At 43.9% G+C, this 144,179-nt stretch overlaps 2 protein-coding genes across 2 annotated transcripts in view; one reads left to right on the top strand and one right to left on the bottom strand.

Annotated features, from left to right (window-relative positions):
* Nucleotides 1–37,376: 37,376 nt before the first annotated feature.
* ALX4 (ALX homeobox 4) lies at nt 37,377–101,230 on the top strand. The gene is made up of 4 exons (XM_034769613.1): nt 37,377–37,764; nt 80,684–80,994; nt 90,289–90,417; nt 98,409–101,230. Exons 1-4 carry the CDS (start codon nt 37,377–37,379, stop codon nt 98,730–98,732), a joined length of 1,152 nt encoding a protein of 383 aa, XP_034625504.1. The 3' UTR covers nt 98,733–101,230.
* Nucleotides 101,231–113,983: 12,753 nt separating this feature from the next.
* Nucleotides 113,984–144,179, bottom strand: part of EXT2 (exostosin glycosyltransferase 2) — a 94,360-nt gene continuing 64,164 nt past the window's right edge. Inside the window, exons 10-14 of the mRNA XM_034769614.1 lie at nt 137,887–138,053; nt 126,918–127,061; nt 125,408–125,536; nt 124,213–124,295; nt 113,984–116,999 (exon numbers count right to left, since the gene is read on the bottom strand). Of these exons, the coding sequence (XP_034625505.1) occupies nt 116,861–116,999; nt 124,213–124,295; nt 125,408–125,536; nt 126,918–127,061; nt 137,887–138,053 (662 nt within the window). The 3' untranslated portion in view covers nt 113,984–116,860. The remainder of the gene's footprint in view (nt 117,000–124,212; nt 124,296–125,407; nt 125,537–126,917; nt 127,062–137,886; nt 138,054–144,179) is intronic.

The following is a 144,179-nucleotide window of genomic DNA, read 5'->3' on the forward strand; positions in this document are numbered from 1 at the left end:
TAATGGAGCTTCTCAAAAATCCACTATAGTTGGAAGTGTCAGATAACCTAAATATAGGGGTTGCTACCAGCTCCCCCTTTCTTAATAACAATAAACTGTGGTAAGGCTGTTGGGTTAGATTTGATCTCTGGAGAAAATTATCCTAACTCTTTTTCCCTCACAATTTTGCTATAAAAATGCTTCAGTTAGCTTCTGCTGAAGCTATTGTGTGTGACCACACAGCGGTAGGCGACCCTCTCAGCCAACAGCAGGGGGGGTTCCAGAAGCAACAAGCCTCTTGGGTAAATGCAAATAGAAAACATTCCTCTGTTTCAATATATTTCCTTTTACCTCAAAAACTGTTATCCCTGCAAATGCATAAAGTGTTTGTTTCATTTAATTTTGTGTCATTTTTTTTTACATTCCCCTCCCATCCCAGAGTCTTGTTTGTTACAATGTAGCTGAAGTCAGCAGATGACAGACTGTATACCGAAGATACCACACGAAGGCCCACATAGAGCTCATTGCATGATCAGGAGCTAAAAGTGGGGAAGAAGGGAAGGGAAAAATAAATATCTCAAATACTAGGGTCTTGTGCTACAGCTAAAATGGCAGCAGTTAGGCTACTGAGGCTGCCCTAGTAGAGGTTATCCTGTCTATACCCTTTATTAGTCAGAAAACAATTACAAAATATCTACTAAACAGATCAGGAGGTAATAGTTTCAAAACCTCTTTTGGCCAAGTAGCATTTTGCCAGCCAATTGAAATGCTGGACAATTCAAGTGTATAATAAATATATTTCCAAGGTATATAGGCCAGAGGAGAGTGAGGGGAGGATGGGCTTACAATAGGAGATTTTGCTGTAGATCAGGAGTGAGGGGAATTGACAGGGCTGTATGTGAAGAGCCCAGGACTGAGGTGCATTGGCATAGTTCTGTGGGTGGGGAGCCCAAAACTGAAATATCTGGAGTTGCTGCGAGCCAGAAGTCTGCACTGAGGAACACTGGCAGAGCTATGGGTGGGAGGTTGTGTGTGGTCTAAGTTTACTTATTATAAAGAAGATAGCTTCTATTTGAACAAACATTTTTGCCCAGATCGTCAGTGGTATTTAGGATCCTCACTTCCAGTGAAATCAATGGAAGTGAGAAACCTAAATACCTTTTGAGGATGTGGGCCTTTGTAATTACCAGTGATGAAGAAGCAGATAAGAAGTAAGTGCATGGGAAACATATTTGGAGACAGGAAGGTGTTTGAGAACAAAATATTAAAATGCGGCTGTGCTGTGCTCCTTTGTGCCAAAGACTGACTTCTTGATATAGTGACAGGGAAATGGAAAGGAATTTGATTGGCAGAACCAATTAGACACGGACTAAGAAATAACACCAAAGGGTGGGGAAAGGAAAGTCTTCCTTTGAAGACTTCAGCTTATGCACATGTTCTCCAGCCAACAGGCAAAGAAATAAGTTCTTCAATCCAGTGCAAGGGACTTCATAAAATGCAGGTTAAGAGAGGCCTTACGACTGGAAATGTACCAGTATTGAACTTCAAATAGTCTGGAGATGTTCTGTTCTAAAGGAGAGCAAATCAGTTCTAATCTAGGACTATTACTGTCAACCTATTTTAACCTGTCCATGATAACAAGTATGAATTCTTTTCCCCTTCTGTTGGAGGTCAAGAATGTTCCCATCTGGCCCCCTAAATGCTCACAGTGAGAAATGCAGCATCAAAGAGGAGGACAGATGTTTGGTTTTTCTAATTCAGGTAACATTTTTCTAAGATTCCATTTTATTTAGCAATCCTGGAGACTAGAACCCTCAGTTTATCCCCAATGGAGTAGACAGAGCATGGGCAGTGGCAGTGCAAGCATCCTCATGCTTTCTGCTAATGTACCCCCTGCCTGACATGGAGGCACAACCTATAAGAGTGATCAGGCAGTTCAGGATTCTTTCGGTCTTTAGTTTCTCTTCTGAGACAGCCTATTAGTAATTAATATAATGGTGGGAGGTGTTGTGATTGCCTTTCTGTGGTCTGTGATGGAGACATCCATCCTCTGGGAACTGGAAAGAGCCCTATGAACTCACTTCATCTGGGTCACCAAAAAGCCATCAGGTGGTAACACATTTCAGTTACTGCTGACTTGTGCTGGATTTGAATGTGTGAGCTAGCTATGGAAAGTTCTATAGTCCACTAGCAACAGCTTGAGTTATCTAGCCCCTCAAAAGAATTAGAAATTATATAAATAAGAGGAGCTGCAGTCACACTAGCTAGTGTGGAAAAGCGTAAAGTAGGCAACCCTCATGCTTCAGAATATAAACCAAAGATTAATTGCCTGAGGTTATGAAAAAAAATCTTCTACTCAAGTTATGCCATAATTGTCCACAATGGGTTTTTTCTCTTTCCTCTGAAGCATCAGTCTACATTAAATAAAGCAGGAAGTGCCAACATCCTCATGGGTGGTGATTTCAAAGATATATAACTTCATTTTGTTTGGATTTTTCATAGCCGACATAAAAACAATACCTAGTGCTTTTCCTCAGTAGGTCTGAGGTCAGTATCCATCTCATTATCCCCAGTTTGCGGAGGTGCACACATGGGAAGTAGCTTGCCCACGCTTACCCAGCGTGCTACTGGCAAAGCTGGAAATAGACCCAGATGTCTTGAGTCCAATCCAGTACTCTGTCTGCTAGGCCACATTGGCCAAGGTAATTAATATCATTTGAATATATCCCTACACAGCCATGTTTTTAATAACAGTTTAAATTACTAATATAATTAACAATTTAATTACTACAAGTTACAATTTTGTCTAAAGAACACAGTAAAAGAAGCAAAGGCAAAAAGGCATCCTTTAAAAAATGGAAGTTAAATCCTATTGAGGAAAATAGAAAGGAGCATAAACTCTGGCAAGTGAAGTGTAAAAATATAATTAGGAAGGCCAAAAAAGAATTTGAAGAACAGCTAGCCAAAAACTGAAAAAGTAACAGCAAACATGTTTTTAAGTACATCAGAAGCAGGAAGCCTGCTAAATAACCAGTGAGGCCACTGTACGATTGAGATGCTAAAGGAGCACTCAAGTAAGATGAGGCCATTGTGGAGAAACGAAATGAATTTTTTGCATCAGTCTTCATGGTTGAGGATGTGAGGGAGATTCCCACACCTGAGCCATTCTTTTTAGGTGACAAATCTGAGGAGCTGTCCCAGATTGAGGTGACATTAGAGGAGGTTTTAGAACAAATTGATAAGTTTAACAGCAATAAGTCACCAGCACCAGATGGTATTCATCCAAGAGTTCTGAAGGAACTCAAATGTGAAATTGCATAACTACTAACTGTGGTATGTAACCTATCACTGAAATCAGCTTCTGTACCAGATGACTGGCAGATAGCTAATGTGACGTCAGTTTTTTAAAAAGGCTCCAGAGGCAATCCTGGCAATTACAGACCGATAAACCTAACTTCAGTACCTGGAAAACTGGTTGAAACTATAGAAAGAACAGAATTGTCAGACACATAGATGAACATGATTTGTTGGGGAAGAGTCAACATGTTTTTTGTAAAGTGAAATCGTGCCTCACTAATCTACTAGAATTCTTTGAGGGGGTCAACAAGCATGGGGACAAGGGTGATACAGTGGATATAGTGTACTTAGATTTTCAGAAAGCATTTGACAAAGTCGCTCACCAAAGGCTCTTAAGCAAAGTAAGCTGTCATGGGATAAGCGGGAAGGTCCCCTCATGGATCAGTAACTGGTTAAAAGATAGGAATCAAAGGGTAGGATTAAATTATCAGTTTTCAGACTGGAGAGAAGGAAACAATTTGTCCACCAGGGGGTCTGTACTGGGACTAGTGCTGTTCAACATATCATTCATAAGTGATCTGGAAAATGGGGTAAACAGTGAGGTGGCAAAATTTACAGATGATCCAAAGCTACTCAAAATAGTCCCAGGCAGACTGTGAAGAGCTACAAAAGGATTTCACAAAACTGGGTGACTGGACAACAAAATGGCAGATGAAATTCAATGTTGATAAATGCAAGGTAATGCACATTGGAAAACATAATCCCAACTATACATATAAAATGATGGGGTCTAAATTAGCTGTTACCACTCAAGAAAGAGATCCTGAAGTCATTGTGGATAGTTCTCTGAAAACATCCATTCAATGTGCAGCGGCAGTCAAAAAAGCTAACAGAATGTAGGACTCATTAGGAAAGGGATAGATAATAAGACAGAAAATATATTGCCTATATATAAATCCATGGTACACCCACATCTTGAATATTGTGTGCAGATCAAGTTGCCCCATCTCAAAGAAGATATATTGGGATTGGAAAAGGTGCAGAAAAGGAAAATAAGGAAGTGTTATTTACTCCTCATAACACAAGAACTCGGGTCACCAAATGAAATTAATAGGCACAGTCAACATGCAGAACTCCTGGCCAGGGGATGTTGTGAAGGCCAAGACTATAACAGGGTTCAAAAAAGAACTAGATAAGTTCATGGAGGATAGGTCCATCAATGGCTATTAGCCAGGATAGCAGGAATGCAAAGCCATGCTCTGAAGTGTCCCTAACTTCCGTTGCCAGAAGCTGGGAATGGGCAACAGGGGATGGATCACTTGATGGATCACTTGATGGTCACTTGATGACCTAGTATGACTTGCTTCTAAGATACATATAAGAACAATCAATGAGCTCTCATCCTAGGAGATACTTGACATCAGCTGTTTGGGGTTTTCGAAGTCATGATTTTTGCCACACTGTGTTCATTGAAAAAAGCTCATAAACTGAGGGACAAAAGTGAGAAGCCCCACCATGAAGAGGCATGATTCACACCTGCATTGCAGTTAAATCTTCCTCTCCTGATACTCTGACCACACCTCTCCCAGCTTTATGTTCTTCAGGGGCTGCCATTCATCTTCATTACATCTCATCTTCATTTTCAAATCTCTGTGTAATACTCCTCTATCTGTAGGTCTGCTCTCTCCTCTTCGGATTACTCATGCTGCCTGGTCTGTCCCTAAGCCACACACCTCAATGCCCCACTTTCCCTTGCATGTCTCTTGTCATGCCATCTTTTACATCTGGAACTTGGATTTGTGCTCCACTTGATCACCTCTCTGTTTTTAAATTCCTCCTAAAACTCTATCAGTGTTAATCAAACTTACATAGCTCTGTGGGTAATGATATTGCTGTGACATGCATGCATTTAAGGTTAGACCATCCATTGAGTTTCTGAACTGCACGTGTGATTTAGAAAGTCAACACCTTTGGGCCCAGGCTTGACTTTTCTATGTTTCATAAAAGTAGTGCACAATCCTCAGTAAATAAAAGTAACAAATATTTGCTCATGCACACTGCACCTACAGCATAGCTGAGCCTGTCCTGAAAAGGCTGGTGAGAGAAGAAATCCTTCTTGTTGGTGAGGGTTCACCACAATCCTAGAAGTGCTGCTAGGACTACTCCATCAATACCACCAGGAAAGGACACAACAGGAGATAAGAAGACACATTTTTCCAAACAAAGTTAAATGATCTGCTTTTTCCCAGTTGCTGAGCACTGTAACTCTCACAAATGAGAGCAAAATACTTCCCAAACAGTCCCCATGAACATAAGAACATAAGAACGGCCATACTGGGTCAGACCAAAGCTCCATCTAGCCCAGTATCCTGTCTTCCGACAGTGGCCAATGCCAGGTGCCCCAGGGGGAATGATCAGAACAGGTAATCATCAAGGGATTCATCCTCTATCGGCCCTTCCCAGCTTCTGGCAAACGGAGGCTAGGGACACCATCCCTGCCCATCCTGGCTAATAGCTATTGATAGACCTATCCTCCATGAACTTATCTAGTTCATTTTTGAATCCTGTTATAGTCTTGGCCTTCACAAAATCCTCTGGCAAAAAGTTCCACAGGTTGACCATGTGTCAAAGCAACAGAAAGAACTGCCTTTGATCTGTAGCAGTACTCTAATGTAAAAGATACTAGAGTGGGGTCTCCAGGGGAAAATGCACTGATTTCAGGCAGATTCTGGTGAAAAGAAAAATTTCACAGGAGACTGGAAGAAGCTAGAGGCCTTCCCAGCAGGTGTGAAAGTGTTGGTAGTCATGAGAGAGGGATGGTTCTGCCAGGGCTCCATTCGGGGTGTAACCAGGAGTGTAGGTTTGATCAGGTTAAGAATGACAACTGAGTTCTATATCACAAGGATCACAACCTTTTCAGGCCACTGTATCAGCTTAGCAGCCTAATAACTCGACCCCAATTCAGCAGTCTAACCCTGTGGTGAACAGCTGGCTAGAGCAACATCTCTGAATAGGAAGTGTAGGGCTCTGACCAATGCAGTTTGAGGCCCCAGTTCTGGAAAGCATTTAAGCACATGATCAGTTTGTTCACCACAGAAGGATCCCCCTGGCACTGAGCTGATCTTCACATGGCTGGATGCACTGGCTCTACAGCCAGAATCCACTAGTAAGCCAACATAAAGAGAGAACGTGGCAAAGCACAATCTGGCCCTATTGCCCACTTCTGCCAGATCGTGTACAGGGGCAAGGGAAATATTTAGCACTGTAATATTGTGGACTTGTCAGATTTTACAAATGAAAAAATGTTCACTATTTTCTTCTTTGCTTGGGAAACCATCCCTCTTTTCTTCATAGTGTGGGACTTCAGTTTAACCTACATGCAGCAATTTCACCTTGTAGAAAGAGAGGTCCCTGCCCTACTTTGCCCAGGTGGGCCATGGTCATACAGGGTGCTGAGCACCCCTCAACTGCCATTAGTGATTCTATGGCTGAGGTTATGATACCAGGTTCTCATTTAGATACTAGGGGCCAAGAGGTAATCTAGTGCCTCTTCCACCTTCCAGTCTCTGATGTATAAATTATGCTAATTTAGATTAATTCAGACTCAGTTACACCCAGTGTGGGCCTGATTCAGAGGTGATGAGTACAGGGGTGCATATTACATATTAGTATCGCTTACATAAGAATATATTGTACCCTAGTATTTTAGTAGATCTCTATTGATGTCAAAGAGCACCGTTTTATGATAGCAGCAGTGTGCAGAACAAAGAGGAATATGGGCCTGATACTAAGGACGCAAATGGTTAGGAGGGAGAGATGAGACATAGTTTTCATTCATCAGCATGAGCTCCAAATCAAATTCTGGCAAGACATCAAGAAGAGAGATGCCCACATGGCAGACTCCTGGATCTGACCAGGGCAGGAAGAGTGGAAAGATGATGTGACTCAGTACAGTACAAGGACACACTGAGTGCTACCTTTCCCAGACCTGAAGAAGAGCCCTGTGTAAGCTCAAGAGTTTGTCTCTTTCACCAACAGAAACTGGTCCAATAAAAGATATTAACTCACCCACTTTGTCTCTCTAATATTGTGGGAGCAGCATGGGTACAGCAACACTGCAATCGATACATTACAACGGGCCATAATCTGATCTCATGCCTGTGTGAATTCAGAGTATTTCTACTGAAATCCATTTACACCCATAGAACTGAGACCAGAATCTGGCCTTCTAATCTCAGAGAGGCCCCTTCAATGTCACAGATGGTCTAAAATGCATATGTCTAGCTTGACATTCCTCAGAGCCTTTTATGCCAGGAGATCCTCTTCTATTAATTCATAGGGGTACTAGACAATCACGACTTGTGCTACAACTTTGCAGTCAAGGCCACTATTAGAAATGCATAGACAGTGCTAATGAGCCAGCTTGTTTGTGTCAGTTTCATTCATGTCTGCCTGCGAGGATTCAGGTGAGAAAGGAAGAAGGGGGAAAAGTGAAGAAAGGACTAAAGGATTGTACCCAGGACCTGTTGGAATAAATCAGCCCATTTCTCTCCAATGAATTGCATCATGATGTACCTGCCTCTGTCTGACATGGTGCTTTCTTGAGCCCAAGTCAAAGGATCCCACCCCCACCCCATGTCAAGGAGCATGTTATAAAGGAAGTGTTTATTTTAAGGGGTTTCATTAACATTGAGTCAGGATGAAGTGCCAGGAGACTTGTACAGGCTCAGCAGAGGCCTCTGACTGGAGCAAAAAAGCCCTTTGCTCTCACATCATTGGTCTGAACAGCTATCAGGCTGAAATCTAAACCTAGCAGCCTGCCTGAGGGGCGGGGGGGGGGGGGGGAAGGATAAAAAAAACAAGCCCCATGTTCAGTTTTCCTGATCCTAGATGGGAATGGCTTGCAATTATACAGCAAAACTTTGAACTGATCCTGATCATGGTGTCAGCTCTCCTCCTCTGCTAGGGCTAGTACTATGTGAGTAATTCCGAGTCCTACATTTGGAAAGACTCAGGCTGCTCTGTTTGCTTTTATGCCCTGATTCAGGAAAACAGTTAAGCACATGCTAAAATCTATCCTTATTTAGGACAGCACTTAAGCATATGCTTAACTTTAAGCACATGCTCATCACATCACTATCTCCTCCTCATTTATGCCGGCCTCTTCCCTTTGATTCTCCTGGAAGCATGGCCACATCACCCACCCTCTGCATAGAACACTCTCCCCTGCCTCTGCTTTGCCAAGCCACCCCCTCCACCTCCTTCACATCCTTCTGTAGGACTAACGTGATGCCGAAGAGAAGTGAGGAAATAATAATAACTTATTTACATTAGAAATTACACTAAAACCTTCAGCTGAGCTGCTAAGATGATCTCATGCCTGTTGGGACTTGTATAGCTATATCTCTCATCCGTCCTCACCCTAAACCCTCCCTACTGTCTGTTAACTCCACTCACTATGGCCTCTACAATTGGATAGTAAACTCTCTAGGGCCGGATCTGTGTTTTTGTTTGTTCTGTCAAGTGCCCAGCACATGCTTGGGTGCTCTAAAAGTAATAATAATAATAACAAAAGATCTACTATGTGCTCTCCAGTGCAATGCTTTAATGAATGCTAATATCCATTTGCATCATGCCTCATATCACAAAGGATTTTGCAGACTTACACTGATATACAAACTCTACACAAAGGTCACTTTGCCTCCCCGTCACTGCAATACAGGAATGATCATGCAGGAATGATTCACAGAGAGAAATCGCTAAGAATTTCAACTTGCAGAGTTTCTTATTCATTCCTCCATAGGGAGGCAGGGTTTGCCCCATGCACTCCCAATGGGAATTCCATGCCTTAATGCGCCAATCCCCCAAGATCTTCTTTGGATCTCTTGGGATCTTCAGGAAGCAAAGGCATCCACACCCTGCACTTGGCCTCAGCCTCACAGATCTCCCCCAGCTCCTGAGTAGCACAGTTCATCCAAAAGGAGTGTTCCTAGAGACCTTCCTAGCTAGCTGACGGTTTTCTATAGCCCATCACTGTCGTATCTATGTCCTTACCATGGCTTCCCCCAGAAATTCCTATGGCATGGAGGAGGAAACACCAATACTGACTTCCCCTGGAGTCCCTCATGGGGGCAGGGAGGAGAATACAGAAAGTTCCAGCTGGCTTCCCTTCCCCATCCACAACCATCCCTCCAGCTCTCCAGACTTGGAACCCTTCCAAGGATGCAGAGGGGAGTTGAGGACTCTAAAACCTTCTCCATGATAAAGAAGCCTATTTCCAGAGCCCTCAATGTATAAGCTCTTGGGAAAGGAAGGTAAATTCCCACCGGCCTCTGTTTTTTAAACTTCTGCTGCTTTCTTTCCCCTGCCACAACTTACCGTTTCTCATTGAGTCAAATGAAATCTTCCCAAAAGCAAAATCTCCTGTCATCTTCTCCAAGGTCTTTGACATTAGTTTATACACCTAGAGACAATCCCATTTGGACACATTCTTGCAGGTTATTGTGTCCTCCTGCCTTCTTTTGACGGAATTGAAATTTTAACTTTCACTTAGGTGCAATAATAACTCACCATTAACCCCTGCAGTCAAGCAAACTCATGTGCCTTTTCTTTTTCTACTGTAGACACAATTCATAATGATGCACTTAATTCATGGTAAATGTCCATAGAATTCTTCTGGGCAACCAAATGACAACCACATTAGCACCAGATGAACTCAGCATGTTTATTGTTATTACAATGAATACCAAAGTGAATTAAGAATGACTGATCAACCACTTATTGTGACTTGACCCTTTTTTTTTTTTTTTTTTTTGTGAGGCCTGGGGGAATGCCAGAGGAAAAGAAATAAAAATCTGCTCTGCTCTTTTAAAACAATTTCTTTAAAAAATTGATTAACCTCATGATGTCCCTTGAATGTTAAAGAAACAAAGACATTAGCTATTTTCACTATCATTGTATTAACCCAAGGGGACAGTTATGGAAATAACTTGGAAGTGTCACAGGGCAATCAATCAGTTCCTTATGGTTAAGAACTCTTTAAAATATAGTACCAAATATATGAATAAAACTAATAGGGCATTTAAAATCGTGCTGAAAGATAGGATCACATTTAGTCAGGAGAAAGTCAAGAATAAAGTGCTATGCCCAAAGTTCCTTATGCCTTGCCCGGAGCAAAAGGTTAGGAGATTCAAATGTCTGAATTTTCCTTGGTGTGGAATGCCCCTGCTGTCCCTGGAAAAAAGCAGAACTCTTATTGAAAAGATTATCTTCCCCATCAATAATCCCCCTCTACGATTTTTTTATTAGCAAACCCCATGGCAAAACCTGACATATTTACAGCTTGTAGTAAACTTTATGTATCTGCAACAATATTAATAATAGAGAGCCAGTGACCACAGCAAATCATTCAAGCTTTCAAAAAGTGAAAGCTTAGCTGTATTGAAAAAAGAGAGCCCTGACAAGTTTGAAATCCTTCCCAAACACCCCCTCTGAAAAGAGAACTTTACCAAGATGAAAAAAGTGTGTTGGAGGATTGGAAACATAAGAATACATATCTTTTTTTAAAAAAACCAAGCCTGATATCACAGGCTGAGGCTGGGCTGAGACAGAAACCTGATCTTTTACATGGAATGGGTAACATTTGGGTCTGTTTTATGTGAATTGCTCCAAGCTGTTTTGGTTAGAAATGTATAGATTTTAAGGTAAGGCATACCATATAGGCAGTGCAGGTCATACCCACTTTTGGAACAAGTTCCCCCATTACTTTTCAGCTGAAAAAGGTAGGGTCCGAACTTTTCTTTCCTTGTTGGGAAACTTCATTTCTTTTAACACGGAGATGAATCAGGCAAAGGGACACTTGCATTTCCAGTGCCTGATTGCACTTTTCATCACTCTGTTAGTTCGCTGTCTTTCTTCCTCTCCCCTCTTTTGAACTATCTAATTTTAGTCACAAACCTGCAGGAATTCTTGGTTGTGGTTATTTCTTACTTTTAAAAAAAAAATGCTTCTCCCCCCCCCCCCCCGGTAATTCTTCAAACTCTTCTGTGGTGGGAAGAAAATGTGCAACATAAAAAGCTCAGAATAATATTTTGGAAGAGATAAAATGTAAATACTCCAATTATTTTTATTTGCTTTTCACTCTAAGCAATTCAATGGTCCAGTATCATTTATTTTTAATTAAATATCATCCATATTTATTCAATCATTTCCTGGTTTCTTAACTGAGAAATGGAATATCTTAATGCTCATCCAGTTTTAAAAAATGGATTTTTATTATATTTGGGTTCATTGTTTGTGTCTATATTTATATTGCTTGGAAAAGGAAATAGTCATGGTTATAAAAATTTAAATAATATTTTGAAATTAGAAATACCAAATATACAGTAATAATGCAAATAGGAATTATAACAGCTTTCTTCAAAGGCTTTTTGTTTGTTTATTTTTAATAAGAGGCAGTTTCTGGGATATCACTACAAAAAGCAATAACTAGTTTAATAGTTGTTTTTATTATGATATCATGGTAGTATTCTGAAACTGAACATTCAAAAATAATCAAGACAAACATTTCCATTTATTGTTGAATAATTAAAAATTTGTCCCATTCAGCATTACCTCTGAAAACTGTAGCGGCAAAAATTCTAAGAATCCAATCAATATTTTAAGCATTTAACTCAGGATTATTTAGTTTATTTCTCTTAGTAATTATGTAGGTGGGTTTTTTAATATTTAATTAAAATAAAATATCTTAAAGCATAAAATTCTAACTAGCATTCAGATTATGCGTGTTCAGTGTAGAATCAATCATGACTTTATTATATGCAAACAATAATACTGTGAAATTTCTTTGCTGCACACTAATTTTTGTTTTAGGTCTGTCTATTTTATTTGATATGAGTACATATTTGAATGTGTATACAGATAGAGAGAGAAAAATATACATACACATATGTATGTATGCCTAGACACACGGTGTGGCTTGATTCTAAAGTGAGAACAAGGAAAATATTCAAGAACATGTTATATAAATCTCACCTTTTAAAACCATAGGGTTTTACAATTAACATTTGTGAGCTTTGCACATAAAGACATCCCAAAGATTGTGCCTTCAGATTTTTATCTGTATCAGCCATTGTTTTATCTCCCAATATGACAGCAAATCACTTTTGTTTTTTGTTTTGTTTTATTTCACCAGTTCTCTCCTTCAGTATTTTCAGCAAGTCATTTCTACTGCTCTGCAGTGTTTGGGTTTTTTGCTTACTTGCTTGTTTGGGGGGGAGGGGCAGGGAATTGTTTGCTTTTTTGTTTTTGTTTTGTTCTGTTGTTTGTTGGTATTTTCCTTCTTATCTGGATGATATTTAATCCTGCTATCTGCAGAAAAATCTTTAGATTGCTGAAAAGAGGGGGGAAATAATTCCCATCTTTAAAATAAAAATCGTTTAGACAACAAAGGTTGGGTGTCTAAAACCTATTCAAAATTTTAAATATCTAGAGATCTGAGAAAAAAATCAGCTACTTTCTTCTTACTTGGCTTTCTCTTAAATATCACATTTATTATTATTATTATTTATTATTATTATTATTATTATTATTCTCTGATACCTCTCCATAATTAGGTTGCATTGATTGTTCCCTAACATTGCATACTAATTAGCTAAACCTCAAAAAAGAAATTTTTCTTTCAAAGTTTTCACTTAATAATTGTACCAGATTTGGAAATGAAGATGTTTACACTTTAGAATCTACAATACTTAGATTTTAAAATTTAAATAACCTTCTTTAAAGCAAACATCATTATTCTTAAGGATATTAAGATTTAGAATACTTTTGAATATTTGACAATTTTTAAAAACCGCATCCTTACAGACTTAATATATATAAAATATTATGGGAGTAATGTGTATACATGCATACATACTTACACACAGACCTCTACCCTAAAGACAGGTTATAAACTGCACAATGTTGACAGCTAGCAAGAAAATTATATGTAGGGAAAGCATTTTACATCCTAGCCTAGGGACAGAGGTATTCTTAATAATAAGCAAGGAAAACATTTTAAAATGTTTTCTTTAAATTAAGAATCAAACAGAATTGTTTTAATGAATATTTCGAGTTGGAGAGTAACTTACAAGCTTCAGTTTGCTCCTACTATAACAAAATTTCCTTTGTGGTTTCCCATGTAAGATCAAAAGGAGTCAATTAACTTTTGTATAAGGTAAACAAACTTGTAACTTGAAATATCCTTTTGAATTATCTGGGCTGTGGAGTCAGGGCTTTTCTGTGTTGTGTCTTATGTTTTTATATTACAGATATTTTCCACAGTACTGGGGAAGGGACACTAGTGTGCCTGTCTGGTGTGGGATGCTGGGGGTCATTGCTGTTTTACAGCAAACTAAATATTTAAATCCAAATGCTGTAATCCTGCCAAACCGAGAGCATTTGGAAGATTACTAAAATATTGTTCTGATAATATGAATTCATTCTCCAAAATCCTCTTTAAGTGGAGCCTTAGTCACAAAGAAACATACTGCAGGGACTGTAGGAAAGCTGGATGTTCAGATAGAACAGAAAGAGATGAGATAAGGGATCTGAGTTTATTTTCAGTAAACCCCAGGTATGAGTGTTCTCTTTGCTGAAAGCAATGGGGTAGAGAGGCCTTTATATACCTTTTCTAGCCAGCCAGACCTGGCTGAAAGAAGAGACTGAGCTCGAATCCTTCTGAGCATCCAGGGAAAGCTACCACTGGCAAGGCATCTTGCTTCCCAATGGGTTTTATTATTATTATTATTTATATTACAGAAGCGCTTTGAGGTCCCAAGAGCCTTATTGTGCTAGATGCTGAGACATGCAATAGTAAGAGACCATCCCTGTCCCCAAAAGAGCCTACAACAGGCAAGACAAAGGAGGGATGGGAGAAGGGAAGTACTGCTATACGCTTTTGCGGATGGGGAATTGAGGAATGGGGAAATCAAGAGATTTGCCCATGGTCACCCAGGAAATCTGTGGCAAAGTTGAACCCAGCTCTCCTGAGTCCCACAACAGTGCTTTAAACCCAAGGCTATCCTTCCTCACTTAACACTTCAGCTGGGTCTTACAGGATAATATAGTCTGAAACTGTTTCTTAAAGGTGACCTGGAAAGAATTTTTTGAAACAGGTATTTAAAATGTTTTGGGGGCCTGGAAACTCTCTGTCTGTCTCTCCCGGTACTTCTCTGGCTCACATCACCATAGTATCTTTGCCCTCTATTCTGAAAACTGATGCAAAGAGCCCCCTGAGGCAAATGAGGCTCCATCAGCTTGGAGAAGTGGGGCCTTTATTAATATTTCCACACCTCTGGCCCATAAGTTATGGACTGAAAAAACAGCTTAGACACTTCAGTGGTGGGTACTAGAAAAAACCCTAAACCAGGTAGAAAACTCCCAGGGTGTATGGCTGAGACATCCAAGTAGTCCTTCAGCAAAATCACTGATTGCAAGACTTGACATTCCTGGTATTTCTAACAGTGGGCAGAGAAGGAAGGGAAAACAGAAGAAAACCTTTGAACAAAAAACGTTTCAAGCGTTCTTCATACATCATAATACAGAAGCAAATTAAAGGGGGGGGCACAAAACCAGTCCCTCCTCCTCTTTGCTGGTTACTATGAACCTTGCTTTCTTTCACCTCTGTCTGAATATTTACTCCAAAATGTCTTTTGCCATGTTATACATGAAACTGTTGCATTGCATCCCTAATTAGAACAATACAGATCCTAAGGAAACTTGTTACGGTGAACAACCTAATGCAGCTTTGCTATGTTATCAAACATATCTACTGGGCCAGGCATAACCATTCACTTGCCTAGGATGATGATGGGGAGAAAAATGGAATGCCATATGCCATTTGCCCAGGCAGGGTAACATAATGCAAGTTTGTTTGATGGTGATTACAATCTTGCAGTGTGGTTTCTTGTGTAATTGGACCTGGGTTTGAGTCTTACCTTCTTTATCCTTAACAGATGTAAAGTTACTGTGGTTTGAGGTCATTGGCTGTATTGGTAGATATGAATTGTAGAAAGCAATCATCCCAAAGGGAAAAGGAATGGGGTTTTTTGGAGCTTAACAGTTATGTTTAAGCTTATGTTTACCCATTTTATCTTTGAAAGTGCCACTGAGATTAATTCTCCCTTAGGTACAGCAGAAAGCTGTTAATTTTTCTTTTTTAATCAAACCCTAGCCAGTGCTTTCTGTTTCTTTAACTGCAAATTGAAATTAAATTGTCCATTAGTGAGAAAAGCAGCAGTCCTTCCCAGTTTGCTAGCTCAAGCTAACAGGAAAGTTTTTCGGAGTTGCCCTCTCCCTTTACTCTTGGTTTAGTAGTAGGATTCAGGTAGTGTGTGTCCACAATGTGCTGGAGAAAGACACAATCCCTGCCTTAAATAGCTTCCAATCTAAGGTCTGGTCTATACTACCCGCCTGAATCGGCGGGTAGAAATCGACCTCTCGGGGATTGATTTATCGCATCCCGTCGGGACGCGACAATCGATCCCCAAATCGGCGCTCTAACTCCACCAGCGGAGGTGGTAGTAAGCGCCGCCGACAAAAAGCGGCAGAAGTCGATTTTGCCGCCGTCCTCACAACGGGGTAAGTCGGCTGCAATACGTCAAATTCAGCTACGCTATTCACGTAGCTGAATTTGCGTATCTTAAATCGACTCCCCGCTGTAGTGTAGATGTACCCTAAGTAAATGTGATAACTTCTTGAGTGAAGTTCTGGGGGGTACCTCTCCCCTGCTGTTGCCAGTTTTCTTTACTTGTATTGCTAGTCTAGAACAAAGAGACCAATCCTACAAACCCTTTACTAATACCAAGTAACCTAAGTTCATATCATTTGTCTCAATGACTTATGGGACTGCTCATGCATGTGTAAGAACTACTCCCATCCAAATCAGGAGCCTAGATGTTATGGTGCTGGAAGCATTTAAAATGTTTAAACAGAGCGCCAGTTGCTAGCGTATAGCACCCAGTCCTTCAGTATGTTGAGTCTCCTGAACTCCGCAGTGACTTGAGTGGAAGTTGAGGGCATTCAGTACCTCCCATGAGGCGCTCAGCTGCATGTTTCAAGGTCAGATTTAGGAGTGAGTTCATTTTTATTCACAATAACTTTCTTAGTTTTCATCTGATGGGCACTAAAGAAATACCTTAGACTGGCAGATTGTCTGATAGATTCCAGGATGAGGATGTGAGCCACAAATTTCAATCCTGTATTCATTTTAATATAAGGATCTCAAAGCACTTCATAAAAACTATATTGATCACTGAAATGCAGCCATCTCTGGGGTGGAGAGCAGTAGTTAGGGGGGCAACATGTTGTACAATAGTGGGAGAAGGGAAGATTTGGTCAAGGACATTGTGCAGCTCCTGCCCCTTCAAAAAATGTCCCCTGGGATCTCCAGTGTCTGCACAGAACAGGGAGGACCTCACTTGTTAAAGCCCCATCAGAAAACGAAATAATGCTCCATTACTGTGTGAAACCTTGTAGTGATCCCATCCCTGTCTCCCTTTCCCACCAACCCTGTTGTCCTGGAAACCATGAAGCCCTGCAGGTTTGGCCTTGCTGTGTGCTAGTGGGTCCTTATTGTCATTAATATCTTACGCTAGAGCTTGCTGAACAAATGCAGTCTGGGATGTGGTCTTCTAGGGCATCTTGTTGGGTTTTTAAAAAGCCCTTTGCTGGGCCTGCAAAATATTAATCTTTGTGATGTGAGTACAGAAAGAGCTGGCAACTAAATGCTAAGAAGCAAGATAAATCGGCAAATGAGGTTAGTGATACCTATTGCTTTCCCCACAAAAGTTGCATTTCCTGAAGAAAGTCTCCCTAAAATTCCCTTGGCAATTCCTTGAAGCTCCCGCATCTCCAAGATTAGGACATTTGAACCTGGAGTCCATGCTTACATCGAGGAAGGAAAAGGAACAAATGACTAGTATTGCTAAATAAATAATTATTATACCAGTCATTCAAATGAATGCCTAGCACTGAGAGTCTGAGTCTCCTCTCACATTCATTTTTACACCAGTGTCATTTCACTGGCTGTAGTAAAGTTATTCCTGATTTACACTAGGTGTAAGTGAGATAATCATGAGGCCCTACATGATTTGTGTAGGTTTAATCCATCAGGTTAATAAAAACCCAGGTATTTCAAGGTTTCTGTTGGGCAAACCAGCCCGTAAGCCCTTCTTTGAGGATTTGAGGGTGCAGATAGAATGGGATGATGGTTGTATATATATGACTGGGTTTTTATTTTAACCCTCAAGTGGGTTTAACTGCTAGAGTTTTTTGGGGGGGTTGTTTTTTGGGGGGGAGTCTGTTCCAAGGGGGACCTAATGGTTTCTTGGGGTCTTTAGAATAGACTTTTCTGATCACGTCACCAGTGACTGAAATTAAGACACCCTGTCCCCTCCCTCCCCACCTCTTCATGCCAGATCCCTTTGGTGGGGGAAACGAGTTAGTAATATTCACAGATTTCAGTCATTAGCCTTTCCTGCATGATTTCTGAAGTGCACCAAGTGAAAGAGGTGTGGGGAGAAATAAAGAAAACCCGCTTTATTGTGCTGATGCTCATAAATTCACTGCGGGGTGATTTACAGCAGCGGAGTGGAGCACCTAACTCAAGTCAATGCAAGAGGTTAATATGAAAGGTTAAGGAACTCGGATCTGGCTGATTTATGGTCGGTCTGTCGGCTTTTATCCTGACCACAGCTCTGCAACTGTAGCTTGGGACTCTACAAAGCACAAGAGAGGGTGATGGTGTTTGAAAAAAAAAAAGGTGAATATAGACTTTATCCCTGCCTATAAAATAAAGGCCCCAAAGTGCTTACATGACCAGGGAGCTTTAGTATCACCACATGCTACTGCAGGGGGAAGGCCACTCCTCTCTGACCTTTGTTTGGTTTAGGACAACTGACTATTCCCCATAATCTTTTGTACACTGCATTGCAGTTTAACCCAGCCGCTGTATAGCCATGCCTCGGCCAGTGTGAGTGTATTGCTAGTCATCTCAATAGTTAATTATTTATTTGCACCAAGGGCCTTAGGCAAACCCTAGTGATGTCCAAGAGAGCTTTTGTCAGTGATCTTTGGATTAAGCTCCAAACCACCGTGTCATCCTATGTCATCAAAAACAAATGCTGTTAAGAAGCTGTTGCAAAATATCCAGTCTGCTGCATCAGAGTCCTGCAGAATCCAGAAACTAGTAAATATCCTTTTCCTTCTCAGATTGGCTGCCTTGACGTAAAATAATCAGGTTATTTGCTCGGTATTGCCTGGTTGACAGAATATGATAAGCTAAGAACTCAGGATCTGGCTTAAGCACTTGCCTTGTGGATTGACTTCGTTTCCAGAGGCCTCTTACCAGCCTTTCAGTTAAGGGGTATACTCCCTTTCCAAGTTCTGGGAAGGATGTATGTGGCCATTGCTTAGTAGTGCCCTGTGGTATACTAAGGAGATAAAGTAATAGGAAGAGAAAATGAGCAGGGTAGAAACAGAGGGCTGGATTTGTGGAGTTACTCTAGATTTACACCACTGTAACTGAGAGCAGAATCTGGCTTAGTGTGATTGCCACTGTGTGTTTGCAGGGGGCTGGGCAGAAGGCCTAGAAACACATCTCTACACTAATATTCCTCAGCAATCATCCAAACCCACAAGCAATACCCAGGCCTATAAATCTTTTACTAGATTACAGAGGGTTGGCTTTACCTTCCCCACAACCCTTCCATTCGGTTCTCAACATTTGGCCATACACCGCTGGGGAACTAAGATTTATTTAAGACCGTGCCTGTAACCATAAGTGTTGATTTCCCATTAAAGAGAGAGAGAGATTGAGAAATTAGGAGATTGTTTGATGGTGCTTGTCTTCTTCTTTTCCCAGCAATGCTGTAGTAATTCAATTGCTATGAGGAGAGCATGGTGTTCTCCAGAATGATTTATTGAACCCATGTCAGTATTAGTCTTTGCCCATACAATTCAAAAACACCGTTCACATGACTTCCATTAGAGAGCTGCTTTCGCAACCGCTCCATTCCAATATGGCTTAGAAAGGATGTTCATTTACCAACTGGGCAGCAGCACAGAGGAGACAGTGTAACTGTCTGTTTACAAATGTTTTTCCCTTTACTTGCCAAGAATACACTCTGGGTCAAAAATAGCCTTTGGGTTTATATGGGTTGGTTAAACAAATCATAAAGCTTTTAACCCAATTTGAAACCCAAGTCTCCTGGGGATTTCTGATCAGAGAGCTTAGGGAAAGGCATTGTTTGTTTCTTAGCCATATAACTTTTATTTTTAGTCAATTACTGTAGAATTAGTCAGGAGGAATTTTAATATCTGTATATTTAACTGCTAGCAGCTGCTGCTGCTTCTAGAGAAGAGGGAATATTAGGCTTATGATCAATATGAAAGAGACAATGAAATTAGTGAAAGTGAGAGATCCATTTTTTCCTGCCCATGTCCCCAGCTCCTCTGCAGTCCATTAGGCAGGGAGCTTGGGAGACTGGAAGGCTAGGTGGAAGAGATGAGGTTTGCATTTAGCTCTGAATGTGCAGAGGTTAATGATCATTCTTATTTTATCTAACAGAAAGTTGTGTAGTCTTGGTCCAGCTCTGTTGAAAGTTCTGTCTCCAACAGACACAGATCTCTCTCTTTTGGTCAGCAGCTTCATAGAATGAGTGAAATGTAGCTGTCATGGGAGGTCATTGTTATAGAGAGAGAGTGTGTGTCTTAGAGGGCTATCACCAGTCCCTGAAAGGGCTTTGGAAATCAAAACAGAGACCTTGAACTAGCCTCTTTGTTCAATAGGGAGTCAGTGCAGAGGGCAGAACACTGGGGTGATGTGTTCGCAGTGACCTGAGCTGCCAAAGCGGTAGACTGATGTGTTTTATATTACTTGGAGCTTTTTCAGTTAGAGTGGCTTCATTCGTAGATATGAGTTGCTATAAACCAGCCTCGGAGTCACAAACGTGTGGATCACTGTGACCAGATCTGTGTCTGAAAGGATGAGGTATGATCTTCCAGTCTCAGATGAAAGTGAGCATTTTTTGCTGCCACAGCTATTTAGGAATTGAAAATAAGAGAGAATTTAAGAGGACCCTTTCTTTAGACCACAGAACTTATTGATGGAGGCGTATGCCTGTGTAGCTATGATATACTGAGTTATATCATGTCCTTTGTGAGACTTAAAGCAAACTGCATTACCTGTAGGGTTCTCCTCACTTACTTCTGGAATGCAGAAGCCATGATAACAGCACCAGCAATGCTACCCAACCATTTAGAGCTCATCAGTGAGGAATAAAGTATCAATATAATGTACAGAAGCATTTAGATAGACAGAATGTAAATACCCATGTCAGACACCTGAGTTCTGTTCCCAGCTCTCTCAGGGACCTGCTGTGTGACCTTGGGCAGGACACTTCCCCTCCCTGTGCAAGCGTTTTCCATTTTATAGAATGGGAATAACTGTATTTGCATTCCTTTGGAAAGTGGTTTGACATCTGCAGCCGAAAAGTGCTATATAAGAGCTAAGTATTATCATCACACTGGACTCTTGATTCTTGCAAAAAGTGCCCTGGAATCTTTAAGGACTTTTACATCTGATCTAAAAGACAGCATCTCCAGCAGCACAGCACCCTGTCGCATCACACTGTGAAAATGGAGCTCAGTATCAACCCTAAGAAAGACTGTCACTGAATCATCCACTCCCCTTCCTGCAGTGCATGGATGTCTCCCATGGTATTTCCCATGCCCAAGCAGTAACTCAGCCTCACAGCTTGTAGCCCAAGGGGATACGGCTAGAAGCAAAATAGGTTTCGCTAGAAGGTTTCGTTGGGTTTTTGAACCTGAGACCTTGGATGTAATTTCACTTCAACCCCAGCCAGCACGGTAATCAAGTTCTTGTGAATGTGGTATCTGTGAGTCTCTGCCTGGTTGTGTGGTTCAGTGAACTCTTGCTTGCTGTTTATCCAAAAGTAAAACAAATGTATGGATTCAGGGAGACTGCAGCATTTAAAATAAATCTCTTCCCATCTCCTCAAAAACTTTTTAAAAGTCTCATTTCACATGTTTACATTGTTTAAATGATATCACACGCTCACACACACACCCCCAGTGAACCTCATCCTCAAGATCTGCCTGGACTGTGAGGTGGATGGGTGCAGATGGAACTGAGGTACACCACTCCAGCTGTCCAGAATGACATGTTATTCCCATTCTCCATGTAACAATAATCTTAACCCAGTAAAAAAAAGTGCTAATACCAAATGAAATGCTGAGCATCTTGGAACTGTATTATTCTCTAAGACCCTTAAGTTGACCCAATGGACTATGTTTCCTTTGTGCTCCTCAATACCTTGAGGAGGAACTTCCTCTCTTCTCCCAACATTTTGTAGTTTCTCATAAAATAAAAAAAAGCAGATGAAGGCCTCCCTTGAGGAGGAAGATGGGACTAAATATAACAGGTAAGTGTTAGGATCCTGTGTCTTGAACTCTGTCTGCAACAGGGATGTCAAACTCCTTGCCCATGAGCTGGATCCAGCCTGGTGGTTGTATTGATTAGAATAGGTCAAATGTTCCAAATAACATTAATTGAAAAAAATGACTGTGCAAATGCTCCTGCTATTCACTGCAGAACATGTTTGATAAATAGTATTTTCCCAGCTCTAATACTTATGAGTCCTGCTTAACAGATTCAGGGTTTGCAGCATTTAAGCTTCTATTTTTAAAAATATAGTAAATAATTTAAAAAGAGGGACCAGATCCTTAGCTAGTGCAAATCCGTCTCATTTCACTAATTTTCTAGCCCTCCTGGTTGTGAAGATTGCAAATGTGACCGTGGCCCAGAACTGTCTTCGACAGCCTCAAAAACAGCTACAAGAGAGCTAGGAACTATTCTCATTCATCTCAATGAGGTGTTCACTAACGGGAGCCTGACAATGATAGCAGAGGGGGTATATTTTCAAATTATGTAGGCACGCAACAGCCTGCACATAAAGTTACCTAATTTTGATGCACAATTACTCATGTGTAAATGGGGTAAATGCACATGCAAATGGCCAAATTAACCAAAGGCAGGAATCAGAAAGCATGTACTAGCCTTATAGCAGGAATACCCTACTGACACACCCACAGCACCTCCCCTTCTCCATGGCAATGTACCTGGCATCATATCTTGACACTTTGTTCCACACTGCCAAAGAGAGGGTCATTCTACCTTAATGTGGGTTTGACTAGTGTCTACTTGGCAATCAAAACTCTCTTTGTGGTTTGGATTGCATTAAGACTAGTGCCTGTTTCCCAGGGTCCTGACATATGCTACTCAGGTGGCACTGAGACAGCACAAAGTTCTCCCCAGTGATAACAAGATGTGCTCCTGATATCTGGTTTGTTCCACTAAAGTACTTTCACCTATGGTGCAATTTGTAAATATGTCAGAGGAGCTGAGCCAACAACTCCTCTAGATATCAATAGATGCTCACAGATCCCAGCACTGCTGAAAATCAGGACCACAATCCATAATTTACCAGGTCCCACTGGACTAAGGAATCAAACATTGTCATGTCATACAGTGTAACATGGATTGAATCTACAGTGCCTCCATATATATCAGAGACTTAAGTATCTTTAACCTCACAATTCTGGATGTTGATGACTAACTCAGAGCTGGCCTTACCATAGGTGAGACCGTCTCCAAAAATGAATCCCCAAGCTACTTGAACTGAATTGGATGATGACTCTTCGGTCCCTTAGCCCCAGGGTGGGAAATCGTTCCTCCCTGCCTGATCTCACTGCCAGATAGTGAGCAGATCAGATGATGAGTTGCCCCATGTCCTTTGGTCTCAGTGCCAGAGAGGAAGATAACACAGTAATTAATGTTCAGATACCATAGCAATCCACACAGTATAAAAACATATAGATGAGATAGGATTGAGATAGGTCCCTAAGTTACTGAGTCTTCATGGGGCCAGTGAACAGCTGCAAATGGGGGGACGGGGGGGGGGAGGTAAATGTTTGTAGTTATGAGATGTCATGGAGAAAAAATATTTTCTGCTTATGTTGTATCCATTTGGGGTCTGGAATGATTTGGGGGATTATAAGATTATTTTTCTCTAAAAGGAGGAAGCAATCTGAAAAATCCAGGTCTCAGTTGAGCTGGGTAGAACAAAGACAGGGACATGTACGCCCTTGTGTGATCCTCCTTATATTACTGTCCATACTGCCCTTTAGTTAAGACAGGGTGAAATTCACCACTGTGCAGATCACAAGCACAAGGCCTATGCAGCACTTAAATCCCACTTAACCCTAACCCCATAAGCTTTTTCTGGTTTCTGCATAGTGCTGAATTTCATCCACAGTGCGTGTAAAGTGACCCAAGATCTACCACATGTACAGTTTACATATTAGCTATAAGCATGGGGCCCATCATTTGTCAGTCATCAGCCTGATTCTGTGTTCTGTTACAGTTCTCATCAGCCACAGGTCAATTTTTGCCTCCCTTGAATCAAGTAGAGTACAAGGATTTCTGCTCCTGGGTAAGTGATCAGAAGCTAATTCCCACCCGGGTAAATATTCAATGGGATTTTAATTACTCCTACTTGGGTCAATAATCGTTGCTTGGAGCTTGCGTACTAGTTAACCATTGTTGTGGCTCATTTGTGTGAGTCTTTGGTGGGTTTGTCTGGTTGATTTTCCTGTTTAATGGTGAATGTGAATTAGTGCTGGCGAAAGGGAGCAATTGATGGCTTAATATATGCAGGTCAAGCTTTATGCTGCTCCTCCAAGAACCTCAGAAGTGACCTGCAGCACACACTACTATTCCATCACCTGGTCCTATGTAACTCTACCAATATCCCTCTATCCTAACCTCCAGCCCTCTGCTATTCCAGCCCTGTGCCTCCAAACAGTTCTGCCAATGCACTTCACTCATGACCTGCAGCACCCATATTGTTCCAGCTCTGAGCCTTTTCTGAGCACAGCCACTAACTGTGCCAAATTGGTTGGGATGTTCAGATATGGTGAAATAGTGGAATAGAATGGGAAGCTGCCCAACTCATTCCACTTGTGACTTAAGTCAAGATTTGAACCCAGGCCTCAATAAGTCACTGCATAAGGATCAGTGACTTTAATAGGAGTTTTGCCCGAAAGTTTCACTAACCAGCTGCTCCAACTGATAAACTCTCTTATTTGCCTCCCTTCTTTTTCTAAGTGTTTGTTTCCCAGTTTGCACTGACTTTTATTGAAAACATCAGGCTAATAGCAACAGGGGGGAAAGTCGATTTTGCCTCTTTTCCCTTTTCTTTCTGGAATGCAGCCATCAAAATAAACATTAAATACAAAATGCTGGGGTTTGAGTTATTACTTGTGAGGGTGCTGGGAGTGAAATTTATGGCAGCATTACTGTGTTTTGCTAGAAATCTCTTAATGCACCAAAGTGGGGAGGTGTGTGTGTTTTTTATTAAAATGTTACACTCTATAAATCTGAGCAGCAGGGAGGACACAGGTGGCCCTGGGACTCAGCTGATTGGACTGTCATTTCTAACTGTCTTCCCACTCCATCCAACCACCAAATAAATGCAACCCATAGTCCATCTCAATCCCAAACTGGAATCATTCTGGAGTGACTGATGTTAGCTTCAGTATTGTTGTTGTTGTGTTGTTTTGTTTAGTTCCCTGCATTTTGTTCTCCTGACCTTTAACCCCCCAAAGATAACACTTTAAAATCAATCATTCCTCTGTCTTGTTAGTTTTGTTGCATTACTGAATGTTTGAATTCTCTGTGTCTCTTCCTTGTGTTGCTCCAGGTTTGTCCTATTGACAGGGTTCCATTTCTGGGTGACTGAGGTTTTACAATCTGAGGATGACTATTGAGCATATTTGTTCTCGATTACAAAGGGAAATTGCACAGTCCACAATTTTCAAACCAGAATGCCTAAAGTTAGGGACCTAAATATCAGTGGACTGATTTTCAGAGGAGCTGAGCTCCTGCAACTTTAATTGACTTCCTAGGATTTGTGGGTTTTTGAAAATCAGCCACTTTTATTTAGATGCCTAAATATGGATTTAGCAACCTAGCTGTAGGCACCCAGGTTTGGAACTCTGGGACACAGTTAATAGATTGTACGTATTGATTTGTAAATCACGTGTGATGGGAGATTTAGTGATTAGAGCCCAGGACAGAGAATTAGGGGAGAATCAGAGAATCAGCTGTGTGCTCTTGGAAAAATCACTTCACCTGTGTGCCTCAGTTTCCCAATCTGAAAAAAGGAGATAATCATGCTTTCCTGGTTGTAGGCTTAATGCGTTAATAAGCCCGGTCCTCTTCTAGTGTGTAAATTGGTAGCCCCAGGGTTTGCACAATTCTTTAAGATCAACAATTTGAAAGGGTTTTTTTAAAACAAGAAATCTGATCATTTCTGCATATGTTTATGCTCTGTGAATCTGTTTTTTTTTTAAAAAACAATGCAGTTCTCATTGTAAAATATAATTAATCTTCAGGGTTTTGTGAGCACTTGTAAATAAAAAGAAGGAAAATGTTTTTGGAGGAAAAATTGAATGAGGAAAAGAAAAGAAAATATCATTGAAGTGACCCCAGGACCAGAGCACGAAGATTCACAGAGGGATATTAAACACCTGCTAGACTCACATCGTCTTGGAGGTCTTATCACAACGGCAGGGAAACGCTTGTAATGGTAACAGGTTCGACCCTTTCGAATTATATCGCAGTTTAATCAAAATACGACCTCCGATTATGTCTATATCATGTGGTCTGTTTATGGCAAAGGGAAACTGTTAATATGTATTCTCCTATGCAGGGGCTGAACCTAACAACAGATGTGATACCGTTAAGGTTTCCATTCTCCTGTAATAAACTGAGAATTTGGGGCAACCGTCGATATTATCTAATAACTGGAAGGGTGGGTGGATGCTGCCCGACTATACCATTGTCTGATTTAAACAGTGAAAATGAGCCAAGCAAATTATTTTAAAGTGAGTCACTATTAAATGAATAAGAAAAGGAGAAGGAAGTTATAAATGCAGCGGTGGGGATAGGTTTGATTCCTCTCCTAAATTAAAGCAACTAAAATGTCTTGTCTCATCCTCTCGTGTTGCTTCCTCCTTAATTTGCCTTCTTTACTCTCTGGGGCATTTCGTTGTACTTTTGCAAGAGAGGTTTGGGTTTGTTTGCTTGTGTAACCTAAAAAACTGTTTCTTCTCCTTTTCATGTCAGCCTGACAGCGATCCTATGCGAGAGAGGATTTGCTTTGCGGGGAAGAAGGGATGTCTGCTACTGGCCAGAGCAGAGCTCACTGTTCCACCGCAATGGAAATCAGGGCATGTGCTCCAGATTAGCTCCGATCGTTTGGCTAGTTAAAGTGTCTTTTGGCGTGGCATATTTATTTTAACTGTGCAATTATGAATGTGATTTCCCTTTACATAAATGGGAAGCGAGTTTGATCTCCGGTACTTGTGAGCCGCACGCGGTACTCACACACGGGGAGACTCTGTGCATCTGAATATTAGTAATACATATTCTAGTGAGTAGTATAATAACCGCACTGTAAATCATTTTACTATCCATAATCGTGCGCATTCTGTTGTTGTTCTTACAATTAGTAATAAATACACAATTGGATTAGGATGTAGTGACCACATTGTACACTACTGTATTTTTCATAGCCATGTGCTATTTATTACTCCTTTTTGTTTGTTTGTTTGTTTGTTTGTTTGTTTGTTTGTTTGTTTTCAAATGATCATGGGATTTAGGCCCCATTAGAAATAAGTGACACCAAGAACAAACGAAAAAGAACTGCAGTGTGCTACAAAATTCCGTTATCTTTCTTTATTATATTGGCAAAATCGGCTCTAAAAGCCACTCGGCGCCCGGGGAAGTTCATATAAACTGCACAGATCTCCTTTAAAAGGCGAACGCAAAGGGTTTAGTCATTTTCAAATGTGAGATTAGCCTCGTACGGGGGATAAGGGATTCAGTGGCTGGAGAATACTGCGGTGTCGCTAAATCCTGGGGTTTTCTTTCTCTGAACACACCATCATTACAAATGTCCCCGCTTCTCCGCCGCTTCTGCCCGTCAGTTCTCTGCAGTAGGCACCAGCTGCTCCCCAGTGAAGGGCAAGTGAGAGGCTGCAAGCCAGAGGGTGCTTTCGTTAGGAGCTGGGTTACGGGATGAGCGGGCATCCGAATGTGGGAGAAAACCCTGTGCCGTGCGGGACTGTTCAAACCTGTGCGGGTGTAGTGCCGCGCTCCTGGCTCGAGGCGTGCATTGTCCACCCCCCAATGCTGGCTGTTAGCTGCAGAAATATTAGCCCTCCAGAGCAATCAAATACTGATACGCCCTTAAAATCCCAGCCCTGCCTCTCCCATGCAACCCTTTACACACATCCCTCCACTCTGCAGCTGTCTTCTTCCCCTGTAGTCCTTCATGGCCCCCTTCTCGCTCTCTTTCATGGTCACAACGTCTCTCTTTCTTCTCCCCCCCGCCCCCCATCTCTTTCTTCCCCTTCACCGCCTCCCCCCTCTCCGCCCCCAGTGTGTCGGCGGCCGCATTGGCTCTAGCTTGTCCCGTGCTTGTAAAGGTCATGGTGATCCGCTCAAGCTGCGCATTGACAGGTGCACGAAATGCCAGTAGATGCCCCCTCCCTCCCCTGCCCTCTTTGTATTGTGTCCCCGGGTAGAGGGCAAAGAGGAAATTCCCAGGGTTGGGACGCATCCCACGAGGGCGGTAAATGCCACAACTGCTGAAGGAGCTGATGCCAAGAGGCCGCAGCCAGAGCGCTTCCCACTGACCTCCAGGAAGGTCATGGGCACCCTGGAGAGAAGTCCTGGCTGGAGCTGAAATACCCCATTCAGAGCGATTAGCACTGGCACCCGCTGACCCCTCTCCTTGCCTGCACCATAAGGAAGCACGGAGCGACCTCCCCTTCTACTGCCCTCTCTAACGGGAAACTCCCCTCCGCCTTGTAGACTGTAGGTCCAGAGTTCACTTGAAGGAAAATTAATTTCAATCCCACAGATGAAGGCCTTGATTAAAACCCATTGAAGTCAATAGAAAGACTGCACTTGACTTCTATGGGCTTTGGACCAGGCTGAATTACTCAACACAAACTGTTCCCCAGTGTGTCACACACACACAAAAATGTCCTGGTTTCTGATTCAAATACAACAGTGGGAAAGCGTCTCGGCTCGCCCAGTCTCCTTCATATGGTTGGTGCTTGTACACCAGGAAGGTTATTAAAAGCAATCTAGAGCTAGCAAGAAGTACTATAAGAAAAATAGCCACAGCAGAGCACTGGTTGAGCATCACTCGCTGGCTTTGGCCAAGGCAGCCTGTAGAGAAGTGAAGTGATCCTTAGCTTTGGACAAATGCCTCGCTTATTGGTGGCTCTTTCTGTGTTAATTGTTGTTCTTAAGCTAAAGAGTAAAATGTACTACTACGGCAACACTGGCCTGTAGAATAAACTAAACAGCATATTCAGTAATTTGCTTTCTCAAAAATGACTTAGTCTTTGGGTCCCCCATTAGTGACAATTAACTGGGGGCTGATTTTCAGAAAATGTTGAGCACCTACCCTCTGAAATCAGACCCCTTGAAATGTCTCAAGTTGGGCATAGACAAAACCGGAAGCATCCAAAGTCACCAGTCGCTTTTGGAAATAGCAGGCCACTGAATCCAACCTGGTAATGTAAATGTGGGATGCGATCCTGGCCCTACTGAAATCAATGGGCGTTTTGGAAGTGTTTTTTTTTTTTTTCTTTTTCAGTGGGACCAGGATTCTGCTCCATAGACACAATCCATTTTCTAAATCCATAGACACCATTTTTTTTCATCGACCTTTCCCCATTTTAGGGGATTACTTTTTTATTTGGCTCCCTTGCATGTTGCTGTGTGGTTCACTGTAAAGAATGAGCAGGGAAAGCCAAGCAGAAGCAATAATAAGGATGAGGGGGTTGTTGTGAAAAAAAGGTATAAATTAAAGCCTCACTCACTCATCCTAAGCAAGCCCTTCTGGAAGGAAATATCTATAAGAACGTAAAAAAATAATGTGTAAAAATACTGTCAAACCCGACAGCTGTCCCTGCATAAAGTCATTCCTGAAGAGGCCATAACATCATTCGGAACTGCTTCCAGGCCTCCTCCTTGAATTTTTAATCAGCTTTACTTTCTTATTATATGGCCTTTACTCAGACAAAATGTCCACCGACTTCAATGGGACTCTGGTCTCTGTAGGCTCCGGCTGAAGATGGAAGTTTAATTTTAAAACCCTGCGGCAGATCGGACTATCTTGTAATAGCCAAAGGAAAGAAGCTCCTAGAGGCACAGCGGAAGGATGGCTCAACCATGAATACGTGAGCAATCTAAACCATCCAGGAGTCAGACGAAATCGAGTGGCCAGCTCTGCTTTAGGAGCTGATCACCCAATGCTAAAAAGATTATTCCCTGGTTCTTTGAAATGATGAAGGGATTGACACAGTGAAGTAATGGGAAGGGAGACATAAGAAGGAAGGGCAGAGGGAATAAGTTCAAGGCTTTAACTTGATTTGGTCTGTGGTGCTCCCTTCTGTTTCCCCACACTGCTTTACTTCCCAGTTCAGTGTGTCAGGTCCCAGAGACTCTCCCCAGCTCAGCCCTCTGGCTGCAGCATGGCAGAAGCTCCCTTGCCTTTCTCATTTCTTCTTGTGCCCAGGATCTACAGAACATAAGGAGATGCCCCCAACCTGCGTGTTTGCCAGGTCTTTTATTTTTGTTGTTGCCATTCTGAGTTCTGCAAATGACCAGCTATTTCAAGATCTGGAATCTAATTCTGAAAACTGAAGACTTAGTTGCCTCTGAAGTTTTAATTGACATGCACTTTTGCAGCATTTCTTCATTTAATTTAATTGAGGAGGGTTATTTATGTGGTCATTTACTATACAATATATGTAATGGGTGTATATTCGCATATATACGTGTGTAGACTTGAATCTCATCTACTCAGACTTTCAATTGTCCCTTATTTTTCTAAGTCGTTGGATGATATGGAGTCTTATACAAAATTTAATATTTTTCAGTTCTATATTTTTCTTGTGTTGAGGGAATAGTAACTGAAAGGATTTCTTGAGACACCAGCTACGCAGTTAATCACAAATAAAATGCAAGTTTCCGGAGGGATTCCCTCCTGCCCAGGAATCTCAGTATTTTTCCTCACACAGCAAATCTTGGAAAATTTGAAAATGAAACATCACATTGTTACTATATCTCAAAATGAGAAGGTTCAGGTCCATGTAACATTCCAAATATTTATATACATTTGCAATACATTGTTAAAGGAGACTAAACCAGTGTGCATCACTCAGTTTGACCCATGGGATTGGAATCAGGACTCCTGGGTTTGTTTGTTTTTTCTGGATCTGTCACTAAAATAGTGGCAACGAATCCTTCCGTGAAACTTCTACCCCCAATCTGTCCTTTGATATTTTCATCATTCATGGTTAAGGCCGCGGGTAAAAGAGTAGGGGGAAGTATATTCACTTGTTTCCCTGATAATTCATAAAGCAATTCAAATATTAATTCCGGATTTAAGAGCAAGATCCAATCTGTTCTATTACATACATTCTTGTTGTTATATATACTTGCGTCTAAACAAGTAACAAGTCACATGCCTGAAGACTCTACGGCTATTTTGCACCTGGGTTTTGTTTGGCACAAACTAGTGATTCAAAAAGAAGGATCTCATCACCCCGCCTCAAATCTATGAGATTGAGACAGAATTCATAAAAGTTACAGTGGGCTCCTGGACAGAGAAGAAGATGGGACCACATGGCTTGTCATGGCCAGTCCCAATCGACAGTAAAACCTGAGGGGAGTGACACAGACACCGTGAAATCTGTAAAGCCTTTGCCTCCTGCAACAGCAAATAGCTGTGGGGAAAAATTAAAAGACAGAATTAGGGGATCCTTTCTGTACAGTTTTTAGAATTCTCCCTGCTAACGGTGCTTGCAAATGAGACTGAAGGGTCCCACAATAGTTTCTCTTCCGAAGCCCATTGATATTTTTATTTTATTTTATTTTGCACGAAATTATGTTGTCGTTTGTTCCTGATTTTTCCCATAACATCGGCGTAGAATGCAATCTTTAAAGCAGTGCGTCTGAAGCTGGGACTCTCTTCTCCACAAGCTTTCTAGAGACTGCCCAGCCACTGAACAGGTGTTGAGTTTATCTGGAAATATTTGACCAGCATGAGCAAACTGTGTCCAAAGCAAAAAGAGAGACCCACAATGAAACAATGGACACAAGAAATTCTCTTCTGGGATCAAACTACTGATGGAAGCTGCGCTTTGATCAGACAAAAGAAAATCGGTGTGCAAAGCAAACACGAAATAGCGTCTGTTCTCCCAAGAAGCCAGAGCCTGTGGGAAAAGAGGGAGACCTCAGTGCAAAATCCCAGCAATTCTTCAACAAGCCAACCTCTCTGCTCCACACTGGCCGCTCCCCGAAGTTTCCGTTTGATTGAAGTGGCACTAAAAGGAAGCCTCAGAATAACAGAAACGTGTGGAGCAGATGCGGGTACAACAGCTACCGATTTTTAACTCGTTTGTATCAGGACGAAAAGAAGGGGAGTGATTATTAGTGCGGCATTTCACCCAGGGTGAGATTTCCCCGCTGAGAAAAGAACATCTCTGAACCCCGCAGGGATAGCCCTTGAATTCTGAGGGTGGGGAAGTGGAGAGTGAGGGTGGGGTACGGCGGCGCTGTATCCAGAGTGTGTGTGCGCGGGTGGGAGGGACCGCTCCGATTTTTCTGATTTTTCTCTGAGTCCTAACGTGAAAGATTAAAAACAACTATTCTATAACCTGTGCTTAAGTGGAAGCCCATGCTCTGTGGGAATTTGGCAAGCAGTTCAGAATGTTCCTTCTAAATTAGATATAATCGATGGACAATTAAGAAGTCAGAATAGCAAGAGCGGAGCTGGATATATCACTGTATCCACATGGGACTTTACAGGCGCGTGGTGACTTGATGCAAGAAAAAAAATGAGCCAAATTCAGCCTTGGTGCCAACTATTTGGGTTGATGTTGAATAATACCGGGAAAGGATTTGGCCATATTGAACCAGGAGCCTGATCCAAAGTCAATGGAAGATTCCTACTGACTTCAGTGAGGGGGTTGGATCAAGTCCCATTTCCTCAGAGTGGCCTTTCATCACCCAAGAAACGTGTTTTCAAAAAAAAAAGTAAAAGATCTCCGAGAAAAACCACCAAGACAGAGGAAGGCAATGAAATCAGCTTCTCCCACCAGTACCCAGCATGGACTGTGTTAGTTTAGTTTAGTGGGAGACAAAAATAAAAGGTAAAAAACATAGCACACTGAAGGGCCAATAGCGCTGTTGCTATGCAAACTAAGCCGGGAGCTCCTGAAATAAAGATGCAACAGTAATTCCGCTGCAAAAAGTTTTGGAGATTAGCACAAAATGTATCCCACCAACAATAGCGTTAAAAATAAGTTCGCTCAGATGAGGTACAAAAAGGCGCTCGCAGTTTGGTAGTCTGGAGCAAAGCCTATGAGAAAACAAACTCGTGATAGTTTCCAAGATCAGGTCTCTGCCAAAAAACGGAGGGGAAGAAGATGTGAAAAACTACCCCTCCCCCACGCTTTGAAAGGAGCCCACTCGCGGAATGGGGGTATTTAGTCACAACTTGGAAACATCTTCTCCTCTCACAGAATAATAGGAGAAAGACAGACAAGGGATTGCAGGAGAGTGCTGGAGCCGTCCCACAGCCTTGCAAGCTATTCCCCTGCACAGCTCAGGACTGGAGGCAGTCACAATAAAAGGGGTCCTTTAGCAAAGTGGGGGTACAAAAAGTGAAGCAACCAGAGCCTGAAAAAAAACGATTATGATTTTGGATGGGAAAGAGTGGCGGATTTAGCCTTACAATGAATATTTTAACCAGGAATCCCATTCCCCTTGATTCCGCTCCTCTAAGGTTTTTAAAGGAGAAATTTAATCCGGCCACTTGTTCAAAGCTGTATTGATGAGCAGTTTGCCCAGAGAAATATGTTCTCTCTCTGACAGATTAAATCATTAAGAATAATTAATCCGAGAGATTAATACAAATGCCCAGTAGGTCATAAATCATATAATCAATCATATATGTGTGTTATCTACACAGAATTCTAGCATATTCTTTCATAGATATATGCTAGAATTCTGTGTAGATAACATCATATAAGTGTGTATGAATAATATACTATGTCTCTGTATGTACACGTATGCATGCGTTTACAGATTAATTGCTGACCACTGTATTTTTCATTAGATACCACACGAGCCTGGGTTTTCCATTAGACCGAAATAGACGTTTATTTTGGAGCCTGAACTGCCTGAATAATCCTCTATCAAAAGACGACATCGCTACCATTTAAATGCACTCGTCTGTTTCTAGTCCAACAACGACTATCTGCTTGAAATTAAAACTTTGCAAGGATGCCACGCGCTATTTATTTCCCCAGCGAGAGGCTGCGGTGCAGCTGTGATAGTGTGGAGCTGGTTTCCCAAAGTAGCCCCGACTCTGGTGGTTTGGGAAACACGATTGATTTCGCAAATAGGTCTGGTGCACTCAGAACTGTCTCGGTCAAACTCAACTGTTCATAGGCACGTGGAGTTTCAATATATCTAATCTTTATTCAGCAAGGACTTATTTTCAAAACAACATTAAACTGATGGGATCATGATGTGAACTGAAAAGCTATCCAGGATTTTTTATATGTATTTACTATAAAAGCAGGCTGGAGCTGATCAGAGAAAAGTGAGCTTTGGTTTTCGCATCGATTTTATACTGATCAACAGACAGTGGGGTCGCTTCAGTCAGATAATGGCCTGTTCAACACGTTTCCTGCAAATATTAAATGCATTTGATAACATATTCATGAGTCTGGCTTTCTAGGACTGCAGGAAAGTCGAAAAAGATTTTACTTTTTTCTTCCTTTTAAATATAGGAACGAAAATCTGTACCCGTTCAGTAAACCTGATAGTCTGGGGAAATCAGCTGTGTGCTTATATTAATTTGGAGCAGAGACGATGTATAATTATAGACTCGGTGTTTGCTTTTACTTTGTTTACACAGCTTCGTTTACAACCAAAAATAATCATCGTTCGGATTTGTGAAGGGACTTTGGACAACAACAAAATAACATAGATATGAAAAGCAATTCTCCAATTATTTTTAATCGCTAGATTTCAATGAATTTTCCAAACACCCTTTAATTCGGTAACGGTTCCTGCGTTAACCTCTCACTTCCAGTGACACAAATTGGTCATTAGAGAGAGAGTTTTATAGCAAACCTTTCCACAGTGCTGCAGATTATCCTTGATTGGAAGCTAATTAAATTTTCGTTACAACTTAATGCAACTAGGGGCTGGGTTAGCGAATGGTGAATAGATTCACTGGACAGAGCCTTTGTTTCAACCATCGAGAGATGCCGTTTTGATCATTACCAGTGTATATTTATTGTTGTAGTTCAGGATCTTGGGAATCTCATTCCTTTTTAATGGTAGCTTTGTTGAAGAGAAATCCAAACGCCAAGTACCATACCACACATTTTTATTCCAAGAGTTTTGAAATACCCTAGCATTTCTTCATTAGAGTGGTTGAGGCTGGTGCTGATTCTTTGCCAATAGAATTGCCCTCGAAACCACTGCCTAGAAACCTCTTTATTCAACACTCACAAATAGGTTTTCTCCTTCATGTCTGGGTCTAAAAGTTCAATGAACTCGAGCTACTGGCTATAAAACTGGAGCCAGACCTGGAAAAGATGCGGTTATCTTCGAGGCGAGATACTCACCCTGCAGAAAGAGACCCAGAGGAGAATCCCAGGTTTGCAGGGCTGAGTTTTCTCTGAGGATTTCCCACTGGCCGTCCAGAAGTGGGTTGTTGTGGTTTTTTTTAGAAAGACGTGAATGTATCGAGTTGAAGAGAGAGGGAGAGCGAGAATGGGGGAGGGAGGAGGAACGAAAAAACGAGGAAAGAATTAAGCAGGTAATAAAGAGAATAGAGAAGGGAAATCCGCTGAAAGCTTTCTTGGACCAGAAACTCGAGCAAGCCCAGCGCTGCTGCTCTGCTCCGAGGGAGACTCGAAAATGTTTTGAAATCTAATAAATGAATCCATCTTTGGCTATTTAACGAGGACCTCACTAGAAAACCCCGGTGTGTCGTTGGGATAAAGGGCAGCCCGCCCCCCTTGCTGCATCATAATGTATTTATTACTAATGTGCGATATAGAGTTTTGTCAGACAACGATATTTACAATGCTGGTTATTAGTGTAAAATCTCCCTGCCTACTGTAACAATCTACTTGCAAGCGTCTAAACCGCTTCACTCCCCAGTCCCCTCCCCTCAGGTTATTCCTTTGCAATCAGGGTTATTATTCCCTAGGCCCGTTCTGTTAAATTCGAGGTTTGCAAATTTGCTTTTCCGACTATGTAACTAAATCTAAAAACGTGAGTCTGTTCCCCCAAGTCCGAAGTGGGGGGTGGAGAAGGGAAAGGGGGGGGAGAAGAGCACATCTGCAAAAGCCCCGAGTGTATATTTACAGACAAACGTCAATTCTCGTCTCCCCTCCCCCCGCGCACCACCCGTTGCACGGACCTTGGGCCCACTGACTTCCTTAGAGCAGGAGCCGGGCCTTCTGTCTTTAGCGATATTTGGGCTCATCTCCCTCGCGGCGATAGGCAGAAATGATCGTCCGGCTACAGGCGGCGAGGAAAGGGTTAAGGGCCTTTTTGACTGAAGAGCTGTGGATGCAGTTTGCGTAATATCTTTATTACTGAAAACTTCAAGGTAAGAGCGCGATAGAAACCAGATGTGAGGGATGGAAGAAAGGCAGGATTTAAAAAAAAATAAGCGTAAGGGGCGCAGGAGTTAACTGGGGAAGCAGGAGTGGAGTCCGGTTCAGCTGATGGGACCGGGGCTGATACTGGTTTGCTTTTAAGCCCCTTTGGGGTTGCAATTGACCTTTCAGTCCAGAAAAGGCTTCTTCCAGTCCCAGTCCCTCTACAAGTTCCAGTCTCACCGCCTCGGAAGCAGGTTATCTAGTAAAACACTTCTCTGCTACCAGAGGGATTTTAATAAAAAATCACGAGCAACAAAGAATTGTTTACATCTGATAGAGGAAAAAATGTGAAAATAATAATAATGAATTAATAATACCTCTAGGAGCAAGGACGAACTTGCCCTGGGTATGGGGTGGCTGTCTTCAGCCCTTAACAAGGGGCAGAAAAATACCCCACAGCAACACTGAAAAGGTCTAAAAAAGTCATTGCCAGTCCTGGAGATGCCAGAGGGAGCGGGGCTGCTGCCAAAGGGTTAATTGGGGGGAAGGGTGAGGGTCTTAAAGGGATATGGCTGGGGGGGGGGGAATCCATATTGCTTTTAATAAAGGACCTAATGGGGAGGGTGGGGGTTACAAAGTCTAAGGTCCCTGCAGCTGCGTTGCAAAGTCAATAGTGAAGAGAGCCAGAACGAATCGAGTGTGTCATACCCATTAAATTGTTCCCTGCTCTTCCGCCCTGCACAGATCCCCATATTCATCCCCTAATTGCATTAATGTCATGTGTTTGATTTTCTATTTTTTAATCATAAAAAAGTTTTTTTATGCAAAAGATCTGACCACCCCCCCCCCCACACACACACACACACACGCTGCTCCCCTCCTTCCTTGGCCCCCTCCCCTCCACTGTCATCATCTACATATTAATTGTGGGAGAGGTCTCGGGTTTTGTATGTGTGTGGGGGGGAAAGTGTTGAGAAGAGTCTCTTTGGACTTTAGATAGCTTGGAGGGTGAGACAGAGAGTGAGTGTGAGCGAGAGAGGGAAGAAAGGGGGGGCAGATCCCTTTCGCTCTGCAAGATCTTGAGAAGGCTTTGGAGATCTGGTCAGCTTTCAGGAACATCTGAATCCTCTTAGAGTTCCCTGGCCCAGCTGTGAGTGTGCATGTGAGACACAGAGCGAGAGAGGGAGAGGGAGAGAGGCAGGCTCCTGGTGCCCCTCCAAGCGCATTAAGGACACTCGGGCCTTTTAATTTTAGGAATGAATGCTGATACTTGTGTTTCTTATTGTGATCCGGCTGCCATGGATTCCTACTACAACGCAGCCTCCCAGAGCACAGAGGGCTCCTCGCCTTTTAGGGCATTTCAAGCAAGTGACAAGTTCAGCCCTACTTTCCTGGCCAGCAAAGGACAAGGCTTTGGTGACAGCAGCAGTAAGTGCCGGAGCCGCTATAGCCAGCAGGAATGCCAGTCCCTGGATGGCAGCGGGCAGGCTCCCAACTCTGCTGGGGCACAAGGCTCCTTTAACAAATACCAGCAGCAGCAGCATCTCTACATGCAGCGAGGCCCCTGCAAAACTCCCCCGGAGAGCAACCTCAAGCTGCAGGAGACCAGCAGCCACAACGGAGCCCTGCAGGTCTCCTGCTACGGTGAGTCCCGTGCACATGGCTCTGGTGGGGGCATGTTTGCTGCTGAAAGTGGCTGGGGCGGGGGGAAGGGAAATGGGAAGAGGGGCGCGCAGATAAACTGAAGTGCCAGGAAAAGGGAGAAACGAGCGCGCCTTTGGTGGACAAGGGCCACATGCTTGGGACCCTCTTCTCCTTCAGTGTGTGCTCCGTCCCTATTCTGACTAAAGCCCTGCTGGAGACGAGGGGGATCCGTGCCGGGATCGGGCCTGTATCTGTCGGAGAGAGGTAAATAGATTCGGTGTGATACCGATGTCTTTCCAGCATGCACTTTGAGCAGTAACCCAACGCGGGCCGTTCCCCTGATACTGTGCACCCTTTGCCGGCTTCGGATCCCGTCTTTCAGTGCAGAAGAGATCATATAACGGGAGAGGATGGAAGAAAACAACCACGTCCCCTCCCCTACAGATGCACATACTCCCAGGAAAAGAGTGGGGTGGGATGTATAAAAACTCCCCCCTACCCATTTTCCTGAGGTTGCTCTGAAATTGTCCCAGTACTGTGGGGGGGGGGGGAGGGGTTTGCGCGTTTTGAAACAGAGCAACAACATGCCCTTGGGAGAAACAATGGGTTTTATTCTGTTTTTTTTTTTTTTATTTCGCATAGAAATGACTTGTCATGTACAGACTCGCATCCCTCGATTGTAATTTTATTGTTGTTGCTATTATTATTATAAAGCCAGTGCCTCTTTGTGTTTCCAAGCACAGCCGTGTTCCAAACCCCCCTGTATTTTCTATGACAGCAGCTTATTTCCTTTCGGCCCGCTGCAATGAAGTATTATAATTTCTCTAGATCTGATGCACACCTAGAGATTGCTATTCTGCCACTACAAATTAAAGAAAATCCGTAATTGTGTTCTTAAAAAAAGCCAACAAGTTTTAGTTAGTCCCTACTGAAAATATTCCCTAATGTGGCCTTCTGTTTAAATGTGAATGCTGAGAGAAATCTGCTCTCCCCATTACTGGGTTATCTTTAGTATTCGCCTTTCCTCCCCGTGCCACTCTGTTGATTTCTGCCCTGCGTTTGACTCATCAAAGGTAACACACTTGCATCCTCTTCATTTCATTAGTGGCAATTAAAGACATCTCCTCGCATTGGCGCTAAACTAAATAGTATTAAACCGGATTTATTCTCATTATCTTTCAGGGGATGTACTTAAAATGACATACTAACGTTTGTTTAGGCGTTTCCGTTATACTTGGAGGTTTAAAAAATTCCTCTTCTTCTGGTTAAGGGAAAGTGAAAATAAAAATCTATCTAGCTCACTATCTATCTTTCCTGTTTCTACACAAATGCTAGTTAATTAACTCCTACAGTCTGAATTCACTGCTCTTTCAAAACCAGGTCTCAGTGAAAGTTCATTTTTTTCCACTATTCCATCAATCAAAAGTTACCCAAAGCAGTCCTAGACCAGGAACAAACTAGAGGAATAAAGAGAAAGCAAAACACTAGCGATGCCAGTCAAAGTGAGCAATGGAGAAGTATTACAAAGGGGAGATCAGAAGTGCAAGGGAAAGTTAAGTCTTCTGCAGCTCCTGCTTTTCCACAGTGCAGCAGCGGTGTGCTGGGGTTACTTCCTATCCGTCCTTCTTTAGTTCCATTTTCTTTTAACCCTGGTTTGGATTATGTCTGAGCTTCTCCAATTGCTTTTATTTTATTATTTACTTTCTCTCCATGCACCTCCCTTCCCCCTTTCCAGACTTGAAACAAGTCAAAGGCACCTTCCTTCCCCCACCCCCTAAGCATCTCCTGAAGGCTTGGAGTGTTTGCTGACTATAGGAAAAGCTGGAAGGGACGGGGCCCGGGGTTACATTAACAAGCCATCCATCACTCGTGCTGCAAGGAGCCAGCCTGGGCAGCCCCTCGCAAAAGGGTGCAGCGGAGAAAGATGCTTTGAAATATGTGTACGGCCAATCTTCAGCTGTACTGTACCCAGCCCCGTTAGCTTCATTTATTTCCCCGAATGACAGCTGATTCCAGAGACATAGCTCGAACCAGAGGCTCCTAAAGTCCAATGAGGAAAGGGGAAAGGTCTCCCTTGTCCCAGCAACTTGAAAGCTCCTCGCCTTCTGCAAAGGAGTCCCCCACCTTTGGTGAAGTGCAGGGAAAATCTGTACGCTGTGCACCCGCAAATGGCGCAGGCACCGCGCGCAGTACAGGGAGAAAGGCTGCTAGGCAAGGGAGCTGTGATCCACAGGCTGCTACCCCCATCTATAATGAAAAAGGCAGACAGCGCAACATGTAATCGCTGTAAAAAAAAAGAAAAAGAAAACAGCCCCTTATAATGCTCCGAAGAAGCCCCACTCCCCACCTGCCAAGGGTCCGGGCTTTTGCGAGCTCCAGTCCCTAACTTTCCCACAGACACCATTCTGGATGGGAGGAATGTGGGACCTTCCTTCCCAGAAACGACCCTGCGCAGAAGAAACCAGAGCGATTTAGATTAATTTCCCCGAAAACTGAAATTAAACTACCAGCGCCCAAGACTTCACACCCAAACATTTTTCTTCGGGGTCCTTTGATGACACAGCAAATACAGATATCAGAGTCTTGAAAGAGAAGAATTCCCCCAGAAATGCTGCAGGGAAATGGGCAGTGGAGTTGCATGGATTTTGTTTGCTACGGGGCTTGTAGCGCGAGTTCTCTCCCCCTCCAACCCCATAACGCCAGGTCTGGAAACTCATCGTGGCTGAATTGTCAGAAAGAAACAGTGCCGGGCAAATCCCCTGTGTCCATATAGAATGGGGACTATGTCTATTCTTCTTTACACTGGTCAGTGGAGCTACTCCAAACCTACAGCGGTGTAACTGAGATCAGCGTCTGGCCCTGGGTCACTTCATGAGCAGAAAGAAAGATTTAGTGCATAAGGGGGGTTGCAAGAGTCTGAAAAAGAAATACAGATACAGCCTCCCCCATTCAATGTGCTGTTTCCAAATTCCCCACACCCCAACGCTTTGAAATTTCATTGCGCCGTTCTGTAACTCCACGCACCACTAATGGAATCCCAGGAGGGAATGCGCGGTGTCAGAGACCGATACAGTGAGTTACAGCGCGTATGAATTTTAATGCGCACGATGCAGAGCACTCCGAGTTACCTGATACAGAGTTGTAATAACCACATGCTCACCTGGAACATTATATGTCATTACCCTGAACCTTTCAGCCACTCATTTCCCAATACACCTCCCTGCGAATTTCAAGATGATAAATCAGAAGGCGCTGGGGCAGGAGAGGGGGAGGGAGGGAAGCGTCTCTCTTTATACTCCCCAAACATGTGCCATCGATATGTTTTAAATAACGACTTTCATTATATTGGACTCCACTAAATAATTCGCTGGGCCTTTAACATAGATTGTAAACTTTTGGGGACAGAGAGGATCTTTCTGCGTGTGTTCTGGGGCAATGGACGGGGATGGCGCTGCATAAGTCATTACTAATTAATTAGTGAATAAATAGTATTTGAGGCCATGCCTCGGAGGTGCCTGATTTCTCTGAAAACTCTCTGCTAACTGGATTTGTTTTTTTTAGGTTGAAAAATCCAGGGCAACATCTTAACATCTGATGACACATTACAAGGCTGTATAGAACCAAATGAATGTATCACCCACATTAATGCCACCGGGATTCTGTATTCCTATCGATTGCATATTTAGGCGTTTGTTTGTTTGTTTTGTTTTGTTTTATTTATTATTAAGCAGAATTCCCAATTCACTAGTGGTACCATAGAACCCCTAACATTTTTAAAAGTCTGGTGTGATGTGGCTTAGAATACATGGCAATGTAATAAAATCTGTGAGGAGAATTAATAATAATAATGGCTAATGATTAAAATAGTTTCTGGTTAATAGTAAGTGTCCACTGTAAAATTTGGACGGATTGCTGCATAGAGGGAAGAGAGGCATGCAGATAGATGGAATTTCTTCTTTTCTAAAATTAAATGAAAATTTCAGAGCCGTGTGAGTTTATGTGGTTCTGTATCTGGAATGTAAAAGGGGGGTTAACCCCTCCTTTGCGGGTTACACCATCCCAGAGATAGAATTCCTGCTTCACAAGCAGCGAAGAGGAGGGGGTGGGAGAGAAGAGCTCAGGAGCCCGGGCCAGGGCGAGCTTCCCAGAGAGCGCGCGCTGTGTTGTTTTAAATAATTCTCCCACCACTATATTGAGTCGACACTCGCACGCATGCCATTGTACCCTGGGATGATTTGTATACATTGGAAATTAGCATAACTGCAATAATGAATAATCGCTCTCTTGTATTTCTGGTTAACCAGGGCTTGCAGTTTTGCCAAACCCCAGTTAGGGTTGTCTTTTACTAATCTCGGGTTTTGGGAGTCCAGTCACTCTAGGCTGAGTTTAGCTCCCTGTTAATACGGGCATATATCTACGGCGGGTAGAAATATACAGATGAGCATAACAGGCGACTGCCAATCCCGTCCTTTGGGCCAGCTGTTTCTATCTCTGTGTTAGCTAGTTCGGTGGCTAACCTAATCCCAAACCGTGACACTATCTATGCTGCCTGGCCCTGACTCTCCCCTCCAGGGCATCAGTATTGGACTGGCGTTGCCCCATTGGCCTCACTGGAGTTATTCCTAATTTACCCTGGTCTGAGGGGAGACGCGGACCCTGGTGCCAGTGTGGGGTCACGTTCGGATGAGGATGAAACATACTTGTGGAAAGAGACTTATGCCAAAGAGGGGAAAGGTGCTGATTCTTGCGGGTCCCAGAATCTACGGGAACCATAGGGGGGACCCCTTTTCAAGCATCATAACAACCACCATCCTGGATCCGTCAGTGTTGATCGTGCAGTGCCGAGGCTCTGTGCGCCGCTGCCACAGAAGGATCCGTGTGCCGGGAGCTGGGCCAGAGCTGCTCAGAACTGTGTGGGCCATAGATGCTGGAGCTAGGGGCTGTTGAACCCCCTGGCTAGAAGTGGTTTCCGCTGTATGCAGGGTTTACAGTTTGGTTCAATGGCTCTCAACAGTCCCACTCTACAAATTGTTCCAGCCCCCCTGGTGTGGGCCGCATCGGATCCCAGGTCTGGCTGAGGGCTTCAATTTAGAGATGGGGCTGCGAGAAGCCTTCATTTGGGCTGTCAACTCGCTGTAATAAGGCGCTCAGGCTCACTAAATCGCCCGCTTCATGTTGGCCCCACGCAGCTTTTCTTCGCTGGGCTGGGCGTGACCAACAAGTGTGGAGAGTTGAAGGCTTGGCGCTAATGGCCTCTGCAAACCAAGAAAAATGCAGTTTTATTTGCTTGTTATTTTTCTCTCCGTTTACTGCCCTGCTGAGTGATCCGGCCTGTATCTCACTGGTAAGCTGGAGGGAGATCAGTTTAGGAGTGCCGAGCAAGTCCCTCTGGCAGTGCCTGCGCGGGTTTGTTGCACTGGCTTTATTCCCTCTATAAAATTCCCAGCTGAGCCTTTTCCTTGGCCCCTTTATCTCGTGGCGCTGTCCTTTCTAACCTCTCCACTTTGCCCCTGCTAAGGACCCTCGCTCAGCAGATCCTTTGGGCCTCCGCTGTCGCGTAGTGTATCCCAAATCTGAACAATAAGGGCCGATCCTTCCCCCAGCCCCCAAATTCCTAATGAAGCCATGGAGTTTTGGATGCGCAAAGAATGCACATAGGAGGGGACCCGATCCGGAGCGCAGTAGTCTTCCTTCCCCCAAGCCTTGTCTTCACTAGAAAACTAGGGCGAGATAAAATCCTGATTCTACCCCCGCTGGATGGCAGGACTTGTACTAGTAAGGGAGGGCCACGGGTGCGAATCTTGCCGACAGGATCGGCCCATACCTCCTCCTCTTTCTGAGTAGCTGTTTCCCTTTGTTAATTTCAACCGGCTTAGCCCTGTTGATTTCCGTTGGGTCTGACCAACTTCTGATGACTTCTAAAAATGCTGACCCCCGCCACTCTCCTCCACCTGCATCCAAAACACATCAAGCCCCGTAACTCGGCCCTCTGCATTTTTCTGATCATCAGCATCTAAAGAATGGGAATAAAAGTGACTGTGAGACTCTGTGCTGGTGTCCCACTTTAGACACCGTTAGGTCCTTGGCTGGAATGTAATGTACAAACCTAGAGCTACGAAACAAACGGCAAAGATCCCCTGATGGAGAGGGGTTTTAGGGATATATGTTTTTTAATAAACACGTTGTTTCGAAGCTATAAAAAGCTTGTGGCTGCCCTACGCTACTATCCAGACTATCTACTGGATAGTAGCTATAAATGTAGCATAAGGGGAGTTATAGTCAAGTGTAATAACGAAGCGATAACAGAAATGCTTCCAATTCATTTATGGCGCATTTCGATTGTGGGGTCACCGAGACGAATGAAAGGTTTTAGTTTGCTTAGTGATGCTCACGAGTCTTTCCATTTTGCATTGCGGGCACAACATCTTCACTATTCCGATCCGCAATTTTTGCAAAAGCAAAGGAAATGGTCCAATCACTTATAACGTTTAATTTCCAAATTGTATTTGTTTTCTCTGAAATCAAAGGAGAGTAACTTGGACCGGGCATGCACCAAGACAGGTCGTGGAAACAGATTTCGGAGTCTAGAGTCAAAGAACTTCGGTCTGATGTTTGTACAATAGACTTTGTATATTACTAATAGAATTTGCATGCTGTACGCACACTGAAGGCGTCTCTGTCTCCTGAATGCAGCAACATTGCTTTCCTTTTTTCACTGAAGTCAAACTACCAGTTATGGATTATCCCCTAAACTGGAACCAGGAAAAAAGCACAGGTTATATCTCAGTTTAGCGGTGGGGAAAAAACATCAAGTGGTTTATGTATTAAAGTAATCTGAATTGTCATTTCTTTTACCTAGAGGTGATGTAAATTACAGTTCCTGGGAAAAATACTGCTGTCTTGAAATATGGTTTTTTTTGGGGGGGGGGAACCTTTAGGGGAATGAAAGAGAAATATGCATTAGTATGTTTGCTCAGCGGGTTAGAAGAACGCAAACTGTTTTTCCTGGCATAGGAGAATCTTTAAATACAAGGTTATGCAAATAATAACGATCTATTTTATTTCTGTGCAAATATCAAATGCAATCTATAACGCTTTATCAATAAGTGTAGAAAGGAATTGCCACAGGAATTAAAGGATCTCTCCACACTGTTATATTTCTGATATATTTCTAATGCACTTTCTTTATTTTTATTTTTACATGTTTGCAAAATAGCGTCTAAGAATTTTCAAGCGCTTTAAAATGTACGAATACAAGAAATACCCTTACTCCAGAATGAGCCATTAGCTGACGTTAAAGACTTAAAACATATTTGGGGCCTGCTCCAAAGCCCACTGAAGTCAATGGAAAGGCTCCCATTGACTTTAAGGGACTTTAGATCGGGCGCATAGTTCCCTGTCTTGAAGGTATTCACTGAGAAGCGCTAATCGGCTGTGATCTGGGCAGCCAATCTCCTCTTCTCTGCGCGCTCCAAGCTCGTAGAGGTGACATGTTATAGTGGAATTTTCCTGCCATTTGCTCTCTACGTGTGAAGCAGTTTTATTGAGGGAAATATCAGCTCTTCCACATCTGCCTGCGTCAATATGTGGAGGAGAGGAGATGGGTTAGGGGCCTGTGGGTCACACTTAAAGGGGAAGGGGTCGTCACAGTTTCGAAGTGGACATTTTAATGTAGGGGTGGAAATATAAGGACCGCACTGGAGAATATACCCAAGGCATGTCCTCCGTATTGCGTGTGGCTGGAGGCGCCGCCACAGTGCTAGCTAAGGAGAGGAGGTGGGGGAGAAGGCTCCTGTTGGTGTATCTCAAGATGCCTAATGATTTCCCGTCAATAAGGCTGCCTTTCTTTTGGGTTCTCTCTGCCCGGCAGATCCCCCGGTGCCAAGAAGTTGAGGAAGGGGCATTCTGAGAAGCTTTCCCTTCTCTCTGCAATGCCCCTTCCTCTCCTTTGCGTTCAGAGGGGCTGGGAGGCTGCTGACAGCATCTTTGCTGCGTGCGGCCACCGAGAGACATTTTTGTTTGTTTATTTGTTGCTTGCTATCCCCATCCAGGTGCGGGAGAGTCCCCTACGCTGAATTCCCTGAAGTCTCCATTCGCAAAGTGTTCAAATGCCCCCCTCCCCACCCACCCCTCTTTGTGTATGTGTGTGTGAGAGAGAGAGCGAGCGAGCTTCTGGTGCCCTAGCGCGACTCCAGGGCGGGTCCCAATTCAGTGAAAGTAAAAGATCCTCCGGATTCAGCAAGGTACAAGGGAGATGCGGGTTGCTCTGAGCGATCTGGAGGCGACAGACCGAAGCAACACGCTGGGCCTAGGGGGTAGAGAGAATGGGGCATGACTAAGTACTGGGTGTTCTTGCCTCTCCCCTGGGGGACTTGTGGTCACCCTTCGCTGGGGAATGTATCATTTATACTTTCCTATCCCTGAACATAAGCTTCCTCCCCTCCTCCTCTTTCACCCCACTCCCTTCTCTTCGTGAAGCATTTTAGACAGCAGTGGGACTACGAGTCGGTTAGACTCACTGCTACCTGGGAAGGGGGATGGACAGGGATCAGAGCTGAGAAAGAGTTTGAAGAGGGACCAGTGGGGAGAAAGCAGTGCCGCCCCCTCCGTAGTTAATATCCCCCCTGCTTCAGGTGATTCTGACCGCCTGTTGCGTCGGCCAAAGGCAGCCGGAGATGCAGAGAGAAGTTTGTTTCAGACACAATTTTTCTTCCTTTAATCTGCATCCCCCCAAGCAATAAAAGATTGAAAGTCGTAGAGGGGGAACACACAAAGGGAGGGACCCACTACCGCTGTGTCATCAGGGCAGCGTCTGGCACTGTCTGAAGAGGGGATTACGCACATATATCCTGCCTCCATCTCCTTCCCCGCTCCATCTCCCCTCATCTAAAGCCCCTTCCTGCACCGCCGTACTGCCCTGAAGCCAGATGTGATGGATAAGGATCAGAGGGGAGCCCAGGTTCCAGATGTGACTGATAGGGATCAGAGCCGAAGTGGATCTCAGGAGAGAGTCAGACTTTCTCTAGGCCGGGGCTGAATGGGGCCGGTTTTACAGGTCCTGAACTTTCACTCCCCTCCGAAGCTTTGAACTGGGCTCTGCTCCTGACAAGGGTCCTCACATCCAGATAAAAGGGTGAGAGAGACTCCGGGTATCTACAGACTCTCTTGAGTGGTAAAGAGCAAGGGGGGATGGGTGGGTTGCAGGAATAAATATGTTTTGGAGATACATAACTGGAGTGACATTAAAGACTACATCAGAGAGCGAGCTGAAGGAAGGAAAGGCGAGAAGAAAAGCAAGGGGGGATGCGGGAAAAGCAAGCCTAGCACGGAGAAAACGGACAGAAAGAAACCCGGCATGAAACACAAGCAACGCCTGAAGGGGGGGGGGGGAAGAGGCCCCCCCCCCCCCCCCCCCCGAAAAGCCAGGAAGGGAACAGGAGCGACGGGCCCGAAGAACAGGAAGGAAGAAGAGAAAGAGGCGAACACTGAAATGAGACAACCCCAGAGGAAGGGAAACAGGCTGGGGAAAGGAGGCAGAAATCAAGGGAGCGCAGCAGGCAGATGTTCAGCGCGAGCGAGCAGCCGGCCTGTGGGCTCGCCTCTGAGCGTAGCTGGCTCCTTTGAGAAGCGGCCTCTTCCCATGTTTTATAACGCCGGCTTTCTGTGCCAGCTTCGCGTCTTAGGGCTCCCCGAGGTGCAGCTGACGCTGCTTTGGCAATTGCCTTCTCTTTTTTATAATAGGGCCACCAGATCTGCCATTCAAAGACTCCAGCAGCACCCTCCCAGGGAGGGGAGGGGAGGGAGCGTGCGCCAAGAAGTTTGGCTAAACTTAGGTTTAAGCGGACACTGGAGGTAGCGGAGTCTCCCTGCGCACACAAACCTGTAGGATTTCCTCAGTGAGCTAATCGAGCAGCGGAGGAGTCGAAGGTATGGCTTGTGCGTGTTCCTGGGTCTTCGCAAGATGATTTATTTGAGTCTGTTTCCAACCCGTTTTGCTTCTCTTGGCTTGGCCGGTAGATCTGGCTTGAGAGTTTTATAGGATTCCTGAACCAAGCAGTTTATAACACTGATGTGTCAACCTCCCCTTTATTTGTATCTTTCTTTTCTAGGCAGGAAGGTTTCTTTTCTCACTAGGGCTGTTTATTTTCAAGTTGTCCTGTGCTGATTGGCATGAACTCTGCTTTATCCACCTCTTTCTTACCAGCAGCAGGAGGAGGAGGAAAACAGAGTCTTAAACGTTTATTAGTCTGAATTGTTTTGAAAGCAACACGCTGCAAAACAGATGAAGAAGCTGATGGGGAGAGAGACTTGGAGATGCTTAACAAATGTGTCTTTTACTAAGGGTTTGATGTAGGAGTCCCATTAACAATATATATTGATGCCAGATAGCACAAATGAGCTCTGTGTGTGTGTTATCTGGAGCTGCAGGCTGTTTATTTTGTACTCCTTTTGGAGTGTACGTTCACTGTGGTTGCATGACTAACTGGCGGGAGTGATTCACTGGCTGCTTTATGGCTGACTGCTCAAAACAAGTTGTGAATCAAAAGAGATTTTTTGGCTTTGGTTTCTAACCTCCCAAGTTAATGCACTCAGAGTTTAAGGGGAGCTAATGTGCAGACTTCAGTCCCTCAGATCTAAAAGATTTATTCCCTTTCCAAGTCCCGCATGCAAAGCCTTGATGAGTTTCCCTTGTAAGAGGGAGGAGGTGTCTTGGTGGCTCTCAGCCAACGTCTAGTGCTTAAGGAGATCTCCAGCCACATCCCTAGCCACTTAGTTGTCCAAGTATCTGGCTCTATTGTCAATTACATATTGAAATCTTTAAAGCCATTTATTATTTTGTCAATAACATTGCACTTCTATAGTGGCTTTCATCCATTGAGCACTAAGTGCATTGCAAAAATGGGAAAGTATTATTATTCCCATTTTACAATTGTAGAAATTGAGGCACAGAGAAGGAAAGTGATTTGCCCAGGGCTGAACTGTGAGTTGGTGGCAGAATCAGGGATAGAAAATAGGTCTCTTGATTGGCAGACCCTTATTCAAAGTATTAAATTGTAGCTGATTGGATGTTTTCATGTGCCCTGACCTGTCTATATCTTAAACCAGTTAACTTTGCAAAAGACATTAATGGCCTAAATTTTCAAAAGTGAGTAGTAAATATGGATGACTCCGTTTTTGGGTGTCCAGCTTGAGACACCTGAAAGGGCCCAGACTTTCAGAAAATTCTGAACATCAGGTCTCTAAGATGTCCCATGTTGGGCATTCAAAAAATGAATGCACCCAAAATCACAAGTCATTTTTGAAAATGTAAGGCCAATATCTTTGTAGAGAAGTATTTTCAAAAAGGAAAGAACATTAGTTCAGAATTAGGAACAACCTGAGGCATTCCCCAGCAAGACTAGTATCTTTGCAATTTAAGAATATTTACATAAAGATGAACAGAAATATTTCATATAAATAAGGAGGATGTTATGGTGATTTATACCAGTCACTGGCTTTTCAGGTGCTCCAGACTTTTAAATGACAGTGTACATATTGAAGGAAGAAAACTATCTATCTTTAAACAAATGATGTTTAGCTATACTTGAATATTATATTTTCTTCAAAATATTGTTTATTGCACTTCACAATTTTTGCCTCTGCTCTAGTGAATTGAGATCCATATTTCAACTGTTAATTAAGAAGAGATGCTATAATAGGAATGGTTCTAATGCCCTTGATCTTTCTAGGATCTTCTTTCCATCATAGAGAGATTTGGGGAAGGAGAGGAGAACTATGAGGTGGAAAGGGAGTGGAGGGAGAGAGATGCAAAGAAAGAGAGAAATGGAGAGAGCTGGGAACAGAGTGGTGAGAAGGGGCAAGCAGAACTTTCTGTGATGTGGGCAGAGGGGCTTCATTGGGGTCTGAATGCAGAGGGCTGGGTATTGTTTTGATGCAGCTGTGGAGCTGTGTGGGCAAATGCAGTCAGAAACACCTCAAAAGCAAACAGAAAAGGCAATGAGGAAGACAAGAAGAGCCAGAGAAGCATCTGTAGTGTGACCCTGAGAGAAAAGCTGAGAGAGTTTTTTGGGTAGAGTGCTGGCTAGAAAAAGAGGCTTGGAATATTGACCAAGGAAACTGTCTTCTGTTTGACTCCCATTTAGTTCAGGGAAACAGGATTTTATATGTACTTCTTTGTAAATAAACAGGATTGAGTCAAAAAAACACCTAGTTCTATCATCAATTGCTCTTCCCCACAATCCACAAGACCCCAAGTATTGGCTAACTGCTCATGTCAAAAGGGTTAAGCTGCTGTTAAGGCTGGGATCCGGTTTCCAAGGAGAAAAATTGTGAGCCAGTTATTCCTAATGTCCTGAGATGGCACACATGATGAGTATGCTCACAGAAATCATAGATGGACAAAAGGAAGTAAAACAAAACCGGAAGGAATTAAATCAAGATCTAAATCAAAAGCTGGAAGCTTCACAAAAGGAAATAAAATCATATCTGGAGGTTTCCCAGGAAGGGAATGAAAATTGACCTGCAAGTAGAGATGAAATCATTCTTGGGGTAGCAACTACACAATGTCTAGGGACAATGGGAGGCCCAGGTGCAACATTCCCAGTCTGGAATGGCAAGATGGATCAATGAGTGACCAGTTACCTTACTTCCATGTCCCAGAAGGTTTTCCATTAAATAAGGAAGACTAGGACTGCTTTGGCCAAATTGGAACTTGCAAACATTGATGAGCTGCAGCAAGGACATAGGAAACTGAAAAATCACCTTCAGAAGGAAATTAAAGGGTCACAGACCACAATGGAAGGCAGCCACCTGGATGAGGAATTGGGCCAGCCAGAGGATTTGGATAAGGTAGGACATTTACAACACTTCTCTCTCCCATTTGTAGCCCAGATGGGATAGGTCAGATTGCCCCTGCTCAAGTAGTGCAAAACCCCACTGTCTTTGAAGAGAAAACTCCCTGGGAGGCTTATTTGGCTCAGTTTAATGCCATAAATCAAATAAATGGCTGTGAAGATGAACAGAAAGTAAGGTTTCTAGCAGCCAGCTAGCGTGATCCAGCTTCAACAGTGCTGAAGAACTTAGCCCCAGAAAAGACACTGAGTTATCCAGACCTGGTACAAGCCCTTGATATTTGATTTGGAGACAGTGGTCAATCTGAGCTGGCCAGGGCACAGCTAAGAGTGAGAAGGAGAGGGAAGAAGACCACATCTGAAATAGCAGCGGGCCTAAGGAGACTTATGTTCCTGGCATATCCACTTACCAGTGAGGACAGGTTTTCCAGGATAAATTTGCAATGGACCAGTTTATAGATGCTCAGTGGGACCTGGATTTGCAGATCAACCAAAGGAGGCCAAAGACACTCGGAAAGCCTTCGGAATTTGTCACAGAACTTGAATCTTTTCTTGCAGCTGTTCACCAAAGGAAGAAACAGCTGCTAATGAGGAAGATAGAAGCTGACTGCCATGAGCCCTGTAAGTACAGTTCTGTATCTAGTATGTATGATGGAAAAGGGTATTCTAATCTGGTTTATTACATTTTTGAATTATTAGAAAAATGATTCATTTGGTTTGTAAAACAAGGGAAATTGACAATAATGAAAAAATGAAGGGAAACAGTTCAGTTAAATGCTGGTAGTGTGAAAAAACTGGCCACATGAAGGATTGTTATAAATATAAAGCAGGTCAGGACAGAGCATCACAAATGTCTAGTGAAACCTCCTCTCCCAGCTCAGGAAATGGGGAGGCACACAAACTGAGTGGGCAAAGCTTGGCGATACAAGGATTAGCCCCATAGTTTTGGTTTATATCTGGGCTTTTAAACAACAACAATGGGAGTTTGCCTATTGAATGTGTGATAGGATCTGTGAATTGAATATAGTAATAGTGGACACTGGCTCAAACATAATAGTTATTAGACCAGTCACAAAGGATAGGGAATAGGAGATCCAAAATTTAGCCACGTAATTAGTCTCAAATGGAGACAGTGACTGAAGCAAAGACATTGGTCCAAAACCGGGCAAAATTGTATTTTGAACCTTTGGAATTCAGGCAAGAAGTCTGGATAGCCAAGACAGTGGATGAGCTAATGTTGGTTTTGGTTTCATTATGGCTAATAACTATGTAATAAATGCCAGAAAAGACGTCCTACTAATTAAGTCTGTGGAAATTCCCTTTAAAGATGCAGCCCAGGTGAAGCACATGGCTTATAGGAAATTGGTTTTCAGTAAACAAGTTGTCCTGCCTCCAGGGGCAGAAACGATAACATCAGCTACATAAACCTGCTTTGAGATCCAGGATCTCAGGAGAGGAATCTAGGTTATATCTGCTAAAGTTCTTGTGGCTCTGAATCAGAAACAGATTCCTGATCATTTGCTGAATGTTTCTGATAAGCAGCAAATAGTTTAAAAACAAAAAAAGGGAACCACTATTGCAAAATGTAAACTAGTGGATCTAATACATGCAAAAGAAAACTACAAGAGGAAGTGGGGAAGGTGAGCTCCCAGAGTTTCTACTGGACTTGTTCCAGTGCAGTGTTGTATATTTAAATGAGGAGCAGTTGAACAGTCTAAAAGAGTTCTGGTTGGGATCAGGAGTTGTTCTTCTGAACTAACAAAGATGTAGGTTGCACTGCACTGGTCCTGCACCCGATTGATGTTGAGGAAAACTAACCCATTAAACAGCCACCTCACCATTTACCAGTAGCAAAGAGGGAAGTGGCTTTACAGGCCATTGTGGAAACAAATCTGTAAAACATAATTAAGCCTTCAACCAGCCCTTGGCTTCACCCATAGTTCTGGTTAAGAAGAAAAGATGGCAGCATCAGATTCGATGTGTACTATAGAAAACGAAATGAAGTCACGTATCCATTACCATGAATAGATGGTATGCTGGATGCTGTATCAGGTTCAATCTGGCTTTCCATACTGGATCTTAGAAGTGGGTATTGGCAAGTGGAAGAAGATCCAAAGGACAGAGAAAAGAATGCTTTCACAGCAGGGCAAGGCCTGTGGCAATTTAAAGAGATGGCTTTTGGCCTGTGTATCAGACATATTTGAGAGGCTAATGGAAAGGGCATGGAATGACACACCACTCTACGCGTATTTGCTATACTGATATGATATCCTGGTGCGTGCTAATACCTGAAGAACATGAACTGATACATTTACAAATGGTCTGCCATAAGCTTAAGGCTCCCAAGATGAAACTCAAATGTGAGCTGTGTCAAAAAAGAGGTAACTTACCACCTTGGGCACTCAGTCAATGAGGGGAGAATTTCCAGTGCCAAAAAGAAAATCAAGGCTGTACAGAATTGGCCTGGCCCCCAGATACTGGCAGACATGCGCAGTTGTGTAGGTTTCTATTCCTGTTATGGAAGGTTTATTTGTGGCTTTGCGAATACTACAAAACCACTGCACGTTGAATCAGAAAGGCGAACCATTTCAGTGGTCAGCAGTGTGCGATTTAGCATTTTCAGAGTTGAAAAGGCTTTTGTGACTGCTCCTGTCTTAGCCTACCCATGTTTCAAAACCCCTTTCATATTGGACACAGGTGTTAGTGCTTACAATTTGGGGGCAGTATTGACCCAAGAGCACAAGGGACTTGAGAGGGGGGTGGTTTATTGCAGCAATAGTCTAAATTCTCCAGAGAGAAATTTTTCCCCCACCAGAAAAGAACTCTTGGCACTGGTTAAATTTATAGAATATTTTCACTACTATTTGTATGGCAGAAAGTTTGTGGTCAGGACAGACCATGCATCCCTGCAACGGCTCTTTAGTTTCAGGAATCCTGAGGGGCTACTTGCCAAGTGGTTGGAAAAACTGCAGCTCTGTGATTTCCATAGTCACAGACAGGTCTGGGCACCAGCATGGAAATGCTGATGACTTGTCCAGATGGGCTTACTAGGAGGCTCATTACAAACACTGCCCGAAGTAGAAGAGCACAGCGTTGGCTGCCCAAAGGAATGAGTGTGCTCCGGAACTGATGGCTGTTGCCTCTCTTCCCATAATTTGCAGAAGTGCAAATGTTCCTGGTTCAGCCACTGAAACAAAGGATGTGAGTTTGCAGGAATGGACTCCAGACCAGCTAAAAGCTTCCCAAAGAGACGATCCTAATATCAGGATAGTGTGTGATTGGAAAATCATTTGGCAAATGCAGCCACTTTGGAATATAGTATCCCCTCAGAATACCACAATACAAGCTTTCTGCTCCGAGTGGGAAAGCTTGGAATTTAAAGATGAAATATTGTATAGGAGACGGGAAAACCCTGGAGATGATAAATACTGTTGAGAGGTATCTCCTTGTTGTACCATATTGGAAAAAGGAGGTTTTGAGGTTATGTCATGATTTGAAAACTGCTGGGCATTTTAGGGTTGCAAAACCTTTGCCAACTAAGGAAGAATTTCTACCAGACGAAATGCAGGCAGGATGTAGAAAATTGGCACAGGAAATGTGATGCATGCCTTGCAAAGAATGGTCCCCATAAGACAGGGAGAATCTCTAGGCAGCAGTATCTCATGGAGACACCGAGGGAGTGCATTACTGTTGATGTACTTGGGCCTCTGCCTGAGAGAGTCTGGCAATCCATATTAGTTTGTAGCCATGGACTATTTTACAAAATGGCCTGAAGCTTATCTAATAAGGAATCAAGAGGCTGTGACAGTAGGAGGGGTCCTAGTGAATGAATTCTTCACCAGATTTGGGGTCCCAGGTGAGTTACACACAGATCCAGGGAGAAACTTTGAATTCAAAGTGTTTCAGCAGGTATGTGAGAGTCTAGGGATCCACAAAACTTGCAACACCCCAGCATACCTGCGATCTGATTGGATGGAGCAAAGGTTCAATAGGACTCTGGGACTACCTTTGTAGAACAGCATCAAAGGGAATGGAACCAGCATAGCCCATTCCTTTTGATGGCTTATAGTACAGCAGTCAATGAGAGTACAAAATGTATCCCAGCACTCTTCATATTTGGGCATGAGCTCAGGATCCCAGCAAACTTTTTGTATGGAGTTCCTGAGGTGGAACAAAGATTTGAACCATGTGGACTATGTAGAAACCCTACAATCCAGAACTGAAAAAGCCCACACTTTAGCTGGAAAAAAATTGATAGCTTCTGAAAAAATGAAAAAAAACCCCTTTATGATGGAAGGTCATATAAGGAAAGAAGGGATCTGGTTTGGTTTCACAACCCGAAGTGAAAGAAGGGTAGCAGCCCTAAGCTGGATAAACCTTGAGAGAGACCCTCTACAGTACTGACCTAAATAAATGACATTATTTATAGGATAAAGTTGAGTCCCAGGCCTAAACCCAACATTATTCATAAGGACCATCTGAGGAGGTACCAGGGGGACAGAATTTCAGTGTGACTACCCCTCCAAAACTGAGACTGTAGCTGTGGAAGCTGAAGCTGGGAGAGTCGTGACAGTAATGAGTTCCCCATTAGAACAGAATGGGCAGTTTCTGTCTGTCAGCCAGCATTACAACAGACAATTTTTGATGAGCTCTACTTCAGTGGTAGAAAGGAAATTGGACAGGGAGAGAAGAACTTCAAGGAGACTTGGAACAGAGTAAAATCAGTTTGGATTGGTGATGTGAACGTGTTTTCAGACAGAAAAACATTATGTAATTATATGAACTATGAAACATGGCCCTTCACTGTCAAGATAGAAAAGAAGTTGGATACCATTAAGATGAAACATCTCCGAACAACTGAAAACATCAAATGGTATAAACTGAAGTTGAACGAAGAGATCCATTTGCTGTTCTCTCAGTCTCCCAAAGCTCTTTTAAGGTGGTTTGATCATCTAGGCTAAATCCCTACCAATTTCCCTGTGAGAATCATCTTTGAGTTCAACCTAATGAAAGCAGGATGGAAACGGCCAACCAGACGACCTAAAACATGATAGCTGGATGGCGTCAACGGATATCTGTCCTTCACAGGCATCCTACCTCATAATGCACCAGGTTTGGCTCAGGACAGAATATCATGGAGGCACATAATGTGTTGGCTGGGCTCTGCACTGTCCAAGAAACAGCATGAGAACTAACCAATTAAATGAATAGCTAAGCTTGGATCATTCGTAACTGGTAAATTTTTTTCTTTCTGTTTGGGAGGGGTCATAAAGGACATCACCGTTTTGGACTCACTGGGCACAATGGGTCAGTTAAGATAGGGCATGGTTATGCTGGGAGTTAGGTGAAATCTCATTGAAGTTGGTGGGTGTGACAGCTGCCCATCGTTCAGGATCAATGTAAGAAGAGTTGAACTCATTCTGGAGTAAAATAGCTTAGACAATACACAGGCCATATGCAAGGTGGGTCAGGAGCTGGGCTATGAGAGTGGAGGGGTTTTGCTGGGGAGGGTTGGGTATTGTTTTGGTGGAGCTGTGTGTGTATGAATGGATGCAGTCAGAAACATCTCAGAAGCAGATAGAGAAGGCAACAAGGAAGCCCAGGACAGACAGAAAAGCACCTGTAGTGTGACCCTAAGAGAGAGCTTTTTGGGTAAAGTGCTGGCTGGAAAAAGAGATTTGGAATATAGAGCAAAAAATGGCCTTCTGTTGTTTGATTCCTACTGTGCTCAGGAAAACAGAACATTATGCTCATTCCTTGTAAACAAAGAGGGTTGTATCAACTTCTCCTGCAAGACTCTGAATACTGTCTAACCATTCAGGTGAACAAGGGTAACAGCTGCATCTTTCCTCTATCTTGTCATTCAGTATCATTTTTTCTTGTATCAAAACAAATCCCAGCAAACAGGTCATTCAACCTCAACCCCCGTAAATCAATCTCTTTGCGTAAACTAGGAAATCCATAGGAAGGGGCATTTTGGGCCCCAAGGCTTGTATAGTGTACATTACTATGGTCCTATAAAAAGCACGTGTGTGTATACATATCAGTTTGGTGCTTGTGAAAAGTACTGGCCTATTTAACAGCCCTACAAAGTGAAGTCTTTTATCCACAGAACAGGTCAATCAAAGACTATAAAATATCCCTTGCCTATGTGCTTCAGACCTGACGTAAGGGTTAGAGGGGAGTTTAATCTCTGCGTCCCATTCAGTCTTAGGGTCTGTGCAGGGAAGGAGACAATTAGTGGTAGTTGTGCTGGTGTTTTTGTGATGTAAATGGTTGTCCACTAGAAACTAACCAAAGATCCACCAAATGCACTTCACGTTGGCTGCTGAACTGTCATCAGTTGATATACCTCTACCCTGATATAACGCTGTCCTCGGGAGCCAAAAAATCTTACTGCATTATAGGTGAAACCACGTTATATCGAACTTGCTTTGATCTGCCGGAGCACGCAGCCCCACCCCTCCGGAGCGCTGCTTTACCGCGTTATATCCGAATTCATGTTGTATCGGGTCACGTTATATTGGGGTAGAGGTGTAGTAACTTTGGTCACCTGACCCTCTCTGGATTCACACAAGCAGACTAGAGGTGAAAGACACCATGGCCCAGATCCTCAAAGGTCCATTGTCTTCACTGGACGTTAGGAGCCTAAATACCTATGAGGCTCTGGGCCCATGCCCATCCCCTTGAAGCTTGCTATCTGCCTGCATTATTTTCTAATACTTTGAACATTTCTCTTGTCCTTCATTGGAGACTATCAAAGTGAACAGTTACTATTTAATCCTATTATCTGTCTCACTTCTTATTGTAGCATCTGGGCCCCACAACTTCCCTGCACCTAATGAGGAAGGCAAGTATTATCATCCCCATTTTACAGAGGGGAAACTGAGGCACGGAGTCACTTAGCAAAGAATCTAGACCTTCAAACTCCCATTCTCCTGTTGGAAACATTAGACCATCCTCCTAGACTGTCACAGAGACCTAGGTTTCCACATGCAGGATTTTCTCATTGCTGTCACTTAACTGTTTAGCTCAGACCATGTGCTTTGCAAAGACACAAAGATGATGCTTCCTCCATTCCAGCTTTACCCGTTGCACCTGGGGCAGTGCTTCCCCTGGACTGAAGCTGTAGTTCTGAAGTCCCAACTTTCTGAAATATACAGGCTCAGTGGGAGATGGCCTAACTGTTTCCACTGAAGGAGTTGTTCAGTCAGGAAAATCATTATTCATTTCTGACTAGATCTATTCTCCTGAGATGCCTGTGGTGGCACAAACAAAATGGGCTGCCTCAAAAAAACTTGATGAGGAAAATCTCTTACACTTTTCTGCCTTTTTAGGGAGCCTGCACAATTCTGATCCAAATACAAAGTGAGCTAGAAAACTGAGGAGACAGTGAAGCAGGAATCCTATTTGAAAAAAAAAACAACAAAACCCCAGACACAACAACTTTCCTTTCAATCATTCCACTGATGCTGGAGTCTGGGACAGTTTGGGAGTCAGAGTCTCTGGCAATCCTAAACAAATTTCTTCCCTCCCTTGTATTCCCTGTGGTGAATTCCATGATTCTCCAGGCACTGGAACCTGAATTGTTTATCTGTTCTTCTTCCTTAATTTCATTCTTTCCAGGCCCCTGCAGATAGGCCCATCACTAAAGAACTGAGCGGAAGGAAATTGGCAGGGGCTGGGAGAGCTTGGTTACTTGTTTCAGAATTTCATATCTGACAGAAGTACCTTTTGGATATATGTCTTTAACAAATGTTGGTGCAATTTAATTTTTTATGACCACTGATTTTTACCCTTCCCATGCACACACTATTTACATATACCTGCTCTGACTCACATGTTCCATTAAATTCTCCCGGCTATTTTTCCTCCACTTGCACTCTGACTAGAAGAGGCATAATTTAAGAACTATAATCCTGGTCATGAAATCTGCTTCATATGTACAGACCCTTTTGCCCATGCAGAGCTTTACTGAATTCAATAGAACTCTGTGCATGCAAACAAAGTTCTTCCCACATAGATCAGATTGTAAGATCCAGGGACTAAATTCACTATCCAGGACTAGAGCTGGGTGAATTATCCTTTTTTCTGTTTGTGAATTGTCTATGAGAAACTTATGATTTTTGCAGATTTGTTGATCTCAGATTATTTGCTGAGCAGTTTTTGTGAGTAATCCTTGGGCCAGGGCCGTCCCTAAGGGGGGTGCAGAGCCCAGAGCGGAAGCAACGAATCCGTCACTTCTGGGATTGACCCATCACTTCTGGGACCATTGGTCCAGCCCTCAGGGTCCCCCAAAGCGTGGGGCCCAGAGCAGTTGCCCCGGTTCGCTGTACTCAAGGGACGGCTCTGCCTTGGACTGTAGAGTGTATATGAGGCATGTATTTGATATTTGAAATCTGATCCGTGTAGGTTAGCTGCAATTAGATGCATTAGCCTGTTTCTTGTTCCCTGACTGAAGAAGCATAACTGGGCAATGAGACTGGAACTGAGATGAGAAGCCTGAGGTATGGAGACTGGGACTGGCTAAGTGAGGAGAGTGAGATGAGGTGTCAGGGGTGAGGAAGAGATAGGATCAGGACAGGGACAGTTTGGAGGGAATGGGGCAGAAGGGCCCATGCTTGGGGGAAACAGGCAGAAGAATCTGTTCCCACTAGAACAGGGGATCCCAAACTTGGTCTGCGGCTTGTTCAGAGTAAGCCCCTGGTGGGCCACGAGACACTTTGATTACCTGAGCATCTGCAGGTAAGGCAGCTCGCAGCTCCCAGTGGTCACAGTTCACCGTTCTTGGCCAATGGGAGCTGTGGGAAGTGGTTGCCTGGCCCGCGCCACTTCCCAAGTTTTGGAACCCCTGCACTAGAGCACGCTTTCCTCCAGAGCCTGAAATGGCACCCAAGATTCCTAAGTGTCAGCATTCTTCTGCTGTCAGCAAATATCTGTGAAGCCCCTGGCAAAGTCTGCTATCCCCCTCTAGTGCTGGTCCACATAGAGGAGGACAACTTACTACTGCTATCAACTACTCTGTTAGCTCAAGTGGCAGAAGTCTGTGTGGTTGATCTAACATTTCCAACCCTACTGATGACCAATGTGGGTGTGAAAATGATGCCACATGATGGAATATTTGGGGCAGGGGGGTTCCATTTGCTTTTTTAAAATTTAGGTGTTTATGTGTAATTTCCTATGTTAAAAGAATTTTATTAAGGTTGCAAAGAAAGTTAGGAAATTGTCTGCGGAACCTTCATTCAGCATGTGCATGTGCATTATGATCCAGTTTTTAATTGCATGATCACATACTATTTTTTTCCACTGTATGTTTACTGTATAAAAATCTTGACCCAGGTCCCATTAAAGTCAATGACCATACTCCCATTGAAGTCACTAGTGCAGAATCAAGCCTTTAGGAAGTTAGAATAGTAAGGGATGAAATACTGAAAAACCTGACAGAAACAGATGATTGTGACAACAAAGCCAAAACAGTGATGTAGAAAAAACAAAGAGAAAAATTCTGTTGGACTCACGTAATCTTAGTTTTATTTGTTTGTTTGTGACAATTAAAATTATTGCAGGAACTATTGACATTTTAAGTGAAATAAAATTCACTATTTCATGTGCTGCAGTGAAAAGAACTAGTGAATGATTTCAGATGAGCAATTTATCCATTGAATAATTCATCATCTCCTTTACAGTTCCACAAACAGAGTGCAATTGTCTCAATGTTTTGGTAGCTCAAAATTATCCAATGGCATTTTTAACATTTTCTCTGTGCCTCGCTATATACAATTAAAACAGATCAACCCTGAGCCAGGTTGGTTAGTTGTGATGGGATCTGGCTAAGCTATAGATTTAGAATATTCTTTATGAATTTAGCTCCCTTTCTAGCTAAGAAGTTGTTTGCAAACTGATCCCAGTTTCTGTGAATGGCTTTGTTATTTGTAAGCATTTGCCATATCATTTCTGTGAATCATGTTCACCCTTTGGATTGTTTGTGAACAATGTGTTTTGACTCTTGGGCAATTGTGGTGTGTCATTGGTTGCCCAAATCATGTGGTAGTGTTTACACTCCCTGATTGGATAGCAAAAGGGGAGAACAATGAGCTTTGCATGTATGTGTTCAAATGAATAAAACAGCTGTGTTAAAACTGGTGAAACCTTCAGTATTTTCAAACATCTTCATAAGCTCATGGTGGTTGTGTCAGTAGATGGAGGCCTTCTCTCATCAAGTTCAAGACCCAGCTTGGTCCCAAATTCTCTGGGCTGCTGGGATGAGTTCTGACCTTTGGGGGTGAACACCTCCTCTTTGCCCATTGAGGAGCCGCTGTGGTGACAGAGTTGCATCTAACCTTCTTCAGTCAAAAGGACAATCCAACTTTGGGGACTCACATAGAGTCATAGAGATTAAGGCCAGAAGGGGCCACTCGATCACCTCCCCCACTGAAAAAATAAGAGGTGTGAGATTGTAGCAGCCGTTTAGAGCTGTGATTGATTGAACACTGTTAGGTGCTTTACCAGTCAGATCAGAAGCAAGAGCAGCACTAATGAGTCCCCCATATTGGCAGCTGCTGTTCATACTGAATGCCAATGTAATAACTCATGGAGGAAAGACAGAGGGGGAAGGGGTCTGTGGAGGGAGCCAACAGAGGCCAAGAGTTTATTAAACTTCAATTTAACTGCAGTTGAAATATGCTCCTCTAACTCAGGGCAGCAGAGGTTAATGGAGTCCTGTTTGTAGATGTTTTATGGCGCTCTTCTGGGATACATATAAAAGACTGGGGCATTTTGAGTAATTTAAATAAATATTTGTTTAGACTGTGTAAGGGGCACTGGGAGTTTCCAGGCAGGTCAGACTCAGACCATTTCTTTCTTTCTTTCTTTCTCGTTGAGGGGACATCTATTCAGTGATTTACATTAAGAAGACCATATCACATTGACATCAGTTCAGTAAGATGTTATGTTCTAGGTCAGGGGTCGGCAACGTTCGGCACACGGCTCGCCAGGGTAAGCACCCTAGTGGACCGGACCAGTTTATTTACCTGCTGACGTGCCAGGTTCGGCCAATCGCGGCCCCCACTCGCCGCGGTTCACCGTCCCAGGCCAATGGGGGCGGCGGGAAGCAGCGCAGGCTGCGGGATGTGCTGGCCGCAGCTTCCCGCCGCCCCCATTGGCCTGGGATGGCGAACCGTGGCTAGTGGGGGCTGCGATCGGCCGAACCTGGCACGTCAGCAGGTAAATAAACTGGCCCGGCCTGCTAGGGTGCTTACCCTGGCGAGCCGTGTGCCGAACATTGCCGACCCCTGTTCTAGGTACAGGAATATATTTCATGAGGAGTTCAAGACCACACTAAGCCCTGGTCTGTGCTACAAACTTGTGTTGGTACAACTACCAGTCCCCTAAGCAATGCAGTTATACCGACCTAACTTCTAGCATAGACAGCAGTGTAGGGCTTCTCCAATCAACATAGCTACTGCCTATCAGGGAGGTGGGGTACCTACACAGACAGGAGAAGCCCTCCCATCGGCGTAGGTAGCGTCTTCACTAAGCACTACAGCGGCACATCTGCAAAGGTTGCAGCTGCAGCGCTGTTAGTGTAGACAAGCCCTAAGATAAAAGCTTCCTTTGTCACACAGACCTCTGTGTCTGTGTATGTCACATTTAATGCAGCAGGGTACCAGTGGACTGAAGGGGTTGACAACATTCTCTAGACAATAGATGCCTCAGTGCCATATAATATTCTTTAGGGCCAGAGAATCCTGTCTTGCTGATGTTGGCTTCTTTTTCAACCCCTACCCCATTGTGTCCATGAACCTTTGCAGGATTTGGCTCCCAGAATCCAAATTTCTCTCCAGTATATTTACAAATGTTTTATGCCTGTAGGGACATTAGTAATTCCCAGTCATGTAATGGGCAGTCAGAATGGACGTAAGTTTTAGCCTTATTTCTAAGAGCAGGCCTGTTTGGTAAAGGAACTAGGTGGGAAGAGAAAATAATTTTTTTGCATCTGAATATGTTTTTTACTGATCACTTGTTTAAAACTGGCAAAACGGTTTGGGTAAAGTACCTGGCCCAAACAGCAGCCCAAAATTCAAAAGTAAGCTGTTTTGTGCTTCAAAGTTCAGCCAACTTTTTTTTTTCTTTCATTTTCAGATGACTCTCGATTTCCAATTTCCAGCTGATAACAAAAGTGCCAGATTCCCCAAAGAAGTGCTGGTCTTGGCTAGAAATGGATCTGAACTAGTACCCCAGATCATGAGTGTAGTTTGGAGGGGAGAGGGGGTATTGCCTCCTCAAATTGCAAGATGCAGGCAGGCATGGAATTTGCGCGCACACACACACACACACACACACACACACACACACACACACACACACACACACACCACGCATGACCTTATTGACCTGACTAGAGCTGCCCCCACCAAAAATAGAAGTCAAACTACATCTGTGCCCCAGATCCAAACACCTCTAGACCCTTGGGTTTGTTTGAGATCTGGATCTAAGTGATTCTGAGTCTCCAAATCATCTCTATTGTGGTGTTTCTGGGAAGCACCAGAAACCTCATGGAAACCTATCTTGGGAGACTGTTAGATCAGTTTTGCAGCCCCAAGATGCTCACCAGGACCGTGATCCAGCAAAGCACTTAAACACATGCTTAACTTTAAACACGAGTAATCACACTGAAATCAGCAGAGTTGCGCACCTGCTTAAGTGCTTTGCTGGGTCCGGGCCATAATTTAGGTAAGTTTCAGATATCTCCAAGCCTTCTGAAGTTTGCTTGTCACTAGTTTGAAATAGGATCATGTAATGCTAACGTGGCTGAGCTCTTGCTCAGCTCATGACAAAATAACTCTAAGCTGCTTCTTTCCCTCCATTCAGTCCACTTGTTATCTTACCTTGAGCTCTTGTATGAGAGGCACAAAGCAGGTGTCTTGAGTCACCTCTGGGAGGCAGCTGAGCTTCAATGATGTATTTTTGACGTGACTGTTTAATCTGTTCCTTTTGCAAAGGAGACTGACAGACAGGTGGAGACAGACAGACAGACAAATCACATAACCCCTGTCCATCTTGGCACTTTTTCAGTGTGATGAGCTGAATCATGCTATTACTATAAGGTGGGTGCATAACTGGTTGAAAGACTATACTCAAAGAGTAGCTATCCATGGTTCACTGTCAAATTAGAAAGGTTTATCTATAGAGCCCTGCACAGATACAAATTTATATCCATGGATATAAACTGGTATCCGCAGAACCGCAGAGCTTTCCCGGGAACCACAGTGGCGAAAGGAGCAGAACGTGGGGCTGCCACTCCCAGGAGCCAGCACCCAATGCCGGCAGCTCCTCCGGCGCAGCTGTACCGCCCGTAGCCCCGCCCACTGGGGCGGGCACCAGGCTCACTGGCAGCTGTCCCTGGTCGCACTCTTGTGTTCAAGCAGCGCACGCGCCCCCAGACAAGTGATGCAGACAGCTGCGTGCAAGGGATGAGGGCAGGGCTGGGGGTAGGGCGGCAGGCAGTACAGCCGCGCTGGAGGAGCTTCCAGCACAGGGCACTGAATCCTGGGAGCAGTGGCCCCACATTCTGCTCCTTTTGCTGCTGTAGTTTCCGGGAGAGCCCTGCGGTTCTGCGGATATCAATTTATATCCGCAGATATAAATTTGTATCTGCGCAGGGCTCTATTTATCTAGTGGGGTTCCCCAGGGGTTAGTCCTGGGTCCAGCAGTAGTCAATATTTTCATTAATGACTTGGATAATGGAGTGGCGAGTATACTTATAAAATTTAAAGACAACGCCAAGTTGGAAGGGGTTGCAAGCACTTTGGAGGACAGGATTAGTATACAAAATGCCCTTGTCAAATTGGAGAATTAGTCTGAAATCAACAGGATGAAATTCAATAAAGACACATGCAAAATACTTCACATAAGAAGGAAATATCAAATGCACAGCTACAAAATGGGGAATAACTGGCTAGGTGGTGGTACTGCTGAAAAGGATCTGGAGGTTATAGTAGATCACAAATTGAATATGAGTCATCAAGGAGATGTAGTTGCAAAAAAAGCTAATATTATTGTGGGGTATATTAATAGGAATGTCGTATGAAAGACCTGGGAGATAATTGTCCTGCTCTACTCAGAACTGGTGAGGCCTCAGATGAAGTACTGTGTCCAGTTCTGGGAATATGGGGACAAATTGGAGAGAGTGCAGAGGACAGCCACAAAAATTATAAAAGGTTTAGAAAAGCTAACCTATGAGGAAAGATTAAAAACACTGAGCATGTTTAGTGATGAGAAAAGAAGACTCAGGTGGGACCTGATAACAGTCTTCAAATATGTTAAGGACTGTTATAAAGAGGACAGTGATCAGTTGTTCTCCATGATCACTGAAAGTAGGACAAGAAGTAATGGGCTTAATCTGCAGCAATGGAGATTTAGGTTACATATTAGGAAAACACTCTAACTATAAGGGTAGTTAGGCTTAGGACTAGGCTCCCAAGGGAGGTTGTGGAATCCCCATCATTGCAGGTTTTAAGAACACGTTGGACAAACACCTGTCAGGAATGGTTTAGGTTTACTTGGTCCTGCCTCAGCGCAGAGGGCTGGACTAGATGACCTCTCAAGGTCCCTTGCAGCCCTACATTTCTACAATTCTGTGATCAAAGTATGCAGTACAGAGTTGAAACCATACCACTGCCAGCCTCTGGAGCTACATTCAAATCCCCCTAGTGGAGTAAGCTTTGAAGTGGGGTTTTCCTTTTGTAACAAGTTGGCTGATTTCTATGTGGGGCCTGGAGTTGCCTCACTCTGCCAGTGGTTAGATTGAATATTGGATGAAACCCATCTGCGTAATTTGGATGATTACACTGATAACTTTCACCTCCATTTGACCCTGATAGTCCAGATTCTCAGGTTACTCAGTGTGTAGCCAAGACTGGGCCTTTAAAGGGTAAATAGCTGAGGCTCATTGCAGAGAAGAGGGAGGCAATGCCAATTTGCTGGGGAAACGTCTGAAGGAGATGACCGATTGGGTATCTGCCCCCCTCAATAAAGGGGGATGCCCACCTTTTGTTACTCAGATGCTCAATCCAAGGATCTTTTAGGCCCCTGGCTGCTTAACAGTAGTGGCATTGGCCAGGACTGTTATGTTTAACACCTGCTTCTGATTGGGAGACTGAAACACTTTCTTTCAGATCCAGAACTCCTCTAGGTGACCCAGACCTTCCTCATCATGAAGGCTATCAAATCCCAAATCTAAAGGAAGCCACAAGTTTGTTTAAGGTGCCCTGGAAATACTCTTTTGCCTCATTCTGCACCATACAGGCTCCCACTGAAAATACACTGCAAGGAAATTGGGGGGGTTTAGCACCTTTCTTGTTAAAAGCAATGAGTTATGCCTGGTCTACACTTACATCGCTCAGGGCTGTGGAAAAAGTTTTCACCCTGAGTGGCATAATAAGGTCAACCTAGACCCCAGGGTAGATGCAGATAGGTCAATGGAAGAATTCTACCTACTGCCCTCACCTACAGCAATGGAAAAAACCCTTGTGTTGCTATAGGAAGCATTTACACTACAGCAGCACAAGAGTGTAAACATGCCCTCAGATACCAACAGTTCAATGTCAGTGCAGGAAAAGACAGAGACTTTATACACTTGGAATAGCTCACACACATGTTTATGGAGACAGGGAAGTGAGCCCAGAAGCTAGGTTAGGATTTACTCCCCAGCTCTTTCAGGGCACATATAGGGGGGAAAAGTGGTGTGTAAAAATGCAGTAGCTAATCCACTTTAACTAACTTGACTTTATACAGGACTTTACTTCTAACCCAGACAGGGCAAATCATGTTTAAAAACTCATTAGCTGATCTTGGTCAATCAGAGGGAGGAATCCTGCTTAAGTGGGACTTCAATAATGCATAGGCCTTGGGCTGACCTTGTACACACCAGTGAATTTCACTTTTAATGATCATGTTAATTTCATTTAAAGTGACACCTAGTAGCTGATCTTGATTAAGGCTGCAGGAGGTTTCTAAGGTATTGTATAACTCATCTGTGGCCAATGAAGAATTTCACATATGTTACAATGCTGAAAAGCATGGCCTCTCAGAAAGTCACAGGGCTAGCAAAGAGAGAACTAAGATCTTTCTACTTCAAATGGACAAGCTCTTAACTCAAGGAGAATACTGCTTCATTTGTCAGCAGTATAGCACCTATGACATACAGTTGAAGAACTTTATGCTTGTCCAGCAGAGGGCAGTGGCAAGCACATGCACACACACCAGTTTATTACAATAGTTTGCATTCTGAAAGTTGTGAAGTGAGCAGTGGCATAAGTTGCATGTTAAAGCAGCTGTAAAAGCTTTACTGTCCATCTCTGTCTTTCCTTCTAGTTCAGCTAAGTGCTACAGTAAGAAGAACACAGGGCATTAACCATGCCCTGTTTGAATTCCAGCCATAGCCTTGGTTCAGGGCCTTCAGAATACATTATCTTATACAAAAGTGGGTTTAGTTAGTGTCCTGTAACTAGCATGAGAGAGAAACAGACAATACCAGCTGCATTTAAACAGATAATGTGCTCCCCAAGTAGCCAGAGGGTGTATGAATTCAACTAATCAGTAAACAAAGCAACATGTGCCTCTAAAGCAGATGTTTTATGGGATAAAAGAGACATGGTTTTAAGCAACCCAACAAAAACAACAATAACCATAGAGAATAAAATTACTCATGCATAAAAACACACACAGGCTCTGTAGCTGGAACTGACATGATGCGGGCTTGTTAGCTGCGCTGAAGTTAAGGTTTACAAATCAGATCATTTATTCTAAAAACCCACATCGGGATTATCAAAACAAAACATAGCCAGCCAGTCACTAGGGGTCGTGTGCAGCCTGATATAAGCGGGAGATGACTCTCATGCAAGTCTCTGGGCCAAACACACTGGGGACAGAACTGGCGTTGTAGGTTACACATCGGGTATCAGATCACCAGAAAGCCAATGGAACAACTTACAATGTGTAGCTTGCAGCACCCTTTACATCACTTCTGTGCTAGGCTCTCAAAGCCAGGGCTTTGGAGCGGAGCCCGGAGCTGGAGCACGGGCCAGTAGGTTTTATGCCCGTAGCTGGAGTGGAGTCAGAGCACAGCAATTCAAAAATTTGATTGCTCCAAATCCCTGCAGCCCAGGCTTTTTTCAGGCCAGTGTGTTGGGAAGGGCGTCTGTGACCACCCAATACATCATTCTCTGCTCCAGGGCTTACGTACTGTTATCCTCGCAGTCTGCTCAGCTTAGAAAAACAAGTCTTTCTTGAAGAGACAGGGCTTAGCTACTGTTACGATGAGTGCATTAGATAGAAAGAAATTGGCCCTCTTACTTTCCCCCCCAGGAGGAGGCGTGTTCTGGGCAGACCGCTGCATCTGTAGCCATTTCATGCTCTAACATAACTGTGGCCAGCACCAACCAGGAACTTCACAGTTGTCTTTATGCTGCAAATTTGACCCATTTGGAACATCACGGCAGCAGAGGAACGGGAACTCAGATCCTACTGCTCCAAAAACACAGCTTCCACCATTTGAGTTAAAGAATCTCCATTACCAGCTAGCAGGACAGGGCCTATGACACAGACTTGGGCCGTTGTGGTTCCATTCAGCAGAGGGCAGTGATACATACCCACATACTAGCCAGTTCCATGCAATATTCTCCTCTAGACAAGTGTGTATCTTACCATGAGCAGGGCAGCTACCCAGAATTCTGAGGCAAGTCAGCAGCTTTCTTCAGTTTCTGCAAGAGCAGCCAGACTTTTTCTTTGGTGTGGGTAAACAAAGGATCCCAAAACCAAACAGTCATGCAGGACTCCACCCTGTCACACACACACACACCTGCATAACGATGGTGCCAGACACCAAAAGATGTGACCCAGGAATTTGTATTCATCCTTATCCAGAGCTAAGACAGCCTAATGCAGAGATGACCTATGGAGGGCACAGCATGTGATGGACTAAACATGCTCCAAACGGGCACAGCAGCTGAAGTGGGCTTTCAGTCAGCAGAGTCTGCAGCGTCCAAAGGGAGGCATCTAGCGGCTCATTTTATTTAGACTTTTAGCCCCTGGAGGAGAAACACATTGGGGAATTGGAAACGAGCTGCATTTTATATGTGGCCTAAGGAAAAAATAAGTAGATCCCTTAGTCAGCACTTGGGGCCTGATTCACCATGGCCTGGCGCCTTGTGCAAAGTGGGTATAAAATGTTCCCACATCAGAATGATGGTGTTCACACCCGCTTTGCAGTAGGATAAGGACCGCACAAGGTGCGGGGCAATGGAGAATCAGGGCCTTTGAATCTCTTTCTAATTCCAGTCACTTAGCAAGGTAACCGGTGCAGGAATGTGGTTAGACTCTGTACTCTGCTGCAGATCATGGGCTGGCCCAGGCTATCGGTGGGTTAGGAGCCTCTCGATTGCATCAGCTAGTGCTGGGAACACAGAGCTCCAGTGTTGTGGGGATTGGCTCCCAGACTGTCAGGCCCTTCGCCCAGCGCTCCTGCTCTATCTGAGGAGTAGCCCTGGTAATGGGCTCCTGCCTTTAACCCTTAGCTGCTACACTTGACCATTAAACGCCTCAAAAGAGCTGATCTCCTATAGGAACATCAACACTTCAGGTAGCAACATGGCTGCTGTGAGAAGGGAGGAGAACTGGAAGTGCTTTTTGCCCCACGTTATCTGGTATTTTCTCCAGCACTGAAGAGGTTAATTGATCTGCCAAAGTGAGCATGGACTGTAGGCAACTTCCTCTATTAACTGTCTGAAAATGAGTGCAGGAAACTACGAAGAGGCCTGGTGCTTCCTTCACAGGGTGCAAAGCAGGAGCAACACCTTTGCAACGAGAGGAGTTACCCCAAAGTGAGAGCAGAACTAAGCCCTGTATTGTGTTTATGGATCCAGCTTACATTCCTTGTGCTAACCACTTGTGATCATTAAGGATCCCTGGGTACTTTTCATGTTAGTGAGCCAGCCATGCAATAACAGCCACGAGAGTCAGTGCCAGATGCTTATGGCGTTGAGGCCAAATTCCAGTTGGGTTAATTACATTCTGCCTATTGTGCCTAAATTCCACCTACAATTTCAACTGATCAGTGTAATCTTTGCTTCTTCTAGAAAGTCTAACAGCTGCTACATCCCACCCCAGAGATGGCTGCATTTTTAGGGGGGGAGCAAGTGTTCCCTATCTGTTTGGGATCCCTCAGGAGGAAAGGCTTTATGAAACACCCAGTACTCATTAATAAAGTGATAAAAGCCAAGACATTCAGATCTTAGGGTTGTGTCTCCCTCTGTGCTTGGGCAGCACCAGGGTCTTTGCTCACTGAATGTGAATAACTGAGTGTTTTTGGCTTTTGTGAAACTAAATCCAGAAGCTCCATTTTATCTTTTAAACCAATACTTGGTTTGGTTTTTAAATGACAGCCATGTGTCAACTTCTCAACTGAAGTAGACAAGAGACATAAATAAAGGGCTGTAACAGACAACTTGGGGGAAAAAATACACATGCTGAAGCGATTATAAGTTAGGGCAAGATCACAAAGACTGGATATATTTACTACAGATGGCCAAGTCTATGGAGTGGATTGGTAATGTAAATCTTCCTCACCAGCTAATCTACTCCCATGTCCATATCTGGGGGAAAGTTTAGCAGTGATGTTAAAACAGGGGTTCAAAAATGGCACGAAGAGCCCAGATTAGGTTAAAGAATCTCCCAAAAATCTGGGCCTGAGAAATTAAGACCAAAATAAACTTAATTGCTCAAAGAACTAAGGGCTACATCATGACCTGATTTTCCATGCCGGAGAGAAAGGGGTATAGCACTTCTCCATCAGCAGCTAGTCCAGCAGGCTTGAGCAGTTCTGGGTCCATTCAGTGGAGGACCATGGTACATACACACATGCTAGCCAGTTCCATACAATATTCTGCTCTATAGAAGTGGAAAGCTGTGTGTATTTTACCATGAGCAGGGCACTTGCCCAGAATTCTTCTCACCCTAAACTTCCAAAGGTTTTTAGGGGCCAAACTCTCATTGATTTCATGGGGAGTTAAGAGCCTAAATTCCTCTGAGGAGCTGAGCGCTCCTTACTCCCCTGCACAGGTTACCCACCTCACAAGTGGCCGTGCAGGGCGGGACATAGCCTCCTCAGAGCAGCTGTGATCTATCCCATGCAGGGAGAGGGCAGGATAGGGTGTCCCTTGTTCAGTGCTCACGGCAAAGCCACAATTTAGACTTAAGGCAGCCCTTTAACACTAGATTGGTCTCCACTCGCCAGGAGGAATGGGCTAGATAGGGCTAACAGGGCTCTTCTTTCACTAATAGCAATGGTTCAATGATGGAGCTGGAATATCATGATGTATAAAGATACATAGTAAAGTCATAGCATCAACCTGGTAACAACTACATAGATGCTACCTACATTAGCAGTGGCAGGTTCCTGCAGGCCTCTTTGGTTCACTAGTAATTACTAGGGGATCTGCAGTACTAAAAGACAGTGATAACCATAGATTTTCAGTGTAAGTGCATCTCCCTGATCATGTAATTGTCTTGCAGTTAGTATCTATATGAGGCCTGACACTGCAGTGGGCTCCATGCAGACACAAGGCTTTAGCCACATGCAACAATTTGCAGGATCAGGGCCTTAAATATAATGTGTGTGGAAATTAGAGGCAGGGCCAAATTTCAGGCCAAAACATTTGTCATTTCAACTTGGGCCTAGTGGTGTTGTCTTTGTTCAAAATCTTCACATATCACTCCAGTGTGAACATTTAACAGTAAACGTTGAACTCAGTCTGAATGAAAGGACAGAATTCCAGGAAGGCATGGCCCTATTACCCTCCACAAAATACGGTTATGTAGGTTTGAGCTGCTAATCCACACAGCCTTAGTGTTTGCATGATAAAAGTCTGTTACTCTGCTACAGGGACAATACCGGTAGGATCCTGTTATTGAATCCCTTTAAGGTGGATTCAACGGGGTGGATAAAACAGGTGTCTCAGTGTAAACGGGCTACAATGCTTGATTACGATCGTTTGGGTTCACACTGAAAAACTGATTGGCCAGATCTGAGGTCAGGAAAAAATGTTCCCTCTGAGTTTATTGGTAAGGACCTTCCTGGGGGTTTGCCTTCCTGGACATCATCTGCTAAAATGTGGTGGGTGGGTTCCAAATGCTTAGTCCCCTGCAATAGGAGCAATTTTCTTCCTCAGAGTAGCTGATGTCAGCTGTCCTCAGAGTTATCCAGTAGGAGGAATGATACATTTTGTCAACAAAGATCCTTCCTTTCACCAGACTTGGAGGGTGGAGGGGGGTGAGGAACAGAATCTGGATGTGGGAGAACCTCCCCAGTCTTGGATCTCCTGCATAGCAATGGAACAATAATGCTGTTCAGGAGCTCGGCGCCAAACTATACTAGTTTGCCATTGCACACTGACAAATTGTATCCGGTGACTTGGGGATTCTGACAGCAGGTCACATGGTGTCTTATGACTGAAAAGACTGCCAGCAGAGGCACCAGTACAGCTCAGGAGCTGAACAGGTCTCCCTGTGCTGCTGTTCAGGGCAGCTAAGGGGTTCTGGGAAGCAGAGGGAAGGCACGGAACTGTATATCTGGGTTTTTAGAGCCTAAAGGGTGTAATGAGAATAAGTGATGCTTACATTGCTTCCTGGTCAAGGAAATCTTCATGATGATGTAGCTCAGAGTGACTAGAAAAAAAGCCTTCATCCAAAACCCTCAAACTTTAGATCTAAACTATGAGGTTATTTCTGCTTACAAGAAGTCAGAACTTGTCTGTCCCTAGGCAGATGTAGGTAATTTACTTCATGTCGGTATTTAACAGAACTATTTTGAGGTTATTAGAAAGGGGTGACCCTTTTCCTTGGGAGAGGCACGTCTCCTCTCTTGGCAACCCTCTCTAGGCTAGAGAAACACCACCCCCTCCATGCAGGTCTGACATATTCTCTGCATTCCACTCCTTGCCATTCCCACTTCCAATTGACAGTGGGTCATAAATGGGGTTTCTTCTGCTCCTGCCCCAGTCTCAGCTGGGTCAGCACTGGGATGGAACTGGCACCTCAGAGACAGCCTGTTTCTGCCAATGGCCGAAGAGCGCAGAAGGCAAATGCCGCCACATCCATTCCTGGGGTACCTCTGTTGATATCAATGGCTGTCACACCAGGTCAGAATTTGTCCCATGGAGATCAGTGGCAGCCATTTTTATGTTTGTTCTTTAGGGCTCACCATAACTGAACCCTCCTGGCTTTGCTTCTCTCCACCATTCCTGGCATACTCCTGAACGGGGGCCATAAGAACCAAGTCACTCTAAAAAGAAATGTATAATGCTACTATGGGGCTCATTTGTGCCATTAAGACACAGCCTCAGGTTGGGGATTCCTCCTTGACACTCTGAGGCAGTGCATCTGCTACAACATACTCTCCCCTACATGGCTAGCTAGCTCCATTGGCCTATGCATAGTGGGCACTGGCACAGGCCAGCTATGGAGCCACCCCACCCCTGTCCCTTTAAGAGTGTCTCGATCGCCAGAGGCCACAATAAGAGCTGCTCTTGTGCCATGCTGCTGTGTAGGGAAGAGAGCCCTTCCCTTCCCTTGCCTTTCAGAGCAGCAGGGCACAGTCTGGCCTATTGTGCCTTTCACCTGAGGATCTCGTAGAGCACTTTGCAAATACGTTTAAACTGTGCCAGCCTGCCTGGCGGTAGTTACGTATGTAAGAGTCCATTTTACAGCCTAGGAAATTATGGCTCAACTTGGCCTGAGTTGTGCGCTGACAGAGCTGGGAACAGAACTCAGGAGTCTTGACTCGCACCCGCAGCCCCCGAGTGAAACCACTAGAATGGCTCTCATCTAATCATGTGATCTGCAGTTCCCCCAGTCAGATTTTTTTTATCCCACCCTAGAGCTGAAAGGCACATAGAAGGTCTGACTGAGTATCACATTCTGATTATTTATGTAAAGTACATTTTAATTCCTTCTCATTCTTAGCACGGATCATCATCTCTATGGGACTGTGGAATTGTCTCCCTACAGCACATGGTGGGTCCCCCACCACCTGGGACATTTATAATTAGACTGCATAAATCTCTGGAGAAAATACCATAGGAACAATCTTGCATTGACACCCAAAAAGAATGAACTAGCTTTTTCTCCCTCTAATTTCTGAGAGTCACATATTTGGGTGTATTTCAAAGAAGTAGGACACTAGGACCCAGGACTCCTGAGTTCTAGTCTTAGCTCTGCCCATCACACCCTGCATGACCATGGGCAAGGAACATCCCTACTCGGTGCCTCAGTTTCCCCTTCTGCAAAATGAGGCAATAGACACGGTACCCCCCGTTGTAAAATGTGTTGAGATCTTCACATGTAAAGCACCTAATAAGGACAAAATATTCAGTATACATTATTTTAAAGATGCCCCTTGTCCCTCTAGCCAGTCCAAGTGAAGGCAGGGAAGAGTGACAAAAGAAGTGTGGAAGGAAGAGAAGGTTCTTGTTACAAATTCAACCATCACTAAGGCCTTGCTGCTGCAAGTTCTGCCTGTCACCTGGCACCATCTTGCAGGTAGCCAGTTCAAGAGTCTCTACAGGCAGGGTGAGAACCGGGTGGCTCAGCTCTGCTCTGCTGTTCAGGCATGAAAACAATCACTCTTGTCTAAAAAGAATCCTCTGAGAAATATCCCATAAAATAAAGTCAACCAATAAAGGGCTGGAAGGTGGGGACTTGAAAGGAAAGGAAAGGAGGCTAAGGGAGGTTGGAACTGACGTCAGAAAGCCAGGGCGACCCCTGCCAGAGACAGATCCAGTATATATTGTCCTTGGGGTTGCATAACAAGGGCTAAATCTCTCCACTGAAAGCCCTGGGTCCAACTCCCAACTGCGGCTTATGTAATGCAGTCAATGAAGTTAAATCAGACCCAGTGCTCTCCTATGTTGGTGTGTGGGGTTTTTTCCCCTTTCCTCCTGTAGTCAGTATTAGGGTCTGCAGGCCACCTGCCCTGTGCTTAGTGAACAGGAAAAGAAGCCATAGGGGGTGAAGGTGGTGGGGAGGCTTGGAAGATGGCAGCTGACCACTTCTCTGAGCCATTGTTCTCAGGCTGCTCCACTGCCAGCTCCGCAGAGGGAATTCGCGTGGCTCTCGGTTTAACTAGCAGAGCGCTTCCAATGCTGACGCTTCTCCCTTCCTTGCTCCCCTGGCCCTCCCTAATCCCGCAAAAGCACTTGCATGTCCCTGTCACACATGCTTCTTTCTCCTTAAAGACTAACTGCTGGAGATTCAGGCTGCTGACTTTGAGTCCAATGTACTTTTTTTTTGGCACAAATGCCTGGATAGCTACATGTTGCACCTGCATATATGCACCATCCCATGTCCCACACACTGAAAGTGCCCCTCCCACCTCCTCTATGGCATAGCTGCAAAGTAAAAACCACAGCAGAAGTCAGTGCTCCAACCCCACTGAGAATGGCATAGCCACTGGCCTCTCCATCTGTGCTGGCAAGACACCCTGTCATTACCAAATGAGCCAGATTCACCCCTGCATCTGCAGGAGCAGCTGCGCCTTGGAGGACTTTGGCAGTACCATTGCCACCATCACCAGGCAATTGCATTCAGAGAGGTCTGCTTCAAAATCCAGCTAGGATGCCATATGACCTCTGTTAGCAGAGGGCACTTAGGGGAGATGTTCAATTATTTTGGCTGACTCCCCCCCCCCCCATGCACTCTAGGGGTAGCATCAGCTGGTTCCAGATCTCCAGCTGGAGAAGGGGGGGATTTGGGCAGTGAATGCAGTGTGCCTTCATTCCTGGTGGATGTTCTGTACTAATATAGAACGCCTTGTGCTGCTGGAACCTAAGGATTAAATTCCGGCCAGTGGCTTATTCATGGCAGCAGAGTCTTTGCAGGAGACAAAGTACAGGGCCAAATTTTCCTCTCAGTGAATGCAATGCAAATCCATCAATGTCAGCAAAATTATCTCAGTGTCATGAAGAGGAGAATTTGGCATATATACAGCACCAGCCACCCTAAGATCTCAAAGCACTTTATAAACACAAACAGTCATATTCTATAGTAATTAATCAACAGTTTTGCTCCATTAAAATGACCTGAATTGTTTAATCCCCCATAATTATGATGCAGAGGAAACTCTTGTTACCTCCTGTCATGGAGAGGTGTGCCTGTGCAGGGTAATTTGGGGGAGAAGCTATTTCCTTAGATTGCATCCTCTCTCTCATGTCATTTTTTTCCTCTCGGGTGCTTCTCCTCCTAGCAACACAGTTTACTGCAAACAGGGAGGGCCAAACCTCAAACTGTTTGGAGCAAGCCTGGGTTCAGAACAGATGCTTCCCTAATTATCTGAGGCATTTAAGACTCTAAGACAAGGCAGAAGATCTCATGGGGAAAGACTTCTATAGCATGTCCTGCCCCTATTTCCTACTCTTGTCCTGCCACTTCCAAAATTCTGCTTGTGCATCTTTTCTTGCCTTCAAATATGTGCTTGTGACAAAACCCCATGTGCAATGAATGGGCTATAAGGGAGGTTGTAACCAGACACAAGTGTTTGAAAAATGCAAGGGGGGTGTTTAAGGTGGTACTGGTTAAGGCTGAGTTAAGAGTAGTGGGTTGACAACTTGGTTGAATAGCATGGACAACGTCCTAATGGTGAAAGCCATTAGGGCATTAGAATTGTCGCCCAAGGACTAACATATGGAATTCAAAATTAAGCTTGAAAAGTTTGCCGATTCTGCCCCCTCTTCTTTCATAGAATCATAGAAGATTAAGGTTGGAAGAGACCTCAGGAGATTATCTAGTCCAACCCCTGCTCAAAACAGGACCAACACCAACTAAATCATCCCAGCCAGGGCTTTGTCCAGCCGGGCCTTAAAAACCTCTAAGGACGGAGATTCCAGCACCTCCCTAGGTAACCCATTCCAGTGCTTCACCACCCTCCTAGTGAAATAGTGTTTCCAAATATCCAACCTACACCTCCTCCACTGCAACTTGAGACCATTGCTCCTTGTTCTGTCATCAGCCACCACTGAGAACAGCCAAGTTCCATCCTCTTTGGAACCCCCCCTTCAGTTAGTTAAAGGCTGCTATCAAATCCCCCCTCACGTTTCTCTTCTGCAGACTAAACAAGCCCAGTTCCCTCAGCCTCTCCTTGTAAGTCATGTGCCCCAGCCCCCTGATCATTTTTGTTGCCCTCTGCTGGAATCTCTCCAATTTGTCCACATCCTTTCTGTAGTGGGGGGCCCAAAACTGGATGCAATATTCCAGATGTGGCCTCACCAGTGCCGAATAGAGGGGAATAATCACTTCCCTTGATCTGCTGGCAATGCTCCTACTAATACAGCCCAATATGCCGTTAGCCTTCTTGGCAACAAGGGCACACTGCTGACTCATATCTAGCTTCTCATCCACTGTAATCCCCAGGTCCTTTTCTGAAGAACTGCTGCTTAGCCAGTCAGTCCCCAGCGTGTAGCAGTTCAGTTCAGCTTTCCCCTTTATTCTGGTATAGTCACTGATAAGCAAAGTTAGCAGTGAAGTAATGTGGCTGAAGAGCTGTGATTCTTAATCACATCATGCTCCACTGTACTCGGTCTTTGCAAAATGTGCTTCGGGAAACCGTTACATGTCACAGGCTTGCAAAATCCTGAATAGTACAGGTTAGAGCAGCCCACAGTGTGACCAACAGAGTTCTACAATGTGCACACACACCCTGTATTCAACACAAGGGGTCATCCCAGATCCCAGAATGCAATGCTCCACCTTGACTTGAGTAGCCAGGCCACTTGGAGCACTGTATGCTGGGAACTATAGTCGCCTGGAGATGTCCTTCCCTACTGAAGATAGGAGTAGCAAAATCTGCTCCATTCTATGCAGATTAGGCCTGGCATTTGGGCTCATGGCACAATGCTGAGCCAAGTTTGTCGTCTCTGGTATAGGACCCTGCTAGGGCAGCCCATATTAACCACTCCCATAGACAAGACTGGGGGAGGAGGCTGGTACACACCAGGCTGGTACTGCTCAGACACTAGTGCAACAGCACAACTGGTACGGCAGGACGGAATGAGCAAGTTGATAGCCACATGCATACCCAGTCACCTAGAGTCCTGACAACTCTGAACCTATCTTAAATTGGGCTTAAAACCAAGTGGTTCCTGAGCGGGAGCTGAGTTCTGCCCAAAGAGGTGACATGGCAACACAAATCAGCTGTGGCTAAATGAACCAATAAGACATGTCAAGGTGTAAATTAGTGTGTATGAATTCACACCTAGTGTGTTGAGAGAGGGCCATCAGCACAGCCAGGCTGAATTTACACCCCACCCTTCCTACCCTCGCAGTGGGGTCTGGTTGCTGTGGAATGAAATGTTAGGTTGGAGAAATATATATATAAATGTGTGTGTATATATGTATGTGTATATTTGTGTGTGTGTATATATATATATATAATGACTCTATTGATGAGAGCAATAAGAGATTTATTATTATGCTCTCTTACATGCATATGATTTATTATTTTACAGAGCCCCTCAAGTGTGTCTGGCATGTTATGGTCAATTATAATATGAGAGATATCTGCCCTATATTTGTGGCACCTTAGAGACTAACAAATTTATTCGGATGCATCCGAAGAAGTGGGCTGTAGTCCACGAAAGCTTATGCTCTAATAAATTTGTTAGTCTCTAAGGTGCCACAAGTACTCCTGTTCTTCTTTTTGCGGATACAGACTAACACGGCTGCTACTCTGAAACCTGCCCTATATTGTACATGCTGTAGGGTATTTAATTAATCACCTAGTAATTAAATAGCACATCTTGTGTTCACAGTTCTTTACAACTATTCACTGATTAATCCGCAGACATTTAAACAGATATGTACTGTAGTGTTCCCATTTTACAGATGGGGACTGTGAGTCATGGCGAGAGGGTAAATGAGTTGTCCAAGGTTCCAGAGGCAGTTGCTAGTGGAACTGAGATTAGCAAGTGGGACTTCCTAATTCCCATTATTTAACCATGGTGCCTTCCATGTCACAGGATCCCAAAGCCATTAACTATATAGAGATCACCTCACCCACCACTGAAAGTCAGCCACCTCTCGTGTGGAATACGGTAGCTGTTTAACAGCTGACCGGACATTACATGACAGTTGGGGAGAGAAAGTAAAGGAACAATTCATCTCCAGTTAAAAGATTGTCAATAAGATCCTTCCTTTTATCATTGCATTTAAAGAAATAAAACATAATTTTTGTTTTCTGTACATAACTCTAGGTATGTTTTTAAAGAAACCTCAAAGAGGTTCTAGCCTTCAGGATAGGGGTGGAGACAGAAATTAACACACAGTATCAATAACATTATTACCCTCTTTTTTCACTCTACTATTTTGATATATCACTTGGTTAATTATTAATTGCTGGGGACAGTCTGATGGGAAGCAGCGATTGGATTCCCTTCGTTTCTCTGAGGCTGTAAACTGACTAGGTAATACTCGAATTGGGTGTTTTTTTCTGTGGTTCTATTATCTTATCACTTTCTTCAGTGATTGCTATCGTTTTGTTCTTCCTCCTCTCTTCCAAAACTTATTGAAGCCCTAACAAAACACAATGGGCCTGGTTCCCCTCTTATTTTCACTGGTGTAAATCAGAGTAGTTCTCTTGACGCCTGTGAAGCTATGTGGGTGTACATGACAGGGGAACAGGACCTATTGAGTATAATATATAGCTACCATTTGCAGTTGTTTTTCTAGCAAACTGTATTCAACAGGAGAAGCCGCATGGTCCAGAAGTTAGGCTGCTGACCTGGGATGTCCAGTTTCATTCCCTTGCTCTGTTATTGACTTCCTACATGGCCTTGCTCAAATCTCTCTGCCTTCCTATGTTTCAGTTCTCCCTGTATAGAGTGGAACATGGGGTGCTGTGAGGGTGAATACACCAAAGATTGTGAGGTGCTCAGATAACATGGTAATGGCCATATATGCATCATAGAGAGATTTAGTTCAGATGACCTATTCCCATAGAAGGGAGCAGATTGCACTCATCTGAACTGGAAATGATAGCCATTCCATACGCTGTTACCCCTTTTGGTACACAGGAGTCTATGATGGACACACAGGTCTATGGAGGGTGATATTGCTTTGATCAGCCTTCACTGGCATAATAAACATCATCTGAACTTTAAAGAAAATACAATTAGAGTCAAGTTTGACCCCCATAGACCAGATACTGAGACCCGCCAAATCCTGGGAAAGTTCCATCCTGAAGCTGAGGTCTAGTGACAGTCAGTCCTCTGGAAATCAGCAAAGGCAAGGAGGCTTGGGTTGGTTTGGTGCTCAATCTGTGTAAATCTCAACAGTTTCTCTTTGTAGACAGCCACAGGAACCTGCCTCTGCTTCCACTCTATGGTGGGGGCTCCTCCAGGCCTCCCATGTTTGGCTTTGAGTTTCACATTGAAACAGGCTTCCAAAACTCCAACCAGAACTGGATGGGAGAGGCCCAATTTGGTTCCATTCTTTCCAGGGATATTCTGAGCGGGTGGAATTCCTTACCCCTCCTCCTCCCTATGGACTCATGGGATGCTTCGGTCTGCTTCTGCCCCCTGGTGGCATCAGTCTCACTTTCTGCCGTGGGTTTCATCCGGGGCATTATTACCAGAGTTGCAAAATTCCAACTGAATATAAATTAAAGTGTTGTTTATCTTCCCTTATGCCATAAAAAGAGTCCCCCTCTCTCTGCCCCTCTTCCCATTCATCTCCCAGCCCTCTCATGTTCTAGCTCTAATCCAACCCCCACAGCTCTGTCTCTCTCCTCCTATCCCTCTCCTTTCTCAGGACCCCATTCTCCCATTGGCCTCTGTTCCTTCCCTCACCCCATCTCTAACATTCCCTCCTTCCTCATCACCTATCTGACCCTTGCTCTCTCTGTTGGAGTTTTTTCTTTTCCCTACTGGAGTGACTCCTGTTCAGACTGATTCATTTGTCCTGGGCTTTACATTCTTTTCTTTCTCTCTCTCCATCCCTGTTTCCCGCTCTCTCCATACAAACAGGGAAAGAGAGCTCCTTGGGAGAGGCTGAGTTACAGCCAAGCTCTGACCCTGCGGGAATGGACGGCAGCTACCTCAGTGTGAAGGAGGCCGGGGTGAAGGTGCCCCAAGACAGGGCCAGCACTGATCTCCCCAGCCCCATGGACAAGGCCGACTCGGAGAGCAACAAGGGCAAGAAGAGGCGGAACCGCACCACCTTCACCAGCTACCAGCTGGAGGAGCTGGAGAAAGTCTTCCAGAAGACCCACTACCCAGACGTCTATGCCAGGGAGCAACTAGCCATGAGGACCGATCTCACTGAGGCCCGAGTACAGGTAATGGGGGAAGCTTTGGGGTGGATGGGGGCAGTGGGGTCTTCAGTTTGTGAACCAAGAACCTTCCAGGCAGCAAGATAATGAGTTTTAAAATTCACTGAGGCTTGTTAGATCTGGAATATGGCTCGGTATTACAATATTACATCTTAGCTGAGGTTGCCTAGAACCTCACCCCTAATTCCACTTAAACTTACAGCCTACAGGGCTGTCCCGAAAGTCCATACCACAGACTCATGCTCTTCTCTTAGGCCATGGGAAGGAATAGACAAAGATGCAGGGGACCTTATTCCTGCCTGATGTTAGTGCAGACTTCTTTGCTTTGGATTAGTATCCTCTGAGGTTCATAGAGAAGAATGCTGTTCCTTGAGCTAATGGAACATTTTGGCAAGCAACAAGGCAGCAGGGAGTCTCAGCGATAGTTATTCCAACAAAGCTCTCATGTAAATTATTTTGCTCCAAAAGAATCAGATGGGGACACCGGCTCACTAGCCAGGGTGGCGCCAACCTTTCTCATGCTACATCCCATTGCCAGCAAGGTGGGGGAGGCAGAAGTCATCATGACCTGCCATGCCAGGGAGTCAAAACAGAGAATGCAGAGACACAATTGAAATGGGTTTTGCTGCCTGGTTGGCCGAGCAGGCTCAGGGACAATGCAGGAAGCCTATTGTTTTGGGGCAAAAAGGTATGGCTGCCACCTCCAAAAGAACAGGAGAGACCAACATCAACCCTGGGCTGCAAAGCTGCCAGGTCTCACACAATTGTAAGCTGAGGCTTCATCAGGGCTTGCATAGAAGAGATCCCAGGAAGGGGCTATTTCTTGGGGACACATCGCAAATGCTGATGGTTTCTCCTGGAAGTCAGGGTACAATCTCAGGTTTACTGATCACACACGGCGCAGACTGACTTCTTTTGCTTAGGAATGGCAATGTTATGTCAGTGGTAGTGGGATGGGGGAATCTCCTTCTCATGCTCATCCCAGAGAGTCTGGTTCATGCATTTTAGCTTCTCCAGGAGCACTCAAGGGGGTGTAGAGGAGAGGATTTGGTACCTGATCTTCCATGGCCTTGCATGTTTCATTATTGTTCACACCTGTGCAAAGTGAGTGATAGTATTGTACACTTTGCCCTAGTAGGGGCAATGACAACACAGAGTACAAGGCTGCAGTGAGCCTGGCACTGTGTGTGTTTGAGTGAATTAATATTCCCCTCTAGAGTCTGGCCCATAGACATGTTAGGAGGCCTGCCATTGCTGTTAACTAATGGAGCACTACCTCACCTCTACAGTGACAGAAGCCTGTATTTTGGAGCCAAAGGATCAGAGTTCTAGGCCTGGCTCATGTGTGAGAGACTTAGCTAATATTTGTGTCTGTTGTCTGCAGACCTGGGTTTTGTTACAATGGAGTGACCAAATTGTTAATCATACGCGCCAAAGCCGTCCAGCTTTGCCCTGCTGCTGCCCCTCCACTTAAGACCTGTGCCAGAAAAAGGTGGCCTACAGAACTGAGGGTGACAGAAAATGTTCTGAGAATGGGCAGGGATCTGTGGAGATGGAGCATGTGGCCAAAGTCACTAGATTCCTTTACCTCAAGCTGCAAGAAGCAAGAGAAAACCTAGTGTTAGAACACACAGCAAGTTACCTAAGTCCCCACCACAGTATTTTTTTCACCTGCCAAATGGTGGCAAAATACTTGAATGGATTTCACTTGCCAGGTGAGCCCCCTTTTCTGGTGGCTACCAATCACCATAGCTCCATTGACTTTGATGAAAGTTTGTTGCCTGAGGCTCTAACCTGTAGTGTGTGATGCGTGGCTGGCCCATAACCGAACCTGAGACTCCAACAGGGAGCTTTATGGTCCCTAAAGAGCAGATATTGTAATAGGTGAACCAAAAGCCAGACCTTTCTCCTCCCTAGCCTGGCGGGGAGGAGATGAGGTGGTCTGTGCTGTGAATTGCCTCAGTAAAAGCCTGGCCTGGTCCTGGAACTGCCTTCCCTCTGGCCAAGCTGGTCTCCCTCCAGAACTAAACAGTCCCCAAAGCACTAGGTTGTAGCAGTGACAAAGCCCAGACAGACAAGTGATTGCTCTGGTTCTTTCCAAACCTCTCCCCAGCTCACACTTTGCTAGTGAAATACCCGACTGGGAGCCAGGCACCTGGAGAAGAACTCACCCCAGCAGCAGGCCCGGCACAGTGGGCTCTGTCTGCGGAGCTCTGGAATGGAGTGTCTTTGGAAATCATTCCACAGTTTGGCCTCTTTCCAGATGCTGAAGAGGCCACTTTTCTGCCTGCTTCGGATTCTAATCTCCACAGCTGGTGGCTACAGGCAATAAAGCTGAGTTTCCCCTGAGGTGCAGCGTGCTGTTCCTTTTCTCATTCCCTGCCTGCAGATGCCCCTGAACCTTATTTAAAGGAGCCAGCTAGCTGAGATATCGCATGGCCCAAACTGCAGTGACCTTAGCAGTTGACAATCCCAATGTGCTCCAAGGTTGCTGCAGTGACAGAGGCACCTTTATAAAAGTGAGCACTCAACAAACTACTCCTGCCCTTACATGCTACCTGTAAACAAAGGCAGGAAGGCATGCAACCTCTAGCACAGCTTTGTTTATGTACAGCCTAGCTTTTTCTTTTCTCCTTTCAATTATTCTGGGCCATGGAGGTCCTCAGTGGAGTCAGAAGGAAGTTACAGAACTATAGAACCATGCAAGCTAAAGTCTCTGGGCCCTCTTGGAAATACCCATAGGGAGTAAATGCTTGGTAACAAACTTTTAAACAGGGGCAGCAAGGGAAGGAAAGGCCAGGGCTAGGATGGGGATGATGGGTCAGGCACAAAGGTTGCTCCCCCTAAGTGGGCTGCTGGCCATGTCTATGTATTTCCTCCTGTCCCCCCTCCCCCATAAGTGGGTGGTGAACCCCCCCCCGAGCAGCGCTGCAGCTTGGCATGTATCCATCACAAATAACTACCACTGAAACCAGTACAGTGTGAGAGGCAGAGACAAATCTGTAGGACTTAGTGGATCAATGCAACTAGATTACCAACTCTCCCTCCAAGCCCAGGACCCCTGCCTTGCTTCCTCCCTCAGAGCGGCCGCTCCTGGAGTCCCACCTAATTTCGTTTATATGGATCTGGTCTGGTTCTTTGGTGTGAGAGCTGCAGAAGGCTATGTGACCGGGGGCAGGATCCCGAGGGGGCCCTTTGAGGTTTGATTGATCTCACTACATGACCTTCCGCCACACCCCATAAAATACAGACACACACACAGCTCCTTCCTTGTGCACGTGCTCACATCTTCAGTTGAACGCCCGTCCCTATGCATAAATGCACACACAGACATCATTGCACCCTCCATCCATCTGATGCATGCACACATACACCATTGCGAAGACTCCATCCCATGCATATATGTGCATACACACACACAGAGATACACACTTGTGTACAGACACGTACCATTGCGCCTCCCCTTCCCCAGGCATACCCACACAATTGCTTATACACAGCCCCTCCCAACCCCCATGCAGTGCACCCCAGCTCAATACCAACGCATGAGCATACCTCTCACTGGGAGACAGTAGTTGTGATTCTGGTTTGCCACCTCCCCATGGGGTCAGCGCCAGGGAATGTCACCCCACTGCCCCTCCCCAGGGCAGACCTCCTGATTGCTGGGTTGTTAATGAAAATCTTTTCAGTGTTGACCCTGTGATGCGGCAGGGGCTTGAAAGTAAGGGGGAAATGTCAAACTCCGCTGTAGCAAAATCACTGCCTTGGTAAAAAAAGAAAAGCAAAACAAGAAGTAATATATCTTGATCCCTTTTCCCCCATAAAACCCTGGGAGGCTGGTGGAAGGAGCGGAAAGACTGAGCTAACCCTGCAGGAAATTAAACATGAAATGAAAACAAGCTCAAGTTATTCAATTCTCTCATCCCAGGCTCCAATTTCCCATTCCAGGCCACTGATAAAATGGTGTCCAGTTTCAGCGCTTAAAGATGAATTCTGGCTCTGTTCTTGCAGGCTGGAAAGTGAAGGGCTTGTGGCCCTCACTAAGGGAAGGGGAGACAGCCTGGCCTTGAAAAGGGAGGAGCTGAGACAGACAGACACTGACAGACTGTGAGCCTGAGCGTGAGAGAGAAAAGGGCAGCAAGAGAGGAAGAGAAAGAGACAGAGACCGTGAGAAAGAGAAAGATAGACAAGAGGCAGAGACCATGAGAGAGAGAGAGCTTGTGAGGGATTGCAACACAGAAACAGCTGGAGCTGGACAGTGACAGAGTCAGAGGCAGAGAAATGCAGCCACAGACAGGGAGACAGAAACCCAAAGAGCTTCCCCTAGAGCTGGGCCCAGCCTCAACCCCAAGCCCTACTCCCTGAACTTTGAAGCGTGTGGGGGTTGACTCTGAAATCCAGATCTCATTTCTGCAGAATGAGCCCCTCTTTCCTTTAACTATACTGAGCCCTCCTCCCCCATCACTTTTGTTTGCATCAGAAGCATAGGGGAATGTAAGCACGGGAGAGGGGCATTCAGAATATCCAGATGAGCACTGTGAGGAGGGGGGACATTTGCCCACTGTGTGAGAACAGGCAGCGCCAGCTGAAAGGGGGGGGCAGCAGAGGGGAGGAAAGGAGGAAGTTACTGACCTCTTTGTTACAAACTATTCCCTGCCTCTCCTACCCCCAAACATGTATCCATGTATATGGATTGATGTACCACTATAAGGCTAGATGTATATGGAGTCATAGAACATTTTCTAGTCTATTGATTTTACAAGACTGATTTGTTCCTGTGCTATATCAGGGCTTGTCAACACACAGCCTGCAGGTGAAGAACATGCTACACTACACTGCTGACCATTAGCATGAAGCTGTAGACCTCAGTACGCAATGCTGCCTCCTGCTCCTAATGAATAGGCCACATTGCATGCTGGGACCTGTAGTCTCCTCTCTATTAAAGGTACCCTGCTAAGAAAAGAAAATTGGGTTTGTACCATTTTCTGTTTCTTTATAATTCACTGAGAAGGCCTGGAAAGATTTGTTTTCTTTCCTTGCTTAGAGCATTATATTATATGTCTTATCTGCCCTGCTTTTCCTGGAAGACTCTGTGGAAGACTGGAGGCCTAACAGTTTTATGAGAACAAAGATACAAAGCAACTAAAACATGACAGAGCAAAGGGACCAGGATTGTTTAAAGCATTTGGGTTTTGTTAACACTGGTTGAAGCTGAATGCCTGAATAAACAACCGGAGGAAAGCTCGGTGTTAAAAATAAAACACTTCCCCCCACCCACAAAGGGCTCAGAAAACTCCCACTCCATAGGTGAGACCTTCATCCAGAGTTTTGCTGGAGGTTTCCCTGATCGCTGGTATTTTAAGACCCAAAACAAAAACAACAAAAGAGAGCCCTGTGCACTATTTTTATCCCTTTGAAGTTTTCCTGTAAAGCTGAAGGTTGCTGCAGTATGCTCAGTTTTATACACATTAGCAGCCAGACGCTGTCCTAGGCTCTGGCCGTGGAAAGGAGACCTAAAGTCAGAATATCAGGACACTTCAAGGATATCCCTTGCCTGGGGAAGTCCCAGGTAGCATAGAGTTGCCAGAATGTGATGCACTCTATTGTCTCTCAGTGGGGATCTCAGGTGTGAGGGATGGGGGATGTGCACGTTGCATGAGACAGCTATATGTGTTTGTCATGCTCAGAGATGGGCACATGTGTGTGGCACATGTTCTCACCAGCCTTGTGTGCAGTGCACAGCACATTCCCTAGCTGCTACCCGCCTTCTATGCACAGCATGGTCTCCCCAACATAGGGAGTAGCACGGTCACCACCACTGACTGCATCTGCAGATCAAAGCTCTGTGGAGCTGGCCAGCATTGGGACTGGCCTCCAGCTGGGCTGCTCGGAGGTGGGGCCAGTGCTAGCACAAAGCAGACACATGCCTGGGGCACCAGACCTGTTCCATTGGGATATTATTCAAATGCAGCATTGTCTCTGTGTATTTTGGAGCCCTCTTTGGTTTCATTACTTCCCATAAAAATCCTACCCGCGGAGGGGGTGGGGCGGTTGCTAAAGGGGAAGATGTCCGCTGACAGGGCTGCAGCTAGCAGGCTCCATTGCATGTGTGTGAGTGAGCTCCCTGCTGTCACACTGCTGGGTTCTAACCCATCCCCAGCCCACATGGCAAGGAAATCTGCTCATAAGCAATGGAGCTGTTTCTCTCCACCGAGCCCACCTGTGACTTGACTGAATGGTCAGTGCTAAATGCTCCCTGAACTGCCAGGTAGCTCCTGGCAGCTCCTTTCATGCACCAGCCTGACCTGGACATTCCAGCCCCTTGTGACTGCATGCATCTGTCAGAGCCCTTCAAAGCAGCTCTTGATGGATACATTTCACTGACCCACAGCTTCAGGAGGCTTTGAACGCACAGGAACTGGCTTCACAGGTGTAAATCATGAGTGACTCCATTGAAGTTGTGGTGGATAAGCAGCTGAACGTGAGCTCCCAGTGCAACGCTGTGGCCAAATGGGTTAATGCAATCTTTGGATGCATAAACGGAGGAATCTCAAATAGGAATAGAGAGGTTATTTTACCTGTGTGACCACTGCTGGAATACTGTGTCCTGTTTTGGTGTCCACAATTCAAGAAGAATATTGATATATTGAAGAGGGTTCAGAGGAGAGCCATGAGAATGATTGAGGGATTAGAAAACCTGCCTAATGCTGATAGACTCAAGGAACTCAACCTATTTTGCTTAACAAAGAGAGGGTTAAGGGGTGACATGATCACATATCTATATGGGGAACAAATATTTGATATTGGCTGTTCAATCTTCAATCAAGCAGAGAAAGGTGTAACATGATCCAATGTCTGGAAGTTAAAGCTAGACAAATTCAGACTGGATATAAGGGGTTAATTTTTACATTTTTAACAGTGAGAGTAATGAGCCATTGGAACAATTTATCAAGAGTTGTGTTGGAGTCTCCGTCACTGACAATTTGTATATCAAGCGTGACTGTTTTTCTGAAATCTATACGCTAGGAATTATTGTGGGGAAGTTTAATGGCCTCTGTCATACAGGAGGTCAGAGCAGATGATCAAAATGGTCCCTTCTGGCCTTGGGATCTATGAAGTCAGTGCAGTTACATTGATGTGCAGTCAGCAAAAGTCAGAACAGAATCGGGGTCTGAGACTTTCCACTGCCTAGACAAGACCCAAACAACTAAATTTCAGCTAAGTACTTATTAAACCTCCATAGATAACCAGCTGTAAAATAAGGGATGTGTGATGATAATAATAACTTAGCACTTTTAAGCATGAAGCAAGTGCCCACTACATTTCATGGAGCTTAGAAAGGAAGTGTTGTTTTACAAATGAGGAAAGTAAGAGAGATTAGTGAGTTACCCAAGACCCTAGAGTTACCCATTGTCAGAGCCAGGATTAAGATCTCCTGGGTCCCAGATCTATGCTCTGAACTTGGCACCAACATATAGTCTATTTATTGAAGATCTTCATTTGATCCACGTTGCTGATCAGAGGGTGATAATTCACCTCAGCTGAAGAAGCTAGCAGGGCAGGAATAGGAAAGCAGACACAGCCCAGTAATGTTCATGTTCATTCCCAGGATCTCCAAATCAGGGAGGGTTTGGTTAGGGCTAGGCTGAGGCCATGGGCAAAAACATCAATTGGCCCAAATGAGGCTTGTTAGAGGTTGCCCAGCGCAGTGAGTCTTGTGTGGCAGTGGGGTGCAGTAAGGAAAAAGCTGGCACTACTGCTACCTGCTCAGTAGATAAGTACATGAATTGACTGAAGCTGCACTAGCTATAGGCAAACAAGGAAGCTGCTAGGGTGGCAGATTTGGCCCTGCCACCCCCCGATGGAGGAGCAGCTGAGTCAAACCTGAGTGGCACTGTGACCCCCATACACCAGGTTGCTACACCGTTCCCTTAAATTTGGTCCAGCTGCCCTTCCATCATGACAGAGGGGGCAGCTGGGCCAAATTGGACTGGCATGGCGGCAGGGCACCCTGAAGTGTTGCGTAGGGTGGCAGATTGCCATGAGTGGCCTCTGTGAATTGAGACTCCAGGGCTGGTGATCTCATACGTACTTTTATACAGCACCTCTCATTTAATAGGAATGAATCCACACAGCAAACAGGGGAGGTGGGTCAGGATTATCATCTTTATAGAGAGGTGATAGGACATGACCAAGGTCACACAGAGTCAGTAGCAGAGCTAGGACTGGAATCCAAGTTTCTTCACTCCTGGGTCAGCATCATTTCTATTGGATCTCTCTGCCCTACTGTAAAAATGATGCCAGGTTGATACATGAGACAACTATGCTTTTTCTTTCATTCAAGGAATTTTTCCAGTGGGTTTCTACGGCTCCCACAGGAATCCCTTGCACCAGAAAGATCCAACAATGGAAAAACCCAGGTCTCCGCTCTGTAAATGCAGAAGCGATTCTCTTCCCTCTTGAACTAGGAAGTGTTTCCCACTTTCCTTCATCTTGGGAGGAAGCTCAGTTCTCAAGGACTGGGATCCTCAGAGGAAGAGGGAAGTTTCCATCTATTTTTTGTGAAAACAATTTGTTGGGGGATTTACAATTTCCCCAGAGTGTCAGAAAGTGGGATCAGCAGCCATGGGACCCCTGGAATGAAACTGAACAGAAAGTGAAAATGACAGGGCTAGTGTCCTTCTCTGAGCTGATGAAAGTGCTGAAAGAAACACACAGGATTATTGGTACAAAAAAAACCCAAAAACAGCTTTTAGATTCTTTCCAGTTGACTAATCTCGGGGGAGGGGAGAGGGGGACTTATCAGTGATGCAGGGACATTCGTCTCAACAGCATCCTTTTTACTTTAGCAGGTAAGAAATTGCATTTAGCCAAAAATAAACAAGAGACTCTGATTCACCGAATTCTAGGGCAAGCAGTAAGTGGGGTGCCCAGTTGCCTTATATGGGAGCTCAAGTGGGTACCTAGATAGCTAGAACTGGGATTTGGGGCCCACTTTCATTGTATTGAAATCATTGGAAGTTAGGAGCCTAAATACCTTTGAGAATTTGGGCCTTTGTGCAACTGCATGTGGGCACTTGTTAAGATGCCTACAATCAAAAATTGTCCCTTGCCCCCAGTTAGGTTTGGGACTTCTATTGCAAAGCACTCTGGGTACAGCAGAAGAGGTGTTATCTGGCAAAAGTCTCCCCCAGGTTGGTGTTCTGGGAGCTCCTACCCTCCACTCTCTCTGGAGGCACTTTGAGCTCATTCCATGCTCCCATCCTCTCTGATCTCTGCCATCTGTGCTTGTCCCCTCAGGTTTGGTTTCAGAACCGACGGGCAAAATGGAGGAAGCGAGAGCGGTTTGGTCAGATGCAGCAGGTTCGCACCCACTTCTCAACAGCCTATGAGCTGCCCCTCCTAACCCGAGCAGAGAACTACGCACAGGTGAGTGTCCCCTGCCCTGCCCCATTCCGGCCTCTCGACTGCCCTGTTCAGCCTCTTTCAGTCGTTCCCTCCCAAACCCTGAGGCTAGCCATGGTTGTGATGCACTGGAGCAATGCTGGCCTAGCTGGGAGGTGGTAGGCCGAGACCAGAGTCACTTCTAGTACACCTCTACCCGGATATAACGCCGTCCTCGGGAGCCAAAAAATCTTACAGCATTATAGGTGAAACCGCGTTATATTGAACTTGCTTTGATCCGCCGGAGTGCGCAGCCCCGCCCCCCAGGAGCTCTGCTTTACCACGTTATATCCGAATTCATGTTATATCGGGTCGCGTTATATCGGGGTAGAGGTGTATCTGGGCAACAGATGCCTGACACGACACTGACTTATAGTCCCTTGTGCTTCCCACAATAAGTCGGTCCTTCTGCCGAGACACACACTGTACTGACCTGTGAGCATCTCAGGCACAGTCTGGAGCTATACACTATCCTCTTTCAGACTTACCTCTGCGGTGCTGCCTACAAAACACTGGCAGCTGATGACTGCTATGCAAGTGGTGCAGTGAAACCACTATCTACTGGGCTAATTCTGCTCCTCTTGCTGGTACCTTGTTCTTCCCACTCCCCCCATTTATTTGTCTTTCCCGTCAGCTTGTCACGTCCTGTCATAAACCTAGATTGCAAGCTCTCTTGGGCAGGGACTGTCTTGGTGTTTGTACAACACCTAGCACAGTCAGTTCCTGAGCATGGACTCTACCCCAAAGTGCTGCCGTAATGCAAATCAATACATAAATGATAATTATCATTACGCAGCTCTCCCCAGCTCTTAAGAGTGGGCAGGTTGATCTGGATCTCCCATGTCCTAATATAGGGCTGTCCTTTCCAGCCTCCTCTAGGGTCGACACCAAGACCAACCCTGCACCAAGCAGCATGGACAATGATTCATTGGCCACGCTCCATTCATTCCAATTCTGTTCTATTCAGTTCTTAAATTATATTTTGTTCTGATCCCTGGATATTTCAGCTTCTGAAAACATTTAATTGGTTTAGAAAAGGTGGGAAAGGACATTTATAGTCACCCTTAAACAAATTCCCCAGATGTCCCTTCTCTTTTAACACTAGTCCCTGCCTGAATCAAGTAGGAGTTATTAGGCGCAGGCTTCTCATCTGTTTAAATCTCCCAGGACAAGCTTGTCCCTCTGTGATATCACCAGACATAGCCTTCTTATATATTCATGCAGGAGGAGACACCAAACACCCTGCTCAGAGGTTCTCCATTTAGCTAGATACTTGTATGTCCCCCTTCAGCACAGCTGACCACCTCGTAATTGGTAATGTATTTATCCTCGGAACACCCTGTGAGATAGGAAAATGCTATTACCCCCATTTTACTGATAAGGAACAAAGGCACCAAGAGGCTAAGAGTAGGAGTCACAAAAGTAAAGCCCCAATAGGCACCTAAGCCCCTGTTTTAGTTACTTAAGTCCCCATTTTGGCTCCAATGTGGTCCACAAAATTCCCATCAAGCCCAGTAGATGCCTAAACTCACTCTGTGACTAAGTTTTCAGGGTAAAAATTCCTTTGGGGCTTGTGTTTCTGCCTCTGAGCATGTGCACTGCTGCTTGCCTCTAGGTGCCTGTATGCCTATCTCCCATCTAAGCTGTGGAGCAACTCATGAACTGGGGGAAAACAGATGTTTGGCCACCTAGGTCGCATGCCGGGCCCAATCCAGTAGGTGTGTTCAGAGGGTCCCATTCAAAGCCCAGAGTTATTCTCACACTCTGTCTCCCTCTGGCCCACTGACTGTTCCACTATGGATAAATACTTAAATAGTCATTGGGCCAGACAGAGAGAGAAAAGACAACTCCCTAGTCCAATGTTGGGACACTTATCTGGGAGGTGGGAGGAGACCCAGGCTCCAGTCCGCCTGCTCCAGCCACTCTTTCATTATCTATCACCAGAATGGATTGAGGGAGCCCCCACATCAGACTATCCCATAGCTCAGTAGTTAGACCATGCTCCTGAGAGGTGGGAGACCCTTGTTAAAATCCTTTCTCCCCCTCTGCCTGCAAGGGAGGAACTGAACCTGGGTCTCCCACATCCCAGGGAGTGCTCTAACCACTGGGCTTGAAGGTGGCCGCTCCGTGAGCCATTTTGTGTGGAGCACACCTAACTTGTTCCTGCAAGAAATGTCTTAGGTGCCTAAGCCACCTGACTCCAGGCAGCAGATTTCCAAGCAGAGATAGGCGTCTCCCTGCAGTTTGCCTTCCATGGGAGGGGGAGGCAGAATTAGCATCTCCCCTTGGCTAGCTTAGACAGCTCCTCACCTAGTGCTGATATTTGTGGATTGCATTCTTCGGCACCTATCTTTCCCCATCCATCGTATGGGGGCTAAGGCACTTACATCCGGCTTTGTGGATCACAGTGTTGTTCCTGTGATTGTCGAGTTGCCATGACGCTCACCATTGTAACGGCTAAGTCCCTTTTGGATCTCACCCTGAGTGACATGCCCAAGGTCACACTGGGAGCCTGTGGCAGAGCAGAGAATCAAACCTGCATCTGCCAATGCCTAAGCCAACACACTAAACAGTGGCCTTCCTCTCCCATGTTCTCAGAAGGCTGCCAAGGGAAGGACTCAAACTCTCAGTGGTAGTTGGGTTCGGTGGCCACAGCATGTCCCCTTGAGCCACCCAGGCTTTGTCATGCAGGAGCCAAGAAATCCTGGGGTTTGCCAGGTCAGATGTTTTAAAGCTGAGCTTTGCTCCCCTCAGCTGCTGGGATTTCCCCTCCAACCCTGAGCTGTCAGATGCATGGTTGGCCTTCCTGGAGAGCCCGGCATGCAGGCTTTCCTGCAGCAAGGCCAAGAGCGCTTGGCCTTTCCCCCTGGTTGGCTTCCCCTTTGGATTGGAAGAAATAAGAGGCCCTTATTAAACAGCTGAGAGACACCAAAGGATCTTTCAAGCAAAGGACGCACTAGACTGCAGTTTGTAACACTCTCTCTTCTGCCTTTGTACTTTCATCGCCTCCCTCACTCCTCACCACCTCCTCCCCCAGCCTAAAAAAATGTACTTTGCAGGAGGTAAAAGGTCAGTAGTGGAACAGAAGCCAGTGGTGCTGCTGGGCTGTGGAATGCTGGGCTCTTCACACTCTCGCTCCATCTGGATCTTCTCTTGTTGCATTCTTTCATCTCATCCCCCCCTCCCCAACACACCTATTCCCCAAGGAAGGGCCTCCCGCTGCCAAACCCTGCTCTTCTTCTGCAGTATCATTTTGTTTTATTATTAAGATTCAGGATCCCAGATGGCCGGACACTTGAATCTGACTTTGCTATCTGGGGAGTGGGGGGCACGTGCAGGGGTTTCCTTTTTTCTCTCTAACCAGCCGGCATATGCTAAGCAAAAATTAAGCAAGCAAATGGTCTGCCCCAGAGACTGCAACCAGAACACACCAGTGTCTCTCAGACAAGCATTCTGGAGTGTTGCAAACACTTTATTACCTATTTGTATTACAGCAGCACCTAGAGGCCCTAACCAAGATCAGGGCCCAATTGAGTCAGGAACCGTATACTCCCAAACGACGGGAACAGCCATGGGTACTAGGGTGGCTCCCCAACATGCCAACATCATCATGGCCCACTTTGAGGAAGAATTTCTGGACAAATGCACCGTGAAATCAATGATATATCTGAGATACATTAATAATATTGTCATCCTCTGGACAGACCTAAACTCCCTCATAGATTTCCACGACAACTTCAACAACAACCACCCATCTATTCAATTCTCTCTTGAACACTCCCGCACCAGCATCAACTTCCTGGACACCACAATCAGCTTCAGCAATGGAATCCTACTGGTAACTATATACAAGAAACCCACAGATCACCATCCTTACCTTCACAGATCCAGTAACTACCCCCAAGGCCCCAAGATATCTGTTATCTACAAACAGGCCCTCAGATACCACAGAATATGCTTCAAGGAGAAAGTCCAGGATACCTACCTTAAAATAAGGACACTCCACCAAAGAAGTAGATTGCATCATGGAATGGGCCACCCAAATACCCCAAGAAAACCTGCTTCCATATAGAAAAAAAAAAACCCTCTGACTGCATACCCCTCATTGTCACCTATCACCCCACACTGGAACCCCTGCAGGGCATCATTAAACAATTACAACCTATACTTGATGGGAACCACATTCTGAAAGAAATCTTTCCTGAACCCACACTTCTGGCCTTCAAACAATCCCGCAGCTTCTCCAAACTCATCATCAGAAGCAAGGTCTCCACAGCCCAGGACCCACCAACTCAAAGTGGCACCAGACCCTGCTATAACAATAGATGCAAAACTTGCTGACATATCTCCACTGCTATGATGATCAACACTCCCCCACAACACACCTATCAAGATTCATTGGTTCTACTTATTCCTATCATAACACGTGGTGTACCTCATCCAATGTACTAAATGCCACAATAACAACTACATCGGCAAAATCAGAGAATCACTATGCTCTCGAATGAACTCGCACAGAAAAATGATCAAGGACGAAAACAACGTAACACCTACGGGTGCACACTTGTCACAAAGTGATCACTCCATATCTGACCTCTCAACCCTTGTCCTCAAAGGAAACCTGCACATTACCTTCAAAAGACGAGCCTGGGAGCCTACATTTTCATAACTTTGCTAGACACTAAAAATCATGGTCTCAATAAATTTATGGCTTATTACAACAATCTGACCAGTGACCACAGGGGTGTTAACGAGCCACTTTGACTTAGAATATGGTTAACTACTTATGCTAAACAATCTGTCCCTCCTAGTATTTAGCTGTGACACTCTGCGTACCTTTCCCAGACCTGAAGAAGGGCTTGGTATAGCTCAAAAGTTTGTCTCTTTCACCAACAGAAGTGGGCCCAATAAAAGATATTACCTTCCCCACCTTATCTCTGTAATATCCTGGGTCTAATATGGCTACAACAGCATTGCAAGAAACTGAATAGACACACAGCAAGAGACAATCTCTGACCTGAAGCACTTACAGTCTAAATCAGAGGTGAGCAAACTACTACCCACGGGCCACATCCGGCCCACAGGACCCTCCTGCCTGGCCCCTGAGCTCCTGCCCTGGGAGACTAGCCCCTGGCCCCTCCCCCGAGGTTCCCCCTTCCCCCGCAGCCTCAGCTTGCTCCGCTGCTGGCGCAGTGCTCTGGGTGGTGGGGCTGCGAGCTCCCAGGGCAGTGCAGCTGCAGAGCTCGGCCTTACCCAGTGCTCTGTGCTGTGCGGTGGTGTGGCTCGGCTCCAGCAGGGCTGCCTGTCCTGGTGCTCTGGGCAGCGCGGCGTGGAGCTGCACTCGCTTTTCCGTTGGGTCTAAATGTGGCCTGCAGGCTTTGCGCAGTAATTTCTGGTCTGGATTTCTCAACTGCTAAACATAATCTGTCATATCCCCAGAAGCGATGTACCTCGTAAAGGCCTTCATTTAAAGGTGAACGTAATATCCTGGTGATGGCCTTTCTGTATCCTGCCCAGAACTGTGGAACAGCCAAAGAAGCCTATCTCAGAGAACCCATTGCAGGTTTCAGCTGGAGCCCAGTGCACATTGGGAAGGGACTTTGGGGATCTACTGGATGCTCTGAGGATCTCCAGACAGTGCAAACAGCTCACCATCATGTACCTTCCTATGGAAGCTGTGTGATTTGTTTTAGAGTGCTCGCAATATGTTGGGACATAAGAATGACCTCAAACATTTTTCCCTGTATAAACCAGCTTTCTAGGTTCTGCTTTTCCTCGGCCTCAAGTAGTGACCTTGCTAACATCTAAAGGGGGGCAGGAAACTGACCTCCTTGTGCTGCTTCAGGCATTTGTGGTGTCATTCTTCGTTACAGGGTAAATACCCTACAGTCAAGCCTTGGCAGATAAGTAAAGGCACAATGATCTGCTGTCTGATGAACCTAGTGCATAGCACCTACTAGTAGCCAATTCTGAGACTGGGGTCAGTTCCACTGGGGAAATCCTCTGAAAACTATGAGCCTGCTTACAAATGCTCAGGATGTCATTGTTCTTTCCCTTGACTTGCCTTACTGATTTATGTAGATATAATCTGAAATCTACAGAGCCTTCCACTTAACTAATTCATTGGTTAATTTGGCCCCCCTGTTTAATTTGAACAAAATCTCTGGACATATGAACACAACCTCTACCCCTTCCATTTTGATCATTTCATGCCTCTGTTACAAAAAGAGAAGCGTCTCTCCCTAGCTAGGGTAAGTTAATTAGTCAATTCATAAGGAAATTTCTGTGGCAGTCAGAAGAGGGAAGAGGCCAGGGAAGATCCAGATGGTGATAAAAGAGAACAGCTACTGAGTCAGCATTATTAGCACATCCACGTGCCACGCCTGGTGTGATGTGCACACTGGGTGGGTGCATGGATGACTTGACTGAGCACTTACACCAACCAGCCTGCTAGGAATGGACTTGATGCCAATAGAGCAGATTCCTCTGCATTTCATTGCTGATCTGAGATCTTACATCATATTGCCATTTTAACTTGAAGACGTGTCCGTCAAATTTCTCAGGTGAAGGGTGGAAGGAGAGTTGACTCAGATCCCATCTCCCACCTCTCCCTGCAAACCACCTGCCTAGCTCCACAACATGATCACCTCTCATCTCCTTAGCCTGCACTTTAGACAGCTGAGAAACGTTGCTCCCTAGCACCTTCTCCCCAGCTGCCTCAGCTCCCTCACCAGCCACACCTTCAGCACAGGACTGCTTCTGGCTTCCACGGCAGGAAGTACCTGGCTTAACTTCTTGGGCTCTGCTGCTTTCCTGGGTAGGGCAGACCCAGCAACTGTGGAATCTGGGGCAAGCCTTTCCCACAGGCGAGGTCAGGAGGGAACTATCCCAGAAGCAGGCTGGGTGCTTCAGGATGATCACTCAGTGCTTCCTGTCCTCTCCTCTTCAGCAGCCTCTCCCAAAACCCAGGAACCCATCCCCATCGTGTAAAGCATTTTGGGATTAGCTGGTATCCAAAGGGTTAAACACATTTTCGTTCCCTATTCACTGAGCAAAACAGCATGGCCCAGCTTTATCTCAGGTGATTTTGGGGCTAATATGGCACTCACTCATGAGTCTCCTGGCTGGAGGATGCCTTGTATGACTCCAGACACACACACACCCAAGCTCTCTGGAAAACTTTCCTTGACATAGAACTGGATTTACTCCCCACACACATTTAAGAATTCTCCCCCTCTGCTCTTACACCTTTCCCTTGCTCAGCGGTTACCTACACCGAGTTTGTGGCTAACGGGCCTTCTTTCAACCCTATTACCTGGCCAGCAGGATTAACAGTCCCAAGTACTCATAACCAACCCAGGAACAGCAGCTGCCAGACCCCAGAGGGCTGCCGATGTTGCTTGTGCTCTTAGCCCTTTTATTCCTGTAGCTCACGTGTTCTTTCAAGCTAACCATTCCAATGCTCAGCATGTGCTCAGTGTATAAGGGGCTCATGGGAGCAATTTTCTGGCTGCACCCAGTATATTATGTCAAGCTGCATTAAGTGGAGTTTAAAATGAAGGGCTGTGGGGACTGGAAATAGACATGGAGCATTTTCCCTCTAGATCATTATTTGAATCTAGGCCAGGTTGGCACAGGTTGCAAGTTGTTCTCATGCAGTGGCTGTTTGGGGCTCTTGTGAAACGGGCTGATGGTTTTTCAGGCCAGTTTCTGGTGGCCAGGTGTCCACAGCACAGCTCGCATTAGCTGGCCCCCTTGCTAATGGTCTCAGCTGGGAGATTGAGGATTGACTGGGCTACAGACCCTGACTGTCCCTCTCCTCTCTACAAGGGGCCCCCGTGGGTCAGGGTTGAGGCCCATGGGCAGTCAGGGCATGGGGTGACAGAAGCCAGGACTGTTCCTCCCTGTGCTGTTCCAGTTATTCCGTCTCCAGGGCTGCCCCAGAGCTAACACTGAGCTTTCTTTTCCTCTCCCAGATCCAGAACCCATCCTGGATTGGCAACAATGGCGCCGCTTCCCCTGTCCCCGCCTGCGTGGTCCCCTGTGACACGGTGCCCTCCTGCATGTCCCCCCACGCTCACCCCCATGCAGCTGGCGGCGTCTCCGAGTTCCTGAGTGTCTCCGGCCCTGGCAGCCACGTGGGACAGACTCACATGGGCAGCCTCTTCGGCACCGCTGGCATCAGCCCGGGCATCAACGGCTACGAGCTGAGCGGCGAGCCTGACCGCAAAACCTCCAGCATCGCGGCCCTGAGGATGAAGGCAAAGGAGCACAGTGCTGCCATCTCCTGGGCAACATGACAGGGCTGCAGCCAACGCCCTCAAGACACTGACAGAGCAAACAGGGACAACCAAAAAAACCCACCATCCGCTTGGACTCAAGACAGCCATTGCCTCCTTGGGGAGCTGAATGCAGCACTTTTAGCTATCCTAGGTACAGCGAACACATATCTTACCGTAAGTGGAGTGTTTCAAACGTACACACAGGGAGCTCCCATCTTCCTATGCTCAAGCAGGATAAGAGGAAGTGGCGGAGTCGCTCCTATCCCAGCTACACTTGGGTTTTCTTCTAACAGGTGGCATTTCCCTTTCACTGTCATGCTTGCGTTTCCCAATAACCAGGGCATTTTTCTCCCCTTGCCTTTTCTGACACCAGATCGGACTTTCCAATCAGCCACCCGTCATTTTCAGTTGATTTCCCCCTCCCTCCACCCATGTATTGAAGTGTCATTTCTAATCCATTTTATTCTGTCCCATATAGGCAACAGGTGTGGGGGTGATGCCTGGCACCAGCAAGGAGGCACCTCCTGGGGTGGGCACAGGGCCATCACTCTTGGCCTCTTAGCAGGAGTCACAACTAGCGAGTTGAGTTTGCAATAGAATCTTGCCCAAAAGAAAGATAAATTACCCCCATTGACTCCTGCCCCGGTTCCTCTCGGTGTTGCACAAGCTTAGCTGCTGAAGCAAGGACTTGCAGAGATGCCAAGGGAGGATGGGGAAAGGGATGGTATGTCTTTTCCTACAGCACACCTGAAGGCTAGAGCTAAATACCACCATTGCTGGAAAAGCTTGAAGTTACAGGCTAAGCCTATCAGCTACACCCTACTTCACTCACCTCTATTCAGGCTCATTAAGGGAGATAGCAGCTTCCCAGTGCCCCTTCCCTGCCTCTTAGGTGCTCAGAGGGGATTAGCACCCAGTAAGCTAAGGTTCCTTCGCCCCCTCTAGGAAAAAGCTGGTGTTAGTTGATTTGTAAGCACAGGTCCACAGCAGGGAGGGCATGGCAGGCCTTTCATCTTCCATCTTTTTAAAGAAGTGTTTATCGGAGCAACAGTTACTGGCCTCTACCTACAGCTAGCAACTGTATAAGTGCAGCTGCTATGTGGGCCCTGCCCAGCATGGGGCTGTGTGTCTCCATAGCAGAAGTGAGGTTCCCTTGAATCACAGCTTAAGCGCTAGCATGTGCCCCCAGCTTGCTGGCTTTCATGTGTTGTGGAATCCTCCACGCACACGCAGCCGCTGTCCTGGAGTCAGTATGTATGGAATGATCCCTTGTCATTTCACCACCATCCTCCTAGTGAACAGCATGTAGTAGGGGGGCAGTGGCCTCCAGTCTGCATCCTCTGAAATGCTGGTCAGCAGGGTGCACACAGGCAGAACCTCCCTGGGCTCTCTGTGTCCTTTGAGTCAATGGTACTTCTTGATTTCTCTCTGTAGTTCCTATTTGTTTCCTGTTATCCGGGACTGCATTAACTATTCAAAGTTAAACTGTAAACCTTTGGGTGAGTTTTCCCCTGCGAGGCCAAGTTCTTCCCAACCTTTCCATTGAGTCTGCGGTGCCAGGGATAGTCTCAGAAGCTCCCATTGCACCATGGCTTAAAGCCATGGATGCTTGAAGCAGCACTGGAAACAGCACGGGGGAATTCTGACAGCGTATGTAACACATGCACATGCCTCAAGTGATGATGTTAAACAGCATTGGCTAGGGGCAGCTGGCTTTGGCACCTTGGCTCATGAGAAAGAGCAGCTGCATCAGAGCTTCACCTCTCTCTTGTCACAAGAGTGATGGTGGACCTGGCTATCCCATGTGATGTGGAGGCTCATTGCATCCCACATGTAAATCCAGTAAGTTCTGGAGCATTAAATCAGGATGAACTTGGCCTAACATGTTAGGGACAATAGTGAGTGCTATTGTAGCCATGTCAGTCCCAGGCCATTGGAGAGACAACGTGGGTGAGGTTCTTTCATTGGACCAACTTCTGTTAGGGAGAGAGACTTGTCTTTCTCCCCAACAGAAGTTGGTTCAATGAAAGACATTACCACAACTCCTTGTCTCTGGGTGCTAGGAAGTCAGTTCTTTTGGGAGTATTAAGGGTTCTTTTCAGAGTCTTGTTTCACAATGGTTTGGAATGTCTCCAAAGAAACTACTTCCAAAATTCAGGTTTCTGGCTATGTGTATATATTATTATTATTTATGTATTGCCTAGCACGCTGCTGTGCCCTATATAAATAATACAGCTATATTAGATCTAACATTCATATGTATTTATTAGACTAAGTGAAACTAATACTTCTGTCTCTTTTTTCTTCAAAAGTCTTTGGGGTCAGTAGAATTCTAAGTGAATCTTTCCCCCACACTCAGCGAGGGAAGGGTCGTGCACGTATCCAGAAGTCCACGTGAGTCTATGTCAGCCAAGGATGAGCAGGAGTTGTGCCTCAGGGTAGAAGATTAGCTTAATGATCAGCCAGCAGTTCTCAAACTTCATTGCAACCCCCTTCTGACAACAAAAATTACTACACAAGGAGATTACTCCCCCCAGGAGAGGGGACTGAAGCCTGAGCCTGCCTGGGGGTGGGGCAAAGCCTAAGGGCTTCAGCCCTGGGTTGGGTGGGGGGCCTGTAACCTGTGCCCCCCGCTGCCCAGGGCTGAAGCAGTAGGGCTTGGGCTTTGGGCCCAGGTGTTGGGGCTTGGGCTTTGGCTTCGGCTTCAGCCCCGGGCAGTGGGGCTTGGGCTTCAGCTTCAGAACCTGGGCCCCAGCAAATCTAATGCAGCCCTGGTGACCCCATTAAAACAGGGTCATGACCCACTTTTGGGTCTCGCCCCACAATTTGAGAACCGCTGGATTAGGCACATGTTCCCTGCGTGGGTTTTTAATTTGCTGCAACAAGGCTGCCTGCCACATCAGCCAGAGTCACAGGGGGGAACTTAAGCCCTTCTTGAAAGTTTCTCCAGTTTTCGTGTATGTTTTAGAGAGAGACTGTCAAAGTTTAAAAACCCCACATTTTAAACCCCCTCTTCCACAAAAAAACAATACAACCCCCACCCGCCTAGTGTTAGTAAAAGCTCCTTTCCCTAATAAAAATTGAATGATTTTTTAACCTCTAAGGTCCAGAGCATGGAATAGAATCCAAGTAGGTGGCCCCAGGGGCTTGTGCAGAACTCAGGCTCCAGTTGAAGGACTGAGGCCCAAACTGGCTTTTCCCCACTGTTGCAGCTCATTTAGTTTTCACCGTTCGCTCTGCATCAACAAAGTTGCTGGTCTGGTCATTTTCACCCTCACTCTGCCCTAGCACAAAGCTCCTGGGTTTGGATGTCCAGTGCTGCAGGAGAAAAGAGCCAGCTTGCCTTGATTGTTGTTTTCATTTCTTCAGCCCATTGCTACTTGGTTTTACAAAAAAAATCTTTTAAAATGTTATTTAAGCAGAAATCTAACAGCCAAGCCCCCAGTGTGATGCTGGGGCAGATCTAGCGCCCACTCCAAACCGCCTCAGCAAGACTGAGCAGCCCTTTGTGATTTGAAAAGTACTTCTGCCACCCTCTGCCCTGTAGAGAAGAAAAGAGACTGGATCCAGGTGGGATGCCCATAAAGAGGATCCATTACTGAGTCTGTTGGCCAAAGACAGACTCCGTGGTTCACTCTGGCTCCCAGCTACTTAATGTCACCACTATGCTTTCTAAATCCAGGTGGCCTGAACTAAGCAGCTGTCGGAGGGACTGTTGACTACACTATCCTCCACATACCAGCTGGGGCTCTGCAGAGGTTCAGCCTTGGAAAGGGAGCAGTGTTCTCCTACACGCCCTGATCTCACACAGTTTGCTAAAGAGATGCTAGATTTTGGGGGGACAACAAACCTATCCTGTAAAGTTCAGCTGGAATGTGATGTTTGTGTGGGGGGACGGGGAAGAGGGGGGGACATGGGAGTGAAGGGAACCCAGTACAGTTCTTGTCCTCCCCTATTAGCCCAACGTGCCTTTCCCCTCATCCCCACCACTGAAATGGACTTACATCTGGCACTGAAAACAAGGTGGTCCTGGGCTAAGTAGGGACAGGTCCCAGAAAATGTCTGCCATACTGACAAGTGTTGCACTCGGCAGCCTTCAGCAGTAAAACATGCTCCTTCACTTATACCTCAGGCACAAGCCTCCTCTCATAGGGGAACTACAAACAGCCCCAGCTGGAGGCAGCGCCTGTGCACTACACACAGAGTACAGACACACGAGGAGAGCTGCTCTTAACTACATTTTTAATGTGAGACAAATATTGCGGGGGGGGAGGAAGGGGTGGCCGGAGCTGTTAGGGGATGTTAACTCCACAGTTACAGGGGAGGCGGTTTTAGAGGAGCACAGGGTAGGACTGGGCCTGATCGAGCAGGGTACTGAGCACTCACCACTCTATAGCCGAGACATGACATTAGTAGGGTGGTTCAGCCCCAAATTTCCCTTATCTTAAAATCCTGGTGCAAAATATTCTTTAGAGTCATTACATTTATGTTGAAAACAACCAATAGTGCCCAGCTCTGCGACCTCGGTTAGCGAAATGCCGTGACTGCATGTTCTGGCATTCCCAATGAAGGGTTAGCGTGTTAGTTAAACAATGCCTGCCACTGGTTCAGACTCGCTCGCACTCAACGGGCGCCGCCAGCTGATTGTCACTTCCGCACAGGGCTCCAATTTTGATCCCCCAAAGTAAGGCTGAAACAATGAGTGGCGACATTTGAAAGCATCAGAAATCACTTTCCCAGCTAGGCAAGGAAGCTTCTATGAGCTACTCGGAAGCAATTGTTTTAGTTAATTGAAGAATTTGTTTTCTATTCTGTTAAATTAACTACAAAAAATATTTTAAAATCTAGTGCGTCCTTTAGCCCAGCTGCAGAGTCCGCTGCTTGCCTAATTAGCACAATGGCACTGCTGAGTCTGTCACGCCTCCTCTAGACTGAGGTGCTGGGATGGCACTTTCAGATTCAAGTTTATGCTCTTTATGACCCTGTCAATACTTCCTTGAGCTAGGGCTTTGCTCCCCTCTCTAATTTGCCATTGTGATGATTTTGCTCTGGCCATGCCTTTAGACAGGCAAACACACCAGCCATATTTCACAAGACACAAGGCACCAGCCCCCAAGTGAGCTCTTTGGGGCAGGGACTGGCTTTTTGGTCTGTTTGCACATCTCCTCGTGTACGAGAGCCCTGGTCCATGACTGAAACGGCTAGGTGCTACAGTACTAGAACTAACAATAATAATACCTGCTGAGGGAATTTTCAAAATAGCTCAACAGCTGTGTATAATGAGCACTAGAAGACTCGCCCTCTTGGGGCCTAGGCCCAATGCCCGCAATGGGGTTTTGCTGTCTCCTGTGCCCTCTGCTAGTATCTAGAGGCAGTTGATTTACAAAACTTTCCCCTGAACAGCAGCGAGTATGGCCATATGGCTACACCGCCAAGAGGGACGTAAGCAGCTGCCACCTTGCTCCACCACCATTAGAAACACAAGAGGGGGAGGACATTGGAAATGGGAATGGGCAAAATTGAGGGCAACAGCAGCATGGTTTTCAGAGCTGGTTTTACAAGCAGCAGAGTGTAGATCGCTATTCAGGTGCCTGGTCGCACAGCTTTATTGGGAGTAGAATCACTTCTGTAACAACTTGCAAACATTTACTCATTACCCTTCGTTCCCAATCCCCTTCCCCCCCTTGCGTGGCTTGCACACTGCTGTCCTCTGCCAGTCACCAGGGAGGGCTCCCCCTAAGCCACAGACCACACTTCAAGAACCACAATGCTTTACCCTAAGCCCACTCTAGAGGGAATGGAGATGCGTTTGCTCCAGCTCTGGCCCATGGAATTTGCAGGTCTCTGAAAGGGTTTGAAATTCCACTCTGCTGCTGCAGAACAAGCATCTTAAGAGACCACTGGGCTGTGTGCATAGGTGAGTGTTGAGGCAGGAGGCCTTGCTTCCCTCCAAGAGGAGTTTTGGAACCCCCTGCATGGCCAAGCTCCTCACAGGCCCTTAAGCCAGTTGCTGTGCTTGTGTTGTTTCCTTTAAAACGTGCTATGAATTCAGCGACTCATCTCTCAGGCACTAGTATTGCTAGCTCCCTGGAAAGGCCGGCTAAGATGGCAAGTCAAAGGAGAATTTGCTTGACCTGTGGTCCTAGAATTAGGGTCTGTAACAAGAGAGGGGCCCGGCCGGTTGTGTCTAGATAATAAAACACAAGAGAGAAAAGTGTGTGTGTGTATCCATGTAAATATGTCCATATGTTCCAAGGCATGTATGGGAGGGGTGTGCATTGTATGCAGACTGTATATGTACAGTATGTAAGGAATGAATGCCCTGCACGTATGTATATGCAATCTGTGTTGTGTGTACATACCACAGTATCTGTATGTGGTCAGTGTGGATCTGGCTAGTGTGTACGGTACAGATGTGTACATACAGTGCAGAGAGTGTCTGTGTGCAGAGCATGTGTGTTTCTACGGGGTGGTTTTTTCCCCATGTGTTCCTTTTTGACAGCGTACACCCAGACATCGCAGTATGTTGTAAAACACTCTAAAAACAAACAAAGGCGAAAAGGTAGTTTCCTGGAAAGGGCTGCAAAAATAATCAAACGGCCACGCAGGACTGTGTTTATTTTACTGTTCTGACTGACGCAGCGAAAAGCAAACAGATTGAATCAAGGATTAAACCCAAATGGGAACGGGGGCAGAATCAGCCTGAAACTCATTCGGCCAGTTTCAACTCTGCTGATGGTACTGCAGGGCGGTGAAAGACTGACCTTGTACCTAGTAACTCTTTGCTGGTAACATGATTACCCACCCCATCCCACATAGCTAGATACATAGATAGAGCTTGGACTTTTATACTACTGATTTTGAAGGACAGTTTTCAATGTATAATAATATATCAGTTTAGGTGTGCAGTGTTTGAAAGAGAGAATGGGAGAGAAGGAGAAAGAAAGAAAGAAAACAAACCTCAATCAATATTATTGGTCTTGCTGTAAAATATTGTAACCTTGTGTAAACGCAACTTTTTTCTTTAGCTTAACAGCCTGGGGTAGAATATATTAAAAAAAATAAAATTAAAAAAAAAAAGTTCAGGAAAAAAATGAGTAAAAAAATCATGAAAAGATATTGCAATGTGAGGTTTGTGCCATACAATTTTACTGCCTATACAGACATGTATTACAAGTTCGTTACAGTGTAATATTAAAAAAAGAACAAACTGCTTTGCATCTTGGTTCTTTTTGAATTGTTTTGGGAGTAAGTTATTGCACTTAGAATTTTTTTTTTTTTTTTTGGTGAGGTGGGAGGGATTGGAATTTCTAGGTGCCAATTTTTTTTAAAGGAGTCAAAATGAACTGAATTACTGGCAGCACTGTCTGAGGAGACCCAACTGTTGTTGTTTTTGTTTGCAATAAACTCCTTCTCTTCTCTCCTCCCAACTGGAATCTGTCTATTTTGTTCCTGACTCATGACAGATGAAATGTGATCAGAGGGGGCCTCCAAAATCTCACATTAATTGAAGTTGGCAAAAAATACTAACAGTGCCCTTTTGAACTGCTGACACAGTGCAGAATGGATTAGCCGGGGCTAGATTAACAACAGGTGGCAGCTCACAGGACTGCTGCCTCTACCCCCATACAAAGAGATTGTTAACAGCCAAAACCCAGCCGTGGCAATACCCCACAGGCAAACTTAAAGCTAGTGAGTGCTTTTCGCACCTACGAAGAGTGTACTTTAAAGTGGCTGCTAGTAGGTGAACTGGAGAGCATGAGCAGAGGTAAGTGGGTGGTACTATTCCCACTAGATAGCATCAGGAACTATTTCTGCTGGGAGAGATCAAACCCTCTAAAGTTATAAATAATACCTGGCACTTCTCCAGCTCCTTCGCCTTACGGTCTCGGAACACTTCCCAAATAGTAATGAATGAAGCCGGCTGATAAGACACCCCATTTCACAGATAGAGAAACAGAGGCATGAAAAAGTGAAGTGATTTGTCCAAGGTCCCACAAGTCAGCACCAGAAGTGGGAATAAAACCCAAGAATAGAACTCCTCAGTCCTATACTAACTAGTAGACCACACTGCATTTCAATAGGCCATTGGCTATAATAGCTCCGATATAGCGATTCCGGGTTTCTGAAGGACAAAGGGGAAACATTAGTGTATTGGGAATTAGCCTCCGAGAGGCCACTTTGTCTCATGTGTCAGGTATTCAAAAGTCACCTGCCACATCCCCTTTCCCCATAGCACATGTAGCTAAGAGTCCAGTGGGAGCCTGTTGGGCCTTACTGCGCAGGGTTCCCTGCACTCTCAGCCACTGCCACATTTCAAAGATGGGCTTGATGGTGATCAGACAAGGTTCAGTCTCTCCCTTAGCAATGCCCTTCAATCAGCATTAGCTCTTCCCACACCAGAGGGGCTGCTAGTACCAGCTTGAGTGGATTCCCAGTTTGCAGCTTCTCAAGGGCAGGACTAGGCCGAGTCTAGAGGCCATGGAGCAGGTTTTGTCTCCTGTTGGTCCCTTTGCTCTGCTTTTTCACACACCTTTAGCTCTGAGTGAAGGAAATTAATGCTCAGTGGGGAAATCTTCTGTTTCCCTTTGGGGAATCACCTCCAGCTGTGGCCATTTTTTTCCTCTGAGAATCTACAGACTAATCTCGCAAACTCATCAGGTGTGCCACCAGCAGCCAGCAACAGGGACTAGCTCCAAACTCTGAGAACGCTTGGATCGGGATCTGAACTTTGCCCTTTGGGCCCATGCATAGCTGAGGCGCACTCAAACTGTTGTGCTGCTGCTAAGCTGTACCCTGCATTGTGCCTGCACAGGTGTCTCTTGTTTTGCCTTCAGTGAGCTGCCTAATGTCACATTAGCTCAGACATAGCGTAACTGTTTTCCTTCTCACCAAGCACTGTGTAACTAACAATAAGATTCTGTGTACCCCTTGTCTATTCCGTGCCATGGATTGGATCACTTGTAGGAGAAAAATTCCTCTGGCCCTCAAGCACTAGATGTCGGAGTCTCCACATGCTGGCAAAGCCTTGTTTGTTGGCGGCTTAAACTCAGTTTCACTATTTCCTGTTTTCAGGGGTCTACACAACTAGCATAAACGTTTGCTCTTCCTTTGAAGGTTGGCATGGAAGGCTGGGCCCTTTGCTGAGCCGTATGAACAGGGCTGATGATACCATTTTTAAAATTAAACACACCTACAATAATGGAGCTTATATGTAGCGATATTTAACTTGGTCTTTCTTATATTCAGAGCACTGTACAAACAGACAGCTGCACCCCATCCATAAGAAGTAGGAAGTATTGTTTTACAGCTGGGGAAATTAAGATACTGAGATGTTAGGTGCTCTGCTCAGCACCTGTCTGAGAAAGTGGTGGAGGCGGGATTAGACCACAGCATCTCCCAACCACCATCCTTTGTGGCAGAGGATAGGTTCCAACTGAAACTCCAAGAGGAATTTAGGGAGGCAGAATTTAATTTCCCACATGGGAATTTGGCCAGGACACCAGAGGTAACATCAAGTGCGAGCTCTCGCTGTGTGTGTTAGTGTACTAGACATCCAAATGAAAAGCAATTTCTTCTATAAACTCTACTAGTCTAAACAGCTTTGGGTTCTTTTCCTCTTTCTTTTTTAAAAGCAGGCAACTAATCTTTAATAATATGGGCCAATCACAACCTCCCCCTTGGAGAAAAAGGCAAAATACATGAAAGCTGCATCTGTTTATGGCCATATGGCGCCCATGTGTTAAGGTGTTGCATTTAATCTGAGACAAATATGAGTTTATTACTTGTAAAAGATCTTCCACTTCCCCATCTTAACTGCATAAATGTTCAGACTATTGGTAACAATGACGAGACAAAGACAGACGCTCGCACCTAGTAGTTTACTCCTGGTGCTGCTTTCTTCCTGGACTTCACTTTTCAATCCTTTTACATTTAGATCTTTTTTTCTACTTTGTATAAAGTGGCCTGGTTACACTCAGCAAGGGTAAAATTATAGGGCCAGGTCCTGTTGATGTGAATCAGTACTGACTTCAATGGAGATACACTGAGGATCTGGCCCATAATTCCAGTAATATACAGTCACAAAACAATTCTCAATAGTTTAAAAAATGACCTAGAAAATAGAGTAAACCAGGTGTGAAATATAAGTATATTCATGAGTAAAACAGCTCACAGCTATATGAAAGGTGGGTCAAAAATAAACACACACGAGGGAACAAAGGGGCTTTTGATCTGAGCGGTTCAGGTTCATTGCCAAGTGGCCACAGGTGTGCACCACATGAGCAGGTAGGAGTGAGATGCTAAGTGATGACAGTTGTGCGGGTGTCCATCATGCATGGGTCACAAGGGGCACCTGCACGCTGGTTCCATACTTTGACATTTTATTGGTCACATTGAAGTCCGTGACCGAGGGTCTGAACCCCAACAAAAATAAAGTGGAAGCAGGGGTGTGGCAGGAAGCAGAATTTTACCACGCAGCCGCATGCTCCTGGAGCCCATCACTTCTCATGAAGGTGCTTATACCCCACACTCCTTGTGTCTCCATTAGAGCCAACAGAAAATTCCAATTTGCTCCTCAGTCCAATCCCTCATGAAGGGAACTAGCCATTAAGCCAAAAAATATTCTTGCTCACCAACACAAGTCTTCAGTCACTATCATGTTTACGGAAGCCTGGCTTTCCCTTCTCCATGCTCCTGTTTGTTCTCTTCCTCACTTGTATCTCAGCCAAGTTTCAGGCTCTGATCCTACCATGAGATCTACTTGGTGGACCCTGGCAATCATGCTGGAGGCCCATTGACTTCAAGGGGCTCAGCAGAAGCTCAAGGATCCCCCCAACATTGATATGATTTCAGGACTGGGTTTCTGATTGTACGTTTTTGGAGCAGGGTTCTTGTCTAGCTGTTTTGAGAGTCCCCCGGCAAACCTCTGGGTGCATTACAGTCATCAACAACAACAGAAGTTTGCAGATTTACACTCTCAAAAGTGTCATTCTTCACTGAAAAATAAAACTATACAACAAAATGACAAACCAAACATACAAAAATTAAAGAGACACTGTAAGGTTCAAATATATGCTTTCTGTCTTTAGGAGAAGGATTATTTATTTACAAGTATTAAATAATTAAAAAGGGGAAGAATTCTAAATATTGACAGTTTTGCTTACTTTTTGCACTACCCTCCCCTAGTGCAATTAAAACCATCTAGTCACGTTCACACTTGTGTACAGTTCTAGGCATACTTTAGCAGAATGGTGCACCATTTTGGATACCACAAACATGCAGGAAAAAATTATTCCTTCAAATAAAACTGTTTCTGTAGTTATACACAGTACTATGGAAATATTTCCAGTGATGTTTGGTTTTAGAAAAGCTTGTTTTTAAACCAAACCTACATTTGGGACTTGAACTGACCTTTGTCCATATAAAAACTGAACTATATTAGCCCAGAGGAGAAGAGGTGCAAAAGGAGAGGGCAGGACGTGCATCACTGCTCTATATTCCAACTAATACACCAACCCAGCAATGACCAAGTGGATTAGAAGATTCTAATTCAAGAAACAGCATTACTGGTCCTTCTGTACCAGTTCATAACAGAATATCTGCCCATACGAGCTCTGATTCATTCCTTTATGACTGAACTCATTTCAGAGCCATGCGTGCCAGGTTATCATTTCATGTATGTACATAGGCACGTGTGAGAGAAAGAGAGAGAATGAATGGGGAACTATGTGGCTCAGAAGACTGGGGATGATGCATGAAGCCTTGTATCACACAGCAACTGATGACTGAAAATTATTACCATCCTATGGCTGTTCATTGTGTTATGTTGAAATGACCAGCTCTTTGTGGACAAATGGCTTCAAAGAAAGAAAAGAAAACACCCCACAACTGTTTGTGTCTCAGTCTCAGCAAAGAGGCTAAGTGAATGGGTCACAGGGAGTGAGCTTCCTTGCAGCGCTAGGGGACAGTGAAAAAGGAAGCCTGCATCACTGGTGCCTGTTGTGTGGACAAAGAACTTTAATCCCCACGCAGAAAAACTTTCAGCAGCACGTTTGCTTTCAAATAAAGCAACTGAAGCAGATTTTAGTTTTACGTGGCTGCAGCCAGGCAGTCAGGGGCATGGGAATGGTCTGAATACCTCTGGGATGGTGACGCTTTAGTTTACTGTCAACGTAAAAAAAAAAAACCAAACCAATCCCAAAACAACTGATGGAAGGGAAAGCACATGGCCTTGCGCAATTACTATAGAAATGTAGTAATCCCACGTTGTCGCCATCTCCCAAGGTAGGATCGAAAGGATTGCAGAGCTGTCACTCCAGTCTGGAAAGGAAGAAGTTAAAGCATTCCATCTTTCTCCAAGTAAATAGACAATCAAGGCATTCAGGGATAAAGTCAAGAACTTTTGGAGAATTGCTGCAACCATCTCCAGAAAATGAAGACATCGAGCAGGCAGCCTAGCAGCATTCCCAGGATTTCTGCTGGGAATATCCATCAGGGCTGTGCTGTGTTTCCTCAGGTGGGTAATGCCCTGGCCACCACCATCACCAGACCGTTTCAGCTAATTGCCTCAATTGTTGCTGTCACCCCTTAATGAAAAACACAACTTGCCATGGAAGCAGCTATGAGAGCCTGGCAGACACTGGAATGCTGAAGATCAGCAGACGCAAGACTGCTTAACAGCAGTTTACCTCGAACTACAATTACACTGAGCGCACTGGGAACGATTCTAAATGGCTTCAAACCAGGGCAGGCCAAGTCGTGCTCACGCTATTAAAGAGACAGTCCTGGGGCTTTCCAGTGCTCCAGGAAAATGGCACAGAAGACAAAAGATGGTCATGTTGCTAAGACACAGGACTGGGATGCCTAGGTTCTATTCTCAGCTTTGCCTATGAAGACTCTGGGAGACGTTGGGTAACTCTCGGCTTCTCTGGGCCTCGGTTTCGTCAACTGTAACAACAAGAACAATAAATACTGACTGACCTCCTGGAGGGGGTTAAGTGAGCAACTCACAGAGAGGGGAGTGGGAATGCTCTGGATACCTGAAGCATCTTCACTTTATTGTTTGTGAGGTACTTGGACAGACACAGACACACACAAGTGTGATGCGAGGCTAAAAGCCCCACCAATATCAAATGTAAATCTATACTGTCCTAGCTAACCTTGTTCTGAGACAGATTACAATGAAGGGAGGACAGAGAGGGGAGGTGGAATGCAGCATAAAGATCCTCCTCCTCCATACCCACATACGTTCGCAAATTGGGTTCTGGGAGCTGGATTTTTTTAGTGGCTTAAATGCTCATGTGAAGGGAGCTGCAGCTGTTTAGCTCAAGACCATGCAGCTTCCAGCAGAGAGCTGAAGTTATTGCTAGGCTTGGGGGAAGGTTTTTTTGTTGTTTTTTTGCCACAAGAACTTTCTCGGACTCCCATCGTCTGTCAGTACGGTTGGAACTTCTGGATGGTCTTTGCTCTGCTATTCGCAGCTCCTCAGCAAGCAACAGTGGAGCCAACTTAGCTTTTCTCAGTCTCCGCCTCACATATCATCTGCTGTAGGCACTGGACAGTGCAGTTTTGTCTTTGTTTCTCCCCCTTACCCCGGCTTTTACTGCAAGGAAGAGTCTACATGACAGCAGGAAAATGAAACATCCGTCCTGTAGAAGTGGAAGCTACTGTTTGGTTTTGAAAAAAAAAAGCCCTGCAGCTGTTCTGGTAAATTGAAAATACGTGAGCCTTTAAAACTAATTCCAAGAAAACTGGAATACTTACATTTGTCCTGCCTCAATTCCAGTTCAGATCATTACAATCTGCCTCCCTGAATCAGCCCACCCATTTTCACTTCTTGTAGTTTTGCTGTTACAACAGCAGACGAGGCTAGATTTCATTGGTGGATGAGTAGATTTTCTGTGCGTTGTCGATAAACCACTTTGGGAGGCTTCCGAGCAAACGGCATTCTTATAGATGGCTATTACAGCGTAACAGACTCTGCTTCCATAGTGCATCCACACAAGCATCCACAGAGTGACCTCATTTAATAGAATAATCTGTCATCATAAAGCTCAGGTCAATATTTTCAAACCCAAATGCCTAAAAGTAGCCTCCTAAATCCATACTTAGGCACCTTAATACAAGTGGCCTGCTTTTCCAAAGTGCCCAGCACTCACCCATGTACTGAAAGCAATGGGAGTTGCAGGTCTTAAGAACCTTTGAAAATAAGGCCACTTATTTTCATATGGATTTAGGAGCCTACTTTAGGCATCCAGGGTTCGAAGAGCTGACTGTTGAGCTTAATATTAAATGCAGTTAGAAAGATAGTTGCTGCAGTAAAGCAAATTCAAGTAACATTAGTGCAGATGCAACAGGGGGCTCAGCGTAAGAGCTGGAGACAGCAGGAAAGCAGCAGTTCAGAACGTTGGGGACAATCGGTATGTCCTGTAATCAGATAGCAGAGCTCTGAGGTGGGCAACAGACTGAGCTGACAAACCGTTTACACAGTCAGTGAGGCTAAAAATTTACCCGAGATTTGCACAATTGGCTGGGTAACCATCCCTCTTTGTCCTCCTGTACAAATAACAAGGTGCCCCCACCATCATTTCAATAATTTTGCAGCATGCTACGTATTTTAATTGACACATTGCAGTGTCTCTGAACAGAGAGGAAATAAGAAGCTGCCATTGCAAAGAATGCCACTGTCAAGATAGCTCAGCCACCTGCCCTTCTCCCAAGATCCAGACCCTTCATGTTTACAGCCTCCTTGTTCGCAGGGAAGTCCCCTTCTTTTATTCAGGTTGGTCATTTCAAAGGTCTCCCAAATTATCTCCTGAGCACATAACCCTTAACGCTGCAGCGAGTGACCACTCCCAGCAAAGTGGGAAGGATTCTGACACATCCACAGCATTACAATTAAACCATTGAGTAAAAGGGAAGTCACCCCCCTTAGTTCCCCCCCAAAAAACAAAAAAAACCAACCCTCAATGGTACTGCCAAATAATGGCAGGAAACAAGTAAAATCTACCCTCTCTGGAGGGGTATATGGGAAGAGTCTGTCCTGAGTAAAAGCTCCCACTGAAAGACACCAGCACCATTAACAGTTGTGAAGATGTTAAAATAGTGTTGATTATTTCTAGAGTGTGTTGTGGATATTCATGTTTTAATACAGATTTATTTAGCAAAAAGAACCAATCCCTGCAGTTTTCCTTTCAGAATACTCCCACAGTTCCTTAGGGAATGTACACAGTCAATTCTTCAGAAGTCAAACAGAATACAATCAATACTTTTGAGCTAATTTTTTTTTTTTAATATCCATACTGAACTTTTTTTTAATAAAACATACAAGCTGAACAGTTAACAATTCTCTTAATTTAATGACCGACAATAGAATCATCCCAATTCTCTCTCATACACACTTTACTATTTTACAGTTTTTGAATCGTTTTCAGAAACACACAACAATTATAAATGGGTTGGGGAAGTGGCCCTATAGACTTGACAGCTGCCCAACTTTATATTCAGTCACTTTCCATACCACAGAACGGAGACATACCATCATTAAATAGAGTTTGGAATATAAAAAACATCTGTGAAATGATGCAGGACAAAATGTGACAGGTTAATTGACGTAATGGCTCTTGGGCTTATCAAGGAAGAGACACTTGCTCAAGCCCACATGATCTTGGCCATGAGGGGCTGTTGATCACTTAGAGTGTCAAACCTAGAGATCACTTTAGGTGGGTTTCAGAGAGACAAGGTGGATGAGGTAAAATCTTTTATTGGACCAACTTCTGTTGGTGAGAGAGAGAAACTTTCGAGCTACACAGAGCTTTTCTTTGTCAGGCTGGCACCCACCACTTCTATTTCTAGGCCACCATATTCCCCCAATCTGAAATTTGCCTTGTGCTATAAGTGTTTGTGCAAAAACTACATGTAACCTTTGCCTATGAACTTAAGTAGGAACTACCAGGTTGCAGCAGTTTCAAGACTGTGCATGGGAGAAGTTCTCTCTGGAACACTCCCAAACCTCTGCCATCCTGAGGTTAGCCCCACCTTTGGGGTCAGTTCAGTAGCATATTCTGCTGTCATAATTTCCCTTTTAAAAACAAGCTGCTTTATGGAAATTGAGCTGCAGTCTGATTCTTAAGCACAAGGACATAATTCAGGCATAAACTAACAGACTCAGGAAGTAAGTGCATGTGTGGAGGCTGCAGGGAAGAACTGTTCAGCAGCAGAGAAACAGTGTTCCTCACCCAGTGGTACCCCCTGTATGCAAAAAGTCATTAGCATTACCATCACCGGGACAGCTATTCCTGCCATTGCCTGCTACCATCCCCCACAGCACAGTTAGAACGTAGCAAAGACTGCAAGGTCCTAGAAACAAGTCCTAGAATTTATCGGTAATTAAACATTCCCAAGTATGAGACAATTTAGTTTACAGACACTTCCCTTGAGAGTTCTAAGTTGAAGTATCCCCTCACAGCTACTGTTCTAACAGGCTTCTCATTTCCAACACCTCCACTGTGTTGGGCAATGAGGAAAGTTTTACTGGGGTGACACAAACAGGGAGCAGATGTTTCCTGTTTCTGGCTTGACTTCCATTTGATTTTTGCCATTGCTGCCTGTCATTCTCAGGGCAGAGGGATGAACTAAGAGTGCTAACACTTGCCCTGCTGTTTGGGATTTGGCAGAACTATAAGAATGGTCATACTGTAACAGAAAGATGGTCCATCAAATATGATGCCTCCAACAGTTGCAGTACTGGATGCTAGTGAGGAAAGTGCAAACTGCCCATAATGCACCAAATAGATGGACACTATACCACTTGGGCAAAGAGGAGACTTTCTCTCTGGTTCCAGCTTGGGATCAGTTTATATGCTGGAGCACGAAGACTGATCATCCTTGAAAATTTTATTGTCTCTAGTGTAGACAGATAATATTCAGATCAACTTTAACCATGGAGAAACACCTTGACCCTCCATAACAAATGTCTAACCTTTTAAAAATTATACTAAGCCATGTGTTCAAGTAAGATCCTGTGGCAGTGGGTTCTATAGGTTAATCACAGGCTAGCCCTTGGCAATTTTTCAAATGAGGGCAGCTTATATGGGTTTGTTTGCTAAGTATGTGTTATTAATATACTGCACATACACACACCAGCTGTAAAGTGGAATTCCTGCAGATGGAGGTGCATGACAATCTATCCTACAGCACATTGTTTTCTGAAGAGGGTTCACATATACAATCATCTATTTTAGCTGTTACCCCAGTACATGGATATGCTGTATGAACAAACAACGGTTCCATCTTGATAAGGAAGAGCTTTGGGGATAGCAAAACATAGTAAGGGCAGAAGATACATTTTCCTCTCCATAAAATGTCTTTTATATTGAATGGACTTCTCTTCTATGAGTATAGCAGAAAACCTGAGATTTATACATACATATGAGAAGTGTAGTGATGGTAGGGATATCTAAGTCTTTAAATTAAGGAGACCATCCCCTTGGCTGTGATCTGCGTCAATTCCCACTGAAATATTTTTCATTTAATGCAAAAATGTTTAGCCCCCTAAACCCTACAACAAAAGACTGGATTTTTAATTTTTGTTTTAAAGAAAAACATTTATCTTGCTAAGCAAAAAAGCCAGGCAGGGATCTTTGTTGCTCAATTACTTAAAGCCAACAACTAACCTCAATGGAGGTAGGCATGCCAGCCTTAAAAGGGGAAAAACAGGCTGGATACATGTTGTAGCCAGTATTGAAAGCAGTTTGCATTTATACTGGTGGTTGCATCAAACCAAAAGAGTGTATTTAACAAAACAGGGGAGTCATGTAAGGCACTCCTTACACAGCAAGATTCTGCTTTATCCTTCTGTATAAGCAGGCTCCACTGGAAAAAAATGTTTGGCATTTTCGGCAGACCCAAGCATAGAACCTGTCCTGTATTTGTGTGTAATATAGAAATAGCTGCAGTGCTCTGCATTAGTGTTCTGTGTATTGTGAAGGATGGATTAATATATCAGAACCTGGCATTAATCCTCTTCCCCTCAGTTCGAACCCACACGCTGGCATTTTCCTTCAAGGCCTCAGGCTCATCTTAGCACTGGTCATCTTTTTTCTCTCATTGTTTTTTATACTCAAGTTTGCCTCTGAGCTGCCTTTTTACAAGCTGCCGATGTTGGGGAAGCTCTTCAGTTTCTCAGGGAAGTCATCTTTGTACAGGACAGGATCAGCACGATGCTCCACCACTTTCAGGGGCATGGTCCCAAAGACAGAGGCAAACTTATTGATGCATTCGGACCTGTATGAAAAAGACAGCAATGTAACTAAGTGACCATGCCAGCTACTAGCTCGCACCCCAAAAAGAACTTGATAACCTTATCTCATGTTCTTGGAAATATTTCATCCACACTGGCTACTAGGAAATAGGAGAAGGAGCCTCAGTACACAGAGGGTTTGGAAGAGGGCTAGTGCTCTTTGATTTATCCATTTAATCACGGTGAAGAGCAAGGGGATGCTGCCAGCAACACATGTGCACATGGAGGTCAAAGCTTCCCTTCTCCCTCCCCCTAGAATTCCAGTCATTCTTAAAGCAACACATGCTGTAAAGCAGAACAGATTAGCTGCCAACACATCTCATAGTGCCACTGGTGGGTCAAATTTAACTCGTAATGAAGGTTTTCCAAAAACCAAGCATTTATGAAACTGAAGACCTATGGAAATGTTTTTTTCTGTTTTTTAGACTCCATCAGAAATGGATTTTCTTTACTAAAATAAACAAACATTCCCCTATAAAGTTAGCAGCATTGATTGTGCTTGGGATCCTAAAAGTGAAGCAGAATAAAAAACTACAAAGTGAAACTGACTAGTTTATCTGTCCATATGAAGCAAAATTGAACAGTAAAGGATCAAAATTAGTGAAAAATTAGATTTCTGATCATTCTTTCACTTGTAATAATCTCAGGTGTCAGTAGCAGAGTAACAGGGAGGGTTGTTTGTTTTTTTTAAAGTGCATGATTTTTAACTGTACAGTCCCCCTTTAATCTCTTCATTGCAAGGCTGGGGGTGGGGGAGGCAGAGTAAGGAAAACCTAACTAATCTCATCTCAGCCAGTGCTTAGCTAATTTTAGGTCTGTGTTTAACACAATAGTTTTAAAAAGCTTCTGACACTGCAAGTCACAGCAAGTGAGCCTCCAAGATGCTCAAACGATGGAGAGCCATCCAGAAAATAAAGGGTCACTGCTTCTTTTGCTGGTCACAAATTAAAAGAATAGACAAAAGAGCAGCAAGTATTTTGGCTAGAGAAAGCAAGCTAGGACTGTGCTCCAACAGTGGTGTGCTGCAAACAGTTTCAGGGCAAGTCTCTCCCGCTCTCCACCCCCATGCTCACTTTCACACCCTTCTAAGGGTGAGGGGGTCATTCAGTCTCCAGGCTAGCTTTCCTGAGCAGAATTGGCCAATCACACCAACTAAGTGTGACAGTTTTGCAATGGGGACTGCTTCAGCACCACCCAAAAAACTCTCAAGACTGGATTTCAAAAGTTAATTCCTCATCTTTTAAGCCATCCTCTAGCTCCCTATTTAACTACAATAAGAGTAAACAAATGAAAACAGTCAGAATTTTTGAAAGTGCTACATTTCTGCACAATTGTTTTCAACCTGTAATAGTCACTTGTACTGGCTTAAAAATGTGGAAAGGGTTCAAAGCTAAGCAGTGCAGATGATTCATGCTCTGCCATCGCCCTCTCCCCCTCCCCACCCCCCACCCCAAAGGTGTTCAAATCCTTACAGTAGGAAACAAATGAGAAGGAGTTTGGAGGGTAAGATGGGAGCAACAGCGTGCATCACAGAACACCTGATAAATTGGCACAAATATTCTCTGTTCAGGAAAGGCCCAAGCCTGGAATAGTAAGGGAACTGTAGGTCAGGACTGAGGGACAGAGAGAACCAGCTATCCAAAATGTGGACTAACCAGGGCTGTTGTAGGGCCTAGTTAGGGTGCACTGGCAGAGAGAGGAACCTGGGGACTAGAGGAGTAGGACTAGAACAACATGGGGTATGTCTTCACTACCCGCCGTATCGGCGGGTAGCAATCGATTTATCCGGGATCGATATATCGCATCTTGTTAAGACGTGATATATCGATCCCCAAACGTGCTCACCATCGACACTGGAACTCCACCAGAGCAAGCGGCGGTAGCGCAGTCGACGGGGGAGCCGCGGCCGTCAATCCTGCGCCGTGTGAACCCCAGGTAATTCGATCCAAGATACTTTGACTTCAGCTACGCTATTCACGTAGCTGAAGTTGCGTATCTTGGATCGATTCTCCACCCCCCGCAGTGTAGACCAGCCCATGGAGTGCAGCAGACTAGGATTCAGGGTCAAGATTTTCAAAGTGATTTTTAGTGCCTCATTTTTTGGGTGTCCACTCTGAGCACCACCACCAAAGGCCCTGATTTTCAGAAAGTGCCGAAAATCCACCCTCTCAAAAACTGAGGCACCCAGAATCACTAGTTACTTTTGAAAATCTTGGCTGGGGTGCGTAATCCAAGTTGTGTGTTGAAGTCCTGCAGAGGGAATACACAGAGTTCCAGGAGCTAGATGGACTAGAAGAACGGTGTGTGAGAAGTTTGTACAACTGCTGTCCCTCAATGGCTTATGGAATACAGAGCCTTTCACTTCCTTCTAGGTTACTGATTCAACAGATATGTCAACAGATATGTGGTTTATTATCCCATTAAAACAAATAGGCAACTAATAATAACTGAAAGTCATTGTAACATAGCAACTGTTTGGTGGCCTGTGTGGAGTCAGTTAGTTGTCTCAGTCTAGTTCCTAATGGGCAGGTGTCCACATCATAAAAGCCACTGTCACAACTGGCACTAAATGGCAGCCCAACAGCAAAAACCAAAACTGAACGGATCCTCTTCCCTCCAGAGGTCATCCATCTAGGTCAAAGATTAGGCAGAATGGCAGAAAACAGTGTAGGGAAATCTTACACTGCTGTGGCTCATACTGTACTTATTCTGGGGATAGACTATGCAATGCCAATATAGCACATGTAACCATCATGAAAGCTGCTTCATTTTTAAAAGAAATTATAAAAGGAAAAATCCAAATTAAAATCCTTTATGAACCTTTACCTTCACTCACAAAAGTTATTTCTCCGCAAACATCAGAACAAGGCTGAAGAACAGCATTTAAAAAAAAAAAAAAGTGTCAGACACAAGTCACACAATGTGTCTATGGGGAGAAGTGTCTCCCCAGGAGGGGAGCTTTCATCTCCTGCATGGAGCTTAACAGGTCCAGCTTGCATTCTACAGGATCTGCCACTTCTGGACAACACAAAACACCACAAACACCTAAAGCATTAAACATTTTTGGCTCAGAAGCCAAGAAAACACAGTAGGTCATCTCATACAGAGGGGCAGGTGTTTTGGCTGGCTGCTTTCATAGCTCTGCACATTTAAATTAACACACGCATCTTTGCTTCCAAGAATTATTTCATCTTTTTCTTACTTTGCCAACAACACAGAATTGTGCTCAACATGAAATTAAGTTAGTGTGAATTGAAAAACAAGATCTCAGTTGGCTTTTTAGCAGATTGGATCAGCTTTCTGGACAATCAAGCCTTTGAATCAATTCTCTCCCCTGTAACCACACCTAATTTTAGCATAACCTCTGAGACAAGAAAAGAGTTCAGTTTTCATCATCTAGTCACTCTTTTCTCCCTGCTGAGACTGCCAACAATGGGCCCACTCACAGATGGTTTTGCCGGGTGATCATCTGTCCTCCAGGAATAGGATGAAGATCACCAATTCTTTTCACATGTCACTAAACAGCCATCACCTGGTATCTGTGGGTCATTGTGCTGGTTTTGAAAAAGAAACCCCAAAGGAAAAACTCTGTACCACCATTACTAGCCCTGTACACCATCCATTTCACAACAACAGATTGATCCCCGGTCATTTGGGCTTGGTACTAACTCATATGTCAAGACCAACGTGTGTCAGAACTTCTGCAGTCCAGGGAATCAGTAGTCTGGTATGGACCTGTTATGGAACACTGTCCTATACCCAAGGGCATCATTCTGGGCACTGGACATTACATAGTTAACTATAAGAATTGTTCTTCAAAGTTTCTTGTTGTCAAGGGCACCTCTCTCATTTAGAGTCTCTCCTAACATAACAGAAGGCAGTTGACATATCTGACTAGTGTCTGCATGAATTATAGATATGGATGCTAAGCCCTGAAACCAAATCAGAGTTCTATCCATTGCTAAGTTAATGGGAACTTGCACTGAGAATCCTGTGGTTTATTATCCCATTAAAACAAATGGGCAGCTTATGGGATTCCATAAAAAAAAAAAATGCAAGTTTTTTAGCTAGCGCCCACTAATTTCAAATAGACAGTAGGAACATGGGACTACATGGACCCTGGCAGTTGATTGGTATGTCAGCTCACACTCTTACAATAAGTAATGGTTTATGCTGCTGAAGCCAGGTCAACCTAAACAGTAAGGGCAATCTTTAAAATATAAAAATCAAGTATGACTATATCCCAGTTGTGTATCACTGCAGTTCTTCTTCAAGGTGTAGTTGCTACATTCCTTTCTAAATTCGTCTAGCTGGATAATCAAGTAGTTTTATAAACAAGTTTGATTTGCTATTACTTTCTGACACTTTCTCCAGCTTACTTATCTCCACTCGTAGAAACTTAAATGTGGGGAAGAACACAGTTTGAGAGTATACTCACTAAACTGTTAATAACATTTTACTTTTGGGACACCAATATTGTTACATGATAGAGAACATATCCTTTTTATAAAATTATAATGTTCTTTGGGACAGAGACTGCGTTTTTGCTGTGTGTGTTTTAAAGGGACTAGCATAGAACCACAGATATACAAGACTGGAAGAGACCTGAGAGGACATTTAATCCAGCCACCTGAGCTGAGGTAGGACCAAGTATACTTAACATCATCCCTGACAGATGTTTGTCCAATCTGTTCTTAAAAACCTCCAATGATGGGGATTCCACAATCTCACCTGGAAGCCTAGTCCAGTGCTCACCTATCTTTATAGTTACAACGTTTTTCCTAATATCCAACCTAAATCTTCCTTGCTGCAGATTAAGCCAGTTAGTTATTTGTTGTCAGACATTCAGTGGATACAGAGAACAATTAATCACTGTCCTCTTTATAAACAGCCCTTAATACATTTGAAAACTTATCAGGTTCCCTCTCAGTCTTCTTTTCTCAAGACTAAACATGCCCAGGTTTTTTAACCTTTCCTCATTTGTGTTGCTCTCCTCTGGACTCTCCCCAATTTGTCCACATCTTTCTTAAAGTGTGATGCCCCAAACTGGACACAGTACCCAGCTGAGGCCTCACCAGTGCCAAGTAGAACGGGATAATTACCTACCACAGCTTATATATTACATTCCTATTAATACACCCCAGAATAGTATTTGCCTTTTTTGCAACTGCATCACATTAGTGGATCACAAACTGAATATGAGCCAACATAACCCCTAGATTCTTTTCTGCAGTAGTACTGCCTACCCAGTTATTCCTTATTTTGGAATGGTGCATATGATTTTTCCTTCCTAAGTGTAATAGGGTCCTGGCCCATAACAAACTCCTAGGCATTACTGCAATACAAACAACAACGATAATAGGAAAGAACTACTAAATCCATGTAGTCCATTCTTCAGCCAATACAGGATTGTTCCCTACACTATATTTTCTAGTGCTTCATCCAGTTTACATTTAAATTTCACAAGGCTTCCATACTCCTTCCTTGAGAAATTATTCTATACAATAACAGATCTCACTGTTAGGAAGTACTTCCTGATTTTCATCTGACTTTTTCCTTTTCTTAATTTAATCCCTTCTAGAGTAATATATTCTTGTAGCACTGTGAATAACTCACCTCTGTCCTTGGTATTTACACTCTTTGGTACCCGAAGACTGTTATAGCTCCATTTAGTCGTCATTTAGCAACGCTGTATATACTTAGCTCTTTTAATCTCGTGTCATAAATCAATCCTTCCAGCCTACTAACCACTTTTGCAGCTATTCACTGAACTCACTTCAATATGTCAATATCTTTCTAGTAATGAACAGCACACAAATGAATGCAGTGTTCCAGGTGCAGTCTCATCAGTGTAATGTGGAGAGGGTCTGTAGATGTTATGCTGATAAGTGCATTCAAAATATCTACAGCTAGACAATTTCCTTCCTGTTTCATGACTTGATGCCACTACAGCTAAGACTTGCATTGGCCTATTTTACTGCCCTATCAGCCACAAACACATGTCTAATTTGTTGTTTACTATCATCACTAGTGTAGATCTCCCCCGGCATTATTGTTTCTTCTTCCCATGAAGGGGAGGCATGTGTGCATTTCAGATTATTTTTCTCCAGATGTGTTTGTGACCAAATGCATTATTCCGTGCACTTGATAAAGTGAGAATGACTGATAAAAAGTAGTCTGAACATAAAATATGCAGCAGTATAACTGATCGTGGAAGGAAGGAAGGATTATATATACTAACCACTCAGCAGACTATAGCCATGAGGCCTGCAGAGGAGACAACAGACTAAAGAGCTCATGTGGACATGCTAGGGGTATAAAGGTGTGTCAGTTCTGGGATTCTGGCTAAATTCCAAACAAATAATTAAGAAGTAATATTTTATTCTCAGATAGCCCTTTATATACAAGCATCTCAAAGCACTTTACAAAAGGTAAGTAAATATTTTCCCTGTTGAGAAGCTGAGGCACAGAGAGCTTTAGTGGCTTTCCCAAAGTTACAAAACTAGTCAACTGCAGAGTGCAGAACAGAACTCAGATGTCTTCTGATTCCCAATATTTTCCTCTAACCCCTTTACAAAACTGCCTCTCCTATTACCGATCACCTTTCAAAAATAATTCTCCGTCATATAATGTTGCAACCACTGTTAAATAGCTGCCATGTTCAACCACACAGGTGACTGCACGTCAGCAGGAGAAGTGGGCTTTGGGATCTTTGGAGGAAAGAGACTGTATAAACATCAGTTATTATAGCATCAATAACACTTTCCCTTTATCAGTCACTTTTATCCTTGTTGGCCAATTGCTCTCTGACAGTTTATCAACTTCCTGTGTTTTTAAAAATATTTGAACTTTCATTACATTTAAATTTCCATTATAAATTGAAAAAATTGTATAAAAAATATTGTTGGCAACCTAAATTTCATACAATCTATGTGTTTTACAACCGAGCTGTTGAACTGGGTGCCCTTTCAAAACTTTTCCTTTAAGCAGATTACTTGTCACTACAGATCATGTGCAGTGTGCCCATTACCCATTGTAGGAATGACCCCATACGTGGGTAGACCAGATTTAGACAGCAATTTCAGAGTTCAGGAATATGGGCAGTGTGCACTTTTAGTCCTAATTTCAGCGAGACCCAGAAACTGGCCCTGGGAGTCACAGTGAGGCACCCTTAGCAATGAAAGGAGGCCCACTCACCTTTCCACCATGTGTGTCTGGTCCAGCGACAATCCATCTATGGCTGTGCACTCTGGACATTTAAACTTCTTTCGTGGGGTCACCTGCACAAAGGCACGACAGACGTCATCGACAGAAGGGATATTAATCCCCTTGGTTGGAAAGTATAGCAATGCCTCTGAACATGCCTGCAGTGTAAGTCGAGCACTCTCAAACTAAAAAAAGCCATGCCATTCCCCCATTCAGCTCCATCTGGCCCGGCTAACTGCAAAATTCACAGGGGCCCAATAAAAATGGTTTGGAGGGGTTTTGCCTTCTGTAACTGAAAAGAAGTGGCGATGACAAGCTCCTTAATTCCTGTTTAATGACTGTTTTCTCACTGCCAAGGTCCCTGTATAAACACCATTTGTTCTTGCAGCCATAACAGTGATGAAATATAGCTTCCCATACTTCACCGTAACCTTAATCCAACAGACGCTCTTTTGCTCACTTGAGTTAATAGCTGACTGGCAAACTCTGCAAGACTTTCCCAATTGCATTGAGGTGCCAAATTACTCTACAGTGCCCTTGTACAGCTCAAAAACTTTTTCAGAAAAAACACACACTTTATCTTCTAAAGACTTTTCTAGGAAACACAGCCACCAGTCCCGGTAAATGATGATAGACAGGCGGGAAAGCGGACCTTGCTAATTGAAGTAATGCCTGGCAGCCTCTAAATCTCATTCCAACTTGACACACTTTGAAATGAATGTACAGAGTGAATGTCCAGACCTGAAAACATGTCGAAATATGTCAGGAAATTAATTCAGGGATAAAAAGTTCATTTAAAACTGATCTTGCAATTAACATTCTTGCAATTAACATTCCTATAAATCAGCTGTTGCCCGTCACAATACACAGGGCCAGGATAGTTGGAGATTTTTTCCCCCTGGCAGTCTCAAAAAATATATATATATTTTTTTATAATTTAACCTATCCTCTCTGTGTAGGCAGCCACAATGATCAATAGTCAATCCTGTGTTTCCAATTGGCATGCTAGTCTCAATGAACTGGGCTATTCCTACTGTGGAAGGGAAACAGAAACATTCCAGAGGTAAAAGAGGAAGAAAGCAGATAAAGGAGGATATTCAAAACCCACTAAACTAAACTTACATATCAATTTGTGACATGTTTGCATTAGAGAGATACATCAGATAAAAGTTGCTGAAAATCAGACCTTAATAACCGCTTTGCCAGTAACATTTGCCACTAGAAAATTCATGGCGATATCTTCACAATTCATGTGGGCGTCCACCCAGTTCTTGATGTCTCCAGGCATTTTGTAGGTGTAAAGGTAGTTAAAATACTGCAGGATAGAAAGGCGACGGAGAGGGGAGAAAGGAGAATGCAACTTTAAATACAATTACAGTGACTGTCTGCCTGCAAAATATTCCAGTTATTGGGAACAGTAGACAACTAAGGAATGGAATGTGAGCAAACCCTGCTCCTCACAGTCTAGTGGTTGGAGCTGCATTTGTGACATTCCACCTTAAAAGTGAAAGAGTTGCTGCTTCCTTTTAGCCAGTCACAGCTTTAGCTTGCTATGCACAAAGAGAGCCATCTTTGTGTGCCTAACAACTATGCCTTCTTTGCCACGCCATGTGTAGAAAAAGGAAATATTTCTACATTTGCTTTCTTCTTTTAAAACTTTAATTGCAATCCTATATTCACTGTGCAATAACACGTCCCACAAACCTTTACTATTTAATTGTGTTTTTCTATAAGTTCACCAAAATAGTTCTAGACAGCATAGTTGTTTCTATAGCAAGAGCTGGAGAATATAGCTTTAGGATATATTCAACTGGTTTTTGGATTGCTCTAGAAACTGTAACCATAGACTCACAAAATGAACCCCAAACAACAGAGCTACAGATGTGGACAAAAACACACCCCATCCTTTTAAATATTTAATATGGTGTATTGTTGGAATCTCTTCTGCACCTCCATGCACCTTGCTCGCTCTTAGGGTGCCTGAACCTTCTCACTTTCTAAGAATGCATCAGGTAATATTTTGTGCCTCCACAAAAAGGTGTATAGAAGCCATCACTGACAAAAGACAACAAAGAGGGAAAGGGATCAAACATTAGTGCCAGATTTTCAAATAGTTTATTCTCAGTGGAAGCTGCTGAGCCCTTCTGAAAATCTGGCCACTTTATTTAGATGCCCAAGCAGAGGAGCATCTCTTTGTAAATAAAGGACCATATTTTTAAACACAATTGCATTGCCATAATTAGGGTAAGATTGCAAGAGTGGGTTGGGGGTTGAGAAAGACCTTTGAAAGTTCATGTATAAGTCGGGAGTTTCCCAAAAGTTGTATATTAAATTGCAAGCTCTTCAGGGCAGGGACCACATCTTCCTATATATTTGTACAGTACCTAGCTCAATGTGGGTGCTATCATAATATAAAAAATACATTGATTTTTCATTTTTTTTCCTATTTAACCCCCTCCCCACACACACACCATTCACACAGTACCTTCCTGTGCCATCAATATTATACCGCTTTTAAAAGTTTTGCAATGCCATCTATAGTAAATGACCAAAAAGGCAGCACAATAAAACTAAGACTTGAATTCTCAAATGAAAAACGATCAGAAATGTTAGTCTGACATGAAATATCATTATATCATCTTATAGGACACTGCATGGTCCACAAACTTCCTAATTATCTTGGAAATCAGTGCTACCTTGTGATAAAAAGCTGCTCCAGTAAGCACCATGGAGACTTCATTGGTCCACTCTGATTCATACTTCCATTTGTTCATCTCATGGTCCCACAGATGCAGGCGACCTGGATACCCAACCAGCCTGTCAGGAAACTCCCGCCAAACCTGCAGAGAGTAACAGAGGTGTTAAAGCCAGCAGTGGCACAAACAGTGAGCTAACTCAATTGAGACGATTCAGGGAAGCTACTTAGAGAAGTTACAATTATAGGTGTTCCCTGGACCACTCCACCAACTCCCATAGGGAAAAATACTCAAGCAGGTGAGGCAGCCTAGCATTTAGAGCTTGGAAGAATGCATTGTACATTTATGGACATTTTTGTTGTGTAATAGCTGTTCAGTCCCCACACTTGGTACAGTTCATCTTGCTTAGTAAACAAAAATCTTTTGATGAGTTTTTATAGCTCTGAACAAGAGTGTAGCTATTTAACTTACATTTTTTACACATGTTCCCACCACTGCAAATTCTCTGAGTTAGGTGTTAAATTCAAAAGCTAGGGATGGGAAAAACCTACTGGGTTCCAACCTATTAGGGTTCTTTCTCTCGGGCCATTGAAGGATTGTTCTTTATTTTCTACTGCTTTCTCCAGTCTAGTTTTAAATGGCCCAAGAGGCTGCTATCATTTCCCTTAGAAAATTATAACACAAACTAACAAATTTCTCCATTAGGAAGCTTCCCCTGACTCAACCTATTTCTGCCCCTTCATTTCCTCCAAGCTCCCACGTGCTTACTTAAATGATCCTAACAGCTTCATCTTTCAAACTGCTGCTACTCAGTTCATTCTGTGACTCTAATGTGAGCATTTGTGACATTAAAATTCACAGTGCCGGAAGAAGCTTCTATTGGGAAACAAGGAATTCTGAAATAATGAATGTCTGGGAAAGAAATACACGTAAGTAATTGTTTTATTTTGAGTTTGTTTTAAAAGAACCCGACATTTCCAAGTGTGGATGTGGCTCTTTAATTAATGCAAGAAGACAGGAAAACAGCACCAATTTTCCTGTTAAAGGGAACACAACTGTTCTGCTCAAAAAGAGTTAACGTTGTTTAAGAGCCAAGCATGGTTAAAATGAAACTTTATACATGGTGGTTATGGCTACAACCTAATCTGCTTTCAGGGGTGACTTTGGATTTAATACGCCCCTTTCCTTTAACAGGGACATTTTCAAAAGCTACATGTTATATTTCTTTATATTCTTTAATGGGTACTTTGGTGAAGCTATTGCTACATGACAGGCGTCTTTGCCCTTGACTTGTTCCAGGCAGCTGGATACAATCAAGATACCATCCTTGTCACTTCATACATTACTCTGCAGCTGACTACAGGATCAAACACAAGTGGGCAAGAACAGGGACAGGGCATCATTAATGCAGCCCCCATTCTACACAATGCTGGCCACATTAAACAACAGTCAATTTCCCAGGAGGGGAAAACGGATACAGTGTTCAAATTATTTACTAGGAGCAAATACTAACGAAATATATGGGATTTTCTATTTGCCAGTAACGATGGTAACATTTATTTTATGCTACTAATTTTAACTTTATAGCAATATTTTATCCCAGTGAGTGTCAGACCCACTTGGATATGGTGGGTAACTATTAAATCTTAAAATACAGTGTAGGGCCACAAACGTTTCCGATTCAGATTGGTGGGGTGCACATGCAAACTAAACCATTCGTGTCCAAGTTTCACTCTTTCTACATGTCAACAAGGAATTCCCTTTAACTGCTTCATCTTCATTCCATAAGCATTCTATCTTCATTCATCCATAAAGCTGGATTCACAGCAAAAGGGTTATCAAGAGTTCTATTTCACTGAAAGCCACATTGTGCAATTTATCTGCAATTCCCTTAGTCAGGGCACCTCGTACATGTCAGTGCCTTTTAACTACATGACTTGGACTGTAAAAACTCAGCTAAAGTATTTGGGAAATGCAAGTAAGATAAAACAGTCAGTACTAGTTCTTGATCTGTCACTTATAGACTTCTACTGTAGGTACATTACTACTACTTTACATTTCTATATCCCTTTCCATTCAAAGATCTCCACACATTTTACAAATGTCAATTATTATAGTTTTGGAATTCCCCCTAGGAGGAAGATTATTAACCCTATTTTACAGATAAGAAAACTTGCCAAAAATCACACAGAAATCAGGAAAGAAAATCAGATCTTCTGACTCTGACCAGTACCTTAACCGTAAGACCACCTTTCCTAGTAATTACAGGGCATGATCTCAGTAGTATCTAAGTAATTACGTAAGAGATCTCTCTATTGGAAGGCTACTGCAGGCAAAAAATCAAGAGAGAAGAGGCACTCAAGTTTTTGTCCTAACTGGGTGTCATCAGCTGATAAGGAACTATATGACTGTCAAAGAACCCAACGAAGGCTTAAATTACATGACACTGCTTCTTTATAACATAGCTTCAAAATATTCACGCACAGCAGAACAAGTATATAGCTCACACTTTCTCTCCAGAGTCCCATTGCACCTTTCCTAGGACTTACATTTTTAATTATTACAATTAATTTAAAAAACCTTACTATTAGAATACCAGTTCCCCAACTGTTGAACTGCACCACAACATAAGCTATTGAGGCTCAGCAAAGGATCTGAGAGAACACAACAGATTTGTAACACACACAGAGCTAAGAACTCCTGTACAAAGAATGACATGCATATTGAAGGCAGCTGAAGGAAGGATTAAACTCAACTACTGCTTCCCAAGGGACTGCAGTGCCCTTGTAGCACAGGAAAGGTTGCTTCATATTCCTTTTAGCTTTGCTGCTCCTTCAGTGAAAGATTTGCTAAAGTCCCACTTGACAAAGTAAAAACTAGGTTTTATGGATGGTGGCTTACAGTCTTCTAAAAGCACCAATGCAGGACGCACCACTAGCCTTCTGGCCTCTGGAAACTGACAGCTTGCAGCAGCTAAAATATATAACCCAGTTGTTTTAAACAAAGATTGCTTTTAAAACTACTGCGAGTGATCTCAATGGAAATGTTGTTATTCTAATGTTCATCAGTAGTTCATTCGATGGCTGTTCTTGGAAGGACTCCAGATAGCTGCCATGTACTCATCTCACTAGTCAGCACTGTTCCCATGTGCCAATCTGCTAGGGAGTACTCATCTCACTAGTCAGCATTGTTCCAATGCTTCAGCATGATAGAGTATGAATGCTTTTAGACATGCCATCTTTCATAAAATCACAGAAATGTAGGGCTGGAGGGGTCCTTGAGAGATCATCCAGCCCACTGAGCTACAGTAGGACCAAATACACCTAGACCAATGGTTTTCAAACTGTGGGTTGGGACCCCAAATTGGGTCGCAACCCCGTTTTAATGGGGTCACCAGGGCTGGCGTTAGACTTGCTGGGACCCAGGGCTGAAGCCAAGCCCGAGTCCCACCACCTGGGGCTGTAGCCCTTGGGCGTTGGCTTTGGCCCCTGAGCATGGGGCTGTGGGACTCTGGCTTTGTCCCCCCAGCCCGGCCCGGCATGGCAGGGCTCAGGTGGGCTTAGGCTTCGGTCTCCCTCCTGGGGTCATGTACTATTTTTTGTTGTTGTTGTTAGAAGGAAGTGGCGGCGCAATGAAGTTTGAGAACTGCTGACCTAAACCATCCCTGACAGGAATTTATCAAACCTGTTCTTAAAAACCTTCAATGAGGGGATTCCACAACCTCCTTTGGAAGGCTAGCCCATTGCTTAACTATCCTTATAATTAGAAAGATTTTCCTAGTAAACCTAAATCTTCCTCGCTGCAGATTAAGCCACTTACTTTTTGTCCTACCTTCAGTGGACGTGAACAACTGATCACTGTCCTCTTCATAAAAGCCCTTAACATATTTGAAATGTTATCAGGTCCCTGCTCAGTCTCCTTTCCTGAAGACTAAACATGCCCAGATTTTTTTTAACCATTCCTCATAGGTCAAGTTTTCTAAACCTTTTATCATTTTTGTTGCTCTCCTCTGGACTCTCTCCAATTGGTCTACATTTTCCCTTAAGAGTGGCATCTGGAACTGGACAAAGGATTCCAGCTGAGGCCTTACCAGTGCTGAGTAGAGTGGGACAATTATGTCCCACATCTTGGATATGAAATTCCTTTTAAAATATCCCAGAATATTAGCTTTTTTTCGCAACTGTGTCGCATTGCTGACTCTCATTCGTGATCCACTGTTACCCCCAGCTCCTTTTCAGCAATACTACTGCCTACCAGTTATTTCCCACTTTGCAGTTGTGCATTTGATTTTTTTTCTTCCTAAGCGTAGTACTTTTCCCTTGTCTTTACTGAATCTCCAATTTGTCAAGGTCATTTTGAATTCAACTCCTGTTCTCCAAAGTGTTTGCAACTACTCCCAGATTGCTGTCATCCACAAATGTTATAAGAATACTCTCTATTCCATTAACCAAGTCATTAATGAGAATAGTGAATAGCACTGGACCCAGGATTGACCCCAATGGGACACAATAGATACATTCCTAGTTTGACTTCAAACCATTAACAACTACTCTGAGTATGGTCCTTCATCCAATTGTGCTCCCACCCTCGTAAATTCATCGAGACTACATTTTCATGGTTTGCTTATGAGAATGTTAGGTAGGACTATATTAAAAGTCTTACAAAATCAAGATGCATCACACCTACAGTCTCCCCCTCTGCACTAGGCCAGTAACCCTGTCAGAGGAGGACGCTGGTGTGGCATGATTTGTTCTTGACAAATCCATGTTGGCTATTCCTTATACTCTATTATTCTTTAGGTGCTTACAATCTGATTGTTTAATAATTTGCTCCAGTATTTTTCCCCACTATTGAAGTTTGTCCGATTGATCTATAATTCCCTGTCCTCTTGGTTCCCCCTTTTTCAAGACAGCTACAAAATCTGCCCTTCTTCAATCTTCTGGGACCTGAGTTCTCAAAGATCATTGCTAATAGTTCAGATTGCTTCAGCTAGTTCCTTAAGTACCGTAGGATGAATTTCATCAGGCCCGGGTGACTCAAATACATTTTGAGATAGTTCAGTGGTTTGAGCATTGGCCTGCTAGACCCAGGGTTGAGTGTTCAAAGCTTGAGGGGGCCACTTAGGGATCTGGGGCAAAATCAGTACTTGGTCCTGCTAGTGAAGGCAGGGGGCTGGACTCGATGACCTTTCGGGGTCCCTTCCACTTCTATGAGATCAGTATATCTCCATATATTATTATAACTTATCTAAATATTCTTTAATCTGTTCCTTCCCCCTTGTTGTTAATATTAACTGTGTTAACTCTCTGGTCACCATTAACCTTTTTAGTGATGACTGAAGCAAAAGAGGCATTAAACACCTCAGCTTTCTTGATGTTGTGCATTATTAGCTCTTCTTCCCTGCTAAGTAGAAGACTTACACTAGCCTTCATTTTTCTCTTGCTCCTAATATATTTATAGACCCTCTTCTTCTTGCCTTTTATGTCTCTTGCTAGTTGTAACTCATATTGTGCTTTACTCTTTCTGATTTTGTCTGCTAGATGCTTGTGCTATTCTTTTGTACTCCTCCTTAGTAATCTGTCCATGTTTCCACTTTTTGTAGGATTCCTGTTTGATTTTCAGCTGAATAAAGAGCCCCGATGGAGCCATATTAGCCTCTTTCCTATCTTTCTTTGGCATCAGGATAGTTTGCAGATGAGATTTCAAACAGAAGTTCTGACAATCTGGGCTTATTAAAGATCTTAGAGTGTTCTACACAAGAACAGGATATTAATCCAAGTGTCCAAGCCTGATTCCAAAATGAGTGTTTATATTATGTCTAGCTAAAGTGCCCTCTGTAGTTTCACTTAGATCCAGTGTGCTTTACTTCTTGGCCCAAAACTATTGTGTAGTCTTGCTGTGCAGTAAGAAAACAGCTGCCACAGTCCATTCCAGAGGTGACTTGAGTGATTTCTTCTTGTACAGTACAATGGATGAAAGCTGCTATTGTAAGAAAGATATCAGCAATGGATGCACCAAATTAAGAGTTTTCTGATCTATTTTAGAACCAGTAGCAGAAGGAATAAAGTAGTTCCAGAAGAAGGCAAGATAAAGTGCAGTCCTATAAAAGTGAAATGCTGTTACTATCCTATGTGCATTAAGGACAATGCAATAAATCAGGGCTCTGTATCTTTCTCTCACTCCACGGGCAGGCTTTTCTCGCTAGCGTTGCTGTTAAACAACATAAATAAGAATCCCAGACAAAGACAATGGATGCTTTCCATGATTCCAATTTGCAAAAAAAATTTTAACCGCAACAAAATCTCTGTGAATGTTATGGATCCAGCAGAGTCAGTTTAGAGAAGTCCCACGAGGTGGCATATAGGTTCGAAACTAACACAACATACAGATCTCCTTTAGAAAGCAAATGGTTACATTATTCCTGCTTTGAAGGGGAGAAAGACTGTACTAAGAAGAACCCTTTTAATGGGGCTATCCAAAACTTTAATTAAGATCACTTTTTGATTAATATGGATGTAATGGGTATAATAAATTCATCAGTGATCAGGCCATGATTTTTTACTTTTGAAGTATGGCAGAAAAATTAAGACCTTCAAAGTGAACATTGGGGCAAGGCAAGAAGACCATCTAACAGAAGCAGGCAATATGTTTACAATTCCAACCAACTGTGGCCAACTCTTTTTCCTAGGTACATACAGAGAAAATGCAATCTGAAAAACTTCAGAGCAAAAATAGCTTGGAAGGAATAAAATAATTCCATTTTACGTATTTTTTTCTTATTATTTTAGTATTCAATGGTTATACAGTACTTGAAGTTGTAAAGTGCTATATAGTTCTCAATAAGTCCTCCCAAAATCCATGTTTGGAAACTATTATCCCTTTTTTACAGATGGACAAACTGAGACACAGAAAGGTGAAGCAATTTGCCTTGAGACCACACAACCACCCAATTGTATCCTAAAGAGCAGGCTCCAAGTTCCTTGCTCAAAAGAAAAAAAACAATGGATTTCCCTCAATTTTTTTTTAAATGATGATGATCTGAATATATTTAGTTCCTTGACTTTTTTAATAATCTGCCTTGAAATGAAAATAGCAGAGGCTAATGAATGTTTAGAAAAGTTGTCTCGTTCTGTTTAGCACTTTAGTTTGTCAGTGCCTCTACTTTGGTGAAATTGTGTCACAGGTTTCTACAGAGATCCTATTTCAATTTACAATATTTTAGGTATTCCTGCACCTCCTTAGAACAGCAGCAGACAGGAGCAGCTTGCGCCTATAGTTTTTACATTATGTAATAAATCACTGAACTGTAAAAGTTCACTTTTAACAAGTAAAAAATGTCTGACACTGAGTGTTACTATAATTTTTTATGGCTGAAATTGTATGGAGATCAAAGTTGCGGGGGGTTTGTTTTGAGTTTTATTTTTATTTTTTTTAAAGATCCTATACATCCACATAAATCTGTGTGACAGAGGGGTTTTGCCACATGTTTAAAAACAGAGTCTCAAGGATGAGGGGAGAAGCGAAGAAAGTACCTAAATGTCACGTTTCCAAATGCTTCTTGTGACTGAAGCAGACCTACTTTTAAAAGAAAACTTTCTTGTAACATTATATGCTGCTACTATTCCCTCTGGATTCCCCTGAAAATGAGTCAAGAACTCAAGAGATACTTTCCTGGTAAAATACATAAACAGATAAATAAATTATCACAGGCTGAAGACAATTTAAACATCTGGTAGCCAGTTCAGGCCTGTCAAGCAAGTCAAAGACACTCAGGGCCAGAGAAGATCAATCTGCAGTCCCTGATTTCTGGGCTGGAGAGCAGGAACTGTATTACCCATGGCCTTAAGAGGGAAAATTGTATAAGTAAAATAAGTTGCCATACTTTTGTATGATTCAAAAAGTATGATTTTGTATGATTTTGTATGTATTTCAAAAACAAAAACACACAAAAAAAATAGTAATCTAAAAATATATTGATTCAAACTAGCCTTGGTTTGCTTCAGTTACATGTTTGATAAGGTATTTTACTATTCTATCTACATGGCAATGTATTAAACTAGAATGGTTTTACAGTTAAACTAGGGGACTGCAAAATATGTCTCCCAGACAAGGTAATGCTGTATCAAACAGCTAAATTCACCCATGCAAGCTGTTACTCAGGCAGTCCTGCAATCCACGCATCTGGCCCACAGCAGGCAAATAAGGGTTTCTCTACATGCAGAATTACTGTGCAACAAGCCAGGGTGTAAATCTACAGTACACTAGCCTGCTGAACACTAAGTCACCTACTGTGTGCTAGAAGTTCCCTAGTATCCTTTGACATACTGCTGTTTCAAACATGGCAACTCAGCACACAACAGCCTAGTGTGCTATACAATTACACACTGGCTTGCCATTCACTAAGTCTCCATGCAGACAAGCCCTGGACTGGATAACGTGGTCTAATGGTTAGAGCAGATGGGGAGTCATGAGTACCTGATTTAAATTCCTGATACTTAGTAACTGTAAACTTGAGGAAGTCACTTACACTACTTTTTGCCACAATTTTCCCTATGAGGATAATAATCTCCTAACATGGGGGCATAAGAGACTTAACACCTGTGAAGTGTTTTGTTATGTATGTGTAAAGTATTACTTCTGTGGATATGCACACTCCTTATTTTTGATTCTCATGATTTTTTGCTGAAATACAACCTAAGATCACCTGCAGTAGTGACCTTCAGTTAGAGTCTTTAAACAGAATCCCTCAGAGCTTTGCACCACCAGTAATGAAGGTTCATTTTGGAACTACTTAGGAAACTTTTTAGGTTTTCTTGTATTTATTTTTGTTTCAGTTTGAGCCAGACTTATGGTGACGTGAGAATTAAACTGGTAACGGAGGCAGTGTTTACACCGCACGCCAGTCAGAAGCTCTGTTAACATGACATTTTTCTCCTCTAAAACTTTCCACCATTACTACACCACCAGTTCAGCCCCACAGCTGGTAGCAAAAGTAGAAGCACTAATATAGACAGGGCTCTGCTGGCTGCCAATGATATCACCATTTTGCTATCTAACCCTTTTCAGAACAGTTCTATGCAGTATAGTGTTTAAAATGCTCAGGGCAGCAGACTTTCCAATGATGGAGATGAACTGTCATTAGCAATGGGGGAATATCAAGGGGAAAATGCAGTATAGACCAACATGGCCATAAAGAACCCTTCCCACAATTGTCTTCTTTTAGTTCTCCTTTCATGTCTCACATACTAACATGTAATTGTTACACTCCCAAGGGACATATTTCCCTGTGAAGACATGTGGCACTCTGTCTCCACTACTTTAAAAAAATTGTTATTGTTTAAGTCAACATATTTAAGTTTCCACAAATAACTTCTTGAATCCAAAAACTGGTAATTGGCTAAAAGTTTCTCTCACTTGGGGAGGATTCACATTACAGGGATACTAAAGTTATACATCTTGACAAAAGCCTATGTCAGCAGGTTAGATTAGTAACAGCCAAAAGATTGCAACATTTATTTTACTTTCCAGTATTTTATGCTGTTCGATTTTGTTATTTCACTCTGGGCAATGAAATTAACTCCTCGGTGTCACGGTCCAGCTCTCACGTATTAAGCCCAGTGTCATTCTGTTTGAACTCCCCATTCTCCAGCAAAGTGTAAATAATACATACATACAAACAACAAAAACCCACCCTCTCCTGACTTGGTTTTAAAAGAAAATTTAAATTCACCCAATATTTCTACTAATACTAGTTTTGGAAAAAAGGCTTCTATTTCCACAACACAGAGCATTGTTGTTTTTACACAGGTGTTATAGTAATGTCAGATTCTATATACTGTGTCATATACCCAAATATAAAAAAGGAAGGAGAAAAATACCATAAAAGAGAAATTTCAACCCCTTTCTTTAAAACCTAAATTTCAGAAGCAAGTGAAACTGACTACTTCCCTTTAAATGTGTGGTCATTTTGACAGATGACTCAGGTACAGGTTTGAAAATTTCACCTTCCTTCTAATGCCATGGCTAATTGATTGGGACTCTATTTTTCTATTTGTTGATACCATCATTGTAACTGCAACCACTGCGTCCTCACTGCCTCCACCATGTGTCTTGTGCATCTCCCACTTGACAGCCCATATCAACCTCCTTTTTTGTTGTGCCGCACCTAGTGCTAAACACTTTCCCCTCAGGAGGCCTTTCCTGTTCTTAATACTTAACCTCTGGACCTTGCTTGTCCACTACTTCATACAAAAAGGAGGTGTAGATAAAGTACTATCCAGTGGAGCAACTGCTAGCTACTGATCTAAGAGACCAGTAAACAGAAAGCTTTCAGTCACATTTGATTCCCATTTGTTAGAATAGCTCAGGTGTTATGCTTACTGAGAATCATTCATTTATTTGAAGGTGCTTAGCTGCTAAAAATATTCTAGAGCAATGCAACAATATTTCTATTGGTCACAGAACAAATTGTCACAGCTGGACCCACCAAATCCAAGATAAGCAATAATACAGAATGGACACATGTGAACCTTATTTACTGTGACTCTCTCCCATAGAAACAGACTTGAGGTATTAACTTTGGCAAAACCTCTAAGACTTGTCATGCCAATAGAAGTTACTGAAATTGAAGAGCCATAGACTCCATTCCCACCTAGCAGGGATTTCTTTTGTTTAAAGTATACAGAATTTTCTGGAGACTCATGGCACTGACAGGCCATTTACAAGGTATTTACTGTTGGCTAAGAATTTTCCTATAGCTAAAAGGCTTTTCAAAAAGTTATGAGCCCCCAACCTTTTTTAGGCCAGATTGTCAGCGGGTGTAAATTGGCACTGATTTACTGAAGTCAATGGAGCTATGACGACTTATACCAGCTGATCATCTTGCCCTCTTCCCCATGCGATACTTATATATACACACAGTGTTAGGCAAATAGCATAACACAGTGAGGAAAAAAACTAATCCTCTTACCTCATAACCAAACTGCAGTTCATCAGAGGTCAACATGATGATATCATCATCAATGGCCAAGACGGCCTCCGTTTCAATCTCATCATAGGGGAAGAAGCGGTTACTAAGCTTGTTTTCTGTGGTCTTCACAACCTTCAGTGGAACTCGAATCTTTGGCCATAGAGAGTCTGAGGAGAAACATTGAGAGAGAAAGAATTCACTATTAGATTTTGATTCTTATTAAGACTGCGTCCCATCCTCGGCTTGATTTTTCCCTTCAGTATTCTAACCCCTCACAAAAGGTTGAGGGTGTTTGATTTATACAGTAACTCCTCACTTAGAGTCATCCCGGTTAACATTGTTTCGTTGCTGATTAATTAGGGAACATGCTGGTTTAAAGTTGTGCAATGCTCCCTTATAATGTCATTTGGCAGCTGCCTGCTTTGTCCATTGCTTGCAGGAAGAGCAGCTCATTGCAGCTAGCTGGTGGGAGCTTGGAACCAGGGTGGACCAGCAACCCACCGTCAGCTCCCCGCTCCACAAAGTTCTCTGTGCGGCAGCCGCCCAGCAGGCTAGCAATTGCCTGGCAGTTCAGCTGTCCCTCCCCCACTGCCATGTGCTGCTCCTGACCTCTGCCTTGGAGCTGCTCCTGGGAGCCTCCTGCTTGCTGTGCGGGGGAGGTGGGGCGCTAATGTCAGGGTGTCCCCCTTTCCCCCTGTTCCTGCACCACATTTACCCCATCTCCATGGTGGGGGGATGACAGGACAGGGCTCAGGATGGAGGGAGCTTCCTGGGAGCAGTTGCTGTCTCAACTTGATGATCTATTTAACAAGGCAGTTTACTTAGAGTGGGGTAAGTGTACTTAAAGGAGCAATGTGCATCTCTCTCTCTCTCTCTCTCTCGCTCACACAGGGTGTGTGTCTCTGTCTGCCATGCTGTCTCCCCTCCCTCCATTTGTGCTGCCTTGTAGAGTGTGAGGCTACATTAACAACAATGGGTTAACCCTTGACGGCTCAGCCAAAAGCTAGTTCATCATTTAGCAGTAAGGCATTCCCTGGGAAATATTCCACCCTCTTCCACCCTCTGACTCCACCACCTCAACCAAGCTTCACAATCATCATCGCGGTGTACAGTATTAAATTGTTTGTTTAAAACTTAGGCTTGGTCTACACTAAACCCCCAAATCGAACTAAGGTACGCAACTTCAGCTACGTGAATAACGTAGCTGAAGTCGACATACCTTAGTTCGAACTTACCCCCGTCCAGACCCGGCAGGCAGGCTCCCCCGTCGACTCCGCGTACTCCTCGCGGCGAGCAGGATTACCGGAGTCGACGGGGAGCACTTCTGAGTTCGATTTATCGCGTCCAGACTAGACGCGATAAATCGAACCCAGAAGTTCGATTGCCTGCCGCCGAACCAGCGCGGTAAGTATAGACAAGCCCTTAGAGAGAGAGAGTGTTTTGTCTGGTGAAAAAAATTTCCCTGGAACCTAACCCCCACCCCCATTTACATTAATTCTTATGGGGAAATTGGATTCGCTTAACATAGTTTCGCTTAAAGTCACATTTTTCAGGAACATAACTACAACGTTAAGCAAGTAGTTACTGTATCTTATTTTCAACTAGGCAAAAATAGCAACCAGAGAGATAACCTGTTATATTTCCACAGTGCAATTAAGATCTTTACAAATATATATACACAGGGGTTACTAGGCCTATCACTGAAATGCAGCCACCACTATCGCGGTATGTGGGAACTGTTTAACAGGACATAGCAATACTATGTGACAACTTAAGACAGGAAGCAAATAAGAATATTTTATCCAATTGAAACTGTAGGGAGAATTGAGGGAGGCAGAAAGTAATCACCTGTTCAGAATCTGTTCAGCTCAAAGAATTTGAAGGGGAGTTTACTCTTTACAGCTCCAAACAGAGCTAAAAACTAAATGCATCAGAGAAAAACAGAGATTGCTAAAAAGTTCATTGCCATTAATGGTTACAGATTGAATTATCACATATGAGAAAATTAATTTATGGGGGGGGGGTTCTGAAAAATCTAAGGTATCAGGATTAAACCAAGCTAAAAAAAGAATTATACAAGTACACCCTATTACACGAACTATGACAAATTATATGCAATAGTTTAATTCGTAATAAAGTATACATATGCAAATGGAGCATGTCAACTTTGCCGTGAGAATATTACAGTTTGGGTTTCTGGGCTTAAATTTGGTAATTGAAACAACTGCATTAACACTTATTTGCAGTTAAAATATATTACAACATGCTACACATGCATCTATTGTTGCAAAACATTGTATTCTATTCTATCAGAGACATAGCTTGAGTAATTAAAAATATTGTAATAAGCACAAAGTAATAGAGCTAAGATTTCAATATTAAGCATCAGCTCTTCATTTTCTAAATTTGCATGTTTAAAAACAATCTTTCTAATGCAAAAGGTTAACAATGGTAGCTATTGCAAAATTGATGGTTCGCAACAGTATCAAATTATCTAAAAGCTTTTTAAAATAAAAAAAATAAATAAAAAAAAAAAAAACAGAGAGCTAACCTTGCCTACTCCACAACCCAGCCAACACTGGTTGGCTGATCTCTTGTAGTCACAGTTGTTTTTTAGGACAATTGGAATGAGGAGAGGGTAGTGACCTCATTAAGAAGGGTGCATAAGAGAAAGTGTAGAAGATGATACAGATATTTGTGGGATAACAGACAATTGGACATTGAAGACTGGTATTAATGATGGAGTGGATTATGCAAGGAAGTAACGAGATTCAAGAGCATTAAAAGTAGGGAGGCACATGTTAAATGTATTAAGAACTGGCTGACAGACCTCATAAGGTCCACGGGGAATCATAATTGAATGTGGATGCATCTAACAGGGTACTGCAGGGACTGGTAGTAGTCTTGACATTATTCAACATTTTCAGTGACCTCAAAGCAAATATAAAATCGCTGCTGATAAAATCTGCAGATGGCACAAAGATTGGCAGAACAGTAAATAATGATGAGGACAGGGCAGCCATACAGAGTGACATACGTTTCTTGGTAAGATAGGCCTATTCAAAATAATGTGTTTTAATAGAGCCAAATACAAAAAGTTATACATCCAAGAACAAGGAATGTAGTCCATAGCTACATAACAGGGGACTCTGTCTGAGAAAGCAATGACTCGGAAAAGGATTTAGGGATCACAGTCGACAAGCAACTCCCAGTGCAATGCTGTGGCAAAAAAAGCCCAATGTGATCTTTGGATATCTAAAGAGTAGAGTAGTGAGTAAAAGCAGGGAGGTGACTTTACCTCTGTATAGGGCATTTATAGATTCCAAAGACAGAAGGGACCAGTGTTATCATATAGTCTGACCTCCTGTATGGCACAGGCCACAGAACATCTCCAAAATAATTCCTAGAGCAGAGCTTATAGGGAAAAAAAATCCAATCTTGATTTCAAAATTGTCAGTGATGGAGAATCCACTACAACCTTTTGTAAATTAGTTTCAATGGTTAATTACCCTCAATGTTAAAAATGTATGCCTTACTTCCCACCTGAATTTATCTAGCTTCAATTTCCAGCCTTTGGACTGTGTTATACTTTTTGGGTGAGACCGACATTGGAAGTTCTAGCGTACACATTTTTAAAAGACTGTGGAAAAACTGAAGCAGCTGTAGAAAATAGCCACAAAAGTGATTAGAAGGCTAGAGAAAATGCCTTAACACAGTGGCATACTTGAAGAACGCAATCTGTTTAGTTTATCAAAAAGAAAGATGACTTGATTACATTGTATAAGTCCCTTCATGTGCAGAAAAGACTGGGTACAAAAGAGCTTTTCAACTGAGTGAAGAAAACATAAAAAGAACCAATTTTTGGAAGCTGATGCCAGACAAATTAAAATTATATATATATATAGTACCTTATTTCTATATTTCTAACAGTGAGGGTGATTAACCATTGGAACAAACTACCAAGACAAGTGGTGGATTCTCCACCTTTTGAAGTCTTCAAATCAAGACTGGATGTCATCAGCAGTGACAATGAATGTGGTGGGGAGGGATGTACAAATTATACATGCACACATTCCCAACTCTGTAGAAGTCCAGAATCAGCCCCCAGAGTTGAGTCCCAGCTCTGCTTCTTTTTACGACTTGCAAGTAAACAGACATTCACCCTTTTCCCACTGTCAGTCCATTAACACTAAAATGAGTTCAGAACCTAATTAAAGAGCAGAGACACTGTAATACTGTTAGTTCCACAGGGGAACACACACCCACTTCATTCCAAAACTTACACAAGCGGAGCTTGCTGCTGTGGGTGAATGTGCATGTTCTCACTGCCAGCTAGAGCTCTCAAACTTTATGGCTGATACAATACTCAAAAAACTCCCAGAGCTTTGCACAGTTCATAAGCACTGGCGTCCAAACACAAGACTACTTTACTGGGAAAACAAAACCCCCTTTCCAAACCACACTGAAGAATCTTCAGGAGCAGGTTTTTCTTGGAAAGATATTTTGGAAGGAGGGGTTGGCATGTGTGAGTGGCCAAAAGAAATGAGAAGCAACAGCATGATATTTACTGGAAATATGATTATTTCAGATTCCTACCCTGAGGTGGTTCTTGAGAGACTATAGAACAAACACACACAAACACTTTAGAAAATTCATTTTCATCTGGGTAGTTTTGTGGGACCCATGCTCTGCCTTTGCCACACAAGTGGTTTACATCTGATTCCAGTCTCTCCCTCGTTTTGGAAGGCAGTGAAATTAACACTGGTGGGTGCTCGAATGACTTGCAACACTCAGTTTGTCAGCACCACAGCTCAATCTGCAGACTCCAAAGTAAGTCACAACCAGTCATCAGCTGAAAGGAGGCAGCAAGTGACTTGGGGTCTCAAAGCTATGGAGGATAAAGTAATATGGGGGAAATGAAAGAATCCGTGGGGCTTGGAGAGTAGGTGAAGAATTCATCTATATGAACTTTTTATATCCCTGAATAGCAATCAAACTGTGTGTTCACACTCATCCAGCACTACATACTACAGTGCTAAACAAAAGCTACTGCCTCTCAGCCATTCAGGTCATCGGTAGTTAAGCATGTGAAAGCTGCATTGTTCTAACCAGAAACAGTTTTAGGAAATCCTTTGTCCTAGTTAGATTCCAGTCAAAGCCCTTGAAGCAAGCAAATTCTAGATTTCACTTTTCATTTGTAAAAACAACAGAAACAGAGTTGCTATTATTTAATGAATAGAAGACTAATAATTTTTCATGGCAATCATTAGTATTTTAATACAAATTCTCAGAACAGATGATTTCTGCACAGCTTAGAGCAAGGTTGTGTCTAAGCAAATATGGAATAAAGTTGTATTGATTATTTTCTCTATTTAGGTTAGTAAGGAAGATGGATGGTTTAAAACAACTCTCGCCTTCCTTGCTCTCCATGCTAGTAGATGATCCAACTGATTTGAGCAGAGCGCTGGGTCTCTAATCCTAACCATTATCACCATGACTTACAACTCAGTGCAAGAGAACTCCCTCCATTCACCCACTGCTAATCTCAGGTTCTTTTACAAGGAAAAAGTCATTGAAATTCAATGTCTGATTCAGCACTGAGAACATTTATTTTCCCTAGTAATGTTCAATAAAAACTCCAAACATTTTTCATTTTACTAGTCATCCTAACATCAGGAGATAGCAAGCTGTAATAGAACCATTTATCAGGAGTTAGGACTCTAATGTTCTATTCACAGCTCTGCTACCCATTTACTCTCTAATGTGTAAGTCACTTACACCTCTGCTTCCTTTTATCTATAATCATATGCATCTACCTCACAAAGGTGGTGTAAGGTTTAATGTTTGTAAGACACTTTGAGACCTTTTAGAAGAAACATACCTGTGTATATGAATGGGGTAATACCAATTTAAATAGTTTGTGAGCCCCTGACTGTCTTCTATGTTTCGGAAGCCACCAGAACCCTGCTAGAGCAGAAGCGTGTATTTGTAACTAGGCCTTAAATGTTCCATACACTTAGGAAACGTGGCTATTTGTATCTCCTTGCGTGGTTCCTTCATATTACATATGTTGTGTAAAAACTAAAAGATAACATTACAGAAGGACAAAGTATTAACTTTGTCCTGTCTACCCCATCCACCCTTTTAGTCCACAGTATCCACCAAATAAACAATGGTGGAGGCGATACTAATGTCTAAATAAGCCAATCTCAACACAATTAAAAAATATAGTGTAGAGCAGCATTTTGGGCTGATGGCACTATGTAATATCATGAATAAATGAAATTGCAGCA

This window comes from Trachemys scripta, chromosome 4 (assembly GCF_013100865.1).
Source record: "Trachemys scripta elegans isolate TJP31775 chromosome 4, CAS_Tse_1.0, whole genome shotgun sequence".
NCBI lineage: Eukaryota > Metazoa > Chordata > Testudines > Emydidae > Trachemys > Trachemys scripta.

Bases quoted from the DNA above. Each gene is read 5' to 3' on its own strand.
- ALX4 (XM_034769613.1), top strand. From the start codon at position 37,377: ATGAATGCTGATACTTGTGTTTCTTATTGTGATCCGGCTGCCATGGAT. The intron at 37,765-80,683 runs GTGAGTCCCGTG...CCATACAAACAG, and splicing joins CCTGCAGGTCTCCTGCTACG to GGAAAGAGAGCTCCTTGGGA. The intron at 80,995-90,288 runs GTAATGGGGGAA...TTGTCCCCTCAG, and splicing joins TCACTGAGGCCCGAGTACAG to GTTTGGTTTCAGAACCGACG.